Source organism: Rattus norvegicus, chromosome 18, assembly GCF_036323735.1.
Source record: "Rattus norvegicus strain BN/NHsdMcwi chromosome 18, GRCr8, whole genome shotgun sequence".
Lineage (NCBI taxonomy): Eukaryota > Metazoa > Chordata > Mammalia > Rodentia > Muridae > Rattus > Rattus norvegicus.
In genome coordinates, this window is record NC_086036.1 from 44,999,267 (window position 1) to 45,143,445 (window position 144,179).

The window sequence follows — 144,179 nt, forward strand, 5'->3', positions numbered from 1 at the left end:
GGGGACAGAACCCAGGGCCTTGCGCTCACTAGGCAAGCGCTCTACCACTGAGCTAAATCCCCAACCCCTAATTTTTAATTCTTTGTCTAACACTTGAATAATTTTGTTATTGTTGGACTGGTTATTTAAAAGTCATAAACTTTAGGGAAGGCCATGTAGTCCTTATGTTTCTAACTTATAAATACATGTACTTTTATACAGGTGTTTTGTTAGTAGGCTGTCTTCTCTTGGGATCTCAATCTCCAATACAGATTAGAGGAGAAAATGCAGAGAGCACTATAGCAACTGTTTTAAAACAAACTAGATATTCAAATTCAAGGGGAAAAAGTTGGAGAAAGAAGGTTGGAACAGAGGATGGGGGAGGGGAGGGGACTGGAATAAGATCAACCGAAACTAATGATATATTAGTTTAAAGCAATAAGGAAACCATGTAATAGGGAAGCTAATTAAAAACTAAACCAATAACCGAACTAACAAACCAAAACCCAGAGGTCCCTTGTGGGAGGGGATAAAAGCTGCATCCAGAAGCCACTGTATGTTAATGAAAATACCACTACCAGGAGTGGGCTGCCTCCTATGAGCTGCTGGGCAGGGAATCCTCTAAGGTCCTCCTCTCACCCCAAACAGAAACAATGATTGTTACTGCTGTTGGTACCCAGCAGAACTGGATGGTAAGATCCAATTTCTCAAGTTACTGACTGTCCTGGCTGCAGGACACAGAGAAATCAAGTTGGAAGTAGGCTAGAAGCTTCCTCCTGTCACCCAACCCTCAGAGTGCCAGAAGGTACCTGGCCTACTGCAGGGGGAGAACTGCCTTAGGTCTGGTGTTGTGCAGTGTGGTACTCAGCAGCCAGACAAGATGTTCTCATAAAGGCAACAGTGACAAATGTATAATGGGAGCAACAAGCCACTTCCTGACTGGGATTAAAGCTTACCCTGCAGGAGAGAGGACCAGTCAAAGACGTGTTGCTGGAGCGGTCATAGGCCCTTGGTGGGAAGCTATAGCTGCTGTTTTCCTAGGTGGACACGCTTTCATTATGTGAACTTCCTGTGCCCACAGACTAGTGCTGATGTCAACTTGGTCAGAGGACCTTCCTTTATAAGTAGGTGGCAGTGATGCAGAGACTCTTAACTGATCAACGTGCTGACAGTAAGTGACAGTTTAAGGTTTGGGCATCTATAACAGCCCCTCCAAGGCTCAGAAAACACTGCAGAATAAGGGATTAAAAGAATTTTAGAGTCAGGGAAAGAAGAAGCGTAATACGGATGTTGAATTCTAGGTGATACACAGGAATCCCTATGCTAACCTGAATAATGTTAAGGTTAAATATGTTCTCCTTAGTTGGCCTGAAAAGGTAGAATGCTTTTCACGCCCAAGGCCCAGGCACACTACAGGAGTAATCTGGGATCTGGGGGCTGGGGTGCAGATGCACATGTGACGGTCAGAAGTCATCGCTGGGTCTCATATGTTCCATGTGTTTGTTTGTTAGAAGAGTCTCCACTCTGCTAGACTATCTGGCCAACACTCCACAAGGATCACCTTCACTCCAGCTCCCCTCCCCAGTGCTGGGATTACAGGTATGTCGCTGCATGCTCATCTGTTCTCTTTTCCTTTTTTTATCAGTTAATAGTTTTATACCATGCATTTTCATTATATTAACTTCCCTCCCTCAACTCTCCCAACTCACTTAACACTTTGTAATTAAAAACAATCCACTGAGTCCAACGTATGCTGCCCATATACTCTTGAATGCATGGTTGTGAGTATGATCGACCTGCCAGGGGCCAGAGACAAGTTACATCTCCTAGAAGCTGCCGACTACTAAGGGCTCTTCAGTTAGGGGTGAGACTTCATGCCTATCTCTCCTCTCCATGCTGGGATTTGGTCTGGCTTCAGCTTTCACAAGCCTTATGTATACTGCAAGTTTCCATGTTCAAAAACCACACTATATCTGAAAAACATTGCCATCCACTATCTCTGGCTCTTACAATTTTTCTGCCCCCTCTTCTGTATTGAACTCTGAGTCTTGGAAGGAGGGTAGGTGGTACAGATGTGTCATTTAGGGGTAACCATTCTGCAGTCTTGTATTCTCTACACCTTGATCAGTTGTGGTTCTGTGTGTTAATCATGATCTACTGGGAAAAGTAATTTTTCTGATAACATTTAAGAGCTACACTAACCTATGGGTATAATGGTAAGTTTCTAGTAGAATAAGAGGAGTAGGTTCTACCCTAGGGCTTTTCTAGCCACAGACTCTTGACTTCCAAAATGGCGACGGGTATGAGTTCCGTCTTATGGAATGGGTTTTAACTCCAATCGGAACGTTAGCTATTCCACTGATGTTCAAGCCACTATTCCGCCAGCAGGCATGTCTTGTCAGGCCAGTGTTACTATTGCTCACAGCTCACACATGGAGGGAACTGAGGAACTTGAACTTTTCTTTCTCCTCCAGCAGTCTGTATAGCATCTTCCGGCACTAGAAAAGCTAGCCAGGAGGGATGAAGCTTCCAAGTCAGTACCAGCTTGGTCTCTCCATTTTCTGATGTAAGTGTGTACTGTCTTCAGCAATAAGGTCTCATTGAATTCTGGCGTGTAACTGAGAGCACTGGCAACAGCATTTAATGTTTGGAGATCTCCGAGACCTCACAGGCCGACCATTCCAAAGGTACTTACCCATTCCTGGCACTGGGTTTGCTATCCTGTGTTGTCTAGCAGGTAGCCTTCATTGACCCCTGTATCCCAAGATTCTCCAGGATATGTGCTATAATGAGATTTGGAGGTACTGTTAAAGGCTTTTTCTTCAAGTAATGATTATGTGGTTCCTGTCCTTGAGTCTATGTATGTAGTGAATTATACCTACTGGTTTACGTATGAGTTACCAGTACATTTCTGGGATGAAGTTGACTTCATCCTGGTCAGTGTATAGAAATATAACTTTCTGTCCTCCTTTCCTTACCATCCCCTTCTCCATCAGCTATCAAGATCTCCGGCTTACCTGCTCTACTGTTTTCTCTCTCTAACCCTAGTGATCGGTCTCTTGATTCCCACTAAGTTTAAATTACTTTATCAAAAAATCAAGAATTTAGAAAGCAAGCTATGTGCCTGCAGTGACAGTATCCTGCAATCCCTAGCCATACCAGACTCCCTCATACCCTGCTCATATCCACACATAAGTAATCTCCCTTTTCTCAAAGTCAGGCTGCCTTTCCTAACGTAATAATCTTCCACTTTCCTCAAAACATGGCCTGCAAATGGTACTGTACTAATGGTTCATTGACCTATGTCCAAGTCACAGCCAGCTGCCTGTGTTACACTGCTTATCAGAGTGGTTACTCACTTAGCCAGGAGGCCTTTGGGGCTTGAGGATAAAAGAATGCAGGTTTCTTCTTTTCTTGACCATAAGACTTCTAACATGATCCCACAGCACTGGTATGCACTCTGAGGAGGAGCTGGGCTCCTCTGCCCTATCTGCTTGCTCTGCACATGTAGGCTGCACATTTCAGATATCCACCTTAAACTGAAGTTTTGAAAAATGCCATTTAAGTGCCTGTGGAGCTCAGTAAAACACTCCTTTCTTCTCTTTTTCTTTATTTAAAGCTTCAGTGGCATACTACCTTAGGGTCCAATTTCTTCTACAAATCTAAACTTCTGTGTTTCTGGATTTGCCTCATCTCTGTGTGCTGCTGAACTCCTGACTTTACATATCACTCACCATTCCCTGTAGCCATTTCCTGAAGCTCTTTGGATTCACAGATGCAGCAAAGTGCCAAGTATCTCCAATCTGCCATCCCTCTTATATCTAGATATATCTTCTTGAAGAAAGTATGTAGCCAAGTAATGAACTTTAAGCATTTAAGTATTCAGTATGTTTAAAATATAAACATGATTCTAAATTGTAAATACAAATTAATGTGTGGAACTATAAATAGTATCATTTGTCAGATTGTTCTTAAAGAGCAATCCCAAAACTCAAAGGAGTTTATAAAGTTTATTTCCAACATAAAAAATTATGATAGTTTTATCTCATTCCTTAAGAAGCCATTATACATTATACTATTTTTTCATTATTACACAAATAATCAATTGCTACTAGACATTTAGGTTATAAAAGACCAACTTATTTTTAAATGCAAATATAAGTCAGCAATTGAAGACAAACCTAAATTTTAATATTTTTCCATAATTTGCTACATATTTGTTAGCATTCTAATTGGGACCAGCCAAGCTGATCTGAGCCAATAGTAAACAAATGGGCATAAAAATAATCAGAAACTGGTGTGTTCATGCCACACAGAGAAGTATTTATCAAAATCACCACAAAAATGCATGCTTGGTTTTCCCTTCCACTCTCACACTGGATTCAGGAAACTTGAATAATCGTGAATAACAGTCAAAATGAAACGTCTTGATCTTGCCAAAGTGTATGCTTAACTGTAAATTTTGTATAAATATATAAATTCTCTTATTCTTTACAAAATATTAGTAAATATTCTAATAAGGTGAGGGAATCGATCTTTCACATTGAAAGTTTTTTCTCTTTAAAAAATGTAAATAGAGCTAATAGAAATGATAGCTGTATTATAATTTACTTCAGTCATTTTCATGTAGAAACTTCATCAAAAACTTCTTACCACCAGTTAACTTGTTCAATGGACACTGAAAACCTGAAGTTATGCACAGCATCTCCCATTGAGAATACAGGCTATTTCAAAATTAGATGGAGTCCTCAGGAATTCAGCCACTAAGAGAAGATGTAAGTCCCACTGCGTGGATTCGCTGAGTCCAGGAGAACCCTGAAGGGTAAAGTTTTCCTGTTCTTTTCTCCTCCTGAATAACACACACAGCCCTCTGTGTCACTACGTCACACTCTGAATTTCATTCACTGGGCTGAAGCATTAGTGTCATGGCTATACCCCATCACTAACCTACACCCACCTATGTATAAACACTGACGGGAACATGTTCCCAGACAAAATTTTCTTCATTTTACGAACAACAGGTCCTTAGTCTAGACTAACAAGTAACCCTTTTTTGAATAGACCTTTTAAAAAATGTATTGGAAGCACATGTTTAAAAGCGGATCCAGTATCTGGACAAAGGTGGCACATGCTGTTTATCCCAGAACTTGGGAGGCAGAAGCAGCCAGATCTCTGAGTTTGAGGCAAGCCTGGTCTACAGGCTACACAGAGAAACCTTGTCTTGAAAAATCAAAAAGAAAAATAAAACAAAAACAGAGACAGCGTGAAACCGCTTCTCGGTCAGTGGGGTGAACCATTAGATGCTGTGGAGCAGACCTCGTCCTTCAGCACTAGGGTGGGCCAGCGTTCCTCCTTCTTCAGAGTAAAAGTCAGAACTGGGAAGATGGAACACAGTCTTGTCAGCCAATGACAGGAAAACCAGCACGCAGGGACAAGTGTGCTAAATTTTGACACTGTTGATTAACAGCTCCATCTTCCTGAGTTTGCGTTTGTTCTTTGGCATAGGCTTGGGATATAATCCATTCTTGAGAAGATACTCCTTGCTGAGGCGAACCTGAGCACCATGCTGAAGCTGGAAAGAACACAGAGCCTGAAGAGGGCGAAGCAGAGTCTGTTGAGAAAAAAAGACACTAAAAATGTATTGTTGGCAACTTGTATGCTATCTACATCTTTCTTTCAAAAACAGCCACTTATGTGCCCTTTTTAATTATTTTCTTTAACTGTGAAGAGAAATGGCTATTCTAACACTTCATACTGAATTTCTAAATTATCAGATTGTACTAAAAGGCTTTATACTGATTTTTAATATAGGCAATAGAGTCTGAATTAAGTTTTATATCTAATTTATTTAAATTAAATTAGAATTTGACATTACAAGAATTTAATCTGTTAACAAGATGATTAAAGGAGACATTTAGATATGAAGATGGGCACATCAAACTGGTTGACTTTCAATCACTAGTTACTAGATCTCACTGATACAGACAATTCCAGGATGGCAGTAAAGTCTTCCTCACAGTGGTCCATGGATGAGAAATGGGTGCCAGAGCTGGGTATAGCTCATTTGACATACTGTATAATTTTACATCAAATCCCTGCAGAGCCAGGCATGGACAATACTAGGGTGTGAATTGGATATACATGTAAGTTAGTCTGGTAGTGAAGGCTGCCATACAATACATGTCATGATCAAAGGTTAAAGCAAAATTGTATAGTATTTTAAATACATTTTTGGATCAGATTCTTTGGATGTAAGGCTCCTTGTCAAAACCATTTAAATAATAATAGCACAGGTTTTGGTTGAAAAGACCATTAAAGAATCATTTTTAAGAAGGGATAAACTAATAGAAAATGTTCAAAGTATCTGTGTGGAAACAATATCCCCCACATATACAAAACACATGGTAGAAGGGGCTTTGCTTTACAACGAAGGCAGTCTCTGTAATGCTTCTTCCTACCCATTATTTTTATCTTTATTAATAAAATCCAAATTGCATTCATGAAGGCACTGTGCCCATCTACTAATAAAACAAGGAGTAGCGACAGGTAAATAAAAGTCTCATGGAATGAGGCTTTCAGAAGCACTGAAAGCCAACAAATTTAGGCAGCATACGTTTCTGCCCTCTCCTGTCAAAAACATGATTGTTAGAGGTGGGACAATTATCATGATCAGTCAGCAATAATCATGAAGATTAAAACTAAACACAAAGGATGATGGTCCTAGAAGCATGTGCCTTTGTGTTTATTTATGTGTGTAGGTGTTTTGTCTACATGAGTATCTATGTACCCACAGGGCAGAAAGATGCCATTAGATCCCCTGGGATCAGGTCCAGACAGTTATGAGCTGTTGTATAAGTGCTGGAAATAAAAGCTGGGTGCTCTGGGAGAATATCCATGCTCTTAACCGTTCAATCATCTCTCCAGCCTGAAAATCTGTTTTTTTTTTTTCCTGGAACTGAGGACCAAACCCAGGGCCTTGTGCTTGCTAAGCAAGCACTCTACCACTGAGCTAAATCCCCAACCCTGAAAATCTGGGTTCTTAACATCCTTTCCAAGCTCCATTCATAACTTAAGACTGCCCACTTCAGCATGTTGTATTTAGAGAATAAGTTTAAAAAATTTTTTGATTTAATCACTGCCTCTGTTTTTATATGGTGTCACACATAGCCCTTATTGATACAGACCAATAAAGAAATAGACAAATTGTCTTAGTTTTTTTACTTAGTATTTTACTGCTGTAAATACACACTATGACCAAGGCAACTCTTATAAGGACAACATTTAACTGGAGCTGGCTTACAGGTTCAGAGGTTTAGTCCATTATCTGAGCATGGCAGCACCCAGGTACGCATGGTACAGGAGGAGCTGAGACTTCTACATCCTCATCTGAAAGCTGCTAGGAGAAGACTGGCTTCCAGGCAGCTAGGATGAGGGTCTTAAAGCCCACGCCCACAATGACACAACAACATGACCTACAACATGACACCTATTCCAACAAGGTCACACCTTCCTGGACCAAGCATATTCCAACCAACACATTCCATTCTCTGGCCCTGATAGGCTTGTTCAAACACATGAGTTTATGGGGACCATACTCATCTATAGCAAAATGCAAAATACATTATTTAATCCAACTTCAAAAGTACCCCTAGTCTATAGCACTCTCAACAATGTTAAAAGTCCCAAATTCAAAGGCTCTTCTGAGATTAATGCAGTCTCTTAACTATAATCCCATATAAAGTCAAAAATACTGGACCAAAGTAAGTCAGAAAACCATCTAGGCAAATTCCAAACTCCACATCTTTATGGCCAGTGTCAAAGAGTTCTTCAGACCTCCAACTCCTTTCGTCCTTGTTGACTGCTGTTGGCAGATCTAGCCTTCGTTAAGTGGGGTTGGTTCCACTCCCACTTAGCAGCTTTTCTCAGCAGGTATCCCAGAGTTCTGGCATCTCTAACATCTTGGGATATCCAACAACTTTGGGATCAAGACAACTTTGACTTTCAACTTCACAGTTCCTTGTTCCAATATCTGGAATCTACACACGATCTTCTAGGCTTCTCAAAAGGGCTTCAGTCACTTCTCCAGCTCTCCATGCTGTAGCACTCTAGGCTCTGGTTGACTCTACGCCATTGCTGTTGCTGTTCCTGGTGATCATCCCATAATACTGACATCTCTAATAGGCTGGAGTCTTTCTCTGCAACTAGGCTTCACCAATGGCCTCTTATAGGCTCCCATTATGGTGCTAAGCCTCAACTTCTTTGCAAGAATCCTTCAGTTCTAGGCCATCAACTGCAACTGAGGCTGCACCTTCATCAATGCCCTTCCCTGACTTCTTACACTGCCCAGCCTCAGTTGCTCTCATTGACCCCTTCATGCCTTCCAAACCAGTAGCACCTGGGTGACTCTTACACATTACCAAGTCCAACTGCAGCAGGAGGTTTAAACACAGTTTCTTTGTGCTCTCAGAAAACACTTCCCAGAAGATTTCACCTCAGTGATGCTGGTCTCTTCTTTATCACCACTAATTTCTTAGCTCCAGCTAACCAGCATCAATTGTCACTGTAGCCCTTCAATTCTTGACTCTAAAGTCAGAGCCACATGGCTGAAGTTGCAGAGCTCTGCTCTTTGCTGGGGCTGGAGCATGGTGCCCCTTATTCTATTACCAGCTTTCTGTTTTCTGACTCCTAAGCCTGGCTGCCTTAAAACTTGTTCTGTAGACTGACCTTGGACTAAGAGATCTGCATGGTTCTTTCTCCTGTATGCTGGATTTAAAGGCCATATCATCACACCTGGACTTAAGCTTTTCTTCAACTAGAACTTGCTCTGGTCCCAGACTGACCTTGAACTCAGGGATCTTCTTGTCTTTGTCTCCTGAGATTAAAGGTGTGCAGCACCATACCTGGGCCTGAGCTTTTTCATGGCCACTATCCCTCAAGGTCTGGAACAACAGCCTGTCTTCCAGCCTCAAGATCTGGATCACAAGTGTGCCATCCATTTCTAGGTTATAGTTTATTCCAGATTAAAAGTCCAAATGAAAACAATAACCAGGTAAATACACATAACATGACGCAACTATTCCTTGTTCAATTGCAAGCTTAAGCAATAAGCTTAGCTGGGTGGGATCTTGCCTTGAAATCACCACCCCCTTGGTCTGTTTATCTCCTTAAACACAGGATTTGGCTCCATTTCACGTCCTGGTGCCCCTTTGATACTTAAACTATATATTTTGTATTCTTTCTATCTAGGCTTGCTATGCTTGATCAGAATGCTCTTCATGAGACTAAACCAGAAAACAAAATCTGTGCTGGGCTATTTTGAGACTTCCTTTGTCTATGCAATCAAGATAAATCTCTTTACCCTAGCTTCGGTAGACTCTTCAGACAATTATCAAAAAGCAGCCACATTCTTCTCCAAAATACTACAAAAACAGTGACCACATACTGAAGTTCTTATCCACTGAAACCTCTTAGACCAAGTATGCACAATTCAAATCACCCTCAACACCAATGTCTTCCCTATTCCTACGTGGATGGCTCACTAAGCCTCACTTAAAGCATTCCACTGCTTCCAAAGTCACAAAATCCTCATTCCTCCAAACAAAAGTATGGTCAGGCCTATCACAGCAATATTCTACTCCTGGTTTTACTGCTGTGAACTATGACCAAGGCAGCTATTCTAAGGACAACATTTAATTTGGGCTGGCTTGCAGGTTCAGAGGTTCTTAGTGCGTTATCATCAAGTCTGAAACATGGCAGCAACCAGGCATGCATGGTGCAGGAAGAGCTGAGAGTTCTAGCCACTAGGAGAAGACTAGCTTCCAGGCTACTGGGAGGGTCTTAAAGCCCATGCCCAGAGCGACACACTTCCTCCAATAAGGCCACACCTACTCCAACAAGGCAATACCTCCCAACAATGCCACTCCCTGGACTAAACATATTCAAGCCACCATGCAAACATTTTAGACACCTCTACACAGCATTAGTACACACTTTACTATTGCAAAACACCCATTAGGTATGTTTTCATTATTTCTTTCATAAGAAAGACAGGAAAGGAAGTAGAGAAATGTATGTATGTTACTTAATAGGCAACCCCATGTACAGACTGGATGATAAAACGCCAGGTCTGTCGGAAACATGAACAAGACTGTAAACAAATAGAAGCAACTGAAAAGTCTCTTCATCTTCTGACGTCCATTAGGCTTTTCATAGACAGATGATGCCAATGCTCTTTATGGCCAAATACCTCCAACTTTGATATCCAAAGATAAGACTATCAAATTTAGAAAGAACTAAACCAGATCCCCATTTCATCTCTGTGGTGGCCACTAATAATAAAGTCATCTTTTGTCTTGGTAAAAAATCAGTTCACATTTTTTTATCCCGTTAGAAGTTAGCCATGATCACTGTCCTACTTAGATTTTATTGTCAACCTGACACAGTCTAGATTCATCAACTGAAGAACTGTCCAGGTCAGACTGCCTGTGCTGGGTTGTCTTGACTGTTAATTGCTATTGGAGGTGCCAGCCCACTGCGGGTGATAGCACGGTCTGGGCAGGGGATGCTGAAGTGTGTAAGAAAGCTTGTTAAGTTTACGACTGACAGTGTGAGAGCCAGCAAAGAGGCGCTCCTCCATGGCCTCTGCTTCGATCCCTACTTGAGTTCTGCCCTGATCCCCTCAGTGATGACTGCCATCTTTAAGTTGAACTCTCTAAGTTGCTTTTGTTCAGAGTAATTTATCAGAGCAACATAATTAATGAAATATGACTTACTTAATGAAATATGACCTCAAGTGCTGTATGTCATCTTTGGGTGGAAGCATTACAAGTGAAGCAGAATTTACTATTTTTCGTGCCTTGTCTTTATGCCAGTGAAATGACTTTGAGGTAGAGCAGAGGTTCTCTGAGCACTCCCCACTAGACAAGCAGCATGGGGAGAGACAAAATTATACCATTTTAATTTACTGTAGCCGACCTTAATGATACTATTGCATACTAGTTATGTGCTTCAAGATAAGTAAATAAGGTCCACCTAATACAGTTATCATAATAAACAGTAAGATGCCATACTGGACCCCAACAATTACAGTGTTGAAACTTCTACTTGATGTTCAATAAATGATAGTGCTTCTATATAAAGAAAAATTACCAGCTTGGGTGAGAGTACATAAGAAAAATCCTATTTATAAAACACATGTGTTTCAAAATGTTTACTTGGGGTAAATGAGTGTAATGTGAATCCTTTTGTCTCCATGTGTGTGGCCATTCTTAGCAATCACGGATGCTGAACAGAGCTAAGGTCCTTAAATTTACATGCAGCTAAAAGCTTTTTTCACTTCTCTCTTTGAAATTCTGTAAGGTAAAACTTCCCACATAAAAGAAGACCTTGAAACAAAAATAAACCAGAAGGTGAAGGCCCTGTTGTGAATATTGTAGTAGACTAATAAACTCATCAGGTTGTAATCTAAACTTCTATAGATCCACAGTCAAATCTGAGAGGCACAAGAGAGACAAAGGTGCTTGTACTGACAATATATCTCACTCAAGAGTAGGGTAATTTTTTTTTAGTAATGGAGAAATATTAAGGAAAGTTCTCTCATAAGTTTAAAGGGAAAAACAAGTACAAAGAAAGATTATGCCATCTGCCCCAGGAAGCCATACTGACAATAGGTGGTAAAGTCAAATCCAAACTGACTTAAGAGCCTGTTCTGTGTTCCTTCCTGGACTCCTACAGTCTCTCACTTCCTGCTACTTCCTGTGCTTGGAAGCTGCTCTAGCATAAAGAATGGGTATGAACTGAAGACTGAAAATCAATGTTATATCAATTCTGTTAATTCTTAGAAGTCTGATGTCTATGGAATGAAGGCATACAATAATTTGCTGTTTTCCAATAGTTTCTCAAGGTTTTCTAGTAGAAATACACCATAGCTTTTCTCCCAGGAAAGAAAGAAATACACCCTTTGTCATAAAAGACAGCAACTGTGTTCCAGAAAGAAGTGTGCTACTTATTTTTTGTAACTAATTTTTAATAGATTGACCTTAAGGTTCACTTTCCAATAAAATAACTTATACTATAAATGGGGAGAAAATTTTTTTCTATAATAAGTAACTTAAGACATTTCATTACACATATGTCCCCTTCATACTATGACCAATCATATTAGAATTACCTAAGTCATGAGTATGACTGTGAGACATTGTTTCTCTATTCCTGGCCACTGTGATTTGATTATCCCCGAAGGCTGAAGTAAACAGAATAAAGATTCGAGGTCCTCACTGTTATGATGAAAGTTTATGTTCAATCCATCGTCCGTTAGGAGGAACATGTGCAATCCCACCACATGTATGTCAGCCACTGCTACTCTCAGATGCTATGCCTATGACCTAGTTATCTAAGTCTTCTGTACTTATGATAAGGATTCCTCTTTTATTTTAAGATATCATATCATAAACCATGACAGCTAACTTAGCAGAAATCAATGTCAGCTCCTTGTCATCCATGAATGTTTCTGGTTTCATCAAGAAAAAAAATAGTGAACAAATGTAAATAAAGTAACACAGACAGAGGAAGGCAATGGTAAAGAAGAAAGGGACGTGTCTGGGCCATCCTGATCATTCAAAGCTCAGACCTAGGATTGCTGTTATTCTCAAAGACAACGTGGGGGAATTAAACTGTTTAGCTGAAACAGTCTATGCACACATCCAGAGAAAGCCTTGTCATGAAACACAACTTCCATCAAAAGAAGAGAGCCTCCAACTCTCAGTCTCTATAGCTCAGGGCCCTGGAGAGGCAAAGCACTTACTCTTGGTTCCCTTCACTCATCAACTGTTCTGCTCCCGGAGGTCTCTTTGTTAATTTCCTTCAAGGTTAATGTCTCTGTGGCTTCCAGCTACTCTACACTAGGTTGTATTCATGGCTAAAGTTTTATTCATGGGTAAAGCATTGTCGCAGAGCAGTAAAGACACTTTACAATGAGAGAAAGGAGAGGCAAGAAGAGTGTTGTATGTGCATGCATGCATGTGTGTACCTGGGTTGGAGCATGTGTGTTGGAGGGGTTATCAACTTCATTTGTTTATAACTGTCATCCTCTGACTTTTTTGTCCTGAGTAAGAAATAATCATTCTCTTATTTTTCATAACCCACCTTAAAATTGTTTATGATACTTTCCTTTTGCTTTAAGTGCAAAGTTTCTAATAATGTCCCAAAAAGTTGAGAATCTACTAAGCTCACTGAAATGGTATTCTCTGCTGAAGATTATTACTTATATATGTAAAAAAAATCATTAGAATTTTATGGGAATTCAATATAATGCTGATTATAGGTTTTATATCCTTTTTATATTCTATGGGCATTTCTATCCATACAAGTACCTATTTTATACTCTAAGCAAGTTTTATAAAGTAAAGAGAATGTTAGCAGATCTCCTCAAATAATGGCACCAATGCAAACAAGTAATGTTGCTGGAGAATGTTCTTTTAATTAAAAAGAAAAGAATTGATCACTAGAGAATACAAACTACTACAAAAAGAAGTAAGAAATAGTAAAGGAAAAATCCAGCCCAAAACCTCTATTGAATGCTGGGCTACTTAGCATATTAAAAATGCTGTTTGCACAGCTTAGTGGAAATATTTAAATAATGCAATCTGGAATGCTAAACTAACACAGTAAAATACCAGAGGGGAAGAAGATTACAAAAGCCCATAAATATCTACTGCAGATATACTCCACTTGTCATTTGACTTACACAATTTACAATTATGCATGTCTAAATTTGCTCAACAAAAGCTAGCCTAAGCTAGCCTACTTTAAACCTCTGGCTCTCACATACCTCCTGTATGCAACTGTTCTTCTCCAAGACAGAGAGAGCAGCAGCAGCACATTCCAGGGTAGAAAGGCACCTGTTGGTTGGCTGCATCCGAATCACATACTGACTACAAATGCTCGTTTTTAACTGCACCTAGAACCAAAAGCAAAGTCATAAAATCTAATTTTCATCTTAAATTTAGAATTATGAAATCTATATTTTAAATACTGTTCAGCTTCCTCCTAAAATTGCAACTTTAGAAATACTGGGCATATTAGTACCTTTGCACACATCTTTAGGTTACTATTGAACAGCAGAAGAGTCCAGCTACAAAAAAGATATCTGAGAAAGAAGGCTACCCATAATTCATACAAACTTCTACATACGCTCCAGTAAGGACAAGCACGCATTTCACATGGGAAAGTGCTCAAGTGACCCAATGAGTAGCTTAAAACAGGAACAAAACTCACATGAGACTAAGGATACATACAGCTCAGTGTCAGCCCTTAGTGGGCATGCAGGAAGCCCTCAACTCAATCCTGAGTACTGTCATCTCCTTATCTCCCCCTCAGAAAACTGACACCATTATATCCAAATACAGAGGCCCACAGTCAAAGAATATACAGAAGAACGTGGAAAACCTCAGAACACCCAGTCCTAAATGACATGTCTCCATCAAATCTCTCCCCTTAGAGGTCAGGGAGCCTGTGGAAGATGAGGCAGAAAGAGTGTAGAAGTCAGAGGGTACAGAGAACAGCAAGAAAACAAGGCCTTGTAAATCAACAGGATGAATACACATATGAACTCAGACTGAGGTAGCATGTATGGTGCCTGCATGAGTCTGAACCAGTTAGGGTCCTAGAGCTAAAAGAAGCTGACACATGGCCTCACCGCTAACCCAGAAGTTTTCTCCAATTGATAACCATTTGTAAATGAAAGTTTAGTTTTCCCAAAGGGAGAAGGATTTGATGAATACATCTTGTTTAAGGCAGTGTTCCAAGGTCTCTCACTCTCTGCATTGAGTGGCTATGGGTCTTTAATTATTCTCATCTACTGCAGGAAGATGCTTCTCTGATGATACCTGAGCAATGCATTGACCTACGGTATAGCAGAATGTAATTAGGAATCATTTTATTGCTACATTCCTTCAGCAGAACAGTGGTACTTGGTATTCCTTTAGGTTCCTGACCTATCCAGTATCAGGTTCTTGGTCATCTGAGCACTGTTAAGGATGGGTTCCACCTCATGGGTGGCCTTTAAATCCAATGACATATTGATTATGCCCACAAGCTTTGTGCCACTGTTATACCAATATATCTTGCAGGAATGTCATTCTTAATCGGTCACAGGTTTTGTAGCTGGATTGGTGGTTACTTTTCTCCTTTGCCAGTGTGCCAAGTACCGTTCAGCACCATGAAGACTACTCTCTAGGTGAGAACGTTCTACATAGGTACCAGCTCCAGTGTTCAATTCGTTAATTAGTATAGATGTTGTCTTCAGTAACTGGACCCTGTCAACGGTTAACTGGAGAGCAACCAGTTGTCTTGGCAATAGCTTATGTTGTTTGGGGCCCCTTTGGCCAACAACTCAATGAGACGTAACCCATTCCTAGTGCTGGGAGCTTCATGGTGATAAGAGATATTCAGGTGGCGTTCCATCTGCCCAGTTATTTGCTTACTTCATTTAGATAACCTTCATACATACATATACTTCAATCAGGTTTTCATACAACCTCTCTGATGGCCCTTAGTTTTAGCTGTTCTTTCTTATATTCCCTCCCTCATCTCTTTCTTAGCTTCCCCTTTCTTTCTAATTCTCCCATTCCAGCACACCCTCCGTATCCATCCAAAATTAATTATTCTATTTCCCCTGCCTAGGGAGATCTATCCTTCCCTCCCTCCCCAGACCCTTACTCTACACCTAACCTCTGAGGATTAAAGTTTGCTTATCAAAGACTTAGCAGCCAACACCAACATATAAGAAATATATACCATATTTGTCCTTCTGAGTGTAGGTTATCCCACTCAATAATTTTTTTCTATCTCCAACCATTTGCCCGCAAATTTTACTTTTTATAGGATTTTTAAATTGTGTTTATTTATTTATTTACACTACAGATTTTATTCCCCTCCTGGCCCACCCTACAACTGCTCCACATCCCATACCTCCTCCCCACCCCCACCCTGTCTCCATGAGAACTTTACACCCCACCTCACCCTCTGCACCAGACCTCCAAACTCCCTGGGGCCTCCAGTCTCTTGAGGGTTAGGAGAATCTTCTCTGACTGAACCCAGACCCAGGAGTCCTCTGCTGTATGTGTGTTGGGGGCCTCATATCAGCTGGTATATGCTGCCTGGTTGGTGACTCAGTATCTGACAGGTCTCGGGGTCCAGGTTATTTGAGACTGCTGGTCCTCCTACAGAGTTGCCCTCCTCAGCTTCTTCCAGCTTTCCCCTAATTCAACCAGAGGGGTCACCAGCTTCTGCCCATTAGTTGGGTGCACATATATGCATCTGACTCTTTCAGCTGCTTGTTGGGTCTTTGGAGGACAGTCATGATAGATCCCTTTTTGTGAACGCCCCATAGCCTCAGTAATGATGTCAAGTCTTGGGACTCCCCTTGAGCTGGATCCCACTTTGGACCTGTCACTGAACCTTCTTTTCCTCAGGCTCTTCTCCATTTCCATGCCTACAAATTTTATGATTCTTTTTTTTAACCTCTGAGTAATATTTCATTGTGTATAAATATTTTCTCTATCTACTAATCCATTGATGGATATCTAAGCTGTTTCTAATTTCTGGCTATAAGGAATAGAGCAGCAATGAATATGGTTGGGCAAGTGTCTCTGTAGTATGATCAAGTGCCCTTTGGGTGTATGCCCAAAAGTAGAATGGCTAGATCTTGGGGTAGAACAATTCTTAGCTTCTGGAGGAAACAATGCACCGATTTATAGTGGTGTATACATTTTACTCCCACCAGAAGTGGATGAGTGTTTCCCTAACTCTGCATCCTCACCAGCATGAGTGGCATTTATTTTATTGTTTTTGGTGTTATTCAGATGGGTGTAAGGTGAAATCTCAAAGCAGTTTTGGTTTACATTTCCCTGATGACTAAGGATGCTGAATGCTTCTTTAAATGTTTCTCAGTCATTTGTGTTTCTTCTTTTAAGAATTCTCTGTTTAGATCTGTACTCAATTTCTTGGTCTCCAGCTTTTTTAGTTCTTTATATATTTTGAGTATTAGCCTTATGTCAGATGTGTAGTTCGTAAAAAAAAAATCTTTCCCCATTCTGTAGCCTACCACTTTGTCTGAATGATGGGTTTCTTTACTGTAGAGAAGCTTTGTAGTTTCTTGATGTTCCATTTATTGTTCTTAATGCCTGAGCCATCGGTGTTCTGTTCAGAAAGTCTTTCTCTTGTATTATTAAAGAATCAAAAGCTACATTTAAAGTTTTTTTCTACCAACCCAATCATTTTTATTTTGCTTTCTGGATGATCCATTTAAAAGTCCAGGTCACTGCTTATATAATACAATACCAGAAAGCACAGAAATATTATATTATAATGAACTTAAATTTCATTTGAGTGTAAACATGTATGGAAAATAAGAAATGACCAAGTAGAGAGAGAGAGAGAGAGAGAGAGAGAGAGAGAGAGTGTGTGTGTGTGTGTGTGTGTGTGTGTGTGTGTCTAAAATATAACAGTAACTGGAACTCGAGAAAGATCAGAAGACACAGGACACATCCACAGCAGCTACCTGAGGTATAACTCTAAGAACTGGGAAACAGATCAATAAAGTCTTTAGTATATTTTTTTTTATTTTTTTAAGCCTACCTCCTCCCTTGAGTATATTTCTTAAACACATATTTTATTAACCAACTTTTAGACTAAGATGACCTAGAAATTATTAAGTCTCATTATTTACTTGATTTTATTTTTTGTCCTTTAGGTGAAAAATAGTTTAAAGTAGTATCTATGAGGACCTCCTTACAGGCAAATTTAAGCACACTTCAAATCTAAAATACAAAAGGAGCATTCAAAACTTACTAGAAACTATTTTTTAAATCTAGTCCTTTTCCCCAAACTGAGCAATATTAGCAAAATTGATGATGGTGTAACTAAACAAATTGTTTTTAATATCAAAATACAATTTTAAAACACCACAGACAATACTGGTGGCAAAGCTGAAACAAAATCAAAACAAACATGTTTTTCATAACCTAATACTCAGTTCTAGCTGATGCATTATAGGAAAAATTGAACAGTGTTATGTCCCTAGTGATTATAAGGCTCACTTATAAAAATCCCCTTAATTGCTAAGTTCTAAAAACGTGTTCATTCCCTTGATAAACTTATGAAAAACACAGAGTAGTCATCTTCTTGGGTACCAAGTTTTTTACCTTTTTTACCAAAGTTTACCTTGGAAACTTTTTTTCTTTTTTTCGGAGCTGAGGACCGAACCCAGGGCCTTGCGCTTACGAGGCAAGCGCTCTACCACTGAGCTATATCCCCAACCCCCCTTGGAAACTTTTATTCCAGGTATATAGTGTTAGAAAAGTCATTCAGTGACAACTGACTGCTACAATGCTAATGTTTTTATTTCTTGAACTAATATAACTATATCATTGCCCCCTTTCCTCTTTTAACCCCCCACCACCATGTGTACCTTGGTTGTTCTGTTGTGTGTGTTTTCAAAGCTGGTCACTTGGTACTGGATATCCATTTGGTGTGCTCTCTGTTGAGAAAGACGATCTCTCCCTTTCTCCCACTCTCCGCATTCCATGGTTGCCTGCAGCTCTTGTGCAGGGTGGAGGCCCTGTGATACTGCCCCTGTCCCTGACCACTTTGGCACGTCCACTGACACCATCCTTACCCCGGTCGCGTTTAGGCAGTCATGTAGGTGAGACTTCATGGGTGTCACTTCTAATATTCCTCACAACAAACTCCCTGTCCCACTAACGCCTACTATCTTTCCACTCCCACTTCTGCAACAATCCCTGAGCTGTATTTCAGATGTAGAGACTAGGCGACAAAACTCTGCATCTTTATGTGTTCTGATTTTCTATAATGATCTCCATCTGTTGCAAATAAATGTGTCCTTAATTATGGGTGAAAAATTATCTGTCAGTATAAAGACAAATATTTGGAGTGTAGTTAGGGACTGTGCTCTTTTGGGAGGTGATGGTTGTAGGTTCTCCAAGATCCATGACTTTGCTAGTGCTAATGTAAATTTAACTATAGTCCTTTCATCCTCAAAGTATTCATATCTCAAAAGCTTATCACGCACTCATTCTTGACTATTTAGAGTTTCTGCAATACATCTGAATCTGAATTTGAACTTAAGAATAAACATTCCTTTACTACTTCAATATAGGCCAGAAGTATTGATCACTTTAAAACAGATGCTATAACACTGATAAAACATAAAATGGTCTAATTTTATCTCAGAGATTCAGACTAAACCTCTAGAAAATGGAAATGATAAATTTTTAATTTTTCTATAAATTATAGAATATAACCTATCTGCTTTTGGTTCAATAAATTTTAAAAGAGTCACTTTCAAGTTGACTTGGGACATACATACTTAGCAAGAATACCAAAAAGTAGCTAGAAATGTCATGGCTTTATATGGGCTGCTTTTGTGCACGTGCCTACATAAAGGCACGTGTGTGTGTGTGTGTGTGTGTGTGTGTGTGTGTGTGTGTATGCATGTGTGTAATATGTTTTCATATATGTTCTCAGAGAGAAATATATGGGCCACAAAAGCAAAATACCTTAAAGTATTATATTTTATAATAAATATCAGTAAAAGTTAAGAACTGCAAAGACTACCTGCATGTTTATATAACAATTATAAGCAACAATGAAATTCATTAGTAACTTCCAAAAGCTATGAAACATAATTTAGTGTCATCCTTCTCCAGATTTAGCTCATCTAAATTTCTTCCATTTATATTCAGGGTATTTCTCAAATTATACAAAAAAATCCCAATTCTTTAAAAATTACTAGGGCTGGGGATTTAGCTCAGTGGTAGAACGCTTACCTAGGAAGCGCAAGGCCCTGGGTTCGGTCCCCAGCTCCAAAAAAAAAGAACCAAAAAAAAAAAAATTTACTAGTAATATGGCAGGATATTAGAAAGTCAAGTATTCTTGCCATCTGTTCATACTGTGCACTCCTCATCTTTTCATAAGCAGAGACAGTTTTATCCACCATGCCCCATAATTGAGGTACATAATCATAAAGCTGCCTAACTAAGCCAAGCATGCCTGTCATGCAAACAGCTCCTTTTTCTGAATTAATTGTGTCCACTGGACCAATTTAATACAGCACTTCTCTGGGACGACTTTGCCAACTGTGACAGCTGTTGCATGGAGTCTACAGTGCATACACTGCTGCGCACAGCCTACTCTCATTGTGGTTATGCAGAACATTTCTGAATAATGTACTCCAAAAAACTTATAGTTAGAGGTTTACATATCACCAGAAAATAATATGATTCTCTAAAGTTACAGTCACTGATTCAAAACAAATACCAACATCTCATTAGTAGGCCCTTTCATATATGACTGCAACTTACAAGCTACTTGGAAACAAGGCATGAGTATCTAATAAATATACAAATGAACTAACAAAATGGCTTACTAAGTAATAGATGGCACTTTCTCCCAAGCCCAATAATCTGTGTTTGATCCCCAGGGCCTCAGGACATGGTAAAGGGAAGAAACCAACCTCTACATACACATAGTGACACATGTAATGTATACCCACACACACATTAAAAATTACCCCACAAATTTTACATAAACAAAAACACAAAGCAATCAAGCTCAGTACTAATGAAAAATCATTGTCATAATATAAACCATAAAAATGGAGCAAACTGGCCTTCATTAAAGTTAAAAACATGTTCTTCAAAGCTAACATTAATAAATGCAAAGCAAGGTGGAAACTGAAATAAATATTTGTGATACATAAATCTGACAAGGACTTTTTAGATATATTTTAAAAGTCTTGCATCTCAACAATAAAAACTGTCCCCAGGAAAGGACAAACACCTGAAGAAACTCAAATGATGAAACTCAAAAGGATGCTGGCATCACTGATCATAAGGGGACACAAATGCAAATTATGCAATGAGGTACAAGCTACTATGGTTAGAATGACAAAAAAAGAAGAATAAAGTTAAAAGGGACAAAGTCCCCTTGTAGACATTCAAATGAAAGCATGTGACCCGAAAGAATGTTCAAAGTGCCCTCATTTGTCCTTCCTACAGCCTGAGAAACATACTACCGCACTATCAAACATTCCTTTCCTACTTTGCTCTCTTAACTAAATCCTCCGTGCTGATACAGAAACAAGCTCGAGCCTGTCTCACTTGGAGAAAGTAACAACCCCACACAGGGCTCTCACAGCTCCACCAGCCTCTACTCCTTTCCTTTTCTCTCCAAACTACTCATGTCAGGGTTCGCCATTAGCTCCTGTTGAATTGCCCCTTAAGCCAGACAGTCTGGTTTCCATCTCTGCCCTCCTTTAAAGCCTGTCTTACTAAGAGCAGCACGGCTCTAACCCTGCACTATCCCAGCACTAACCTTGTCCTCCCTGTAGCTGATCTGACAGCAGTGTTCACGGGGAATGAAGCCATATCTACTGCTCTGCTGTAGACGGCAGACTCCCTCATTTCCTTCTATCCAGAAGGCTCCAAGGTCAGTCTCTTTGTAGTATATGTTCCTACAGTAAATACTCCGGTTCCTCAAGCCTTCCCCCCCCCCCCCGATCTTAAATATATTCTCCCTCTCGCTCTCCCCATCCCCCACCCTCTCCCCTTCCCTTTTTCTCTCTTAACTAGAGCTGAGCTGAGGGCTGAACCCAGGGCCTCATACTTGCTAGGCAAGTGCTCTACCACTAAGCTAAATCCCCAACCTTCTCCTTCTCTCTCTTTATTTTAATCTATGTCCTCATTCTAGATAATAATACTCCTACCTCATTCAACTATCTATCTGGAAATGACTGGCAGATCTGAACCACCCCTTCAAAGTGAAAACAGAGAATGTATTGCTTTAAAGAGATTCTGAATTATCAACGTCATAAGAATAGTACAGAAAATCTGAATGAAAACATTATGTACAAACAATTATATGTCTACTTAGTAGTTTAGGATTTCCATAATGAATGGCATACACAAATAAAGAGCATTAAGAATCTCAATGTCAGTACACACTAATGTGGAAAAGGAGGGAGTAGGAATTCCCTAAGGAGTATAATTAAAGGGTTCTACCCAAAGCTGGTGACCAAAACAACTACTTTTTTTATCTGAAAAGGGGTATTATTTTAACTTTTAATTGAAAATAGATTCTTCTCTCATACAATATATCCAGACCACAGTCTTCCCTCCTTCCCAGCTCCATTCACACTTTCCCCAAAACTTCTTATTACAAGGTAATAATAAGGTAGCACCAAGACAGTAGTCAACCAAAATCATTCTACCTAGTGACAAGGAGAGGTAAGAGTTAAAGGCTGTCAGCCCACTGTGCTACTGTGAAACAAGTGGTAGGAGTACCAGGATCCAATGTGTAAGAGCAAAACCTAAAACACTAGTGACTTAAGGCAAGGTCTTGGTCCCATTACGGTAAACAGACTGTGAACTCAGACCTAAAGGCTAAAAAGAATTCATTTAGACAGAGTATTAAAATAAAGAAACATGGATTCAAACAAGAGTTTTGTGGTTTTCCTTAGATTTTCAAAAACAAACCTAATATCATTCATTCAACCTCCATTGCAAGCCAAGTGTATATAGCATCCTGCTAACTCAACCAAGACAAAGTAAAAAGACAATGGAAGGAAGGAAGGAAGGAAGGGAGGAAGGAAGGAAGGAAGGAAGGAAGGAAGCAAGCAAGCAAATTCACTATCCAAACAGAGATGGACACATAGCTGTCCCTAAAAGCCAGAGGAATCTAGGAAAGATTAAGACCAGCAGAGAGATTTGAAGTCAGTAGACCCCTATTCTCATTTCTTTCTTCTTTTCTCAAGCTTGCTAATTCATAAGGGCATGAAATCATTAGTATTTATACTTCAGTTTTTATTTACATAAAACAAAATGTATCCAAAATTATTTTCTAACAGGTAATACCTCCATAAAGTTATCACTTATAAATACTAAAATGTTGTGGTTTACCCTGAAGTTATCTGTATTTTGGTACTAATTCCACTGCCCCTAGGACAGCTGCCTAGTCACATACTCAGGAATCAGGTGACTTGATCAGAACCTTTTCCCCACTGAATTTGTGAAGTACAGGTGAGGGGCAGGTACAGGATAGAAGGAGGCCTGTCATTGGAGGAGAAGGAAGGATGGGCGGGAGAGAAGTCTGAAGGAAGAGAAGAGAGAGGAGGAGAGAGGAGAGGGAGAGAGGGGCTGAGAAGCTGTGACAGGACAAGATGGCAGGTGACGTTAAGATTCCGCTCTGTGTATTTACAGGTTGTTATTAATGTTCTCAAGGGATGGATAGTACCAGGCTTTGTATGTTTAAGTGGGCAATTATATCTTACCAATTGGATCTAAGATTATTGTGTTGTGTGTCCTTTTATGTGAGGGTTTGAGTGTAGGAAAGTGTGCGGCTGGGCTGGGTTTCCGCCAAGATATCTAGCAGATATCTTGGGGCACCGAGGTGTAGACCCAGCGGGGTAAAAGACCAACATTACCATTTTATTTTTATATTCTTACAACAACACTAAAATATAAACACAAGTATTAAATATAAACAAATAACACTTACATAGGGGCACTGAATGAATCTGTACATGAGAAGATCAAATTATTCCTAGATAAGATTTGAAGATTCCCCAGGCTTCAGAGGGAAGGACTATAAGGTCTCTCAGGAGCTGCAATGGAGTGAGTAAACAAGAAATCCTTCTCCTAATATGTGGGAAATGTTTCTATATTAAGTAAGATTAATCTCTAGTCACAGACTAGAACCTGTAATATGCTCTATAGATAGAAGTCTTTCCCCCATAGTTCTTCTAGGAAACAAGAGGTAGAGTGCATCTTAGCCCTCAGCTTCATGTGCTGGCCAGATTTTTGTTTCCAAATAAAATATGAACCTGAGAAGGTTGAGACTAAAGAGGGAGAACAACAGACACTCTATAATGAGTATATAATCAATGCACTGCTTATCTTAGAAATACCAGAGCAAGGAAAGGATGTTATGTATTAATAAGACAACCAAAGATATATGCACATAGAACAATTCAAAGAATAAAAGCATGTTTCTTAAGATTTGAAAAAGATAGTTGGAGAAGAAATGAAAGAAATTACAGTTAGGTCCAAAAAGGACATCAAAAAGGTAGTGTCCTAAATGGAAGGGGGCTCTAAGTAAGCAGAAGGATTGTTATTGGGTAAACAGAAGCCTGAAAGTGGGTAGGCTTCTATATTAGAATGAAAATCACAATGTCCCTCCCTTATCCACATAATGGTCAACTGCCTCAGGCAAGGACATCTAGTTCCTGGTCAATCTGAATAGCCTGTATTAGCTCAAAGACATCAACCTTGCTGACATATAAAATCTGCTTGCTTTTCTACCATTTTGCTGTTCTCTCTGACCCCTACCACACCCCAGTAAACAGTCTGATTCCTTAATAAACCTTTCTTTCTACTCATGGAGTAGCACATTTCAGTGGTTTCACTGTGTTCTCACTTATAATAACCAGCTTACATACAATGTACATACATGCAAAAATAGGGAATTCAGTACAATTTTTCTTTCTAATAAAAAATAAGGTAGTCCGAGATATAAAATAAAAATAAAAATGATCTGTCTAGTTATCTGACTTCTTATCTAGCATTTAAGGTGCTAATATTGCATAAGCTACAGGCCTCCATTCCAACCAACAGCCAGTCTACCTTCCAGTTATACTTGCCGGTGTACCAGGTATTTGCAGAAACTAGCTTGGCCTTCTAGTCCAGGCCAAAAAAGATGAATATTTCAATGTAAGCTCTGTCAACAGCACACGGAACTGTGACTGGACTGTGAGATAGTGTAAACCAGCTGGTGCTTTCTTTGAGACATTAAGGTTTCAGTGAAGTCAGTGAAATACAGTGTTCTAAGAGTCCCCACAACTACCCAAAGTTTCTGTGACTTGCCAGGACTAAAAAACACCCAAAGTCAAAGTTATGACTAAGAATTAGTACACCAAAAGAAACAAAAACAAAAGCAACAGAAAGACCCAGGGGTCTGATCCCAGTGAAAGCACGCATGAGATGAGGTTCCTAGAGACCTCTAGCAGTAAGGATAATGGTGACAGCACAGGATGCACATAAATTCTGCAGCAGTGAATTCTAACAGTATGTGCAGTGTTGGTTACAGGAGAAGCTTCTCAGAAATAGCATCTACAGTTTTCACTGGAGGCTAGTCATGTAGGCACCTTCTTCCTCATACATGGCAATGTCAGATCCCCAGAGTAAAGCTGGTGTACATCTTATAGTCCACTGTGTGCACTAGCAGTTAGAGCACAGGCACTGCTCACCTCTGGAGAACGTCCATCAGTGCATGTTACTGAGCAGTCTCAGTTCTGCTGTGTCAGCTGCTCTCTGTGCAGGCAGCAACAGGCAAATGAGATAACTATCACTAACACAGACACTGGTAAGAACATCTGGGCACAGCCAACCACAGAACAGCATTTGTAACACTCCTGTGAGAAAATTCGATGCAATTCACGGAAACCAGTATCAAATTAAAAAGTGTAAATAATATTCTTTTTGAAATATGCATCACTATAGGAAACCTCAGAGTAAGATTAATGTTGGAAAATTAATTCTTAATTGTAGTCTCTTAGGTGAATCTTGATACATGCTATTTACATGCTACTAATAAAATATTACACAATTTGAAAGGTAATTGTTTAATAGCCAGACACACACCTGCCATCACAATGCTCAGCCTACCAGGCCCACAGTAATGAAGCCAGACGACAAAGGACCTGGAGTAAATCGGTTTTGCCCTTGTTTAGATCAGGTGTCTTGTGACAGAAACACAAAAGCAACTAACTCAATAGTGAATAATAAATTAATTTAAGCATAATTTAAATGACTCTAGAAAATGCAATTATGAAACAAATTGTAATTCTAATTATACGGATGTTACATAATATAATAATTTAATGATTATAAATTTAATGAAAACAAAAATAACATGACCAACATGAACTGCCATTTGGGCGGCTAAATATAGATTATTTTTTCTTACTCTGTAAGAAGATAAAAAGCAAGAGAGCATTTAAAAGGTACAAGGCAAGCTCAGCAGAAGTGCATCCCTGTAATCCGAGCACTCAGGATACAAAGGCAGATAGATATATGAGTTTGAGGTCAGCCTGGTCTACAGAGTGAGTTCCAGGACAGCCAGGGCTAACACTGAAAAAAAAAAAAAAACCTGTCTCAGGGGTTGTGGATTTAGCTCAGTGGTAGAGCGTTTGCCTAGGAAGCGCAAGGCCCTGGGTTCGGTCCCCAGCTCCGGGAAAAAAAAAAAAAAAACCTGTCTCAAAAATACAACAACAACAAAAAGTGGGGGGGGGGGGGGTGTGTGTGGGTGTGTGCCCGCGCGTGGGTGTATAATACATAAACTCTATTATTATGCCTTTTGTTTTTATGTTTAAGGCTTGGCTCTATCTTCAAGTCTAACTTCTAATTAGATACAGAAATGTTTATGGTGGTTTGGTAGCCTTTATGGTTTTATTTTTGAACATGTTCCACAGAATTCCTATACTAGAAATAATTCTCACTGTGCCAGTACTAGAAATGGGACCAAATTGGCTAATGGGATCTGGTAAGACAGTATCATTATAACTAAATAAAATCCGGCAATAAAAAAGCTAAAGGAGTAGGTTTTCGCCCTCTTGATCTTGCTTCACTTCCTCATTCTAACACAAAAGGCAGGCACAGTCTTGGAATGAAAATTGCCAAACCTACTGGAAAACTGTTATTGGACTTTTCAATCCCAATTAATTGTAACAAGCCAATTTCTGTTTTTACCCATTACTCTGTCTGTGGTGTTCCCTTTAGCAACACAAATGAGCAGTTATACCAGTATCAGTGTATTAACACTTGTAAAGAATTTTGTGAGGCTGAATCTCAGTGGTCCAATGCAAATAAATAAATATTTATTAAACACAGCTCAGTAAGACCACAGTTCCACTTCTCATGGATTTAGTAATCTACCAGCCAAAAAATAAAATGAAATGTAAACATAAAAAATTCAAAAAAGTGACTAAAAAAATATGTCACAGGACTGTTAAGGAAAGTTCCTCCCAGGAGTCTAGCCATAGGTAGATAGATATTAGTAAAATATTCATGTAATTAATACCCACAAACAGCATTCAGACAGACCCACAGTATAAATGATCTAAAGCTATACTGTATAGAAATGCCAGTTATACTGTTTGTCAGACATGACTATCACTTTCCAATATTTATGCTCATACTTCCTTTAAAATCAGAAATAAATTGAGGAAATATCACACCTTAATTTGCAATTTACTACTAGTCTAATTAAAGATTATAAACTCAACCATATGGGAAAACTTCTATTCTGCTTAACGGACATTACATTAAAATGACTCCTCATGCCTTATTGCTATCCCTATACACTGGTGCATCTTTCAACACTCATCAGAGAAAATCTTACAGTAGAAGAACCAAGGCCCACAACAGCTCAACATGCAAATAAAAAACTTCAGAATGCTCAGTTCTAAAGGTGATGTCTCCCCTCAGGCTCAGGGAGGCTGAGGCTGTAGAAAATGACCTGCTACAGAGCTGAGGAAAGACTGCAGGACTGGACTTAGAGGCACTGAGGGAGAGGTGAAGATACACAATTCACCTATCTGCTTCCGGGGCAGGAGTAGCCTCCGTAAACATGGAACAGCCAGGACAGTCCCTCCACGAGAGCCTGGCAGCCCATCACAGCAGGCCCTGAGTACTGCAGCAGAGCTGAAGCACAAGATGATGACCTTAAAACAGCCTGTGTGAATATGAACAAGACTTAAAGAAGAAATGACCAAACCCCTTAAAGAAATCTATGAAAACATAAACAGTGGGAAGAATGAAAAAAATTTCAAGTCCTAAAAGTAAACACAGATCAACAAAGACCAAAACTGAGGGAAATCTTGAAAAAACACTTTGGAACTTGAACAGGAACCTCAGAGGCAAACCTTGCCAACAGAATCTAAGAGATGGAATAGAGACTCTCAGGCATTGAAGCCTCAAGAGAGGAAATGAATAACTAGGTCAAAGATACTGTTAAATCTAAAAAACCCTTGGCACAAAACATCCAGAAAATCTGGGACATTGTAAAAAGACCAAATCTAAGAATAAAAAGAATAGAGAAAGAGGAAACCCAGAAAAAAGGAACAGAAAATGAAAATCAACAAAATCATATAAGAAAATCCCCCCAACCTAAAGAATGAGACACCTACTAAGGTGTAAGAAGCATGGAAAGCAACAAATGGACTGGCCCAGAAAAGAAAGTCCCCCGCACATGATAATCCAACACCAAGCATACGGAACAAAGGAAGAATAATAAGAACCATAAGAGGAAAAAAGACCAAATAATGTATAATGGCAGACTTATTAGAATTACACCTAACTTTTCAATGGAGACTTTAAAAGCCAGAAGAACCTTGACAGATAAGACTCTAAGAGCCCACGTATGCCAGCCCATACTACTATACCCAGAAAACTTTCAATCATAATAGGTGGAAATAACACACACACACACATACACACACACACACACACACACATACACACACACACACACACACACACACACACACACACACACCAAATTTAAGTAGTATCTACTACCCACCCCCGAGAAGGCACTAGAAGGAAAAACGTCAACCTAAAGTGGTTTAACCATATCCAAAAAAACATAGGGAATAAATAATCCAAGACCAGCAAAGCATAGGCGATGAAACACACACACACACACACACACACACACACACACACACACACACACACACAAACCATAGCAACAGCAAAATAACTGGAATCAACAAACACTGCTCATTGACAACTCTCAGTATCAGTGACCTCAATTCCCCAGTAAAAATCATAGAATGAAAAACATGGATCCAGACTTTTGCTACATATAAGAAACAGTGTCAAGAACAGACATAACCTCGGGGTAAAAGGATGTACAAGATATACCAAACAAATAAACATAAGCAGCAAGTTTGTGTAGACATTTTAATATCTGAATAACTTATACTTCAAACCAAAACTAATAAGAAGAGATAGGGAAAAATACTACATACTCATCAAAGGAAAAATCCACCAAGAGGGCACTACAATTCTTAACATCTATGCACCAAACATGGGGGACCCAAATTTAAAAAGAAACACAACTACAGCTTAAAACACATATTGACTCTCACACGCTGTTGCTAGGACACTTCAGTACCCCACTCTCGACAATGGACAAGTCATCCAGTCAAAAACTAAACAGAGAAATACTGGAGGTAACAAACATTATAAACCAAATGAACCTAACAGATATTTACAGAACATTTTGCCCAATCACAGAAGAATATACCTTCTGCACTGCACCTCATGGTACTTTCTCCAAAATAAACCACATACTAAGACACAAAACAAGTCTAAACAGATACAAGAAAATTGAAATAATACCTTGCATCCTTTCTGACCACTGTGCTCGAAGCTGGATATCAACAACAAAAGAAATAACAGGAATCTTGAAAATTCATGGAAACCAAATTCTTACTGAATAAAAAATGGATCAAGACATAAATTAAAAAATTAAATACTTTCTATAATTGAGTGAACATTAATATATAACATACCAAATTTATGGGCTATAATAATGGCAGTTCTAAAAGCTAAATTAGCTAAGTGTCTACCAAAAAAAAGAAAAAAAAAGTGGCGAGATCTCATACTAGTGACTTAACAGCACACCTGAAAGCTCTATAACAAAAAGAAAAAAATCATACCCAAAAGAAGTAGATGGTAATAGATAATCAAACTCAGGGCTGAATTCAATAAAATAAAAACAAAGAAACAATACAATTAGTCAATGAAAGAAAGTTCTTTGAGAAAATCAGTAAAACTGACAAAACCATATTCAAATTAACTAAAAGGTAGAGAGAGAATACCCAAATGAACAAAATTAGAAATGAAAATGGAGCTATAACAATAAACACAAAGAAAATGTAACAATCATAAGGACATACTTTAAAAACCTGTCTAAAAGAAATGGATAATTTTCTTGATACATACCACTTAACCAAGTTAAAACAAGATCAGATAAGCAACTTAAACAAATCTATAACCCCTGGTGAAACAGAAGCACTCATTAAAAGTTTCCTACCAAAAAGTGCAGGGGCAGATGGTTTTAACACCTAATTCTAACAGACTTTCAATGAAGAGTTAATTCCAACACTCCTCAAATTATTTCACAAAACAAAACCAGAAAGTACACGGCCCAATTTATTTTCTGAGGCCACAATTACTGTGATTTCCAATCCACATAAAGTCTCAACAAAGAAAGAGACTTACAGACCAACTTCCCTTATGCAAAGAGCATCAATAAAATACTTGCAAACCAGCTGTGCCATTGTGATGCATGCCTTTAATACCAGCACTCAGGAGTCAGAGGCAGAGGCAGGCATTTCTCTCTGAGTTCAAGGCCAGCCTGGTCTACAGAGCTCTAAGACAGCCACTGCTATGCAAAGAAATTTTGTCTCAGAGGAAAAAGAAAAATGTGAACCAAATCCAAGAACATCAAAAGGACCAACAATGATCAAGTATACATCATCTCAAAGATTTAGGGACAATTCAATATACAAAAATCAATAAATACAATCCACAATATAAACAAGCTGATATAAAAAAAAACTTATGATCATCTCATTACATGCAGAAAAGACCTTTGACAAAATCCAACGCCCCTTTAATGATAAACACAATAATGGCAGCTTGCAGCAAGCCCATGGCCAACTCCAACTTAAATGGAATATATGGAGTATATGGAATGGTAAGAGAAACTCAAAACAATTCCACCAATCAACGGTAAGACAAGGCTGTCCATTCTTAATACATTGTCAATACAATACTTAAAATCTTTGCTAAAGCTATAAGACAACAAAAGGAGATCAAGGGGATACAAATTAGAAAGGAAGAAGTCAAACTATCATTATTTGCAGATGATATGATCGTATACATAAGTGACCTACAAATTCTACTAGGAAATTCCTACTGATAAACACTTTCAGCAATGTAGCTGGACACAAAAGCTACAAAACGAAAAAAATCAATAGCCTTCCTATATACAAATGGCAAAAAGGCTGAGAAAGAAATTAGAGAAACAACATTTTTCATAATAACCTCAAATAATATAAACTATCTCAGGATAACTCTAACCAAGCAAATTAAAGACTTGTATGAAAAGGAAAATTAAACAAAACCACAAAACCTTTAAGGACACTGTAGAAAGATAGCAGAAGATATAAAGATCTGCCGTGTATATGGAATGGTAAGATTATTAAAAATGGCCATCCTAGGGGTTGGGGATTTAGCTCAGCGGTAGAGCGCTTGCCTAGCAAGCGCAAGGCCCTGGGTTCAGTCCCCAGCTCCGAAAAAAAAGAAAAAAGAAAAAGAAAAAAAAGAAAAAAGAAAAAGAAAAAGAAAAAAAATGGCCATCCTACCATAGGTAATCTACAGATTCAATGCAACCCCCATCTTGTTAATCACCAAAAATTCTTCAGCTCCAACTAACCAGACAGTACAGATTCTTCGCACAAACGACCTTGTAGTTTTTGCTTTCCTCTGAGACTCTGTAACCCAGGCCTCCATTATCTACATTGCTCTCAACATTCTTAACCTTCCGAGCTTCTCCCCAACAGCCTATTGAGCTCTGAACACTCAATGACTTCTATCCCAAAGTTTCAAAACCCTTCAACAATCCTCCCAAAACATGGTCAAGTCTGTCACGGAAATACCCCGTCCTGGTACCAATTTTTGCCCTAATTAGGGTTACTATTGCTTTGATGAAACATCATAACCAAAAGCGACTTGGAGAGAAAGGGATTTATTTGGCTTATTTTTCCATATCACAGTTCATCACTGTAGGAAGTCAGGGCAGGAACTTGGGCGGAGGAAGAACCTAGCGGCAGGAGCTGATGCAGAGGCCATGGAGGAGTGCTGCTTACTGGCTTGTTCATCACAGCTTGCTTGCTCAGTCTGCTTCCTTATAGAACCTAAGACCACCAGCCCAAGAGCAGTACCACCCACAGTAGACTGACCCTCTCTCGTCAGTCAGTAAGTACTAAAGTGCCGACAGGTTTGTCTGCTTACAGTACAGCCTGGTCTGGAGGAATTCTAAGTGTTCCATCCTCTCAGGATGACTATAGGTTGTATGCAGTTGACATAAAACTAGCTAGCATGAGTTTTGCTCTTTCAGGACAAGGCTAACTGGATGGCCAGAGACTTGCCATGTAGATGAGGGCGGTACTGACTGCACAAAGGAGGTTCTCCTACCCTACCTCGAGTGCTAGGATTAAAGATGCGTGCCACCCCTGAGCAGGATCCTCGGCTGCTGCCCTGCCTGCATTTGACCTGTAGTGCCTGCCTTGGCCCCGCTACACCCGCTTGCAGCTAATAATTCAAGGGATGGCGGCTCGGCGGGCGACGGCGCTATAGTGGATTGTCCAGTGTGCAAACAACAGTGCTACTCCAAAGACATCGTGGAGAATTGTTTTATGTGTGATAGTGGCAGTAAGGCCTCTTCTGATTCCCAGGATGCTAACCAGTACTGCACTAGCTGTGAAGATAATGCCCCAGCCACTAGCTATTATGTGGAGTGCTCTGAACCACTGTGTGAGACCTGTGTGGAGGCTCACCAGCGGGTGAAATACACCAAGGATCACACTGTGCGCTCCATGGGTCCTGCTAGGACTCGGGATAGAGAAAGAACAGTCTATTGTAATGTGCACAAGCATGAACCCCTTATGCTGTTCTGTGAGAGCTGTGACATGCTCACTTGCCGGGACTGCCAACTCAGTGCTCACAAGAACTTGGAAGATGCAGTGAGGAACCAACATAAACTCTTGGCTTCACTGGTGAATCGTCTTGGGGACAAACATGCCACACTGCAGAAAAACACCAAGGAGGTTCGAAGCTCCATCCGCCAGGTGTCTGATGTGCAGAAGCGAGTGGAGGTTGATGTCAAGATGGCCATTCTGCAGATCATGAAGGAGATGAATAAGCAAGGGGAGTTCTGGTCAATGATGCCCAGAAGGTGACTGAGGGTCAGCAGGAACATCTGGAGTGCCAGCACTGGACCATGACCAAAATCCAGAAGCACCAGGAACACATTTTGCACTTTGCCTCTTGGGCTTTGGAGAGTAATAACAATACAGCCCTCTTGCTTTCTAAGAAGCTGATTTATTTCCTGCTGCATCAAGCCCTCAAAATGATTGTGGATCCTGTGGAGCCTCATGGTGAGATGAAGTTTCAGTGGGATCTCAATACCTGGACCAAGAGTGCTGAAGCCTTTGGAAAGATTGTGGCTAAGCGTCCTGGTACAAACTCCACGGATCCTGGGCCCATGGCTCCTCCAAGAGCCCCAGGCCCCCTAAGCAAGCAAGGTTCTGGCAGTAGCCAGCCCATGGAAGGACAAGAGGGCTATGGCTTTGGGTCAGATGATCCATACTCAAGTGCAGAGCCACATGTATGAGGCATGAAGCGGTCCCACTCTGGTGAGGGAGAAGTAAGTGGCCTCATGAGGAAGGTGCCACGTGTGAGCCTTGAACGCCTAGATCTGGATCTCACCTCTGATAGCCAGCCACCAGTCTTCCAGGTCTTCCCTGGAAGCACCACTGAGGACTACAATCTGATTGTTATTGAACGTGGTGCTGCTACAGCAGCCGCTGGCCAGGCTGGGTCTGTGCCACTAAGAGCCCCTCGTGCCCCACCCCTGCCTGGCATGGCCATAGTCAAGGAAGGAGACAGAAGCTGCTATTGGAGCCCCTCCTGTGCCCCTGAGGGGCCTGAAACCAAGCCTGTGTTGATGGCTCTGACTGAAGGCCCTGGTGCTCAGAGACCTCGTCTAACTTCACCTAGTGGCAGTACCAGCTCAGGCTTGGAGATGGTAGCTCCTGAGGTTACCTCAGCCCCAGTAAGTAGGCCAGGTATCCTGGATGACAGTGACACTATCTGCCGTGTCTGCCAGAAGCAAGGTGACCTGGTCATGTGCAACCAGTGCGAGTTTTGCTTCCACCTGGATTGTCACCTCCCTTTCCTGCAGGATGTTCCAGGGGAGGAATAGAGTTGCTCACTCTGCCACGTGCTCCCTGACCTAAAGGAGGAAGATGGAAGCCTTAGCCTGGATGGAGCAGATAGCACTGGTATGGTAGCTAAACTCTCATCAGCCAACCAGCGGAAATGTGAACGTGTTCTGCTGGCCTTTTTCTGCCATGAACCGTGCGGCCCCTTGCATCAGCTGGCTACCAACTCTACATTCTCCATGGAGCAGCCTGGTGGTACCCTAGACCTGACCTTGATTCGTGCTTGTCTCCAAGAGAAGCTGTCACCTCCTTATAGCTCCCCCCAGGAGTTTGCCCAGGATGTGGGCCACATGTTCAAAGAGTTCAATAAGCTGACTGAGGACAAGGCAGATGTTCAGTCCATCATCGGCCTGCAGTGCTTGAGACACATGAATGATGCCTTTGGTGACACCAAACTTTCTGCTGTGCTGGTAGAACCACCACCACTGAACCTTCCCAGTGCTGGCCTAAGTTCTCAGAAGCTGTCTGGTCCTGGTGATGGACCCTGAAGCTGGGGCTCTTGTGGTCAGCCCAGTCCAGCACTGGTTTCTGTATTTTCAACCCATACCCTGTCCTTCCTTTGGTAGCCTGACTACCTGTTCTTGCTGGCCCCATCCCTCAGTCCCTCCTCAGAAAATGGTCTTTACTTCTGCGGATTTAATAAAAACTTCACTGAGTCAGTCACTCATTCCTCAGCTGTTTGGGAACTGTTCCTGAAGGGTTGGAGGGAGATGTATGCCACCATGACTGGCTTTTCTTCCAATTTGTCTGGTGGGTTTTTCAGCTGGTTGGATGGTTGGTTTATTTGTATGTTTTCATTCTTTGTCATTTTTTTATTTTAGTTAGTTGTATCTTTATTTTTGCTTTTGTCTTTTTCTCTAACATTAGTAGTTTATTTTCTCCCATTATTATTTCTTATGCAATTATACTTACAAACTTGTGTATTAGTTGTTAACCCACTAAGTTTTTTATCTTACCAGAATTGTCCTTAATAGCTCTTGTCATTTTTCTCAACCACCCACCTTCTCTTCTACATCTATAATAGTCCCCTTAGTCCCTGTCATACCCTCAGCCATACACACAGCTTCTCAGATACACAGTATCCTCTCTCTTCTTTCCCTATTTCTCCCATACCTTGCTACTCAAATACTAATATACCCAGCTCTAAAATAAATCTATAATCAGACTTTAACTAATAATGAAGCTGCTATCTCTGACCACAACAAGTGTAATGAAAAGGTTCTCCTACAGCTGTACAAACCAAAGTCTGCCGATGGAAAGTGAGCCATAACACTGTCTCCCCACCATAAACAGCCTGGAAACAAACGTGAGTTAGGGTACCCCTCTCTCTAGAACTCACAGAAAACAAACAGCTAAAGAGCGAAAGAAGAAAAAATTAAAACTACAAAATAAACTCATTCTACAGACGTGCAAAACTCCACAAAAAGGATAATACAACTGTATACCACAGCCCATCCTGGACCTCCCAGTGCCCTCATAAAAGAAGGCAGGAACTGCTGAAATAGCTGGAATACTAATAAAGAATTTATAGTCCTACTTAAAAAAAATCAGTAACTATACTGAACGATCAAACAAACAAACACACAAACTAAAGAAATCCATCAGAAACTTTGACAAGACAATCTTCAAAATGAACGAAATAGTAAATTGGAGCCAAAAGACCAAAATGTGTAAGAAAAGTTCAACTGAGGAAACTGAAACTATGAAAAAGACCCAACAAAAATGCTGGAAATGGAAGAAATGATTAATCAAATAAAAATTACATCAGAAAGCATCATCAATAGACAACACTATGCAACAGAATGAATTTCAAGAACGGAAAAATAATACAATCATATATATATGCATATGTATACATACATACATACACACACACACACACACACACACACACACACACACACAAACAAACAAACATGTGGAGATTTGAATATGCTTGGCCTAGGGAGCAGCACTATTAGGAGGTGTGGCCTTGGTGGAGTAGGTGTGGCCTTGGTGGAGGAAGTGCGTCACTGTGGAGGTGGGCAATGAGATCTTCCCTCCTAACCATGCAGGAGCCAGTCTTCAGATGAAGATGTAGAGCTGTCAGCTCCTCCTGCACCATGCCTACCTGGGTACTGCTATGATCCCACACTGATGATAATGGACTGAACCTCTGAATCTGTAGGCCACTCCCTTTATTAAGAGTTGCCTTGGTCATGGTGTCTGTTCACAGCAGTAAAACTAATACATATATGAGCAATATTACTTAAAACAACCAATATGTACAGGAAGACTGAGATATACTCAAGAGTCCAGACCTAAGAATTTATGGGATTGGTTTTACCGGGAGTCCCAAACCAGCAGATCCCGGCCCGCAGCAGCTCTCTGCTCCCAGACCCCGTGAGAGACAGACCTCACCGCCTGGTAAGGTGGGCACTCCTGAGGCTGCAGAGCGGAAGAGACCACCAACACTGCCCACCCTGCCCACATCCCTGGCCCAAGAGGAAACTGTATACGGCTTCTGGGTTCCCGTGGGGGAGGGCCCAGGAGCCACAGGACCCCTGCGCCTGAGACACAGCCGGAACCTGAAAGGACAGACCGGATAAACAGTTCTCTGCACCCAAATCCCGTGGGAAGGAGAGCTAAACCTACAGAGAGGCAGACGTGACTGGGAAACCAGAAGAGACTGCACTCTGCACACATCTCTGAAGGCAGAGGAAAACACCCCACCAGCAAACTTGAGCCTCGGGACCACAGGTAAGACCAACTTTTCTGCTGCAAGTGAGCTGCCTGGTGAACTCCAGACACAGGCCCACAGGAACAGTTTAAGACCTGTAGATAGGAAAAACTACACGCCCGAAAGCAGAACACTCTGTCCCCCATAACTGGCTGAAAGAAAACAGGAAAACAGGTCTAAAGCACTCCTGAAACACAGGCTTATAGGACAGTCTAGCCACTGTCAGAAATAGCAGAAGAAAGTAACACTAGAGATAATCTGATGGCAAAAGGCAAGCGCAGGAACCCAAGCAACAGAAACCAAGACTACATGGCATCATCGGAGCCCAAGTCTCCCACCAAAGCAAACACGGAAAATCCAAACACAATAGAAAAGCAAGATCTAGTTTAAAAATCATATTTGATCATGATGGTGGAGGACTTCAAGAAAGACATGAAGAACTCCCTTAGAGAACAAGTAGAAGCCTACAGTGAGGAATCGCAAAAATCCCTGAAAGAATTCCAGGAAAACACAATCAAACAGTTGAAGGAATTAAAAAATGGAAATAGAAGCAATCAAGAAAGAACACATGGAAACAACCCTGGATATAGAAAACCAAAAGAAGAGACCAGGAGCTGTAGATACGAGCTTCACCAACAGAATTTAAGAGATGGAAGAGAGAATCTCAGGAGCAGAAGATTCCATAGAAATCATTGACTCAACTGTCAAAGATAATGTAAAGCAGAAAAAGCTACTGGTCCAAAACATACAGGAAATCCAGGACTCAATGAGAAGATCAAACCTAAGGATAATAGGTATAGAAGAGAGTGAAGACTCCCAGCTCAAAGGACCAGTAAATATCTTCAACAAAATCATAGAAGAAAACTTCCCTAACCTAAAAAAAGAGATACCCATAGGCATACAAGAAGCCTACAGAAATCCAAATAGATTGGACCAGAAAAGAAACACCTCCCGTCACATAATAGTCAAAACACCAAACGCACAAAATAAGGAAAGAATATTAAAAGCAGTAAGGGAAAGAGGTCAAGTAACATATAAAGGCAGACCTATCAGAATCACACCAGACTTTTCGCCAGAAACTATGAAAGCCACAAGATCCTGGACAGATGTCATACAGACCCTAAGAGAACACAAGTGCCAGCCCAGGTTACTGTATCCAGCAAAACTCTCAATTAACATAGATGGAAAAACCAAGATATTCCATGACAAAATCAAATTTACAAAATATCTTTCTACAAATCCAGCACTAAAGGATAATAAATGGTAAAGCCCAACATAAGGAGGCAAGCTATACCCTAGAAGAAGCAAGAAACTAATCGTCTTGGCAACAAAAGAAAGAGAAGAATAGCACACAAACATAACCTCACATCCAAATATGAATATAACAGGAAGCAATAATCACTATTCCTTAATATCCCTCAACATCAATGGCCTCAACTCCCCAATAAAAAGACATAGATTAACAAACTGGATATGCAACGAGGACCCTGCATTCTGCTGCCTACAGGGAACACACCTCAGAGACAAAGACAGACACTACCTCAGAGTGAAAGGCTGGAAAACAATTTTCTAAGCAAATGGTCAGAAGAAGCAAGCTGGAGTAGCCATTCTAATATCAAATAAAATCAATTTCCAACTAAAAGTCATCAAAAAAGATAAGGAAGGACACTTCATATTCATCAAAGGAAAAATCCACCAAGATGAACTCTCAATCCTAAATATCTATGCCCCAAATACAAGGGCACCTACATACGTAAAAGAAACCTTACTAAAGCTCAAAACACACATTGCACCTCACACAATAATAGTGGGAGATTTCAACACCCCACTCTCATCAATGGACAGATCATGGAAACAGAAATTAAACATCGATGTCAACAGACTAAGAGAAGTCATGAGCCAAATGGACTTAACGGATATTTATAAAACATTCTATCCTAAAGCAAAAGGATATACCTTCTTCTCAGCTCCTCATGGCACTTTCTCCAAAATTGACCATATAATTGGTCAAAAAACGGGCCTCAACAGGTACAGAAAGATAGAAATAATACCATGCGAGCTATCGGACCACCACGGCCTAAAACTGGTCTTCAATAACAATAAGGGAAGAATGCCCACATATACGTGGAAATTGAACAACGCTCTACTCAGTGATAACCCAGTCAAGGAAGAAATAAAGAAAGAAATTAAAAACTTTTTAGAATTTAATGAAAATGAAGGTACAACATACCCAAACTTATGGGACACAATGAAAGCTGTGCTAAGAGGAAAACTCATAGCGCTGAGTGCCTGCAGAAAGAAACAGGAAAGAGCATATGTCAGCAGCTTGACAGGACACCTAAAAGCTCTAGAACAAAAAGAAGCAAATACACCCAGGAGGAGTAGAAGGCAGGAAATAATCAAACTGAGAGCTGAAATCAACCAAGTAGAAACAAAAAGGACCATAGAAAGAATCAACAGAACCAAAAGCTGGTTCTTTGAGAAAATCAACAAGATAGATAAACCCTTAGCCAGACTAAGGAGAGGACACAGAGAGTGCGTCCAAATTAACAAAATCAGAAATGAAAAGGGAGACATAACTACAGATTCAGAGGAAATTCAAAAAATCATCAGATCTTACTATAAAAACGTATATTCAACAAAACTTGAAAATCTTCAGGAAATGGACAATTTCCTAGACAGATTCCAGGTATCGAAGTTAAACCAGGAACAGATAAACCAGTTAAACAACCCCATAACTCCTAAGGAAATAGAAGCAGTCATTAAAGGTCTCCCAACCAAAAAGAGCCCAGGTCCAGACGGGTTTAGTGCAGAATTCTATCAGACCTTCATAGAAGACCTCATACCAATATTATCCAAACTATTCCACAAAATTGAAACAGATGGAGCACTACCGAATTCCTTCTACGAAACCACAATTACTCTTATACCTAAACCACACAAAGACACAACAAAGAAAGAGAACTTCAGACCAATTTCCCTTATGAATATCGACGCAAAAATACTCAATAAAATTCTGGCAAACCGAATCCAAGAGCACATCAAAACAATCATCCACCATGATCAAGTAGGCTTCATCCCAGGCATGCAGGGATGGTTTAATATACGGAAAACCATCAACGTGATCCATTATATAAACAAACTGAAAGAACAGAACCACATGATCATTTCATTAGAGGCTGAGAAAGCATTTGACAAAATTCAACACCCCTTCATGATAAAAGTCCTGGAAAGAATAGGAATTCAAGGCCCATACCTAAACATAGTAAAAGCCATATACAGCAAACCAGTTGCTAACATTAAACTAAATGGAGAGAAACTTGGAGCAATCCCACTAAAATCCGGGACTAGACAAGGCTGCCCACTCTCTCCCTACTTATTCAATATAGTTCTTGAAGTTCTAGCCAGAGCAATCAGACAACAAAAGGAGATCAAGGGGATACAGATCGGAAAAGAAGAGGTCAAAATATCACTATTTGCAGATGACATGATAGTATATTTAAGTGATCCCAAAAGTTCCACCAGAGAACTACTAAAGCTGATAAACAACTTCAGCAAACTGGCTGGGTATAAAATTAACTCAAATAAATCAGTTGCCTTCCTCTATACAAAAGAGAAACAAGCCGAGAAAGAAATTAGGGAAACGACACCCTTCATAATAGACCCAAATAATATAAAGTACCTCGGTGTGACTTTAACCAAGCAAGTAAACGATCTGAACAATAAGAACTTCAAGACACTGAGGAAAGAAATTGAAGAAGACCTCAGAAGATGGAAAGATCTCCCATGCTCATGGATTGGCAGGATTAATATAGTAAAAATGGCCATTTTACCAAAAGCGATCTACAGATTCAATGCAATCCCCATCAAAATACCAATCCAATTCTTCAAAGAGTTAGACAGAACAATTTGCAAATTCATCTGGAATAACAAAAAACCCAGGATAGCTAAAGCTATCCTCAACAATAAAAGGACTTCAGGGGGAATCACTATCCCTGAACTCAAGCAGTATTACAGAGCAATAGTGATAAAAACTGCATGGTATTGGTACAGAGACAGACAGATAGACCAATGGAATAGAATTGATGACCCAGAAATGAACCCACACACCTATGGGCACTTGATTTTTGACAAAGGAGCCAAAACCATCCACTGGAAAAAAGATAGCATTTTCAGCAAATGGTGCTGGTTCAACTGGAGGGCAACATGTAGAAGAATGCAGATCGATCCATCCTTATCACCCTGTACAAAGCTTAAGTCCAAGTGGATCAAGGACCTCCACATCAAACCAGACACACTCAAACTAATAGAAGAAAAACTAGGGAAGCATCTGGAACACATGGGCACTGGAAAAAATTTCCTGAACAAAACACCAATGGCTTACGCTCTAAGATCAAGAATCGACAATTGGGATCTCATAAAACTGCAAAGCTTCTGTAAGGCAAAGGACACTGTGGTTAGGACAAAACGGCAACCAACAGATTGGGAAAAGATCTTTACCAATCCTACAACAGATAGAGGCCTTATATCCAAAATATACAAAGAACTCAAGAAGTTAGACCGCAGGGAAACAAATAACCCTATTAAAAAATGGGGTTCAGAGCTAAACAAAGAATTCACAGCTGAGGAATGCCGAATGGCTGAGAAACACCTAAAGAAATGTTCAACATCTTTAGTCATAAGGGAAATGCAAATCAAAACAACCCTGAGATTTCACCTCACACCAGTGAGAATGGCTAAGATCAAAAACTCAGGTGACAGCAGATGCTGGCGAGGATTTGGAGAAAGAGGAACACTCCTCCATTGTTGGTGGGATTGCAAACTGGTAAATCCATTCTGGAAATCAGTCTGGAGGTTCCTCAGAAAATTGGACATTGAACTGCCTGAGGATCCAGCTATACCTCTCTTGGGCATATACCCAAAAGATTCCTCAACATACAAAAGAGACACGTGCTCCACTATGTTCATCGCAGCCTTATTTATAATAGACAGAAACTGGAAAGAACCCAGATGCCCTTCAACAGAGGAATGGATACAGAAATGTGGTACATCTACACAATGGAATATTACTCAGCTATCAAAAACAACGAGTTTATGAAATTCGTAGGCAAATGGTTGGAACTGGAAAATATCATCCTGAGTGAGCTAACCCATTCACAGAAAGACATACATGGTATGCACTCATTGATAAGTGGCTATTAGCCCAAATGCTTGAATTACCCTAGATCCCTAGAACAAACGAAACTCAAGACAGATGATCAAAATGTGAATGCTTCACTCCTTCTTTAAATGAGGAAAAAGAATACCCTTGGCAGGGAAGGGAGAGGCAAAGATTAAAACAGACACAGAAGGAACACCCATTCAGAGCCTGCCCCACATATGACCCATACATATACAGTCACCCAATTAGAGAAGATGGACGAAGCAAAGAAGTGCAGGCCTACAGGAACCGGATGTAGATCGCTCCTGAGAGACACAGCCAGAATACAGCAAATACAGAGGCGAATGCCAGCAGCAAACCACTGAACTGAGAATAGGCCCCCGTTGAAGGAATCAGAGAAAGAACTGGAAGAGATTGAAGGGGCTCGAGACCCCAAAAGTACAACAATGTCAAGCAACCAGAGCTTCCAGGGACTAAGCCACTACCTAAAGACTATACATGGACTGACCCTGGACTCTGACCCCATAGGTAGCAATGAATATCCTAGTAAGAGCACCAGTGGAAGGGGAAGCCCTGGGTCCTGCTAAGACTGAACCCCCAGTGAACTAGACTATGGGGGGAGGGCGGCAATGGGGGGAGGGTTGGGAGGGGAACACCCATAAGGAAAGGGAGGGGGGAGGGGGATGTTTGCCCGGAAACCGGGAAAGGGAATAACACTTGAAATGTATATAAGAAATACTCAAGTTAATAAAAAAAAAAAAAAAAAAAAAAAACATGGGAGAAGAACCACAAATTGACATAATCTTTCCATAATATATCATAGCCAAAATGTCAACAGTACAAAGAAACAACACTAAAAGTAGAATCAAACAGTCATCAACTCACATGCAGAGGCAGGAACACCACAATAGCCAGACCTTACATCAGCAACACTTCAAAGCCAGAAAAGCATGAAGTGAAATATTCCAACCTCAGAATGCAAATAACCACGAGCCAAATTTAAGGACTTTGTGTCAGGCAACCCACCATAGAGAAAACTCTCCGAAAAAACATTGTACAGGGAGGAAGAAGAAAGATAATTTCACTCATGTCTGGTGAGGTATGAGTCAGTCACACAGAATGAAGCCCTGCAATCTACAGTACCATGGATAAACCATGAAACATCATCCTGGGTTACACAGCCAGGCACAGAAAGAAAAGTGCTGTACAATCAGACTCCTGTGAAATCTAACAGAGCTTTCACAGAACTGAGGTAAAATAATGGGCAAAGGCTGCAGAGGGAGATGGCAAAGAAAAGAGGAGAGGGGAGAGGAGGAGAGGGGAGGGGAGAGGAGAGGAGGGAAAGAAGAGAGGGAGGGATTGACAGGCCATCACAGGGAGTTGCAGTGAGAAGGGAGGAGGTGCTTATGCTTGGTCACACAGTACAGTGGCTCTAGACAACAGAAAATCTTCAAAATAGCTGGAAAAATAAATATAAATATTCTTACAATGAAGAAACAATCACAGTTAAGAAAATGTTCTCAGTACAAAAGAAAAATGAATACTCAAGGTTATGACACTCAGTACACTAGTTTATCATTAAGCAGTATATACCTGCCCCAGAGAATCACTCCATAAACATATGCAAGTATTATGTCAATTAAAATACAACTGAATAATTGATCAAGATAAAATTAGTGAAGTGAAAACAAAATATAACAGCAACTGTAAACAATATAAAAGCTTTAAAAAGCTCATAAAGTAGAGAACTTTGTGAGGTGTAAAGAGAGAGTGTGTGTGTCTGCGTATACACATGGGTGTGTCTCTGTGTGTCTGTGGGGGATCTGAGTGTGCATTATTAGAAACAAGAAAGAACACATTCAGGACAAGTTAACTGTTTAACAGTTTGTATTACTTCTCACTTGTAAGAAAGGATCCCCTAAAGAAATATAGAACGGCTAAATGTAACCAGAAGAGGAAAGTGTCCACACTTTAAAGAGTAAAGAGTCTGAGGGATTTAAAAGCTACCTTTCTTTAAAGTGGCCAGAGCAGACAGCTTTACCAATTCATTCCATCTCATTTTTATGAAGGATCTAATTCTACAGGTAACTATTCTAGGCCATAGAGAAATATTTCTTCAATTTACACTGTGAAGTTGGAATATCCTTGTTTCCCAAACTTGCCAGGTATAAGTACGGAAACATGTGCACATGTGCCTTACAGTTCAGTACATTACACAGAATACAAGCTCCAGTTGCACACAGAATATCAACAGTCAGGAGAGTTCACTCCAGCAACACAAACATAATCCAATATTTCAAAACCTCTGATTATAACAAATTATGTCAAATCTGAAACAAACACACACTAAATCTTAAAAAAGATTTTGAAAAGTAAAAAAAAATAAACTATATGATGATAATAATGACGATCCCAAAAGTACCTTGCAAAAAGTTTAATCATTACTTTTAATTACTAATTAAAAGTTTAATCATAACTACTGATAATAGTTCTTATTAGTTCTGCCCCTGCCCCGCTGACACAGAGTTTCTCTGTGTAGTCCTGGCTGTCCTGGAACTCATGCTATAGACCAGGGTTGACAGGAATTCAGAGACCCATCTGCCTTTGCCGCCTTTGCCTCCCAAGTCCTGGGATTAAAGGTGTGTGCTCACACTGTCCATCTAAATATAATATTTCTTAACAAAATCATTTATACACATAAAGAGAGATAATACAATTAAAATTTTTCTATATACAAATGTAAGCATATATACTCACCTATAACATAGGCATTTCTAAATGTATATATTCATTATACTCATATACATGAATACCTCTTAATTCATATATTAAAGTACAGTGTTTTCACCAAAAGCCTAAATAGTACGTAATTATACAATACTACTTATTGTTTGTTAAAGTAGTTAGTTTACCTGTTTGGGAAGTCGGAACAAGGAATTCTTATAGAAAATGTCCTTAGCCTGGCTCCATGTACCATCAATGAGGATGATTGTGGAAGGATAAACAGGAGCGTCTAATATAAATTCTTCCAAATTAGTAGCTTCAGCCCCTGGATATAATATTAATGTACCAGAGTCCCGGCAAACAGTTGAAAGTTCAATATCTCTAAAACAATTTTTAAGAAATCTTTATTAGGTGTGGGAAAAACAAAAGTTTTACTACACTAGTGAATACCTAGGCAAAGTTCCCTCTGCCATCTAAATGAATGGAGACACTAACTCAAATGCCAATCATAGCTTCAGCTTCTGGTGGCTGGCATACTGTCTCCTCAGCACAGCTCATCATGTTCCTCTTCACTATTCCCTGCGAAGGCTTTCTCATCCAATGGCCAGTGGCCTCATTTTAACCCTCCCAAAAGAACATCTATGCAAAAAAGAACTATCATTCCCAACTGTCCAGTCAGCCAGTCCACTTACCGCTCTTCACTGAAGCGGCGGCCAATCTTGACTGTGCATTTGTCCGGGGGAAGGCATGCTGCTAGCAGAGGGACTGTGCGCAACACTTTGCTTTCCTTTAGTGAAACATTAAAGCATGGAGTTATTACCTGTGTAAGCATTCTACACCTCCCTGATGGAGCTCAGTGATAAACTGCTTGCTCATCAGGTGCAAGGACCTATGTGTCAACATCAGCACTGCAGAAAGAAAACTTCTGAGAAACATCTGGCTTCTATCTTAATATAGTTTTACAAGTGTTTTAATCATGTTTAAGAAGAGATAACATTTTTACACTTATTTAGATATATTTATAGGCTAATGGTTAGAATTATAAATTATAGGGGGAAATACTTTGTAGATATGTATGCAAATGCCATAAGGAAACCCATTATTACACATAATTAATAAATCTTAATAAGCTAAATAAATTATAAATGCATGTAAATTTGTGTTAAGCTGAATAATTTATTGATAACCTTTTTATTTCAACAGTAATTACATTTTGAACATGTCAGCTTGCATATTATAACCTGTACCTCTAGACCAAAAAAAGCAGCAAAATGCTGAAAAGATAAAACAAAGACCATGTCAAAACAACAGTCACTAATTTTGACACTTGCTAATGGCCAAATGGAACAATTTAAGGAACAAAACAAAACTAAATTCTAACCAAAATACAAAAGTCTCCATGATTTATCTGCAAAAGGGAAGTAGTTTTCTTACACAATTCTAAATTGCTGATGAAGACATGCCCACCCCAGAAAGCCTCCTCTCTCCTCCCATGTAAATGGGCTGCACTTTTGAGAATTCAAAATACCCAAGCAAAACGCTGACCACTCTCAGTAGTTTTCCTCAGCAACCTAGCTTCCACTGTTCACAACAAGCTTTCCTGTTATCATAACTCTATCATTAGCTCTATGGAGGTAGGAAGATAGCCACTGTGTTAAAGTATTTATATATGTCAAATTAAATAGTCACGAAGATTGAAAATGTCATCTTTCCCATGTATACACCCCAGTACCACCTTCAAGAAGTAATTGTTTCAACTCAGCTTTTGCTTCTGAGAATTATTTCCATATTTCCTATAATATCTGTTATAATTTTGATTTTTCAATTTTATATATTATAAACCATAAATGATCATTAGCATATACAATTCCAAGTACAACATATAAATATAATATCCATTTACTTTTCTCAACAAACCAGTAAAGAAATAGAATTTTTATTACACTTATCTTTGCAATGAGGAAACTGAAGCCCAGAGAGATGTATTACCTTGTACAAGGCTGTGGACTACATACATAGCTAATAGCATCTGAAACCCAGGCAGTCTTGCTCTAGAACACTGGCTCTTAACTTTGCAAGTATGACCTCTCCTAACAAATGAGCATTCTGAACTCACACCTTACAGCTTACTCTCAAATCTGATAATGATTTTAACTAAATCAATAAACAATGATATTTCATTATGGCTAAATACATAGTCTATATCATGCAATTTGGCAGAATGCTCCTTTCCTTTTTACTTGCTTTTGAGATAACCTCGTTTCTAAGCACTTTTTATATTCATACACCTACACTTGAAATACACATCACATCGCTTCCATGCAATCCACTCTACCACATTTCTTTCCCAAAATCTCACTCGTAGAACTCATCCAAATGGTTTCCAATCCCGTTTTCATGGGAGACCCATGAAATTGTCAAATCAGTTTATGCAAAGTAGTGTGCTAAAGTCACACATAGGAAGCCTAAATATTAAGTGAACTAAATGAAGACCAGTAAGTCCCTCTGCTGATAGGGAAATCTGTTTGGATGGTCTATCCATAAAATACAACTCTAGTAGACAGACATAATGGATCATCTAAACTGAGCACTGTGGGTTTTTAAATACATGTAAAAAAAATTCAAAATATAAAATCACCACAAATCAACTTTTAAAACTATATCTCGAAGGCTATCTACTACCTTAGGACCACTATGGAAAAATACCGTATTTGTACCATAATATGGAAACAGTATTCACTAAAATTCAGGTTTTAACCCTGTGACCAGAAAGCTACTGTTTTCTGTAAATATAAACTGTACAAGATTACAGCAACCATCCAATCACCAACAACCCACCCCACCTCATAGGGCCAAAGCATTTATATACCCTCTAAAAAGTCCTCAGAATTCCAAACGTGTCACACTATCACAGAAACTATCTGCAGCTGGCAAAACCACACTCCCTGCGCAAGACAAATCAACTGCTGTGGACAATCTGAAGCAGCCCCATATATCCCACACCTAGAACTGAAACAAAAACATATTCTCATAATATTTCTGTGTTTTCAAAGTCACAAAAGTTTCACAGATGGCACAGTACAAAGTAAATGTGTTTGTTCTAGCCACATAAAAGAAAGAAAATTTTACCTCTGTATCCATTTTGTAACTATGCCAACCAAAGTCAGTATCTACTCTAGCAAGAAAAGACATCAGGGAGCAAAGGCTATAACCAAAGTTTTAAAAGTAATCATTTGGGCTGGAGAGATGGCTCAGCTGTTAAAGGCTAGGCTCACAACCAAAAATAAAAGTAATCATTTCTCTTCAGTCTCTGTTCCACACTTTGTCTCCGTATTTCTTTCTGTAATTTTGTTCCCCCTTCTAAAAAGGACTGAAGCATCAACACTTTGGTCTTCCCTCTCCCCAATGGAGGAGTTAGAGAAAGGACTGAAGGAGCTGAAGGGGTTTACAACCCCATAAGAACAACAATACCAACCGACCAGAGCTCCCAGGGACTAAACCACCATCCAAAGAGTACACATGGGCAGACCCATGGCTCCAGCTGCGTATGTAGCAGAGGATAGCCTTGTCGGGCATTAATAAGAGGAGAGACCCTTGGTCCTGTCAAGACTCAATGCCACAGTGTAGGAGAATGTCAGGGTGGGAAGGCGGGAGGGAGTGGGTGGGTGGGTGGAGGAGCACCCTCATAGAAGAAGGGGGAGGGTGGATGGAATAGCGGGTTTCTGGAGGGAAAACTGGGAAAGGGGATAAAATTTGAAATGTAAACTTAAAAAATGTCTAATAAAAGAAAAAAGTAATCATTTTTCTGAGTTCTTTATTCAAAAAGTTGAATATTTATATCATGTAAATCTGGGGGGTGTTCTGAATCTTCACCCTATAATAGAATCATATGAACCATTTTGTCTCAAGCATCTACTATCATCTAATAGACAAAAAGCTTTCAAAATATAAAATACACCTATCATCAATAATGGTCTTTCTGAACACTATGGAGCCGTGAGGAACGACCATACTGACGTGTCTACTCTGGTGAACTCAATCTTTCACCTGAAGGTACTGTTTAACTCACCTCTGCTGGATGCTGGATTATGTACAAGTGGGTGGAGATCTGGAGTGGACGAACTGGCAGATATGGACATAAGCACACTTTCTGGGGACGGCTAAAAAAGAAAAAGAGGAAAAAAAAAAACCAGTGAATTTTAAAATGTGATATAACATCATCCTAATACGCCAGTCAATGCCATGCCATGTTTTATAACTAAAGAGGTTTACTAAAGCTACATAAATTCAACATGAAACACCATTAATGAATTAAGGCGATACTTTAGACATGAAAATTATGAAAGAGATTTAAGTAAATTCTTCTGCATCCAGAGATTCTGGGCTGGGCAGTACACCACACTGCAGTGGTCTGGCACTTGTTAGCACTTACAAAGCCATAGATTTGAACCACCACAAGACAAATTTAATTGGTTAATATTAACGTTAAAGAATATTAATAAATATTTTAAGGAGCCGTATTGGATTTGGGCCTGGCCGTTTTGTGACTGTGTAGCTCAAAGTGGCTACGTGACTCTTGGCCACACATACTCCTCTAAGATGACTGCCATAAAGCTTCAAGATTGTGGGACAAAAGCCTCTCCCATGAATTTACGGCACAGGAAGATAACATTCACGGGATGCTTCAGCCTAAGCAAAAATCAGTTATCTCCTGAGTCAACACCCAGTGTCTCCACTGCCTGACCTCATCATCTACCGCCTGACCTCTTGCCTCCAGCTATCACTGCCTATATCCTCATCTCCCTCTCCTTCGTGTTTCACAAAGGTCACTCCCCCTACCTGAAAGCCTTAAAAGCTGTAACGTTCATCCCAATAAACGAGATCTTGACAACAGAACTTTTGCTTGGTCTCCTTCTTCTCTTCACCCCCATTTGACCCACAGGTAGAAGGCCTCTTCGGGACCCTGAATAACTGGGTCCCCGCTGGGCGGAGGCAAGTAGCGCCCAAACAGGGCATCGCTTCCCTCGTTACTTCCCATCAATACTATAACCAGCTTAGTGAAGCCATAGATAAGGATATTGCTGAATTAAGAGATGGATTAGCTAACTTAAAAGACTCAATTGCCTCCTTGTCTGAAGTAGTCTTACAAAATAGAAAAGGCATTCTACCTGTGGGTCAAATGGGGGTGAAGAGAAGAAGGAGACCAAGCAAAAGTTCTGTTGTCAAGGACTCGTTTATTGGGGTGAATGTTACAGCTTTTAAGACTTTCAGGTAGGAGGAGTGACCTTTGTGAAACACGAAGGAGAGGGAGATGAGGATATAGGCAGTGATAGCTGGAGGCAAAGAGGTCAGGCGGTAGACGATGAGGTCAGGCAGTGGAGACACCAGGTGTTGACTCAGGAGATAACTGATTTTTGCTTAGGCTGAAGCATCCCGTGAATGTTATCTTCCTGTGCCGTAAATTCATGGGAGAGGCTTTTGTCCCACAATCTTGAAGCTTTATGGCAGTCATCTTAGAGGAGTATGTGTGGCCAAGAGTCACGTAGCCACTTTGAGCTACACAGTCACAAAACGGCCAGGCCCAAATCCAATACGGCTCCCTACATCTCCCCCATTATTCTTTTTTAAAAAAAACCATTAGGTGGAAGTAGTGGTCTGAGAGAGATCAGACATGCCTCACAGAGTACCCAGCTCAGCCATGGCGAGCCACTCTTGCAGTTAGGACTGCACCCCAAAGGCTAGGAATGAACTTATGCTGTAACACACCGTTCTGGGCTATACGTGTGTGTTTTTTGGGGGAAGAAACTGGGCAGAGGAGCATTTGACTGGCCCATACGTTTAAACGGGGTGTAGCCACCTCTGTCTTAGGATCGACCTCTCGAAACCCAGCCTTATCCGTCATAGGATCACCTTGTCGCCCTCAAGGTTCCATGTCTTAGATTGGTCAAGGGTCAGAGGAAGTTGCCTGTCACTGAGGATAGCTACATTGGGTCATCTTTTTATTCCTCTTACTTGAGCCCAGGGGCGAAAGGGTAGGGGCCAGACGGCATTAATTTAGGAGATTGTGGAAAAATATTAGTAGAAAAAGTAGTCACAAGGTCACCAGGCCCTTTTCGTTCATGAAGCAATACTTTTTTCTTTTCATATCAAGAACAGAACTCAGGAGTCCCCCATCCCCCCCAAAAGAAGGACTAGAGGCAGGAAAAAAATTGCAGTCTGAGGTCCTAATATGACAAGAAATAAATTTCAGGAGAGAAAGGAAAAACAAAAGTAAGTAAGTCCATTATCTATAACAATAAATTAGGAAACCTCTAATCTTAGTGAGTGAGAAAATGAAAAACAATAACCTAGCCAAACAAAGGAAGAACCAACAAATTACAGGATTTAGCAAACATCTCACAGTAACAACCTTACATGTAAATTGATTCAACTCTTACCAGTAAAGAGACATGAACTGGATGCCTGGATTAAAAGCCTAGATCTAACCGTCTGATGTCTCCAAAACACATATCCCATTGGGAAAACACCCACAGACTGAGAGGCAAAGGATTAAAAATAGTATCAAGAACAGAAGCCAAGAACATGGCTGGTATCTGGTAAAAGAGACCCGAACCAAAATTAGCCAGATGAGTTAAGGCCACCACATATTAATAAAGGAAGTAATTAACTAAGCAAAGAGAGCAATTGTAAATATATCCACATTTAACATTGGAGTCACAATGTCATTCTTCATTGAACTAGAAACCAAAAGATCCCAAGATTCACAAACCAACTCAAATAGCCACAATAGTTTTAGATTAATTTATTTTATGTGTGATATGTTATCTCTCTGCTGGTGAAATGAACCAATTCAAGTCAGATTAGAATATATTAAAGGCAGGTTTATTGGGAAGCTGCTCTTGGGCAAGTTCACTGGCCCCAAAGATTGAATCCAGGGGAGTCACCATGGGGAAAAGAGGTGAGGGGAGAGAAAGAAAGGGCTGTAGTGCAGAGGACAGGATGAGGAGAGAAGAGACATGGCAGACCAAAATGTCTGGATTAAATAGAGAAGAGCCTCTGGGGAAGGGAAGGACAACCCAACCCCTGGGCTGGAAAGTTCATGGTTGGGGACAGGGTAAGCCACATAGGGACTGAGGGATGCTGGAAGAGCCTGGAGGCCATCCATGCCTGCTTTACTATGTAAAATATGCACCTGTCCCTTGTCCCAGGGGCTGAAACCAAACCCATGTTGTCTGTATTTATGTCTATGTACCACATGGTGCCTTCAGAGGCCAGAAGAGACTGTTGGACTCTGGAACCTGAGTTAGAGACAGTTTTTAGTCCCCATGTGGGTTCTGGGAATTGAACCTGCACCCAACACAAGAACAAGTGCTTTTAACTGCTGAGCTATCTCTTCAATCCCAACCACATAAGTCTTAAACAGAAAAGGCAATATTGATGGTTATCAAAATTACAGGCCTCAAACCATATTACAAAGCCACAGACAATAACACAACTAGCCTTGTAGAAGCACAAAAACAGACACGGCCAACAGAACAGAATTGAGAACCCATAGACAAGCCTACAGGTCAATAGCCATTTAATCTTTTACAAAAGAGACATAAACATACAGTGGGAAAAAAGGTCAGCCTCTTCACAAATAATCCTGCTAAAACAGGATGCTGTGATTTTAAATAATGAAACTAAACTTGTTGCTTTGTCCCTAAATGCAAAATACATCAAAGACTCTCATTAAACCTAAGAATGAGAGTGCTAGAGAAAAATATAAGCATATGTAAGGGTCCTCCGTAATGAACTCAAATAGCACAGGAAATGGCCCAAGAACTCTTGAGGAATTTTAATCCAGCAACATGGCTGCCCTGATCACATCCAAGACCTTCTAGGTCTGTGTGATCCAGCTGGAATACAGACACTCCCTACTGCACACCTTAAATCCCAAATAACAATGCCTAATTGAGGGGCAGACAACATGACAAATCAGAGAAGGATTTGACCAAATGAGTCAGAAACAGAATACACCCAACTGAGGAGAAAAGCTATTGAAGAGCAGTACAGGGAGAGTGAAGGGGCTCATCAGTTCAATCCGTCCAATGAGAGGTCAGCGGGTTGGGAGTCAGCACAGTGAGTGCAGTACAGTGGAGCTGAGTTCATTCCTGAGTTTATGCAGTTCAGTGCAGGCCAGGAGAGGCTGTTGAAGCAGGTGAATAAAGAAGGAGCCAGGAAATTAGAATAAATGGCCTATAGAGTTAGTTTGAGGCCAAGCAGAGCAATTCAGTGAGAAGATGAGAGAAGCCAGTTTCAGTCAGTCATCTTGGAGAAGAGTTTAAGCCAGAAAAAACTGAGTTAACCCAGCCAGTCAGAATTCAGAAAGAACTAGAAAGGGTGAGCTTATTCAACAGAAGGCTTCTGAGACATAAAGTAAATAAAAGTTACTTTTACAAAGAACTGACGACTTGGACTACACAAAGTTAAAAGCTTCTCCACAGCAGAGAAAATAAGCAGAGTTAAGAGTGAAACTACAGAACAAATCTTTGACAATTAAACATGTGACTGGGAGTTAATATCTATAATCGATAAATAAATCAAATTAAAAAAATACATCATCCAATAAGCAAATGGACAGAATGAGGTGAATAAACGATTTTCAGAGGAGAAATACAAATGACCAATAAACCCTTGAAGAGTGCTTACAGCCATGTGATATTTACAGTAGTAAACAAGTGAATTCCCTTCAGTATACTTACACAGGACTGAGCACTGTCATATCTTACCTCTACTTAAGTGCTATGCTTTTACTAAACTAGAGTACAGGTAAACTGGTTGAATAGCTATTATAGCAACCAACTCCTTCAACTCCTACTGTCTTCATGTTTCTATTGCTACAACTGAACACCATGATCAAAAAGCAAATTGGGGAAAAAAGAGGGTTATACAGCTTAGACCTCCACAATGCTATTCATCACCAAAGGAAGTCAGAATAGGAACCCAAATAGGTCAGGATCCTGGAGACAGGAGCTGATGCAGAGGCCATAGAGGAGTGCTACTTAGTGGCTTGCTTCCCCTGGCTTGCTCAGACTGTTTTCTTATAGAACCCAAAACCAAAAAGCCTAGGGGTGGCCCCATCCACAAAGGGCTGGGCCCTCCCACATTGATCACTAATTGAAAACAATGCCTTACTGCTGATTGTCATGAAGGCCTTTCCTCGACTGAGGTTCCTTCCTCTCTAATGACTCTAACTTGTGTCAAGTTAACCCAAAACCAGCCAGGACACCTACTAAAGACATTATCTGGATCCGAGCTTCTCAAACTATGGGACACTAACCAATATGAAATAAAGTATCTCAATGAGTGAGTCACGCTGCAGACCACCCAGGGGAGTGTGTCAGCAGAGGGACCAAGGCTTGGATTTCAGGTAGAGAACGGATTCGGCGTGACAGACAGACACAAACTCGAGGTGTGTGCTTCTGCAAAAAGCTTTACTTCTTGGCATAGATTTAAGCAGTTAGAACAGGTACATCATAGTTGGCAATCATCCAGCTCTTATTCATCACCCCACCAATGTCCCTTGCAAGGAGGAAAGCTAAACATACAGTCTAGGAAACAGTTCTCAACTGCAAACAATAGTTTAAAAAACTGCAATTATACTGCCAGCTCTGTGGGCACCAGGTATGCATTCATCATTTATCTTTGTCATAATAAAGTTTAAACTCTATATTTATGGCCCCTCAGATTAGTAAGGAAACTTTTGTAACCATAGTTAACTCTTGCTAAGTTTGTTTAACTTGTTGGAACTTGTCTATGATCTTTCTAAAAGAATCGTTACTATTTTGAATCAGGTTAAACAAAACTTTTTCAAAAGGGAGAAAAGGCTTTTCTGGAGCAGTCATGTTGTTAGTAACTGTAATTAATTTCTCTCCTATTTGCTGGGAACTAATAGGTGCAGCAACTTAATTCATTGAAGCCGTTGAGTTTATCAGGATCATGATGGTGTGAGACGTTTCCGTCTCTGAACTTTCAGTTCCTGAGACATCTAAAGGTACATGACCATCTTCCCACACTGCTATATTCTTAAAATCAGATATTGCTGACAGGCTTAAAGTTGCTAAGATCACCAAGGCTAGAACACAGAAGGCACCTCCACCACAAGCATAGACCCCAGTCATCATCTTTTTGTAGGGAGACGGCCAGGACCTCTAGGAGGTCAAGCCATTCTAGACACATGCCTCTGTTCTGCATAGAAACGAAGCACAAGAGCTTCGTGTCACACAGACTCTACTGGAGTGGGTGTGACAACTCACAAAAAAAATCTGGAAACAACAAATGTCCTGGTGGTGCAATGAACAAAAATTAATCAAAATCAAACATGTAACAAACCTGAGGTGTGTCTGGCAGCACTTGCCCGAATCACATTGCAGTTCTGAACACACAACACACATACTTTGCATGCACTTGCTATTATACAATACAAAACCAACAAACAACTCCTTAAAATACCAGTCAAGGCAGCTCTGAGGTCTGCTGCCTGGCTCCCTTCTTCCGAGTTTCTCACATCTGTGACAAGCACATCGGGTGGCGGTGGCGCTGGGGAGGCCCAGGTTTGATGTCTCGAGGCATCGCAGAAGGAAAGGAGAATAAGCTCTGGACCCCTTCCAGAGTGATATGGATCAGACACATACAACAAGGTCCTCTTGCCTGATTCAATGGACGTAGTAAGAACTTCAGTCAAGCCCTGAGCCTTCTAAACCTACAGAGACTAGATAACAGTAAAGCAAGCCATAGGCCAATTGTTGGGCAGAAGGTACCAGCAGGATTTCCTGATCCCTGGAGGAAAAGGGAGACACAAGGAAGGAAAGAAGAAGCTTTTGCCATGCTTTGGAGGAACAAGAACCCAGCCGCCATGTGATATCTCTGGATGAGCTGGGTTCTACGGCCTCTAGTACAGCATGTGTAGGGAGCGGCGCGGTAAAACAAAGATGGCGCCGACATCCAGCCCCGTCTGGATGTAAACAACTTATCGCACATGCGCAGGTTTGTCCCCTTGCTAGGGCGGCCGTAGGATAATGAGGTGATCCGGCGCCCACCTGTGGTGAACAATAGTACTGCGCATGCGCAGGTTTGCACCTGGCGTCAATCTGGCCGGTGTGGTACCATGCTAATGGGATGGTTCATGCTGCACCAATCTCTGGAGGACAAGTAGCTGGGGTGATAGTGGGGTGATTCGTGCTCCGCCAATCCCTGAAAGATAATTAGCATACGACCACAGCCTGTTGTGTATATAAGGCGAGCGCCTTTGCCACTCGTGGTCCCCGTATCAGCAAAGAGGTGGTCCTGCAATAAAGGCTGTTGAGAAGAATCCGACCGTGTTGTGTCTTCCTTGCCGGCCGAGGTGGGCTCGACAAGTGGTGGTCCATATGGAGACCCAAGGACATCCTCTGGATTCAGAACTCTTCAGATCCAGGACGGCGATGTCAGAAAGTTCCCAGTAAGAGATGATAAAGTTCTCTGGAGGTAAGCAGAGACGATGAAAGCCTTGGGTTAGAGGCTAAAAGGTCTGTAGTCTGCAGCAATGTTGTTTCCAATTGATCCTTTGTGGGTAGGACTTATAATTTTGTTTCTTTTCTTCTTTGTGTTGTGGATTTGCTTTCTTTTGAATTGACACCGTCCTGGACGGGAGTGCATTTGCTGGGAATAGCCAACAAGTGCTAGGCTATGAAGTCAGGTGTAAACAAACACGCCAGCCCACCCTGCTCGTAAAACCGCTCGCAAATAAGTTCATTGAGTATGGGAAGCTCACATTCCAGCCCACTCCTGACAGCTCTCCAGGAGCTCCTTAATCGGCGTAAGTTCAAAATTGAAAGGAAAATCCTGTCGAGCTTTCTTGATGAATGCGATTGTTGTGCTCCATAGTTTATAGTATCGGGATCTCTTACCTTGCAAGCATGGGACAAATTGGGAAAAGATCTGGATAAAGAAGCCACAGAGGGCAAGCTTAAGCCCGGATCAAAGCCTCTTTGGCGAATGGTCTGTGCCTGCTTACAGGATAAATGATGTGAGGAAGTCGTTAGGACAGGTCAGAAAATCCTTGCAGAGCAACAAGAAAGTATGTCAGAGGGAGAAAAGGTCCGGAAGGAAGAAATGAAAAGGAGACAAAAGGAACAGAGAGAAGGCAGAGATTAAAAAGGGGGGGATAATCAGGACCAGGAAACAAATAAGATATATCCCTCTTTAAAAGCCTTGACCTTAGGAATGTCAGATGATTCAGAGCTTAGTGAGGATGATGAGGCTGATCTCGAGGAAGAGGCTGCTCAGTATGAGAGAGAGAGATATGATCCAGACTGGCCACATGCTAACGCCACATGGCAACGAGGCAGACAATTAGGCAAGAAATCACCAACGGCACCTCCGTATAACCCTCAACATAAAAGCATGGTGAAGCCTGCAAAAGGTACTTCCTTTTGCCCAGAGGTGTGGAAAGAGATGGGATTAAGTTTTCCAGTATTTTTGGACGCCAACAGGCATCGGTATCATGAACCCATTGATTTTAAGACTATAAAGCAATTGGCAGAATCGGTTAGAAACTATGGGGTCAGTGCAGCTTTTGTTGTGGCTCAAGTTGAGGCTATTGCTAGATATTGCCTCACCCCTGGGGATTGGGGGAGTCTGGCTAAAGCCTGCCTCTCCTCAGGTCAATACTTGGATTGGAAATCTTACCTTTATGAATATGCTAATACTCAGGCCGCCATTAATCTGGCCTCAGGAGTAGACCCTCAGAGACATTGGGATGCTGACATGCTATTGGGTCTAGGGAGATTCTCTCTGGACCAGACTGGTTATCCAGAACAAGTTTATAGCCAAATTAATGCAATAGCCATCAAGGCATGGAAAGCACTGCCTAATAGGGGCGCAGTCTCCGGGAACCGTACGAAGATTCTGCAAGGGCCCACAGAGCCTTTTTCAGACTTTGTGGCCCACATGGTAGAGGGCGCTACCAAGATCTTCGGAGACCCTGATACAGCCATGCCTCTCATTAAGCAGCTAGTGTATGAACAATGTACAAAAGAATGTAGAACTGCTATAACACCATACAAACATAAAGGTTTAGAAATTTGGATGAAAGTCTGCAAGGAACTGGGAGGACCATTGACTAATGCTGGCCTAGCAGCAGCTGTGGTACAATTAGGGAAAACCGCCACCACAGATACCTGTTTCCAATGTGGCCATAAAGGGCATTATCGAAAACAGTGTCCTGAAAGGAGTAGGGGGAAAATTAGCAATAGACCCAAGCAGCCTGGACTATGTCCACGGTGTAAGAAGGGCAAATGAGTGTCGATCTGTGAAGGACTTGGATAGCCGACCCCTATCAACAGGATATGGTGGTGCACGACCAAAATACGGACAACGGGGCCCATGTCCCCAGGGCCCTCAAATATATGGGGCTCTGCAGGGCGACCGACAGGGACAGGACAAACAGAGGTCTTGGCCTTTCCTTCGCCACCTGAAGAACCGAGGAGAGCCGCTAAAGGCTCCGCAGGACTAGACCTTCACTCCACCACCAGACTCGTACTAACCCCCCAAATGGGAGTGCAGCCTGTAGACACAGATTTTAGAGAACCCCTCCCTAAAGATACAGTTGGGCTATTGTTGGGACGCTCCTCCTCTGCCCTGAAAGGTTTACAGATTGTGCCCGGAGTAATTGACCCTGATTACTTAGGCACAGTAAAAGTGCTGGAAGCCCCCCCCCCCCCCAGGGAATTGCTGCCATTTCCCCTGGAGACAGAATCGCTCAAATGCTGCTTCTGCCTAGCTTGCATAAGCGCTTTCCTGCTGAAAATAGAATCAGAAGGGACAGAGGCTTGGGATCTACAGGTTCCCGATTTGCCTTTATCTCATTGGAACTGGGTGATCGTCCAATGTTAACATTGACTGTGGAGGGACGATCATTCCTTGGCCTGTTGGACACTGGAGCGGATCATAGTATTATCTCTGCTCATGACTGGCCACCTAGGTGGCCTACGCAAACATCATCTCAGGCCCTACGTGGTCTAGGGTACGAAATGGCTCCTTTAATAAGCTCCAAAGAATTGACATGGAAGGATACAGAAGGGAGATCAGGAAAGATTACTCCCTATGTTATAGACATTCCAGTAACGCTGTGGGGCAGAGATGTTTTGATAAATCTAGACATGAGACTGACAAATGATTACTCCCCGCAAGTCAAGGATATGATGGCAAAAATGGGCTACGTGCCTAGAAAGGGTCTGGGAAAAAACTTACAAGGACGAGTTGACCCAGTACTGTCGAAACAAAAACAAGACAGGATGGGTTTGGGTTTTTTCTAGGGGCCATTAAGGGGGGAATACCCATTACGTGGAAAAGAGGAGCCTGTGTGGGTTCCTCAATGGCCTCTATCCTCTGAAAAATTAATTGTATTCGAACAATTACAATTACAATTAGGACATATTGAACCATCCAGATCACCTTGGAATACGCCCATATTTGTTATTAAGAAAAAATCAGGAAAATGGCGATTATTTCATGATTTAAGAGCTATTAATTCTCAGATGCAAATAATGGGTCCCATACAGAGAGGTTTACCATTACTCTCCAGCATTCCTGCTGATTGGCCTATTATTATTATTATTGATATTAAAGATTGCTTTTTTTCCATCCCTCTTGCCCCGCAAGATAGCGTTCGATTTGCATTTACTTTGCCCTCTATGAATAATGAAGAGCCTGATAAGCACTATCAGTGGGTAGTCTTGCCTCAAGGTATGGCAAATAGCCCTACTATGTGTCAACTTTATGTAGGACAAGCCCTACAGCCTGTACGTGACCAATTCCCAAAATTAAGAATAATTCATTTTATGGATGATATTTTGCTTTCCGCTAAAGATTGTGGCACCCTAGAAGCGGCCTATAGAAAAGTGGTTAAGGTGCTTGAAAACAATCAATTGTTCATAGCACCTGAAAAGGTTCAAATAGGCCAAATGAGGGAATATCTAGGAACTAAAATCACTCCTCATAGTATTTCCCCTCAGAAAATTGAATTACGAAAAGATCATTTAAAAACATTAAATGACTTTCAAAAATTACTAGGAAGCATAAATTGGATTCAACCCTATATTAAAATGCCCAATGTAGATTTGCAACCACTCTATGAGATCCTGAAAGGGGATTCCCAGCTTACTTCACCCCATGCTTTAACCAAGGAAGCACGATTATCCTTGAGGAAAGTAGAAGAAAAACTAGAAAAGGCAATGCTAAGAAGGTACAAGGAAAAGGAAGATCTCCTTTTGTGTATACTAAAAACCTTTCGTCAGCCTACAGGAGTGCTATGGCAACAAGGACTGCTTCTTTGGATTTATCCCCATATTTCTCCTAATAAGACCCTTGAATATTATTACCCTTCTGCTGTTGCACAGCTTGCTGTGTTAGGCTTTAAATCTTGTATTCAGCATTTTGGTATTTTACCCAAGAAAATTATTATACCATATACTACTGCTCAGATGGAAACATTGTGTGCCTTGATAGATGATTGGGCCATATTATGCTGTAGTTTTGATGGAGAGTTTGACAATCATTATCCTAAGGATCCTTTGCTACAATTTTTTACTGAACATCCAGTGATTTTTCCTAAGATCACTGCCTCTGAGCCTTTCTCTGGAGCGTTAGGGTAACCCAATGACGGTAAGGCTGAGTTTGGATGAGAACGACCTAAGACAGGAGCCATGACAAGATTAACGTGACACCCAGATCTAGACCAGTCATTTTATTAAACAAAAAAGGGGCAGATGTAGGGAGCGGCGCGGTAAAACAAAGATGGTGCCGACATCCAGCCCCGTCTGGATGTAAACAACTTATCGCACATGCGCAGGTTTGTCCCCTTGCTAGGGTGGCCGTAGGATAATGAGGTGATCCGGCGCCCACCTGTGGTGAACAACAGTACTGCGCATGCGCAGGTTTGCACCTGGCGTCAATCTGGTTGGGGCGGGCGGTACCATGCTAATGGGGTGGTTCATGCTGCACCAATCTCTGGAGGACAAGTAGCTGGGGTGATAGTGGGGTGATTCGTGCTCCGCCAATCCCTGAAAGATAATTAGCATACGACCACAGCCTGTTGTGTATATAAGGCGAGCGCCTTTGCCACTCGTGGTCCCCGTATCAGCAAAGAGGTGGTCCTGCAGTAAAGGCTGTTGAGAAGAATCCGACCATGTTGTGTCTTCTTTGCCGGCTGAGGTGGGCGCGACAAGCATGAGACCAGTTGACTGATGAGACTGACACCATGTAGAGTCCAGATTCTCTAACTGTATATTCAACTACATATGACAACCAAATATGAGTGTGGTGAAGATGGTGGTGATACCAAACATACCTGAAAGTGCAAGAGGTGGTAGCAGACGATTCCTGCCTCAAGAAATTGATTCAGGACGACATGTCAGATGGATCTCAGGTGTCTGCAGAAGCATGCACCACCATGTGGCAGCACCTGGCTTCCCAGCAGCTGTGGTTCTATACTGTGCATGCCATCACTGTGTGCATACCATCGCGGTATGCATGCCATCGCGGTGTGCATGCCATCACTGTGTGCATGCCATCACTGTGTGCATGCCATCATGGTGTGCATGCCATCACGGTGTGCATGCCATCACTGTACGCACCACCAGCACACACTGTCTGGAACACCTGTGCTCAGACTCAGGTTGTAGTTTTCACAGAACATGCATGGTTTCCTGTCTTTATAGCAGTGTAATGGAAAATTAAAAATTCATATTTTCCTAGCATCATTCCTCACCATGCATCACATTAGTGATTTTTTTTTGGTTATGCTTAGCATTTTAAATGTCTTTGAGTTACTGGTTTGCATTTCATGAACAAAGAATCAGTCAGTGTATCTATGCTGGAGAGTATAAGACTGAGTATCCAACAACTTCTGAGTTGTCCTCACATGTACTTCCTTCATTTAATACCATGTTTTTACAGTATTAAAAATTATGAAGTCTAAACATTAATTGTGAAAGTGGTGAAGTTGGCCCATGTCCTCCCTTTTCAAACATTGAGATAAGAAGTAATAAGCCTTCCTGTCAAAACAAATGAATTGCTTTAAGGCAAATTAGCTTCTAACTTATCAAGGAATGTTTGAATTGTTGCCTATTTTGTATTCCTGTATGTCAGAGACTGCATGAAATTTTCTTAATCACAAGGGGAAAGAGCTTAAGCAGTCCTTGTATACATGATGACTAGTAACCAAAAGCAGATGATAGTAATCCCAAATGAAGAAACCACCTGACCACAAACAGTGGCCATGCAGCTGACCTGAGTCTGCTCATGGCCTGTATTCTGTGATGCCCACAGCATTATGTGCTTGTAGGACCAGCCACTTTTCTTTGCACATTCTCCAGAAGACATCTTGAGCTACTCAGAAGAGCCAATTTCCTATTTGTGGACATCGTCAAGCCTCCTAGTCCTCAGCTTCTCTAAGAACCCTGAGAACTATGCCTCTCTGCTACCCAGCACCTGCTTCTTTATTTTTTACCTTTGCCCCTGCCCTTTCAGAGAACCTTTCCTCCCTTTGTCTCTGGTGCTCCATGGTGACGTCTCCCACTGCAGGGTACATCTGAATGCTTGGCTTGCGGTTCCATCTGGATATGGAGATAGCACCTGACTGTGTTGCACAACCTGGCCTCCCATTCCTAGTCTCAGGAGACTCTCTTGCTTCAGTCTCCCAAGTGCTGTGATGATATATGAGTGCCGGCATGTTGGTGAAAAATAGGTTTGAACAATCACTATTCCTTAATATCTCTCAACATCAATAAACTCAACTCCCCAATAAAAAGACAAAGATTAACAAACTAGATATGCAATGAGGATCCTGCATTCTGCTGCCTACAGGAAACACACCTCAGAGACAAAAACAGAAACTACCTCAGAGTAAAAGGCTGGAAAACAACTTTCCAAGCAAATAGTCTGAAGAAGCAAGATGGAGTAGCCATTCCAGTATCGAATAAAATCGATTTTCCATCAAAAGTCATGAAAAAAGATAAGGAAGGACACTTCATATTCATCAAAGGAGAAATTCACCAAAATGGACTCTCAATCCTAAATATCTATGCTCAAAATACAAGGGCACCTACATACATAAAAGAAACCTTACTAAATATCAAAGCACACATTGCACCTCACACAATAATAGTAGGAGATTTCAACACCCCACTCTCAATGGACAGATCATGGAAAAAGAAATTAAACAGAGACATAGACAGACTAAGGGAAGTCATAAACCAAATGGACTTAACAGGTATTAATAGAACATTCTATCCTAAAACAAAAGAATATACCTTCTTCTCACCACCTCATGGTACTTTCTCCAAAATTGACCATATAATTGGTCATATAACAGGCATCAATGGATACAGAAAGATATAAATAATCCCATGCGTCCTACCAGACCACCATGGGCTAAAGCTGGTCTTCAAAAACAATAAGGGAAGAACGCCCACATATACATGGAAGTTGAACAATGTTCTACTCAATGATAACCTGCTCAAGAAAGAAATTAAAGACTTCTTAGAATTTAATGAAAATGAAGGTACAACATACCCAAACTTATGGGACACAATGAAAGCTGTGCTAAGGGAAAACTCATACCTCTGAGTGCCTGTAGAAAGAAATAGGAGAGACCATATATCAGCAGCTTGACAGCACACCTAAAAGCTCTAAAACAAAAAGAAGCAAATACACCCAGGAGGAGTTGAAGACAGGAAATAATCAAACCCAGAGCTGAAATCAACCAAATAGAAACAAAAAGGACCATAGAAAGAATCAACAGAACCAAAAGTTGGTTCTTTGAGAAAATCAACAAGATAGAGAAACCCTTAACCAGACTAACGAGAAGACACAGAGAGTGTGTCCAAATTAACCAAATCAGAAATGAAAAGGGAGACATAACCACAGAATCAGAGGAAATTCAAAAAATCATCAGATCCTACTACAAAAGCCTATATTCAACAAAACTTGAAAATCTGCAGGAAATAGACAATTTTCTAGACAGATACCAGGTATCGAAGTTAAATCAGGAACAGATAAACCATTTAAACAACCCCATAACTCATAAAGAAATAGAAGCAGTCATTAAAGGTCTCCCAACCAAAAAGAGCCCAGGTCCAGATGGGTTCAGTACATAATTCTATCAGACCTTCATAGAAGACCTCATACCAATACTACCCAAACTATTCCACAAAATTGAAACAAATGGAGCGCTACCGAATTCCTTCTATGAAGTCACAATTACTCTTATACCTAAACCACACAAAGACCCAACAAAGAAAGAGAACTTAAGACCAATTTCCCTTATGAATACCGACGCAAAAATACTCAATAAAATTCTTGCAAACCGAATCCAAGAGCACATTAAACAATCATTCATCATGATCCAGTAGGCTTCATCCCAGGCATGCAGAGAAAGTTTAATATACGGAAAACTATCAACATAATCCATTATATAAACAAACTGAAAGATAAAAACCACATGATCATTTCATTACATGCTGAGAAAGCATTTGACAAAATTAAACACCCCTCCATGATAAAAGTCCTGGAAAGAAAAGGAATTCAAGGCCCATACCTAAACATAGTAAAAGCCATATACAGCAAACCAGTTGCTAACATTAAACTAAATGAAGAGAAACTTGAAGCAATCCCACTAAAATCAGGGACTAGACAAGGCTGCCCACTCTCTCCCTACTTATTCAATATAGTTCTTGAAGTTCTAGCCACAGCAATCAGACAACAAAAGGAGATCAAGGGATACAGATTGGAAAAGAAGTCAAAATATCACTATTTGCAGATGATATGATAGTATATTTAAGTGATCCCAAAAGTTCCACCAGAGAACTACTAAAGCTGATAAACAACTTCAGCAAAGTGTCTGAGTATAAAATTAACTCAAATAAATCAGTAGCCTTCCTCTCCACAAAAGAGAAACAAGCCGAGAAAGAAATTAGGGAAATGACACCCTTCATAATAGACCCAAATAATATAAAATACCTCGGTGTGACTTTAACCAAGCAAGTAAACGATCTGTATGATAAGAACTTCAAGCCTCTGAAGAAAGAAATTGAAGATGATCTCAGAAGATGGAAAGATCTCCCATGCTCATGGATTGACAGGATTAATATAGTAAATATGGCCATTTTACCAAAAACAATCTACAGATTCAATGCAATCCCCATCAAAATACCAATCCAATTCTTCAGAGAGTTAGACAGAACAATTTGCAAATTCATCTGGAATAATAAAAAGCCCAGGATAGCTAAAACAATCCTCAACAATAAAAGGACTTCTGGGGGAATCACTATCCCTGAACTCAAGCAGTATTACAGAGCAATAGTGATAAAAACTGCATAGTATTGGTACAGAGACAGACAGATAGGCCAGTGGAATAGAATTGAAGACCCAGAAATGAACCCACACACCTATGGTCACTTGATTTTTGACAAAGGAGCCAAAACCATCCAATGGAAAAAAGATAGCATTTTCAGCAAATGGTGCTGGCTCAATTGGAGGTCAGCATGTTGAAGAATGCAGATTGACCCATGCTTATCACCCTGTACAAAGCTTAAGTCCAAGTGAATCAAGGACCTCCACATCAAACCAGATACACTCAAACTAATAGAAGAAAAAGTGGGGAAGAACCTCAAACACATTTGCACTGGAGAAAATTTCCTGATCAAAACACCAATGGCTCATGCTCTAAGATCAAGAATCGACAAGTGGGATCTCATAAAACTGCAAAGCTTCTGTAAGGCAAAGGACACTGTTGTTAGGATAAAATGGCAACCAACAGATTGGGAAAAGATCTTTACCAATCCTACACTGATAAAGGGCTTACATCCAAAATATACAAAGAACTCAAGAAGATAGACTGCAGGGAGACAAATAACCCAACTAAAAAATGGGGTTCAGAGCTAAACAAGGAATTCACAGCTGAGGAATGCCGAATGGCTAAGAAACACCTAAAGAAATGTTCAACATCTTTAGTCATAAGGGAAATGCAAATCAAAACAACCCTGAGATTCCACCTCACACCAGTCAGAATGGCTAAGGTCCAAAACTCAGGGGACAACAGATGCTGGCAAGGATGCGGAGAAAGAGGAACACTCCTCCATTGTTGGTGGAATTGCAGACTGGTACAACCTTTCTGGAAATCAGTCTGGAGGTTCCTCAGAAAATTGGACATTGAACTACCTGAGGACCCAGCTATACCTCTCTTGGGCATATACCCAAAAGATGCCCCAACATATAACAAAAACACATGCTCCACTATGTTCATAGCAGCCTTATTTAGAATAGCCAGAAGCTGGAAAGAACCCAGATGGATACAGAAAACCTGGTACATCTATACAATGGAATATTACTCAGCTATCAAAAACAATAACTTTATGAAATTCATAGGCAAATGGATGGAACTGGAAAATATCATCCTGAGTGAGGTAACCCAATCACAGAAAAACACACGTGGTGTGAACTCATTGATAAGTGACCATTAGCCCAAATGCTCAAATTACCCTAGATGCACAGAACACATGAAACTTAAGAAGGATGACCAAAATGCAAATGCTTCACTCCTTCTTTAAAAGGGGAACAAGAATATCCTTGGGAGGGAAGAGGGAGGCAAAGTTTAGAACAGAGGCAGAAGGAACACCCATTCAGAGCCTGTCCCACATGTGACCCATACATATACAGCCACCAAACTAGATAAGATGGATGAAGCAAAGAAGTGCAGGCTGACGGGAACCGGATGTAGATCTCTCCTGAGAGACACAGCCAGAATATAGCAAATACATAGGCGAATGCCATCATTAAACCACTGAACTGAGAATGGGACCCCTGTTGAAGGAATCAGAGAAAGGACTGAAAAGAGCTTGAAGGGGCTTAAGACCCCATATGTACAACAATGCCAAGCAACCAGAGCTTCCAGGGACTAAGCCACTACCCAAAGACTATACATGGACTGATCCTGGGCCCCAACCTCATAGGTAGCAATGAATAGCCTAGTAAGAGCACCAGTGGAAGGGGAAGCCCTGGGTCCTGCCAAGACTGAACCCCCAGTGAATGTGATTGTTGGGGGCAGGGCGGTAATGGGGGGAGGATAGGGAAGGGAACACCCATATAGAAGGGAAGGAGGAGGGATTAGGGGGATGTTGGCCTGGAAACCGGGAAAGGGAATAACAATCGAAATGTAAATAAGAAATACCCAAGTTAATAAAGAAAAAAAAATGAAAGAAAGAAAATAGGTTTGATCAAATACAGTGATGGTCCTGGCTACTTCCAACAGTGGGGACACCAAAATTCTAAGGTTCCAGGCATTTAGGCCTATGTTTAACAGTGAGGGTCTCCATGAAGACACTGTCACTCTTTGTTAACAACAACAAAAAAAATCAAAAAACAACAACAACAAAAAACAAAAAACAAAAAACAAAAAAAAATACCAGTCGATCTCAGACACTAGGCCGCCATGGAATTGGAGTGTATATTTCTGGTATGGTGGCAACCTGCCTTGGGAACTAGATGGGTAGAGAGATTGTTGCCAGGCTCGGAGAGAAGCCATCAGCAGTGTGATATGTGATAGAGCAAAGCAGGTGAGAGACTTTGCTGACTGAGATGAAGATGTCTGCCAGATATCTTGGGGCACTACAGTGCCGGATCTAATGCGGGGTAAAGGCAGCTTTTTATTTTTTATAGTTTTACAGCAACACCGGTCAGTACAGTACCATGGGATCTGATGCACTCTTTCAAACATACAAGTGGTGCACAGACACATGTAGGCAAAACAGTCACATACATAAAATAATAAGATACATAAATCTTTAAAAAAAAAAAAACCATGGGATATGAGCTTTTTCCCCTCAATGAACCTTAGGTAGACTAATAACCCAATGCGCTCACTCTAGCTCCCTTTGAGATGATCTGGTAACTGTCCTGTAGTATAGTGAACACCCTGTCATGACTACAAACAGATTTTCAGGGTGACAAGTCTTTTTGTGCTCACTAGATAAAGCACAGAGAGTGGCAGACAGACCTAATAAGTCTAACTATAATAAGAAGTGTAGACCAAAGTCTGCTATAACAAAGAACCCTTTCTGTACAAGGAGAAATAGGGTAACATTAAAAGTCCAAAAGGCTTAAAATTGTGTTTATCAAAAGCATAAACTAAGATGACCAATGAAAAACATCAAATAAAAATTTCTGTTTCTTTATCATAACATCAGGCAATTTAAAGTTAGAACCTAACCATTCCCCAATAGGTAAAGTATAGTTCAATTTGGAAATTTTTAGCAAATATATGCAAATTTTGGCCAAAGAGCAGTTATGGTTATAAAAACATTAACTTTAATTTTTATAGATCAAAGTCCTAATATTATAGACCCTGTGTTGACATAGTAGTGACCATTCACTTCAAACCTTGAGTACATGAACCACCAATTACACTACATTTTTATAATTACCATTCATCAGCTGTGTTGTATAGCATTTGCTATTAGGTTTCATTTCAATTATTATGGATACTTTTAGAAATTTAAAAATCTTGGTATCATTAAAATTTCCTGTTGGCATTACAAATTCAACTTACTCAAACTGCCCTTTATAAATATTCCCTCAGAGAACTCAATGAAAATGTTATATGAGACTAATTTTATAAAAAATAAATTGACCCAAAATATTGTAGCCTTTTTTAAACTTAGCTCTGAAAATTTAAATATCAAATACAATAAGTACAAAACCCAAGCCATCTTCTTATCTACTAACCATTAAGAACATTCACCAAGTATTCTCTAGCAGTCTATTTAATAAAATCAGTTCTCCAGAACTGGACAGAGTCCTGGCCAATTTAACCCATCAATCTGTGCACTGCTTACTAATTATTTTAAGGATGGTGCCTAACCAAAACCATGTTTAAGCTCTAGAACACTACTCGTCTTGTTTGCAACTATCTTGTCCTCAGGGGCTGAATTCACTGTCATTAATGACAATCATTCACATGTCCTTACATTTCTACTTATACTTCTGAACTTCTAAATAACTGTGATTGTGGTGTGGTTAGAAGACTATGGGGGCCAGCAAAGTGAAATAAGGTTGTTTGAACTAAGATGTTCCCTCCCTCCCATCAGTCTTAAGACATTTGAATAGTTGGCCCCAACTGACAGCTGTTTAGAAGGATTAGAAGGTGTGTCTTGCTGCAGGAAGTATGGGGTGGGCTTTGAGTATTCTCTCTGCTTCCTTTTTGGTGTTTGAGGTATAAGTTCACAAACATTGCCTACATCACTGTCACCTCAGAGGCTCATTATGCTAAATTCCTGAGCCTAACCATCACCTGACCGAGCTTTTAACCATAGGAGTTTATATTTCTGACAAGTTGGTGGGTGTTACTGACACTGCAGGTGGAGATGGATAAAGGATGGATGCTCTCAGATGCAGTTCCCTACAGGCATCTAACCCTGCAGGATTTTCTTTCCCACTGACTGACTTAAACTCATTCCTATCTAAACGCTGCCTACTTATCCATTCCTGCATCTGAACACTGTCAAAGCCTTTTTAAGTTTTAAAGAAGCAGTTACCAGAGAACAAACAACAGAACAGTAAATAAACAAGCCAATGAAACCATTTTCTCTTCATGAAGATAGGACCTTTCCTAGCCAACCTGTTGCCCTGATGACTCTATCACTAGGCAACCCTGCATATGATTAAAACAATCCACAACTGACAGAATGCATATTGCCTAGAAAACTATAAGGATCTGATCAGGACACCATACTTTGGGCTGCACTAAGTTGGAGCCCTAGAAACTTGCTAGAGTTAGGAAATGTTAGTTCCTGTGGGTATGAAGCTGTGCTGTGTGGAATACACCATCTTGTACCTGAGCCACACTGCTAAGCTAGAGTGCCACAAACATTCTGGCAGAGAAGAAGCACCTAGGCCTGCTCTGATGCAAACTGCCACTCTTGTCCTGTATGTTTCTGGTATCAAGAGTGCCCTACAGCCAGGTAGTGGAAGCACAGGCCTTTCATCCCAGCACTTGGGAGGCAGAAGCAGGTAAATAGATCTCAGAGTTCAAGACCAGACTGCTCTACAAGAGTGAGTTTCAGGACAGCCAAGGGATACAGAGAAATCTTGAAAACACAAAAAAAGAAAGGGAAGCGGGGGCGGGGGGGTAAGGGGCGGGTGGCAGAGAAGAGTACCCTATAGTTGTCTGTTTTCCAGGATGTCTCACTAACCCCACCTACCTGCAGGACTGCATTCTTCATCTTACCTGCTCCAGTACACCTTTCTAAAAGAATCCACTCCTCCTAATACCATTTTCTAGCCCCTTATCCTGATTTCCCTTCATATAATCACCATTGGATAGCATATTAACAGAATTGGGGGGGAGGGGTTGCTACAGTGTCAGCTACAGGACAACAAAGTCTGGCCTCCTCTTTTTGTTGCTATATTCCTACCACTGCCAGAGCAGAATCTGAAACAATGCTCAGTGTATAAAAGACCGTCTGCATTCTCCCTTCCCTCCACATTGGATGCTTTTCTCCTACACAATGTCCTATACTTTCATTTCCTTAGACATCAAATTTCATACCTCCTTCACGTTCTCTACAGACTTAAATAATTCACTACTACAAACCCAGCATTTCTGTCCTCTATTTGAATATTCAGTGACCAACTCAATAAGCAGTAGGATGAAAGACGCAAACTGTTACTGAAGAGAACAGCCAAGCACTTTGAATAAACTCTGGAAGTGTAACGTAAGCTAAAATTAATTGCTTTCTCTCATGCTTTGATAACCTCATAAAACATCAATTCCTATGTATTTAACTTTAGTGTATAATAATCTAATTCTAATTACTAAATTTGACCTAAAACTATAGTTCTTTGGTGTGAATGTGTGTGAGCACATATGTGTGCAGGCGCGTGTGCAAGTGTATACATGTGCACCTGGAGGCAAGTTGACCACTTAAGGCATCATTCCTCAGGAGATATTCATACTGGTTTTTGAGGCATGGGTCATTACTGGCTTGGACCTTTCCAAGTAGGCTGATTGGACAGAAAGCCTCAGGGTCCTGTGCCAACACACCAGCTTTTCTTTCATTTTCTCATTTGTTTGTTTTGACACAGGGTCTCTATATACAGTCTTGGCTGTTGCAGAACTCTGTATGTAGACCAAGTTTGACTCAAACTCATAGATACACCAGCCTCTGCCTCGAGAGTGCTGGAATTAAAGCTGTGCACCTTCACCCCAGCTACAGCTAGCTTTTTATAGGGGCTTTAGAAATCAAACTTAAGATTCTCACATATGCATGACAAACACCTTACAAGAGTGAGCCATCTCTCCAGCTTCAAAACTACAGTTCTTTAAAACATCTTATAATTTCAACTGACCAACTCTATATTTAATGAGTTAAACACTTTTCTTACAGCACATATGCTATGATTATTACTCAGCTGTTAAACCATCTCTTATTAAATAGTAATTGCAAAGTGATTGCTATCTTCATTCTAAACTCTTCAAAAAAATAAAAATAAAAAACTCTAAACAAGTCTGAAGGTTATTTTATATTATATTTTGAATGGATAGTACATTAAACAAAAATTCATACCTGTATAAGTATATTAAATAATAAATTCAACCACTTCCTATTTTAATATACACTGCACATCTAACTGTAATGGAATGACTAAAGAGCTGAATTTTTCCATTCACTACATTTATAATGCATTGTAAACACATTATTGTTTTTCCATTCATTAGGGTTTATCTTCTTTAAAAATCTATATAACTCAATAAATTTTAATTATATTCTTAAAATATAAATGGAACCTATAAAAAATTTCCCTAAGGGATCTGAGATAAGTTTTTTCTTTGCTTCTCACGAGAGATGCAGGAATGGATATGTAGGTTGCCTGCAGATACAGACTGACTGCGTCCACAGTGAATGTGGCAGTACCTGGGTAACCTGCCATTCCCAGCACCCCTTCTGACAGCCTCTGTGCTAATGTCATTATGTCTGAAATGGATCTGAGATGCTAGGACCTATAAACACATCTTTCAAAACCTAATTAAGTCCCTTACACAATATTCACTGAAAGCTTTTTCCTATTGCTGACTGATTTTAGTCAAGATAATCTCACATATAAGTAAAATTAAAATTTAAAGCTTTATGAATAGATTTACATTACTATTTCAAAAGATTTTTACTCATTCACTAAAGAAACACAAACATAAAGCCACTCCCCAAAAATTAGTAGTTTAACTCATATTTTGCAAAACAGAATAATTTTTCTTAATATTCTCAAAAAAGGGAGAAAATTAAGAACTCCACAGCTTTTACAGTACTGTTTGAAGTCTACCACACAGCACATACAAAAATGGCAACCACGTTCTCATTTTAAAACACACTTCGGAAAACTAAATCCCACAGTGCCCTCTGCTGTATTTTGGCTACTCCTTTTTTTTAATATTCTTTCACTTTTACTTATGTGTGTGCCCATGTTTGCATGTCTATGTGTGACCTGCATGCAGGTGCCAACGAGCCAGAAAAGGTGCCAATCCCTTAAAATTGGAGCTGTAGACAGTGGGCACTGTGATGATCCATCCCCTGGAAGAGCAAGGTGCACACTTAGCTGCTGAGCCATCTCTCCAGCTCACCACTGTTCCTACTATCTTTTAAAGAATTAAAAAGACCTAGAAAATGAGTATTACTTATTAGATTTTTTAAACTATATACACAACTTGACCAATAAAAAGACAAGCACCTGTACAAACATTTAACATATTATAAATTTTCATCCCATACATAGGTAACCTCTCCCATATATGACTATTTCATATTTAAGTAAGTACAATTTTCTCATATACTCCCCCAGCTGTTTTTCTTACTGGATTCTTTTAGAACTGACTACAGGAGTTAAGGAAAAGCATAAAAAAGAAAAATTACTATTGTAAGCTGTCTAATTGGACTTAAAGCTCACTCAACAGGAGAAAATTAAGCCTGGTACTAGAAACCTAACCAGCTTCTGGGGCTAGTGAGGGCATGGACATTCAATAAGAATCTATTACTACCATTTGCTAAGCCAGTGTACTTTCTTACTACACTGTAAATCTTATCCTTAGTGACAGATAAGTGCATATTCCTCATCACAGAAGCCTCTCTCTACAGAAGAGCAGATCACAGGAAACTCCATGTTGGACACAGCATGGAGATAACAGACGGTAGGAAGCCCAGGCCCAAAAGATACACCTGTACCATAGATCCTAACATCATTGCTCAGAAAACACTGAGGAGGAACGTGCAGAAAGATGGTAAGAGTAAGAATACCAGGAAGTCAGCTGTAAGAGGTGTTTCCCTGTGTTCCACTATGAGATCCAGCAATAGGCAGCTTTTCCCATTAAGCATATACTTCCTTTGTACTCAGAGGGTGAGCACAATTAAGAAACACTAACTATGGAAAGCAAGAGAATTCATAGAAATCATAACTATTTCAGCCACTGTCTGACTGAAAACACTTCTTGAGAAGCCCCAAGTACAGACCTCAACAAAGGTTTTCAGAGAAGTGTTGGGGTACATTATCTACTGTTAAGGAAATCCAGGATTGAAGAGAAGGAAGAGGCAGGAGGAAGAGGGTGGGAGCGGGGCGGTGGTGGCGGCTAACCAACAAGGGCTCTTTACTAAAAAGAATAACATCATTTTGGGAAAAGCCAGAGGCAAGTCCTGGGGAAAGGACTGATAGACAATGATGGTGACCCTACCCTGGTCTATGTTAATCTGTATACTTGTCTTTGTTTTTCATAAAACTCAAAATATTTTTATAAAAAGTAGCTAAATTTTTTCAAAATAGAAAAAAATTAACTAAAATAAGAATAAAAAAATTTTTTGTTTAACTGCATGCTACTTTAAGCTGAGTTACTACAAAAGAGCAAAAAATTTTTATGAATAATTTTGATTTTCAAGTTTGTATCTGATGCCTTCGATTCTGATAATTTTGTAATGTTTTAATATATAGATTATATATTTTAAAAAGTAAACTGAAATTTATAAGAAATGTAAATGTAAGGTTGGAAATGGTTCATCAAGTAAGGCAACCTGCTGCTCTTCCAGAGGACCTGGGTTCAATTCCCAACCGCCATGTCAGCTCACAACTATAACTCCGATTCTGAGTTCCGGGGCTCTTCTGTTCTCCTCAGGCATGAGCCAGGCAGGCGCAGGCATGTGGAACACAGAAATACAGTCAAGCAAAACACCCATATGCACTTAATTTTTTTAAGCAGCGTGGGCCAGTGAGACAGTACAACAGGTAAAGGCACTTGCCTCCAATCCTGATAACTTAAGTTTGAACCCAAAACTAACAAGGTAGGAGAGAACGGACTTCTACAAGTTGTCCTCAGACTTCCACTAACAGTCAGCACGCACAGACACACACACTTCTTTTTACTAATAAACCTAATACTAACCATGATGAAGCATGAATCAAACCCAAGCTAAACAACATTCTACAAGTAACTGAAAAGCAAACAGAGCCGGAAGAACCATCACAACCTATAGAGCACAGCTAATGATAATATATGGTGCTTTTCAAAATACTAGAAGGATTTTAAAGGCTTATGTCATAAAGAATGTTTGAGGAAATATTTTATGCTGATTCAAACATTTAGAATGCTTATGTTCATTGAAGCACTGTATGGAATTCCATATATATGTCAAATTTTAAATTTTTGTCATAATCAAAAAGGAAAAAAGTAAAATTACTAGAGTCCTAGAAAGAGGGAAATGGGAAATTATTGGAGACATAGTATGCTGGTTAGTTTTTTTTAACTTGACTTAAGCCAACCAAGGTCAGATGGGGAAAGGAATTTCAATTGGAAAAACACCTCCATTAGAAAATGCCTCCATGGGTTGAGGATTTAGCTCAGTGGCAGAGCGCTTGCCTAGCAAACACAAGGCCCTGGGTTCGGTCCCCAGCTCCGAAAAATAGAAGAAAAAAAAAAAAAAAAAGAAATAGAGTGGCCTGTAGGCAAGTCTGTGGCATTTTCTTGATTCAAGGTTGTTGTAGAAGGAGTTAGACTACTGTGGGTGGTGCTACAGCTGGGAAGGTGGCCCTGAGATGTATAAGAAAGCAGAGTGAGTGCTGGAGAGATGGCTCAGTGGTTAAGAGCACTGACTGCTCTTCCAGAGGTCCTGAGTTCAAATCCCAGCAACCACACGGTGGCTCACAACCATCTGTAATGGGATCCTATGCCCTCTTCTGGTGTGTCTGAAGATAACTACAGTGTACTCATATAATAAATCTGAAAGAAAGAAAGAAAGAAAGAAAGAAAGAAAGAAAGAAAGAAAGAAAGAAAGAAAAGAAAAGAAAAGAAAAGAAGAAAGGAAGAAGAAAAGAAAAGGAAAGAAAGCAGGCTGAGGAAGGTGTGAAAACCAAGCACCCTCCATGTCCTCTGCAGCAGCTCCCACCTCCAGGCTCCTGACTTGCTTGAGTCCCTGTCTGTCCTTTGAGAATAACCAATGATGTGGAAACTAAAATAGGCCCTTTCCTCCCCCATGTTGCTTTTGGTCATGGTGGTTTTTTACAGCAACAGGTAAGACAATAAAAAGGCTCTGGGTTCGCATGGTGCTGATGACTAAGTAACACCACAAATCTAATGCCACACAATGTGGCTCAGTTACTGTCCCACTGCTGTGAAGAGACAGCATCACCAAGGCAGATTATCAACGAAGTGTTTAATTGAGGCCTGCTTACAGTTCCAGGGGGTTAGGGACCATGCCCATCATGGAGCGGGGCAAGCACTAGGCAGGTATGACTGTGGAGCAGCAGCTGAGGGTTCACATCTGATCCACAAACAGGCAGAGAGACAATGACACTGGGACTGGTGTGGGCTTTTGAAACCTCAAAGCCCAGTCTCAGCGCTATACCTTCTCCAACAAGGCCATGCCTCCTAGTCTACCAACTAGGAATCACACATTCAAATATGTAAGACTATGAGACTACTCTCATTCAAACCACTAAAGAATCCAAACTTATTACACAGTTAAAATGATGAACACGAGAGAAGCAGTGGCAGGACAATGGAGGCTGACATAAAGATCTCGCTCTGTGCATTTACAGGTCGTTATCAATGTTCTTAAGGGATGGATGGTACTGGGCTTTGTATGTTTAAGTGGGCAAATATATCCTATCAATTGGATCTAAGATTATTGTGTGTTCTTTTATGTGAGGGTTTGAGTGTAGGAAAGTGTGTGGCCGCAGGAGACACTGGGTCGCAGAGGCGGAGTTGGGATGTGTTTCCACCAAGATATCTAGCAGATATCTTGGGTCACCATGGTGCCAGACCTATCGAGGTAAAAGACAATCATATACTATTTTTTTATTTTTTATATTTTACAACAGCAGATGGCGAACCAATGTGATGGGCAAGAATCCACTAGTATTCCTAAGGGTTGAGAGAAAGTTTTATTTTGTAAGAGGAGGCCAGCACCATGTTAAATCATGTGATCTCTCAAGCGAGGGGAAATTGAAACAAAGAAACAGGGAAGTAGCCTGTTTCGGAACTTAGGGAAAAATTGGTCACTAACTCCAAGTAGAGAGTTGTGATAAATATCTGTAACACCAGGGAGAGTGAACGCAGACATATATTATAGAAGTTATTAAGGTTAAATAAAAATCTGTGGCTCCAGGTAGAGAGCTTGACAGATTGAGATAATTTTGGGCTAAAGTCCTGGTTTGATATATTGCTTATTGATCTTGGAATTGATAGAAAGTATTTGGTTTGTTTTATGAATTACCCTGCTAAAGGCCATATGGCTCACTGATGCTGGCTAGTGAGGGTTTGTGGTTACTTTTGATATTTACCACAACAGGAAGCTCAGATTCTCTTAATGTGGGCTCCACAGAAATTTTGGGTTAATTTCCTGATATCACAGAGTACAAAAGCCTATCAGGCTCATTGTTTAGCTTACTTCCTTTTTAAAAAATTGTTTAGTCTTCATGATGGGTGTGACTTTGAATTTTATTATCACATTATTACTCTGGGAGAGAGTGCAAGATACAAGCTTTTCTGGTTTCAGACTAAGGAACACAGTATTTTGGGAGAAAGATTTTGTCTTTGTGTTTTTAAAAAGTGTGATTAGACTCTGGAAACCTCACAGAGTCATACTGATCAGATTTGATAGAGGTAGATTGCCTGAAAAATTTATTCAGAAGAATCAAACAAAAAGATATCTCGATTCTAAACTTTTGTCTTGAGAGTTGTATTTTACAGAGTGTGCCTACTTGGATTCCTGGTCTTAAGGACTTTCAGCTGGGTCCAGTCAGGACACATCGGCTGCAGAATTTGCTTCATTCTTCCTACCCCCTACCCCCAAGGATATCTCAACGCCCATGTACAGCTTGAAGAAGTTATAGAGGAGTCGTTGACCCAATTCCCTGGACTTTGGGGACTGAAAGTGGTTATTCTAAGGTTGTTTTTATGAGGAATTTAGAAACAGTTGTAATTTAACAGGGAGGAATTAGCTAGATTGAGTTATACAGTCGTAATCTCATTTGTTAACTAAGCTAAAATCATATCTTTTCTTTGATATAGAATTTATTTGTTAAAAGTTTAAAAGTACAAGGTTTAGAGCCAGTCCTTCTATTGATGTCATCACAAACTTCTGAGTTGATTACACATGTGAGTTAAGGGCCAAATAGCAAATTCATGGCTCTGACTTTGTGAGAGTACTTTCAAGATAACAGTCCAGATTGTCTTTTATAGATAGTTAGTTTTCAAAAATGTCAGAAATCCACAAAATTTGAGATTTAAAGTTATTTATCTTTTGTTGAGACATATCTGCTCCCAACAGTTCCCCTTTGGCGGATTTAACGAATAATTTGCACATCTCTACCTCCAGGTGAGGTAATACTTTGTGGCTAGGCAGCCACTGGACAAAACTGCCTGTTTCATCTGCAGACTAATACTGTCCAGAAAAGGACAAATTATGCAGAATAGTTGACTCATAAACCCTGCCAAGACAGGGTGATCAGCCCTTCAAAATCTGCATTTCAAGAGTCTGTCACTTGATTTTGGGCCAGACGGCTGAAGACTTGTGCTCACATGTTGCTAACAGGGGACTGTGCTAGTGGAGATTTGTCTCTACAACCTCTCAGTTCTAGAAGCCGTGTTAGGCTTCCTATGTGTGTAGATATTTGGTCACTCTCAGATTTCTGACAGGATTGAAGACTGATTGTAGTCTCATAGCCTATCAGGCTGTTTAACTCTGAATATACATATTTTATTGGATAGTTATCAGATAATATACAAGCTAGCCAAGATATAATATAGATTTTAAGTCTTTCTTAAGCTGGAATAGATAACTGAATGTTCTGCTTAACGGATATAGTGATGGACTGGGTGTTGAGTGTATCATATGCTTTATAAATTGTAGAATGGTAATAATTGCACTCAATTTATATATAAGTGAAAAGACTTTTTAACTGGACAAAAAGGGAGAAAAGTTGTGGTTTGTCCTGGAGTTATCTGTATTTTGATGCTAATTCCACTGCCCCAAGGACAGCTGCCTAGTAAAGTACTCAGGAATCAGGTGACTTCACCAGAAAAGTCTCCCCATTGAATTTGTAAAAAACAGGTGAGGGGCAGGTACAGAATAGAAGGAAGCCTGTCATTGGAGGAGAAGGAAGGATGGGTGGGAGAGAAGTTTGAAGGAAGAAGAGGAGACTGGAACAGAGAGGGGAGGGGAGGGGAGGGGAGGGGAGGGGAGGGGAGGGGAGGGGAGGGGAGGGGAGGGGAGGGGAGGGGAGGGGAGGGGAGGGGAGGGGAGGGGGAGAGAAGCCGTGGCAGAACAATGGAGGCTGATGTGAAGATCTCGCTCTGAGTACTTACAGGTCGTTATCAATGTTCTTAAGAGATGGATAGTACCAGGCTTTGTATGTTTAAGTGGGCAATTATATCTTATCAATTGGATCTTAAAAAAAATGATGAACATATTCTTAATATGTTGCCACAACTCAAAAACAAAGGTAAATCTGGCAAGGTACTTACCCATATAAACAAACAAACTAGGTATGTTTCTATTAAGTTGGTTCTCCTAATCCTTTTTGCAAGAATATGGCTTATTAAGTACCTATTTTTTGTTTGTTTGTTTGTGGAAATGGCTTTTTCTGACAATGTCTTTTGCTTCCACAACTAAACTTTTACTAGACCTTGCAACCAAGTTGATTGTATGCCCTGATACCATTTAAAACTATATACTTAATCTGTTTCCCTACTATATATTCACTCTGGTTAGCTTGCCTCTAAGAAAACAATATAACCCAATATAACTCTGCCTTGGACTATACATGCAATCAGCTTTTACAACATAAGCTAAAGAACTACATACTCTTCATGCCCCTGACCCAAAACTCTCTCTCTCTCTGTGTGTGTGTGTGTGTGTGTGTGTGTGTGTGTGTGTGTGTGTCTCCCTCATGTGGGAGGAAATGGGGAGAGAAGTGGGAGGGAAGAGGTAGAGACAGAGGTGGCAATAATTTGCTGAAAGCAGTCAACAGGTTGAAATTCATCTTAAAGAAAAAAAATATCTATTCTAAATGCTGGAAGCAATATCTGGATATAGTTTAATAACATCTGTTTGTGGTTTTAAGTACTATTTGGGTCATTCAGGGTCAGTAAAATAACTCCTTTCCTTGTAATGTTCCACTATAAATTCCTGTAAAAAAGGAATTCCTTTTTCTTTCCCATTCCATGTTTTCTGTGCTATTCAATAAATATTGAGAGAAGCCCTTCGTTAGGGACAGACTTAAGACACAGATAACAGAAGACAGATAGTCCACTGATCACAAACAGGGCAGATGGAAGACTCAGAGGGAGAGCAGATTTCAAATTTGGGCTCACTCTTGGTCTAATGCACTCCAAGAGGAGGAATCCTTTTTCATTCTTTAAAACTGTACTGATGTATTTGTTTCTGGAGATTTTCCTGGCATAGTCCTGAAACTTCTTCTCATTTCATTTCACTCTTCTGTCTTTACCATCTCTTTACTAGGCTTCCAACAAAAGAAAAATGTTTTTAGATGAAAAGAAAAAGCCCTCAGCAAAGGAAAAAAGTAAATACCTATCAGTACTACCTTCAAATCTACTTCCCTAATTGAAGAGGGAAGAGCCACCAAGAGAAACGAGAATTTGATCATACGGAGGAAAAAGATTCAGCAGATATGAGTTTGATCTTAAAATGGACAATAATGAGGTGGGCACGATAGAAAACGCCTGTCATCCCAGAACTTGACAAGAAAACTTAAATAAATAAATAGGTTCATCTCAAAATAATTAAAAATGACCACAGGAATAGAAAACAATCTATGGATCAGAAAGGGCAAAGAACCCCTTCACTACAAATATGTACCACATGCAGGAGAAAGCAAAGGCCCATATGCTGGTTTGTACACAGTTATTATGTGCAGCAACAATAGAAACATCAAAGTCAGAGCAGCTATCCCAGTCACTAAGCTCCAGCCACTGACAGATTATAAAAGACAAAAACACAGAGGCAGGGGAGACAGATCCAATGGGTAGAGCATTTCCCACACAAAGAGGAAGATCTTAATTCAAATCCCCTGAGTCCAGATAAAATCAGGCACCATAGCTGAGTCTATAGTTTCAGCTCAGGGCCCCTTGGCCCAGCATACACAGCAACAAAACAAAAAAAGAAAACAGACCACAAGTCAAAACCAATACCCAGGTTTCCCTCCATTCTCCACACAGGTGCATGCACACATCATACAGAGAGAGAGAGAGAGAGAGACAGACAGACAGACAGACAGACAGAGACAGAGAGAGAGAGAGACAAAGAAAGAGACAGACAGAGAGAGAAAGGGGGGGGGGAGAGGGAGAGAGAGAGACAGAGAGACAGAGAGATGTAAAACCAAGAAAGGAAAAACTATTCAAATCACAAAGTTATCTTGTTAGATAAACATATATAAAAAGGACTTTGGGGCTCAGCAGATAAAACACTCTTCCTGTAAAAGCCCAAAAACCTGAGTTTGATCCCAGGAACACACTTAAAGATGGAAAGAGAGAAACAAAGTAAAAACAAAGTCCTCTCTCCTCCATATTCCTGCCTGGCAGGTATGCATAGGTGTACACACACAGACACACACACACACACACACACACACACACACACACACACACACTTTTTCTCAATTACTTTGTAATTTATGAATCTGTTTTAAATAATACCAAGTTTTAAACTAGAATATTACTTGACTACATAGTCCTTAACTCTATAAGCCTAACTAATATGATAAATTATTAATTTGGGGCAAATTAACATAAGGAATTAATGTGGTCTGATGTTCTTTGAAGAAAACATCTGAGTGTAATAGTGCAGTTCTTATTTTCTTAGGGGAAGTAAATCAAACATTTACTCTAGTATATTTTATTTTTAACTGATCACTCCTCTTTAAAGATTTAATTAAGATTAAGAAAGAAAATGTTTCTTGGCATAAATCATCTTTGCTCAATTATGAACATATGATTAGCTTACATAACATTTTATAAATCAGCTTTGCACATATATTATGCAGTCAAATGCTCTACCACTGAGCTATACCCCCTGCACATATATTATGAACAAACCACTTTCAAGAGTAAACATAATCTCCATGCAAACAGGAACGAACAAATTAATTTTTCCTTGGAAATATTTTTTATAAGTACAAAAAATTTAATTTGCAGAATATCTAAATTTTTACCCTAAACATTATCATCACTAATATATTTGATCTTTATATTTACGAAGAGGACTGGAAATGGACCTCAGATGGTGCATTCCTGAAGTCCTTGGTAAAGCCCCAGCATCCCATAAGTGGGGTGTGCATGTTATAATTCCAACAACCAGGAAGTGAGGCAGAGGAGCAGAGGTGCAAAGACACTCCAGGCTACACAGAATGCTGGAAACATGCTGGGCTACCTGATACCTTGTTGAAAATAAGAAAGGGGAAGATTCAGAACTGAAAAGATTATTAAGTAGAAATGCATTTGGGACAAGTAACGTAGGTGACATAATTCAGCAACATGGTACACTGAGTACCAGTGGTAACAGCAGGATTAACTGATGCAGCTCAGGGTGCTGCCCAGCTCTCAGGAGAGCACTGAGCCACACACTGCCAAACCCAAAGGAAGACAAAATAGAAATCTGAAGGCCAGTTCCTACTGAATGCATGCTCTTTCCCATTACTGTAAGCTGGGAAACTATATGCCACATAATGATAAGTACATCTAAGGCAGCCTATGATGGAGATCCATTCTGACTTCTGACAATCCAACCTCTGGCAGAAGGCCAAACCATGAAAGATAAGGTATCCCAAGTGCTGAAGTAGAAAAGGCATCCCACCTCATCATATCACCCAAGAGCATTTTCCTGACAGAATTCCTGGCCAACATCCCAATCACCATCCAAAGAACCCCCAGTATGTAGTCTAGTTGCTTGCTGTGGTATTACCTGTATCTATTTTTAAAATGAAGTTATATCACTTTATTATAAGTGATTAGCAGAGCCTACAGGAAACACACCTCAGAGACAAAGACACACACTACCTCAGAGTGAAAGGCTGGAAAACAACTTTCCAAATAATGGTCAGAAGAAGCAAGCTGGAGTAGCCATTCTAATATCAAATAAAATCAATTTTCACCTAAAAGTCATCAAAAAAGTTAAGGAAGGACACTTCATATTCATCAAAGGAAAAATCCACCAAGATGAACTCTCAATCCTAAATATCTATGCCCCAAATACAAAGGCACCTACATACGTAAAAGAAACCTTACTAAACCTCAAAACACACATTGCACCTCACACAATGATAGTAGGAGATTTCAACACCCCACTCTCATCAATGAACAGATCATGGAAACAGAAATTAAAAAGAGACGTAGACAGACTAAGAGAAGTCATGAACCAAATGGACTTAACGGATATTTATAGAACATTCTATCCTAAAGCAAAAGGATATACCTTCTTCTCAGCTCCTCATGGTACTTTCTCCAAAATTGACCATATAATTGGTCAAAAAACGGGCCTCAACAGGTACAGAAAGATAGAAATAATCCCATGCATGCTATCAGACCACCACAGCCTAAAACTGGTCTTCAATAATAATAAGGGAAGAATGCCCACATACACGTGGAAATTGAACAATGCTCTACTCAATGATAACCTAGTCAAGGAAGAAATAAAGAAAGAAATGAAAGACTTTTTAGAATTTAATGAAAATGAAAGTACAACATACCCAAACTTATGGGACACAATGAAAGCTGTGCTAAGAGGAAAACTTATAGCGCTGAGTGCCTGCAGAAAGAAACAGGAAAGAGCATATGTCAGCAGCTTGACAGCACACCTAAAAGCTCTAGAACAAAAAGAAGCAAATACACCCAGGAGGAGTAGAAGGCAGGAAATAATCAAACTCAGAGCTGAAATCAACCAAGTAGAAACAAAAAGGACCATAGAAAGAATCAACAGAACCAAAAGTTGGTTCTTTGAGAAAATCAACAAGATAGATAAACCCTTAGCCAGACTAACGAGAGGACACAGAGAGTGTGTCCAAATTAACAAAATCAGAAATGAAAAGGGAGACATAACTACAGATTCAGAGGAAATTCAAAAAATCATCAGATCTTACTATAAAAGCCTATATTCAACAAAACTTGAAAATCTTCAGGAAACAGACAATTTCCTAGACAGATACCAGGTAACGAAATTAAATCAGGAACAGATAAACCAGTTAAACAACCCCATAACTCCTAAGGAAATAGAAGCAGTCATTAAAGGTCTCCCAACCAAAAAGAGCCCAGGTCCAGACGGGTTTAGTGCAGAATTCTATCAGACCTTCATAGAAGACCTCATACCAATACTATCCAAACTATTCCACAAAATTGAAACAGATGGAGCACTACCGAATTCCTTCTATGAAGCCACAATTACTCTTATACCTAAACCACACAAAGACACAACAAAGAAAGAGAACTTCAGACCAATTTCCCTTATGAATATCGACGCAAAAATACTCAATAAAATTCTGGCAAACCGAATCCAAGAGCACATCAAAACAATCATCCACCATGATCAAGTAGGCTTCACCCCAGGCATGCAGGAATGGTTTAATATACGGAAAATCATCAACATGATCCATTATATAAACAAACTGAAAGAACAAAACCACATGATCATTTCATTAGATGCTGAGAAAGCATTTGACAAAATTCAACACCCCTTCATGATAAAAGTCCTGGAAAGAATAGGAATTCAAGGCCCATACCTAAACATAGTAAAAGCCATATACAGCAAACCAGTTGCTAACATTAAACTAAATGGAGAGAAACTTGAAGCAATCCCATTAAAATCAGGGACTAGACAAGGCTGCCCACTCTCTCCCTACTTATTCAATATAGCTCTTGAAGTTCTAGCCAGAGCAATCAGACAACAAAAGGAGATCAAGGGGATACAGATCGGAAAAGAAGAAGTTAAAATATCACTATTTGCAGATGATATGATAGTATATTTAAGTGATCCCAAAAGTTCCACCAGAGAACTACTAAAGCTGATAAACAACTTCAGCAAAGTGGCTGGGTATAAAATTAACTCAAATAAATCAGTAGCCTTCCTCTACACAATAGAGAAACAAGCCGAGAAAGAAATTAGGGAAACGACACCCTTCATAATAGACCCAAATAATATAAAGTACCTCGGTGTGACTTTAACCAAGCAAGTAAAAGATTTGTACAATAAGAACTTCAAGACTCTGAAGAAAGAAATTGAAGAAGACCTCAGAAGATTGAAAGATCTCCCATGCTCATGCATTGGCAGGATTAATATAGTAAAAATGGCCATTTTACCAAAAGCGATCTACAGATTCAATGCAATCCCCATCAAAATACCAATCCAATTCTTAAAAGAGTTAGACAGAACAATTTGCAAATTCATCTGGAATAACAAAAAACCCAGGATAGCTAAAACTATCCTCAACAATAAAAGGACTTCAGGGGGAATCACTATCCCTGAACTCAAGCAGTATTACAGAGCAATAGTGATTAAAAACTGCATGGTATTGGTACAGAGACAGACAGATAGACCAATGGAACAGAACTGAAGACCCAGAAATGAACCCACACACCTATGGGCACTTGATTTTTGACAAAGGAGCCAAAACCATCAAATAGAAAAAAGATAGCATTTTCAGCAAATGGTGCTGATTCAACTGGAGGTCAACATGTAGAAGAATGCAGATCGATCCATGCTTATCACCCTGTAGAAAGCTTAAGTCCAAGTGGATCAATGACCTCCACATCAAACCAGATACACTCAAACTAATAGAAAAAAACTAGGGGAGCATCTGGAACACATGGGCACTGGAAAAAACTTCCTGAACAAAACACCAATGGCTTATGCTCTAAGATCAAGAATCGACAAATGGGATCTCATAAAACTGCAAAGCTTCTGTAAGGCAAAGGACACTGTTGTTAGGACAAATCGGCAACCAACAGATTGGGAAAAGATCTTTACCAACCCTACAACTGATAGAGGCCTTATATCCAAAATATACAAAGAACTCAAGAAGTTAGACCGCAGGGAGACAAATAACCCTATTAAAAAAAATGGGGGTCAGAGCTAAACAAAGAATTCACAGCTGAGGAATGCCGAATGGCTGAGAAACACCTAAAGAAATGTTCAACATCTTTAGTCATAAGGGAAATGCAAATCAAAACAACCCTGAGATTTCACCTCACACCAGTGAGAATGGCTAAGATCAAAAACTCAGGTGACAGCAGATGCTGGCGAGGATGCGGAGAAAGAGGAACACTCCTCCATTGTTGGTGGGATTGCAGACTGGTACAACCATTCTGGAAATCAGTCTGGAGGTTCCTCAGAAAATTGGACATTGAACTGCCTGAGGATCCAGCTATACCTCTCTGGGGCATATACCCAAAAGATGCCCCAACATATAAAAAAGACCGAGCTCCACTATGTTCATAGCAGCCTTATTTATAATAGCCAGAAGCTGGAAAGAACCCAGATGCCCTTCAACAGAGGAATGGATACAGAAAATGTGGTACATCTACACAATGGAATATTACTCAGCTATCAAAAACAATGACTTTATGAAATTCGTAGGCAAATGGTTGGAGCTGGAAAATATCATCCTGAGTGAGCTAACCCAATCACAGAAAAACACACATGGTATGCACTCATTGATAAGGGGCTATTAGCCCAAATGCTTGAATTACCCTAGATGCCTAGAACAAATGAAACTCAAGACGGATGATCAAAATGTGAATGCTTCACTCCTTCTTTAAAAGGGGAACAAGAATACCCTTGGCAGGGAATAGAGAGGCAAAGATTAAAACAGACACAGAAGGAACACCCATTCAGAGCCTGCCCCACATGTGGCCCATACATATACAGCCATCCAATTAGACAAGATGGATGAAGCAAAGAAGTGCAGACCAACAGGAGCCGGATGTAGATCTCTCCTGAGACACAGCCAGAATACAGCAAACACAGAGGCGAATGCCAGCAGCAAACCACTGAACTGAGAATAGGACCCCCGTTGAAGGAATCAGAGAAAGAACTGGAAGAGCTTGAAGGGGCTGGTGACCCCATACATACAACAATGCCAAGCAACCAGAGCTTCCAGGGACTAAGCCACTACCTAAGGACTATACATGGACTGACCCTGGACTCTGACCTCATAGGTAGCAGTGAATATCCTAGTAAGAGCACCAGTGGAAGGGGAAGCCCTGGGTCCTGCTAAGACTGAAGCCCCAGTGAACTAAATTGTTGGGGGGAGGGTGGCAATGGAGGGAGGATGGGGAGGGGAGCACCCATACGGGAGGGGAGGGGGAGGGGGATTTTTGCCCGGAAACCGGGAAAGGGAATAACACTCGAAATGTATATAAGAAATACTCAAGTTAATAAAAAAAAAAAAAGTGATTAGCAGAGCAGTCAATAAGCAAATGCATAGGTCAGGTGCTCAGGAGAAGGCCCAGGGTAGAGAAACTGATAATCTATCAGGAAACCAGGTAAAATCATCACTGGAAAGTGCATACCATTCAAAAGAGAACTTAGAATCAGTTCTCTGGAGGGGTGGGGGGTGTCCTCTGCAGGTGTCAGGCATGCAGGAAAGCCAAATGGAAAGAAGTGACAAGAAACTCAATTCAGAATGAATCTGTCAACCTGGATCAAGACTCTGGAGGCTCTGGTGCCAAGTGGTTGATTCCCAACAAACGTAAACACAATATCATTTGGGGAAAGTTTCCTGGTGTAATACAATCTCCAGTGCACAAGAAAGCAAAATTACATCAAGACTTAAGTCAGGGCACAAGCCATTTCTTCCAAGAAGATGGGTTCTAGAGATAACTGTAGGAGCTTAAAGGCCTAAGCAAGGGTATGGCAGAGACAGCCTGGAGGTCACCTGGGCTATTAGCCACCTCTGGTCCTGGTTGTGGGAGCTTGGAAAGCCTCTGGACAATGGGTCACTTAGATTACTATCCACCTCTAGTCCTGGCCCAACCGAAAATGCAGATCACCAGGCTATTAACCACCTACAGCTCCCAGCCTTCTGGAAGACCAGGTTTAGATCTTTTTCATCGAAAAGACAATCCTGTGTTTTAGCAACTAGTTGAAGGACCTCCATGCTCCCAACAGAAAACCCCAGCATTTAGAGTTTGAGGAGAGGCAAGGGAAACTGGACCAATGAAGTGATCTAAATCTAAGAAGAACTAAAGAAAGCACATGTGACAGTGTTTACAGATGCTGAACTGATCTACTAGCTAATCTGGCAAAGATCCACTGCGTTTTATCTCATGAAGGTTATTGGCAGCTGAAGCAAAAGCCATTTCAGGGCATTATTCGACAGGCAGCTAACTGCAGAATGACTATGAGGCAAGGAAGCAGAGGCCTTAGTTGGGATCTGAAATGGGTACACACACATACACCAAGGGCCGTGTCAAAGTCTTATGGCAGTACTGAAAGAGGTGGGCTCGGCAGAGGAAGTTAGGTCATCAGGTGGGACACTGGGTCCCTTTCTGTAGTCCTCATCGATTCTGTGCACAGTGACCTTTGCAGCACTGCAGACCCAATATAACCAAGCTGCAGATTCTGAAACCCTGAACCCAAATAAAATTTCTCCTTCTAAGCTGAATTCCTCAGGTACCAAGAGAAGAGAAAGCTGACCGATATTTAATAATTAACAAAAGGGGCAACAGTAACCAGGGACATACCAGATGTTTCTTAAGTGCTGAGATTAAACGTGCAGCTGAGCGCACCAATGCACTGACGTGGCCCCCAAAGGAATAAGCAGGTATGCTGTGAACAGCCAGCCCTGGTTGTTACTGTCCACCCAAAAGCCTCTGCAAAAGCCTCTAAGTGTCCAGCGGGCGTGAGGCCACGCTTCATTTATTCTTCGCTGCATTTCTAACACCTAGAACACGCAGCAAGCTAGCAGACACACAGAACTTCAGCTTAACAAAATCTTTTTTGAAACAGGGTCTCATACAACCAGGCTAACCTCTAACTTCCTAGGTATCTGAGAATGACCTTGAACTTCCGATCTTTCTGCCTTCACTTCCAAAGTACTCGGCTAATAAACCGGGTTTTCAGTAAATACCGCCAAGTAAATTCAAAATATTCAACACAGGCTGCTCTATTACTCTCCGCCAACCCATCTCTCCAACAACCGATATTATGATGACAAGCCCACCTAAGCATCGTTAAGTATTAATGCCATTACGCCTCCAGAATTCCTTTTATGAAAGACTGAAGTTTCTTGGAAAAAGAACTAAGTCTTGCTGGGCTTGGTGGCACACACCTTTGATCCACAAACAAGTTGTTCCAGGACAACCTGGGCTCTATTACACAGAAAAACCATGTCTCAAAATAAATAAATTAATTAATTAATTTTTAAAAAAGTAAATCTTGCAGAAAGTCGGGGTTAAATAATCATGGCCCTGCCTGAAAAGTTCTTGCTTTGGCAGACACAATCGGAGTCCGCCTGGCCGGCAGGGGGCGCCGCAGCTCCCGGGACCCGCAGGCGTAGGCCCCGCCCCGGCTCCGCGCTCACCTGCAGCGGCTGCACTCCGGCCTGCGCTCCGCGTGCTCCACCGGCAGCCCCCACAGCCCGTCTGCACTCGTGCTGTCCCCCAATGCGCCCGCGGGAGGCGCCGCCAGCCGCGCACCGCCCTCGGACCGCTCCTCTTCACCCGGCGTCGGTAATCCCCAGGCGCCAGAAGGCCGAGGCGCAGACTCCCCGAGCGTTCGCGCCTCTTCCTGCGGCTCCATGGGTGGTGTTAAGAGTCAGGCCGTCGCATTGAGGGAGCGCCGCCGCCGGAGGGCGCCACGAGCTGAGGAAAGGGGTCTGCGTACGCACGTCACGTAAGGGGCAGGCCTCAGAGGTGACGTGAGGTCCCGCCCCGTTGCAGAAAGACAAGGAGCCCATTGGTGTGTTGTGGTGCTTCTACAGGCCGGAAGGAGATTGTGAGCGTAGTGGCTGCGCGGGTGAGATTAAACACAGGTGATAGGAGTCGCCTCCGGAAGCTAGTTTGCAATTGTTTGTGTTTAAAAGATAACGGGTGGGTTGGGGATTTAGCTCAGCGGTAGAGCGCTTGCCTAGCAAGCTCAAGGCCCTGGGTTCGGTCCCCAGCTCCGAAAAAACAAAAAACAAAAATAACGGGAAATTCTAGGCAGCATCGCCGGGTTCTAGGTACGCGCAGGCTCAGCCCTGTGTCAACTCGCGACATTAATGGCCAAAGGCTGCAAAGGAGCGATTTGTTTGTTTTTTGTTTTTTTGTTTTTTTGCAGCCACTGAAAACCGGTCCAGTGACAATGTGAGCTCTTGTGCCCCGCTAGCCATCGGGCCTACCATCTTCCATTTCACAGCAAATAATTGTTAAATTGTGTGTTGAACCCCCCAAGCGTCCTGGAACCAAGCAATAAGAACTGGCTGCTATATACATTGTATGGTTGAGGAAAAAACACTGCAAACAAGCACTGCTTACCCAAGTTCTCACAACATCTGGGTAACACAAGAAACACAGCTTTTAAAAGTTATAACTTTTGCTTGTTGTTTTTTTTTTTTTTCCTTTTTCTTTTTTTCGGAGCTGGGGACCGAACCCAGGGCCTTACGCTTGCTAGGCAAGCGCTCTACCACTGAGCTAAATCCCCAACCCCAAAAGTTATAACTTTTAAGAGAAGTAGAAATGTTAATTACGGGAAATGTATTTGTTAATGCTTATTAATGTTAATTCTACCAATATACATTTAAACAAGGAAGCTAGGCTTTCATCAGTCCTCCTAGTTGTTTTGCATTAACGCCTGCATTGAACCTCTACTTAATAGACTAGATTTAACCAGGAGTACTAAAAACAAATACTGTATTTCTTTTTTTTTTTTTTTAAGATTTATTTTATTTATGTAAGTACACTGTAGCTGTCTTCAGACACACCAGAAGAGGGCATCAGATCCCATTACAGATGGTTGTGTACCACTATGTGATTGCTGGGAATTGAACTCAGGACCTGTGGAAGAGCAGTCAGTGCTCTTAACTGCTGAGCCATCTCTCCGAGAGCCCAATACTGTATTTCATATAGTTTATTTTAGCGTTAGATTTTCCAGTCACCTTAAAGTCAAATTGATGAGTAGTGTACAGAAGTGTATTTTAAGCTACCCTTAATTCTTTTTTTTCCTAAAAACAATATCCTTTTATTGAGTATTAGCTTTAAAAGAAGGGGAAAAGGCTGAACTGTCTGGGACAGAGGTAGGGTAGGAAACAAAGTGGCATGTATATCTGTTAGAATTAGGAAATGAATAAAACTCAGGAACTAGGAAAGAGGGCAAATCAGAAAATAAAGAAATCCTGATATAGATTAGAAGACCAACTATTTTTAACTGCAAAATTAAGTTTCCTGATAACTGTTTAAACCAAAGGATGTTCCTGCTTTCTCATTTCAAGACAGGAAAGGCACAAGTAGGTTGGATACAGTTTTTCTGCACTGTCAGAACTGCTAGGACAATAGATGTGTGCTAACAATTGATTTTCTCAATAGCTATATAGATCCACACCCAATCACTGGTTCTGACCTTCAAAGGATGCAGAATCCAGCCATTCGTCTGAGTCGCCACCTCTGCCCCATTCAGGTTTCTATGTTTCTTGAATAAATTATTTCCATCAGCACAAACAAGTCCTGCTTCAACTCTACTGTTGAAAGAGAAATCTCTGTAAGTCCACTTATCTAGAGGTTGAACAGAATAAAAAATTAAATTGCTAATAAGCAAATACATAAACCTCTCAGGGGTTGACACCGTAATAGCACAGGTCCTTTGCATGGGCTAAGCAATACTTTGAAACAAAACAAGCGAACTAATAAATCTTTTTGGTTTAGGAAGCAAGTAACCAAAAGTAGACAGACACCTATTACCCTCCAGGAAGTAGGAAGTGCATCCTATCTTAGGGTTTTATTTCTGTGAAGAGACAGCAAGACCAAGGCAACTCTTAGAAAGGAAAACATTTAATTGGGCCTGGCTTACCGTTTCAGAGGTTCAGTCCATTATCATCATGGTGGAAAGGAGGGCAGCATGCAGGCAGACAGTGCTGGAGGAGCTGAGAATTGTATATCTTGGTCTGAAAACAGCCAGAAAGAGACTTCCACATGCAGCCAGGAGGAGGTACTCACTCCACACTGGGTGGAGCCTGGGCATAGAAAACCTCAAAACCCACCCCCACAGTGACAGGCTTCCTCCAACAAGGCCATACCTACTCCAACAAGGCCTCACCTCCTAAGAGTGCCACTCCCTGTGGGCTAAGCCTTTAAACACAGAAGTTTATGGGGGCCAAGCCTGTTCAAACCACCACATGTTTTCAACCTCTGACCTGGAGCAGCCTGAGGAAACCCATACGGGCAGTTACCTTGGAGCATACAAAGGTGAGACAAGACAAGCAATAGAACAGACAAAAGGGAAGTTGTGGCTTGAATAAGAATGGCCCCCAAAGGCTCATGGATTTAAATGCTTAGTTATCAGGGAGTGGCACTATTTGAGAAGAATTAGGAGGTGTGGCCTTGTTAGAGTAGATGTGACCTAGCTGGAAGTATATCACTGATGATTGTTTTGAGGTTTTAAAAGCCCATGCCAGGCCCAGTTCTCTCTCTTCTTGAGGCCTGCAAATCGGAATGTAGCTCTCAGCTACTGCTCTTGTGCCATGATGACAATGGACTGGACCTCTGAAACTGTAAGCCAGCCTGCAGTTAAATGCTTTCCTGTTTAAGAGGTCTTGGTGGGTGGATTGCCTTAGTCTGTTGTGATAAATATTTAATATTAATTGGGGGTTTCGGTCCAGCCATGGATCATTATTCCCATAATTATGACAGCCTTTATAGTGCTGTATTGGGTGGATATCTAGCCCCTAAGCAATCAGTCTCTATTTCCCTATCAATACTGAGTTATAACTTGCTGTGTTCCATCTGGGCTGCTTTTACTCCAGGCCCTGTGGCCATATGTTCATGATTCATCTACCCCATGGTGTTTTTCTCTCTCTTCTTACATGGTCCTGCCTCAGATCCCAAGCTCAGGAACCGAAACTCGTTCTACCTCTCTTCTGCCCAGCTATAGGCTGTAGGTATCTTTATTCAACCAATAGTTTTAAATTAAGGAGCAAAGTTATATAGTATCACTTGGTATATGTGAGGAACTCTCTGTCCCTGGAAACAACCAGACCTTGGGGGCCAGTATTTAGCATTGCAGTAGGTAGCAACAGAGCAAATGTCAGCACGAGTCATAGTGTCACTTCATAGCCTGAGAACAATAACGGAGACAGGGAGCAAAATCTCTTTAAAAAAGGAAACAATGTACTAGTAGCAGGAAAATGCAGTTAGATGTTACTTTATGTAGATAACCAGACCTTCACATTTTCCCCCTCGAGTTTCTATGGTAGCATTGTTATGAGAAGAAGAGGAGACCATGTGGGAAAAAAGAGCCTCAGTAATGACAAGAAGTGCATGCAGATCCAGCAGGAGGAACACCCAGCAATGAATAAACCGATTCAAATAAAAATAAAGATAGGACATTTTTGCCACTTTATTTTTTTCCATAGCTACTTCAACAAATTGCCACAAATGTAGTGGTTTAATAAAAATAAAAATGTTTAGTCTCTTTAAATGTCTCCCTGTCACAAGTTTGATGTGGCTTTCACGTCAGACTGCATTCCTTTGGGAGATCAAAGACAGAATATGTTTCTTACTGTGGGTTGTTGGCAGGATTCAGTTCCTTGTGGTTATTTTCTGGTGGTGTTATCTACTGTGCCCAACTTCTAGGAGTTAGTGCAGAGAGAGGCCCCTTCCTCCATCTTCAAAGCCAGTAACTGAACTGGTCTGTTTCTTGCTTATCATTCTAACTTTGCCTGCCTCTTCTGAGATCTCTCTCTCTCTCTCCCTCCCTCCCTCCCTCCCTCCCTCCCTCCCTCTCTCTCTCTCTCTCTCTCTCTCTCTCTCTCTCTCTCTCTCTCTCTCTCTCTCCTGCCACTTCTGCTTCCACTCAGATATCTCAGAAAGATCTTTCTGTATTAAAGTCAACAGCCAGTGCTATTAGTAACTTTTATTCCATTCATCTATGTAGTCTTATATGCATCGAAATTAGGGCAGTGGGTAAAGGTCATAGCAATGAAATTTTGTTCACCTTATTTATGCTCACCAAACTTAGTGGTTTCATATTCACACAAACTGCATATGAAAAATGGAGAGATGCCTCAGTGGTTCAAGAGCACTAGCTGCTCTTCCAGAGGACCCAGGTTCAATTTCCAGCATGAACATGACAACTCACAGCTGACTGCGACCCCAGTTCTAGAAGATCCAACCCCCTAGAAATATGTGCAGGCAAGATATCAGTTAACATAAAACAAAAGTAAATGAATCATTTTTATTTAAAAACAAAAATGAAATATAGTCACCCAATGCCAAGATTCCATGTTTTCCCAGAGCTCACAAGCACTATACACAAGAACGATGTAATCAGTATTTCAGAAGAACATGGAACATGAATTAATACAGCAAAACCTAATAATCCCCTGAGTAGTTCCGGCATATATATATATATGCACATACACACACACACACACACACACACACACACATATACACACATATATTGACATATATATATACACATGCACACACACATACACACACACACACATATATATATATATATGGAAGAGACAGGTCCTGTGGATTCCATCCTGAAACCCTGACACCCTCCCCATATTATATATGTGGAAGATGGTCTCTATCTATTCCATTCCTGATACCATGGTGCCCTTTCCTATTGATTCTACATTCCTTGATACCTGGATTCTCTTTTCATAAGAAGATAACTCTGGTCATTGCTAAGTGAATTGGTAATAAGTACTATAACATTTAGTGAAACGTCCTTAAGTCTAATATGACCACATTGACACTGTTTTTAAGTAACCTAGGGGATGATAGAGAGGTGGTCTCCTCTTCCTTAACCCCCGTTTCCTTGGCAATGTACTCTTTCCTATAGTTGATGGTTGATCTTGTTTTCTCAGGGTAAGGCCTTCCTTCACAGCTTTATGCTTTTTGCCTAACTTGTCACCAAGATACAATTGTCCATCTCCTCCTGAGTCAGACAACTGCTATCAGGATTCTCTTTCCCTCCCATTTCTGATACTACCTCTGTGTGGCAGACATTGTCAACAAGCTCTACAATCACCTAAGAGACAAATGTATGGGCATCTGTGACTGGGTATTCTATATTGGCTTAACTGAGGTGGGGTGAGATCTCGAACTGAATTAAGAAGAAAGAGAACAGAGCATAACCGTTTGTCTCTCTATGACCTGTGCTCTCAATGTAGCCAGGTGCCACTGCCTTCTCTATGATGGGCTCTGCCTTGACACTGTGAGCCACAAACTCTGCTAGAGTTGATTTTCTTAGAGATTTTGTCCCAGAGATGTGAAAAGTAACCAGTTCAAGCTCCATACAGAAAAGCCCCATTTTCCTGCTTGGTTTTTCCTTTTGGTTGTGCTCCAATTTCCTACCTGTGTGATTTTGCTTTAAAGTTTGCTTGAAATTCTAGGCTGCTTTCATTTGGAAATTTATTGTCTTTTACTCATAGATGTAATTTTCAACATTTGCCTACAAGATTTTGTGTATCTCATATGCTTGGATTTATGCGGGAGGAGTGTTTGTTTGCTCAAAAAGTTTTTTTGTTTGCTTGATTGATTGCTTAATCAATCATAACAGTGTTTTTCTATCCTGAAGTAGATATACCTGAGTAAATAGCTTAATAGTTAAGTAATTAACAAGTATATAAAATTATATAAATTATAAAATTATTAATTTATAATGATATAAAATGTGATAGTGTTTCTGCAAACATCTGGCCTTGGATCACAGTGGAAACTGAAATACTGTCTCACACAGGACTTTTCCAGTCTAGTTCCCCTTGGGGTCACCTGAGAAACCTCAGAGACTGTAGATGTAGACATTGGCACTTATCAAAATTTTGTCCTCCAGTTTGAAGTGAGAACCACAGATCTGAGCCGAGATCCTGCATTTATGTTCAGAAAAGCAAAGGCCCAGAGAGGTCAACACCAAGCAGGAAGTTTGCACTGCTCAGCTTCAGACCTACAAGGTTTTCACCACACCAGTCTTAAGTCCTACCTGATCAATCAGAATCTGTCATTCCTCACATGACCCAGGTGAACATGGAAGCTATGGTCTGTTGCCATTTACTTAGTCAGGCTTTTCTTGCCAGAAAAATAAAACTGAGATTTCTTTTCCATTTTTTTTAAGTTTGCTAGTCTTGGATCTCTTAAATTATGAAGGCAATAGCTGTTGCTTAAGGGCTAGTGCACAAATGCCTGTTTCTGCTCTAACTGGAGGTCTGCATGGGGAAGAACGCAAGCTGAATCGTTTTTATCACCTTGTACAAAGCTGACCCACAGCAGAACGATCTGGAGAGAGTGAGAGACTTTGGAACACTCAGTCCTAAATGAGATGTCTTCATCAAACCCCACCCCTCAGCACTCTGGGAGCCGTGCAAAGGAGAAGGGGGAAACTGTAAGAACTGTAAGAGCCAGCGAAGGAAAACTCCAAGGAAAGAGCTGCTTCTGGACACAGCAGGGCTGATGCACATGCGAACTCACAGACTGTGACGGAAGGCACGACACGTTCACAGATTCAAACCAGACTGGGTCCCAGTGCCGAGAGGGGAAGAGAGGCTACGACCTACCTCCCTAAGAGGTGGCTTTCAATATGCTTTATTTGAAGATAGATAGATAGATAGATAGATAGATAGATAGATAGATAGATAGATAGATAGATCGATCGAGATATGCTGGGGAAATTTATTTCCTGACCCTGATGTTGTTTAATTGTTCTGTTTGCATCCTGTATCTGTATGGCTATGTCTTAGTTTAGGGAAGTTTTTTTTTCCTATAATCTTGTTTATGATCTGGTCTATGCCATTGACCCGGGCTTCTTTTCTCTCACTTATGCCTAAAATTCAAAGGTCCCGGCTTTTAATGGCGTCCAACATTTCCTGAAGTCCCTTCTTTATGTTTTTGCTTCACGGTTCTCACATTCTTTGCTTATTTCATCTAGATCCTCTGTCTTTGAGTCTCGAGTCTCGTCTGCTGGATTCATTCTCCTTGCAAGGCTTTCCCTTGCGTTTTCTAGTTGAGCTATTGGAATTTTCAATTCTTTCTTCACTTCGGCTTGAGCTTTTCTCGTCAGCGTTTCCATCTTCATATTGAATTCTGTTTTCGAATCACGGATTGCCCATGTCATTTCTATCAGCCTTGCTTCTGTTTCCTTGGGCATCACTCAGCCCTTGGTTCTCCTTAGGTTCCCTATCTTTGAGTTCAGTGAGCTGTTTCTAAGTGTCTTCCCTAAACTCCTTAAGTTATTTGATGAAGTGTATGATGTTTTTATTTTTTTGCTTCTTGGGGTTTATCTGGGTGGTTCTTAAGGGCAAACATTTCTACAGGACATGTGGATCTGTGAGTGTGTGGTGCAGAGGTCCTGCCTACATCTCTCGTAATATTTTTGTTTTTACAATGACATCTGGAGATGTATATTAATCAGTTAGGGTTTTACTGCTGTGAACAGTCACCATGACTAAGGCAAGTTTTATAAAGGACAACATTTAATTGGGGCTGGGTTACAGGTTCAGAGGTGCAATCCAGTATCATCAAGGCAGGAATATGGAAGCATCCAGGTAGGCGTGGTACAGAAAGAACTGAGAGTTCTACATCTTCTGCTGAAGGCTGCCAGTAGAAGACTGGCTCCTAGTCAGCTAAGATGAAGGTGTTAAAGTTCACACCCACACTGACACACATATTCCAACAAGGCTACACCTCCAAATAGTGCCAGTCCCTGGGCCAAGCATATTCAAACCATGACAACATGTGAAATTCTTTTATTAGTTCTGTGTCTGATATGGACAGAGAAGATTGGGGAGGAACACAGGATATATGTGCTGGGTTGGGCCTAAAGGTTGGCTATAGCTTAAGTGGAATGAAGTCAACTGGAAGGAAACTGAGCTAATGTGCAGGATGGGTATCCTGGTCTAATCCTGGAGTTTGGGTAGTTCTGGGGTTCGGGGTGAATGGAGGCAATAATCAGCCAGACTCACCTGGTTAGATCCTTAGTGTGCATGATATAACTGGGCAGAGGTTAAATAGGATATAAGAGGGGTCTGTAGGTGAGAGCAAACAAAATGTGTCCTGACTGGAGTCTGAACGTTAAGCCTGCACAAAACAGTGTTGACTAAACTAGGCTGGGATGCGAGGTGTGGTACTTAGTTTAGGTCTGCAGGATTAAGGAAGACGTATGGAAGGAAGGATTCACAGGGCTCATTCCTAGTGAAGAATGTGCAGTATCTGACTGGGCAGAGAGCTTGGAATATGGCTGAGGAGGATCCTCAAGGGTGGGAGCTGTACTTTACTCAAAAGTATCCTAGTAGTAGAATAGATAGAAGCCTGACTCTATTCATCGTTTCCTCCAAAGCAAAGAGCCCTGTCAGGTCAAGAACTGTCACTGGCTGTTATCAAGGAGCCGAATGAGGCTATAATTCAGCCTAAGAATTAAATACGAGAGTATAAACTATCCTCAGGGAATCCTAGAACCTCAGGGTTTTTCTGAGATAACCATCTACTGCCAAGGAGCTAAGGAAACCAAGATCTAGACATTTGAGGTTCCCAATGAAGTATCTGACAACAGACATTTGGAACCAAGTCCCTTCTTCATTAGCTGTATCTACACAAAGGCACCATGTAAATTGTAGAGACATCGCTCCTAGATCCCTGCTGAGACAGGTTCCAGGCTACCATTTAAAAAGAGACATAAAAATAAGGAATTAATATGAAACTATACTGGCCCTCTCTGAACGACAATTGTAATTAGGGTTTATGTTGTAAGTTTAGGGAAACTGAAAGTGAATATCTTTTATTTAGAAAATTGAGGAGACTTGAATAGGGCTATAGATTATGTACATTATCGTGTCAGTTAATATTCCTATTTTTATAATTGTGACCATTAGAGAATTTGCTTGCATTTGGCAACTAAACACTGAAGTAAAGTATTATGTACAACTTACTGTTAAATGACTTTTTGAACCGGGGTGGGCGTGGGGTGAGATTGTTTTGTCTATAAAGCACAGAAGGAAAGAAGGGAAAAAGGAAGGGAAAAGAAAACGATAACAAGATGAGTCAAAAGACTGGCCTGTTTAAATGGGGTGTAATTGTGATGGTTTGTATATCCTTGGCCATGGCATCCTTGGGAGGTGTGGCCTTGTTGGAGTAGGTGTGTCGCTGTAGGTGTGGGATTTAATACCCTTGTTCTGGTTGCCTGGAAGGAGGTCTTCTCCTAGGGATCTTCAGATGAAGATGCAGAACTCTCAGCTCCTCCCGCATCAGGCCTGCCTGGACGCTGCCATGCTCCTGCCTTGATGATAATGGACTGAGCCTCTGTGATGGTTTGCATGTGCTTGGCCCAGGAAGTGACACTATTAGAAGGTGTGGCCCTGTTGGGGGAAGTGTGTCACTGTCAGGGTGGGCTTGGAGACCCTCCTCCTAGCTGACTGAAGATGCTCAGTCTGTTCCTGGCTTCCTTGGGGTAAAGATGTAGAACTCAGCTCCTACTGTGCCACACCTGCCTGGACGCTGCCATGCTCCCGCCTTGATGATAATGGACTGAACCTCTGAACCTGTAAGCCAGCCCCAATTAAATGTTGTCCTTTATAAAACTTGTATTGGTCATGGTGCCTGTTCACAGCAATAAAACCCTAACTAAGACAATCACTGAACCTGTAAGCCAGCCCCAATTAAATGTTGTCCTTATAAGAGTTGCCTTGGTCTTGTGTCTGTTCACAGCAAAAAAACCCTAACACAGTAATAAACTCTATTAGTTATTAATATGGCCCAGTCAGCCCCCAATGATCAAGGCAGAGTCCTATGGCTTATTTAATCAGCTCTTACACAGTTACTGGGGGATTAGCCCTAGTCTATACTTCTGTTGGCTACACTGCATACTTCCCAACTGTTCTCCCCAAGTACCTGCTGTTTGAATCTCACATAGCTTACTTCTGCCTCAGCAGTCTGTCTTGGGGAATATTTATCTTGGGCATGTGTTCTGGTCTGTCTTGTCTAGTGGAGACCTATCTCTTTCTCTTCTTCCTCCTTCACTCTCCTTCCTCATGGTCCCTACCTGTGCTGTCCGCAGCTCAGTAACTGAAATTCCTCATCTTCTATTCTCCCCAGTAATTGGTTGTATCCACTTTAACCCATAACTCCTTGGGGGAACAAGGCTTACATAGCATCACTTATACAACCAGATCTTGGGGGCCAGTGTTTAGCATTTGAATACACAGCAGCAACAGACCAACCCCCACAGATTTGTGGTTAAAACTGTAGACTAAAGGAGGAAAATAGTCTTTCTTTCTGTTCTTGGAATAACTGAGTAACGGTATCCTCTGTGGACATAGAGACTGATATTTGAGGAAGAGAAGATGTAGTATCAACAAGAATTCTAATGTGTCCATACTGTGTGGAGCACCATGGTTGGGTCAAGCATGGTGGTACCAACCTGTAATTCCAGCACACAGCAAGCAGGGGCAAGAGGAAGAAGGGCAGTGTCGACTTCAGCTCATTCATATAAAAAGCCAAGTTTAAAACTGATGCTTCTGTTAATAAACACCCTTTTGATTTCTAATCACGTGAGTTCAGAGCTGGAGAGATAACTCAATGGTTAAGATCACTTGTCCTTGCAGATGACACCCTCATGGTGATACATAACCACCAATAACTCCAATCCCCGAGAATCTCACACCATCTTCTAAACTCCGTGGTGCACATATAGATGTGCCACAACCATAAACACAACTACAACAAAGCTCATACACATAAAATAAAGCAAAATCTAAAAATAAAAATACAAGTTCTGCTAAATAGGCTATGTCTATCACCACCACTAGTCTGAGAGTTAGTATGGTCTGAGTGTGAATGCCCTCCAGTGGGGGATATCTGGGGAGGGGTGTAGAAGGTATGGCCATCATTACCAGTATACGGGGTGTGTGTGTGTGTGTGTGTGTGTGTGTGTGTGTGTGTGTGTGTGTGTCCCTGTGAGACCACGATGCCTCTGTCGGTAAAGGGTGTGGAGAGAAACCACTCTAGAAATGGTTTCAGGGAACAGCATCTGCTTTATTATATATGAACAAGCACTTACACAGTGCAAACCTATCAACTGATTGATTAGTGCATTACCTCAGATTGGACACAGAGCATTCATACTCCAGGGTCTCTATGCCTAAGAAGCACATTAAAGCAGACGTGGAGAGTGCAGACTTGTCTGCAAGCCAGCTACCAGCTGCTCTACCTCAGAACAGTGTTGTGCCTTCAGCAGCATGGCGAGCGAGCGGTGCTTCTTATTTAGAAGCACAGCGTGCCACATACGCTGGTAATGCTTGCATTTTCTCCTACATGGGCTGGCTGGAGTAAGTGTATCACTGAAGGTGGGCTCCACTCGAAACATTTCTAGTTCTCGTTCTCTCTCTCCTCTCTCTCTCTCGCTCGCTCGCTCTCTCTCTCTCTCTCCCTCCCTCCCTCCCTTCCCCCCCATCTCTGCTTTGTGCTTTCCAATCTGAGTTCTCAGACTGCTGCTCCAACCACACCGTGCTTGTCTACCATTGACCCCGTTTTTCCCTCTGAAACTGAAAGTCTCCATAAACTCTTTCTCCTATACTTCTGGTCATTGTATTTTATCACAGCAACAGAAAACTAATACGCTTAGTACAGTTAGGAAACATCGTAGAAGAGAGATGAAAAGATTTAAGAGGTGGAAGTTGGGAGGGGGGGTGCTCTACAACACTCTACTCAGACATGATACAGTCCCTGTAGTCATGAACACAGCAGCTATAGATGCCTACACAGGATTGGGCCTCTCACCTGTCCATCATGAATAAAGGAGGTACACATGAGTCCCCATCCCTTTCCGACTGTTAGTTGTTTCCTGGAGGAGGGATTATAGTTTTCCTCAGTGATGTACCCACTGAGGGATTCTTGGGAAGAAAGAGTGCAGAGAAAAAGGAACAAGAAACCAGAGGGTAATAGAGATGAATCAACCACAATGCACTGTGTGTGTGTGTGTGTGTGTGTGTGTGTGTGTGTGTGTGTGTCACAATGCGCTGTGTTTATACATACATATATTTGTATGAGGGAGAGAAAAACTGTGAGAGATTAAAGAAAAAATTAAAAACTTCAGTTCAACTATACCCTCCAAATGCCGGGTGTTTGTGTGGTTTTGGAAGGAGCAGGGGGTAGAGTCACAGCTGTTTCCTGTGTAGCGCTGGTGAGCGGTAGATCAGTTCCTTTGAGATTTTCAGATGCCTTTGACTGTACAGTAGAGGTCCAGGGACTCTGAAGAGCAGAGAGGACCTTGGGAATCCTTGGTAAACATGCCTTTCAAGAGGAAGAGCACCCATCGTAAAAGGAGCAAGGAACAAGCAAACAGTAGAAAGATGGGGTAAGTCTTGAGAAAAAGGCAAACCATTAAGGTAGTGTACATGTGGTTCGACAGAAATAGAATCCGACTTCTCAAATGAGCCCTCTTTGAATTTCGTAACAATGCCAGCCTAGAAATTCACACAAAGCTGAACAGGATGTCGCCTTGCCGCTCACACAGCTTCGAACATTCTGACACAGGGCAGCATCATAGCGAGTCTCACGCTGCAGCAGACGGGGCTGCAGCAGAGCCCTGCTGTGACTGCTGGAATTAGACCACATTTCGAGGGTGCGTGGTGATTTATAAAGCCTGTTACCAGCGTCTTTGCATTGTGTGCTTCCCCGCAGCCATACAAGCTAAAGAAGATGTATGTGTTCACCTGTGTGCGACAGATGAGGCGGAATGACAGCCACGTTGCCTAGCCAGGCTCTTCTCAGAAAGCCTATCCCCTGGTGCTGTTTGTCTTCTTCTACTGTGAAGCCTCTTTTATTCTTCCCACAACTGGGGCGGGGTTATTAATAGTTTTCCCATATTTTTAAGGTCTAAGGTAAAAATAGCTTAGAGTAAAATGAAAGGTTTGACATCATCAAATGATGTCAGAGGGAGCCAAGATTAGAATTTCTGTTTCCTGAGTTGCTATTTCTTCACTAATCCATTAAACATTCACCGATGATTCAGCTGGAGATATTTTGACCATTGTTCTAGTAGTAACTACATAAATGCTTGAACCAAAATTCATACAGAAAATATGCTTGGCATAAATCTCTTAATGAGGGGCTGGGATGTAGTTTGGTTGGTAAAATGCTCACCAAGCATGAACAAAGCCCACGTCCTAGTTAGAATTCTATTGCCGTGATAAAACATCATGACCAAAAGCAACTTGAGGAGGGAAAGGTTTATTTGCCTTACAGATCTCTATTAAGGCCCATCATTTAGGGAAGCCAAGACAGGACCACGATGCTGGAGGCAAGAACTGAAGCAGTGGTGGGGTGCTGCTTATTGGCTTACTCCCCCCGGCTTGCTCAGCCTGCTTTCTGATACAACCCAGGACCACCTACCCAGGAGTGGCACTGCCTAAAATGAGCTGGGCTTTCTTATATCACCTATTAATCAAGAACATGCACTTCCCCCCAAAAAAGAGAAGAAAAGAAAAAGAAAATGTCCTCCCTATAGGCAAACTTATTGAGGCATTTTTTAAATTGGTTTCCTCTTTCCAGATAACATGATAAAAATAAATAAATGAATAAATAACCAAGACACCCCTATATCACATAAACTGGGTTTGGTGGTACACATCAACTTCCCAGCACTTGGGATATGAATGCAATAGCATTAGAAGTTCATGGCTGTCCTCCACTACATAGCAAGGACAGTGCCAGATTGGGATGTTTGAGACCCTTTTCCCAAAAAGCAACAATGAAAATATTCTCTTAGAAGCAATTATAATTCAATTTATTACCACATTTACTTTATTTTTCAAGTTTCAAAAAAAGATAATTGTAATACTGTACAAGCTAAAAGCTCCTTCACAAAAGGAAGTTTAAAAGTCACAAAATTGCTAAAGCAGATGTGGCTATTAAAAAGAAAGAGGAAGTTTAAAAGAAAACAAAGTATTCAAATCACAGTAGACTGTCAGGTGTTGGAATGTATGACTGCACACATTGTAACAGTCACGCATGGGAGATTTTAGATTTTTCAGTACAAAGTCCCCCGTTCATGAACGTATGTTGGATGATTTTTTTTAATCTTTATTAACTCATTTCAATTGTTATTCCCTTTCCTGGTTTCTATTTTATTTACTTGAGATGTGATATGAGCGCCAGTTAAGGAAAGGCCAGCAAATAGGAGGCTGAAAATGTTTCTTCTCTTTTCTAAAATATCTTGGCTTTAAAAAATTACTTTTTCTTATATTCAAGTAACTTTTGAACAAAAGTTCCAGAACTGGAACAGTTTATAGAACTTGGCAACAGAGCAGCAGAGAGAAATTAATTCTGCCTTAAGTACAATGGTGTGGTCTCAGTTGAGAAGTTACATAGCCATTGAAATCAGTCTAATATTTCTTACATTTTTTTCTTGATTGGTTTTAAGAAATAGTCTATTTAGACCAGTGTAGTCTAAACACACTGTATAGTTCAGACTGGCTTTGATCAGAAGGCAATGATCCTTTTAACCCTTAAGTGATGTAATTACAGGTATGAGTGACCATGTCTAAAGAGCTTGCATTTTTATTGTTTTAGGTTGTGTGTGTGTGTGTGTGTGTGTGTGTGTGTGTGTGTGTGTGTGTGTCTTGCACACACGTACATGTGCATTTGATGTGGCTCTAAGAACCAAATTGGGTTCTTCTACATACTAGGCAAGATGTAGCATTGAACTGTGAAATGGAAACTAACGGGTTCTTTGGAAAGTCAGTTGGATGATGTTTTGCTGGGGCAAATACATAAAGGTACATGCTGTTAAAATGGACACAGATGAAAGACTAAGGCATATTCAAGAAAGAACATTTCACTGAAGCAGACACAGGAAAGAGGATGTTCTGCTAAAGCAAATGCATGAAAGGTCACATGATGAAGGATTCTTTGCTAACAATATCCATGTATTCACCCACCTTACTTTTCATAGTTGAGTCACATTTGTTTGGATTCCAAGGACTCAGGCTGATTGGATGCACATGCTGAGGCAAGACCCATGCAGAGGCAAGGCACATGGAGGACCGTGATGTTGGAGAGTATAAATAGGATGGAGTGATGGAGACAGAGCTTGGCTTGCTGGTACAGCTAGCTGTGCAACACTTGTGTGTCTCGCATCTTCACTCATCTTCACTTAATCTGAGAGGCATAGCCAAGAACTTCTCCTGGTGTCCCTCTGGGTCCCTCCTGCTGACTCCAGCCCAGGCTGAGGCCTAGCTGTCTCTGCTAGGTTCTGCCACTGCTGTTGCTATCTCGACTCTACTGAACTGGACTGCTGGTGTACCTATGAAAAGTGTATCCGTGAAGTGTTGGCGAGTGGATCCAGCTGCTGCTGGCTAACCTGTGAACTACACTGCTGATTTCCAGACACCACAGATGGGAGTTGCTCAAAAAAAAAACCTTTCTAAACAGGTCCACTTCCCCCATATCCTTTCTTTTCCACTACCTCTGGTGGGTGATGGGCTACAAGGGAGGTTAAAGCATTTTCAAAAAAGGTTTGTGTATTAGTCAGGGTTCTCTAGAGTCACAGAACTTATGGATAGTCTCTATATAGTGTGAGAAGTTGTTATGGTGACTTACAGTCTGTAGGCCAACTCCACAACAATGGTCAGTTGTGAGTGGGAAGTCCAAGGACCTAGTAGTTGCTCAGTCCCACAAGGCTAGTAGATTCTAACAAGTAGTGCTGGCAAGTAGATGTGAGTGGTGAAGAAGAGCGAATCTTCCTCCTTCCAATGTCCTTATGTAGAGCTCCAGCAGAAGGTGTGGCCCAGATTAAAGGTGTATGCCACCAAGCCTGGATCTGGGACTTGTTTTGTCCCAGGTTGACCTTAAACTCAAAGATCCCCTTGCCTTAGTCTCTTGGGATTCATAGCCACTTTGCCTCAAGATCTCCATGCCAAGATCCAGGTCAAAATCTTGTATCTCCCAGCCTCAAGACCTGGACCCCAGGTGAGCCTTCCAGTTCTGGACTGTAGTTCATTCAAGATATAGTCAAGTTGACAACCATTACAGTTTGGAAAAATTAAAATTATCCCTAGCCCTTGAAAAACCATTTCTATTCTCAAAACACATGCAGTGGCCAGTATCTAATACCAAAGCAAGGCAATAGTCAAAGACTAAAGAGACTCATATACTTCAATACATGTAATTAGCCAAACCAAAAGTATTCCAAGACAATAATACATGGCACAGAAGATGATTGGTATATACAATCCAGAATAATCTATAACTCTCTGCCCCCAAACTAGAAAATCCACTTTAGTTACATGTGTCTATTTGGCTTGTTAAAGTCTATAAGATTAAAGAATAATATTTAGTGTATTGTGAATGCTAACCTTCTAACTAGATAAGATCTAGGTTTTATGTTTTGGTTCCCATGCTACATTTCCACCTGAAAAGTAAGATAATCTCAGTAGTCTGATACCCTCCTCTAAATAACTTGTGAACTCTACCTCTCTCTAGCCCCATTCCTGCTCAAGTCTTCTGAGGGTGCAACCCAACCACACAGAGCTGGGCCTTACGTGGGGTATCCACTCTCTGCTCTTCACTGCTCTACATGGCCAAGTGGGTAGACCTAGAGCTGGAAGGGTAAATGGCTGGAGCTGGAAGTCGGTCACAAACTACAACACTGTTTCTTGTCACTTGTGCAAAATTTGTTTTTGGCTTAGTCCTTCCCACTAGAGAAAGCTCAACCATGGATGCGTTAGTGACCACAGTTATTTCAGAGGCTGGCCTCCACAAGTGAGAAAGCAGAGTTCCTGACCGCACTAAGTTCATTCATAGAAACCAGATAGAACTAGAGTCATTTATTTGACAATCTAGGTTGCGTCTTTTACATTTTAACTCTGTTTCCTTTTGTTTTCTTCACATTGACAATTTCACACATGTACACAACAAAATATGGTCATATGAACTCTCTTTACCCATCCAATTCCTCCCACACATCATGTGTTTCTCCCAACATCGTGTATTTTTTCTTATAATCCACTTTGTCCAGTTAACGTTGTCCTTACATGCACGGGTGTGCAGCCATCCCCTTGACTACGAGAACCCTAGCAGTTGTCATATCACTAATTAAAAATGATCTTCCCTCCCCCTGCTACTACCCACTGCCAGTAACGTCTGCTCTTTAATCATTCACCAACACCAGCAGCAAAGTCTGCACTTTAATCCATGTAAATCTCACAACTCAGGCAGCAATTAGAGAGCTGCCCTTGGATAAGTGAAGCAGCTCGGCAAGCAGAGATGCAGGGTGTCTCCTGCAGCTTACCTGGAAGTTCAGTTGTTCAGATGCTAAAGTCAAACAGGTAAACTCTCCCAGGATGCCTTCAGGAGTCTCACACAAATCTCAGTCACAGCTAGCAATTCGATGGAGATGTCTCCAACTGGTGGGACCAGAGTACCTCAGAGACCAAGGAAGGAACTACTGCAAATCTAATTGATTGCATTCATTGCGTGAACTCAAGCGCCTAGGCAGCTTCGTATATAATAAACAGTGTGAACATAGGCAGCTTCATGTATAATAAACAGTGCTTGCTACGCTTCACCCAAAAGGGGCGCTCAACGAAAATCCCTATCTAGACAAATACAAGAGAGCCAAGAACGTTCCCATTCCAAGAGTTACATCTTTGAACAACTTGTGATGTCGTTTTTGTTCATAAAATAAAGTGTGTAGAAAGTCACACTGTTGGTACTTGGGGAGTAACTTCCCCATGCATTATAAACTTTAAAATATAAATTAAAATTTAAAATATAATTCACGCTTTATTCTTGCCTCATTGTGGATGCGTTGAAATGAAGATCTCATCACACTCTCTAAGCTCATGGCTCAAGTGATCCCACTGCCTGTGTCCCCTGAGTTTAGTTCATGCTTTTAAAAGACTTCCTTATATCCAATGTAGAAACTTTTTCAGTATTATATTTCCCTTTTATGTCTATAGTAGGCTTAGGGCAATGACTTGTATTTTTCCTCATCCCTTAGAACTGCTAAGAAATGTTTGGTTATATTTTTCAACTCATATTAAATTTATCAATCTGAAAATACTATTTTTATTTTTTAACCTATATAACTAAATGAAAGGAAACATTCATCCTTTTTGCCTGAGATCCGACCAGGCTTCATGTTCCTTTGTTCCCACATTTGATCGTGTGGTGGATCAAGTGACACTTTGCTAACGTGCATGATTCATAAAAGCCACGTAAGGACAAAGCACTCACCCTACCGACACTGGTATTTATCTTTCCCTCACCCCTTTCCTTCCTTTCTTCTCTTCCCTCATCTAACTGTGCACCTACAACCTAGCTCACAAACAAAGCTACCGTCAATAACATAGATCTCTTGCTATAAAAGCACAGAGACAACAACTGTGAAAATAGCAAGAAGTATGAGGAAGTCACTTTTTCTTACTGGACATGCACCGCGTTCCGCTTTCCAAATATAGCTTATGATTCTGTTATTGTACCACTGTGCTTTGCACTTGCACACCGGTGGCTGTTAGAAGAGCATTATTAGCAGTTGGGAGTCTGAGGGGGAGGTGAGTGGCAGTGTGCTGTACCCTGGGTTTCCTCAGGTTCGTATCCTGAGACAGGCATCTTAGTACACGTGCAGATTGAAGTTGTTGGAGTTAACACTCTACCCTGCTGGATAATTCTGGAAGGTGGCTAGGATTTGTCACTGAGTAATTCTCCCTGGAGGTAGCACTGTCCCTGGGGGATGAGAGACAGAAGTATGTCACGGAGGAGGAGAAAACAAGGCCCTTTGCTTTTGATTAGAATTATTAGTATTCATATGAACTCGGTTTTTTAAGTGTTTGTAATGCACTGAAATATTCACACCAACATGCAGTTCTATCTAGTGGGAGCGTACCTACTGGGAGATTGAGGGTTATGTTTATGATCTACAATTCTAAATAACAGTATGATATATATGCATTATCCTTTTCTTTAAAAAAAACTTTTTATTGATTCTTTGTGAGTTTCACATCATGTACCCCCAGTCCTGCTCATCTCCCCATCACCTCATATCTGCCCTTCACCCTTGCAACCTTCCCCCTCCAAACACACACACACACACACACACACACACACACACACACACACACACACACACCAAACCATAAGGGACATCTTATTATGGCAACTGGAGTATGTCAATGTGTATATCCTATCCACACATCTTAACTTGCAAATGTTCATTACAATGGATCATTGGTCTGGTTCAAGATCTCTTGACTTCTGTGACACCATCAATGTTGGATCCTCACCGGGACTCCTCCCAGTTATCTTGTTGTTACCCTGTATCAGAAAGATTCTGTAGCTTTGGATTAGCAGGACTGCCCCTTTCCCCTGTCCCAACTGTTCATAGAAGATATAGTCTTTGGGGTGGGCCACTTCAGAGCCCTGGGTCTGGGCCTGAGTAGTAACTGAACTGGTCAGCATACTGGCTCTCCCTTATCTGTACCACCAGGGCGAGCTCTCCAGCACTATTCTGGCTAGCGTTGCCGTCACTGAGAGGCAGAGTTAGTAGCTCTCCTGCTCTCTCGTCCTCACAGCCATCTCTCTTGACTACCGTAGGTGGCAAGGGAAGCATCACCTCCTCCCTAAGCCACCTCATGACATAGGAGTGGCAGGGACAGCTCTCCCTCAATCTCACAGCTGGCTCACACATGCCCTGACACCAGGGTCAACTCTGTTGTGCTGTCCAGGTGAGGTGCAAGGCCTGCTGTCCAGTGTTGCAGCTGGTGAAGGGCAGGGATTGTTCTCCGCTCATGACCTGCGGGCTGTGTTCCCGACTGTCTCAGGTGGCAAGGGGCAAGGGGGAATCAACTCTGCATCCATACCACTCCACCACAGACGAGCAGTGTGTTCAGCTCTCCCATACTCACCCCTCAGGGCCAGCTCACCCATACCCCAGCCACTAGGGTCAACTCCACTGTGCAGCCTGGCCAAGGTGCAGGGCCAGGTTTCCCAAGTGTTGCTAAAGCTGAGAGATGGAGGCAGCTCTCCAGAGCGCCACAGCCAGTGACAGGGTCAGTTCTGCACAGTACCGGCATATCCATGTGGTCCCCAGAGGCTGCACACCCCAGGGATGTCACCATGTTCTCTAGTGATAATGGATATCGACACCGACACTGCCTGCTACTGTGTAGCCATGGACTCAGACATGGTCCTTAGCAGAAGCTCGGGCTGGGACCTTACCAACCTCACAAGAGGCTATTCCTGTCCACTGAGTCTCCAGTTCCATCTCTCTCTTCATAATGCCTAAGTTGTTCCACTTCTCTTTCTCTCCCATCCCAGCACCACACACATGCACATTGTAGTGGCTCCAGCTGCAGGATGGCCATATGGCTGGCAGGGCCCCTGGGAGACCTCAGTCCACGATGTCTTGCATGGCAGCAAGCAGTGTCTAAGGCCTGGCTATGCTGTGCACTGGAGGGCAGGTCTGTGGGTGGCACAGCAGAACGCAGGTCTCTCAGTCTTCCTCCTCCTGGGCTGTGTGCTGCCTGGTTTGGTTTGATTTGATTTTTATGTGTCCTAGGCATAAAATAGCTTTGGCCACCAAGCCAGGCGTCGAGCTAGGATGAACAAAGGACTGCCATCTGCTCTGCTCCTGACTGATAATAAGAACATCACCATTCACAAGGTGTCTCTTCGCCCACTGCCAGGATATTATTACTCTTTTCTGAACAAATGGAAAGAGCAATATAAATTGTGCATAAAAAACTGAACATGTAAAATAGAATAACAATTCTCCTGAAAACGGAAGTAAGTCCTGACACCTGTAACCACAAGGATGACATTATAGGTGAACAAGGGTGACACTGTGCCAAGTGAAATAAACCAGACAGAAAAAGAAAAAAACACACAATCTCATCTACATGTGGGATCCAAAAAGATGAAAATGTATAGCAACAAACGAATGGTGCGTACCGAGGACAGAGCAGAGAGGAGAGCGGAAGAGATGGTGTCCTGGGGTTTCTGTTGCTGTGAAGAGATACCATGACCACAGCAACTCTTCTAAGGACAGGCATTTCACTGGGGCTGCCTTACAGGTTCAGAGGTTTACTCAGTCCATTATCATCATGGTAGAAAGCACGGTGGTGTGCAGGCAGACAGGGTGCTGAAAGGGGAGCTGAGAGTTCTACAACTGCAGGCAGAAGGAACAGAGAAAGGCACTGGGCCCACCTTCAACATTTGAAACCTCAAAGCCCCATTCCCAGTGACACACTTCCTCCAGTCACATTTCCTAATCCTCAAAAAGTGCCCTCCTCATGAGCCTATGGGGGGCATTTTTACTTAAACCACCATAGATGGGGCAAAGGGTATGAAGTTGCAGTCATATAGGTGTCTTAGGTAGGGCTTTACTGCTGTGAACAGACATCTTGGCCAAGGCAACTCTTATAAGGACATCATTGAATTAGGGCTGGTTTACAGGTTCAGAGGTTCAGTTCATTATCACTAAGGCAGGAACAAGGCAGCATCCAGGTAGGCATGGTGCAGGAGGAGTTGAGAGTTCTGCATCTTCATCTGAGGGCTGCTAGCAGAATACCGGATTCCAGGAAGCTAGGATGGGGGTCTCAAAGCCCACACCCACAGTTACATACTCACCACAGCAAGGCCACATCCACTCCAACAGAGCCACACCTTCTAGTAGTGCCACTCCCTGGGCCGAGCATACATAAACCATCACAATAGGATAAGTGTAAAGAGGTCATTATAACATAATGACATAATATATAACATAAGGAGGGCGCCTGGGTCCAAGTTTCATTATAGAGCCATAGAAGAAAAACAGCATGAACTTGGCACCAAAATCTCACATGTAGATCAATGGAATGAAACAGAAACCTAGTCATAAATCTGTGGAGCTAGAATCACATGAATTTTGACAAAAATGGCACATGTACTCACTGTAGAAACGATGCTTCTTTAACAAATGATGCTGGGGAAACCTGATACTCACATAGAAAGGAATGAAACTACTCAGTATCTCTCACCTTGCACAAACGTCAACTCCAAATGGACCGAAAACCTTAATGCAAGACCTAAAGCTTACCTCTGACAGAATTAGTAAAATATGCAAAGAACTAGAAGACTAAACAGGAAAACAGTCTATCAAAAATGGAATAAGGAACTGAGCAGAGTTTTCAAATGAAGAAATATAAGAGGAACACAATTCGAATGATGGGGTCCCGTTTCATTCCTGTCAAAGAAGCCATCAACAAGAAGACAAAGGGCAACACTGGAGAGAGTCTAAATGCAGCCACTTGGGAAATCGGTGTGGAGAGTCCCTAAAATCTAGAACCACCGTATGATCCAGCTATACCACTCCTGGGGAAAAATCCAAAGGACTGTATAATTTACTAAAGAAACACCCGCACATTCCTGTTTGAAGCGGTTCTATTCACAATAAAAAGGAAAGGGAATCAGCATAGATACCCATCCACAGATAAGTAGATAATAAAAATTTATAAATCCACAATGAAATTTTATTTAGCAGAGAGAATGAAATTATGTAATTTTCAGGGAAATTGATGGAACTGGAAAATATTAAATTAGGTGAAGTAAGCCAGGCTCAGACAAACTCAAGTTGCCTCTCATTTGTGGATCTTTGCATTTGATTTTTATGTGTGCTTATCTAGTAGGAGTGAGTTTGTATAGCACCCTGGAAACTAGAAAGGGCCCCATGACAGGTATAGGAAGAATCATTGCAGGGGGAGGGGAGGTCAGGGAGAGTAATAGAACACGTGTTATAAGAATAAAAGGGGGCACTACCTGAGGACCCAGCTATACCTCTCTTGGACACATACCCAAAAGATGCTCCAACATATAGCAAAGACACATGCTCCACTATGTTCATAGCAGCCTTATTTATAATAGCCAGAAGCTGGAAAGAACCCTGATGCCCTTCAACAGAGGAATGGATACAGAAAATGTGGAACATCTACACAATGGAATATTACTCAGCTATCAAAAACAATGACTTTATGAAATTCATAGGCAAATGGATGGAACTGGAAAATATCATCCTGAGTGAGGTAACACTCACAGAAAAACACACATGGTATGCACTCACTGATAAGTGGATAAGTCCAAATGCTCGAATTACCCTAGATGCAGAGAACACATGAAACTCAAGGATGACCAAAATGCAGATGCTTCACTCCTTCTTCAAAAGGGGAACAAGAATACCCTTGGCAGGGGATAGGGAAGCAAAGTTTAGAACAGAGACTGAAGGAACGCCCATTCAGAGACTGTCCCACATGTGACCCATACATATACAGACACCATGGATGAAGCAAAGAAGTGCAGGCTGACAGGAACTGGATGTGGATCTCTCCTGAGAGACATAGCCAGAATACAGCAAATACATAGGCGAATTCTCAGTTCAGGGACTCCCATTGAAGGAATCAGAGGAAGGGCTGAAAGAGCTGAAGGGGCTCGAGACCCCATATGAACAACAATGCCAACCAACCAGAGCTTCCAGGGACTAAGCCACTACCTAAAGACTATACATGGACTGACCCTGGACTCTGACCTCATAGGTAGCAATGAATATCCTAGTAAGGGCACCAGTGGAAAGGGAAGCCCCTGGTCCTGCTAAGACTGAACCCCCAATGAATGGGATTCTTGGGGGGAGGGCGGTAATGTGGGGCAGAATTGGGAGGGGAACACCCATAGAGAATGGGAGGGGGAGGGGTTAGGGGGATGTTGGCATGGAAACCAGGAAAGGGAATAACATTTTAAATATAAATAAGAAATACCCAATTTAATAAAGATGGAAGAGAGAGAGAGAGAGAGAGAGAGAGAGAGAGAGAGAGAGAGAGAGAGAGAGAGAGAGAGAGAGAAAGAGAAAGCAGGCTATTGAGGGTTTAGGGCTATGAGACTAGGGAGATGAGGAAGAGGAGGGTACAGGAGGGTCAACCAATATCTGGTAGTAGGTACTCTAATATCATAAGGAAATCTACTACTGTGCATGCTAACACACACACACACACACACACACACACACACACACACACACACCAAACAAAACAAACAAACAAACAAAACAGAGGCCAGTGAATCAAGCCCGTGGCTCACTTCTGAAGTGTAAGTTTTATAATGATTTCTGCAATTTCCTCTTAGGTCTCTAAAGGTAAAAGTTGTTCTGTTTCTTCATCTACAGGTGGAGGATAAAACAGTTAATCTGTTTTCTAATTTAAAGAATAATATGCCTCACCCATGTTCTCCACCTTTGCTTTCATGGAAGCCTTTTCAAGAAAACGCGGATTCAAGATGGCATATCTGCACCACCATGGAGCTTGTAGGACACGTTTGGCCCCCAAACAACTCTTTAGAGATCTGTAGCAAGAATGAGGATGGGTACAGCCAGCAACTACAGAAAGCTGTATATAGTAATTAATTAAAGCAGTGCAATCTGAGCCACAACGATCACATGTGTTAGCTGTCTGGTGGTGGAACACACCTTTAATCCAAGCACTTGGGAGGCAGAGGCAGGCAGTCCTATGAGTTTGAGGTCAGCCTGGTCTACAGAGTGAGTTCCAGTACAGTCAGGGTTACACAGAGTAACACTGTCTCAAAAACCAAACAAACAAAACATCCTTTGTATGTGTTATAGGTACAATATGATAAATAATAATGCCCCCAAAAGGAAGGAGAAATCTACCTGAGTCACATTTCTGTCATTTCTCTTACTGACATTAAGTTAATGTAAATCTGAATCCAATACCAACAAAGAAAGAGGAGTATGGCAATCTCCAGAGTAACCTAAGGAAGTAATGAAAAGAAAGAAAGAAAAGGAACATTACCGAAATTAAAATCAGTGAACCATTCCTTTTTCAGCGTCTCCCTGTTGTCATAACTTGTTCCAGCCTTAACACAGAGTCACCTAGGAAGAGACCTCAAGTGCAGAACTTCCTAGATCCAACTAGCCTGCCACCATGTCTGTGATACATTTTCTTAATCTCTGATGTAGAAGAGCCCAGGCCACTGAGTGAAGTTCTCTCCCTGGGTAGGTGGGCCTGACTTGTATAAGAAAGATAGCTGAATACAAACCACGGGGCAAAACAGTAAGCAGAGTTTTCCCATGGTCTCTGCTTTGCTTTCCCTGTCCAGGTTCTTGCTTTGGTTTTCTTCAATGATGAGACTGTCACTTAAAAGTGTGAAGTGAAACAAACCATTTCCTTCCTGTCTTAGTTAGGGTTTTACTGCTTTGAACAGGCACCATAAAGGACAACATTCAATTGGGGTTGGCTTACAGGTTCAGATTAGCCCAGTGTCATCAAGGTGGGAGCATGGCAGCATCCAGGCAGACATGACATAAGAGGAGCTGAGAGTTCAACATCTTCATCTGAAGGCTGCTAGCAGAATACTGGCTCCCAGCAGCTAGGACAAGGGTATTAAAACCCACACCCACAACACCACTCATACTCCAACAAGGCCATACCTCCCAACAGTGCTACTACTTGGGGCCAAGCATATATAAACCATCACACTCCCCAAATCATTTTTTAGGTAGAGTGTTTTCTCACCACAACATAAAAGCAAACTAACACATTTTCAAAGTTGATGTTGGAATTTAAACCCAACTGTGTTGATCTTAAAAGATGGGTATGTTTTTAAATGAGTTAGTATCTTATTAAAGGACTAGAAGAAACTAGCATAGGCCTTTGTCTGTTTGCCTTCTTGTCACATGAGAGTAGAGTGACCTCTACAAGCAGCAGCAATAAGACGTTGCTAAAAATCAGAGTAGCTTAATCTACAGTTAATGGTTCCTACGGGAGAGAGAGAAACATTGTTCAGTAGTATAGTTACTGATAACTGCCTGTGCTCCCGAAAGCAGTGGTAATTAAACTCATTGGTTCAGACACACACACACACACACACACACACACACACACACACAGAGAGAGAGAGAGAGAGAGAGAGAGAGAGAGAGAGAGAGAGGAGAGAGAGGTGTGACAGTAGGAGAGCTTTCTGGGAAGAGGAAAGAGAAGAGTAGGGGTGGGATAAGAGAGCAATGAGGGAATGAATCTGATGTTAAATGAGAATATATTACATGCATGTATCAAAATGAACCTCTATACACATATACATATGTATATGTATATATACATATATTTGTTAACAAATCACTTTTAATGGGGAGAGGCAAAAGAATCTATTTAGGCAAGCAGTGAAGAAATGTGTGGTTCCTCGCTTGCCTACTGAAGTACTAGGGTGTTGCTTTGTTGGGTCTGCTGAGAGGACTGTGTTTCTGCAATAATATAAAATAACCTGGGGCTGGGGATTTAGCTCAGTGGTAGAGCGCTTACCTAGGAAGCGCAAGGCCCTGGGTTCGGTCCCCAGCTCCGAAAAAAAGAACCAAATAAATAAATAAATAACCTACTGGTGATTCCGTTTAACACAAGAAAGTGGAAGCAGAACAGGTGCAGGAAACCTTCCTCCCACACTAAAACCAAATATGATTGTGGTGAGCATCACAGATTTAGAAGAGGAATAGACATTTAAAATAACCTAGAAATACCAGCAAGATAATTGAGTTGCATATTCTAGCTCAGAACAACAGTGCTGGAACCGTGACAGTGAAGTGAGTCACAAACATGAAGGCTGTCCATGTGACTACAGTGTCAGCATTTCTAGTCCAGACAAGGATCAGTGTTGATACTGACAGGGAGAGCAGGGACTGAAGCCACCATCACCCATAGCAACAGTCAGCTCACATGCTGGTGTGGAATGCCTAGATCAGCAGCACCACAAATGAAGTGACTCTAATCGTTAGCTGTGACTTAGCCAACCTGGAGTCAGGGGAGGAATTGCTGGGATCAAAACAGCTAACAACTTCAAAAGAGCTTTTCTGGGAATAGTGAGCACATTCCCCTGACAGAGTTGCTCTGATTGCAGAGCACAGATAGCGATGGAGAGTATATCCTTATCTTCTACCTGAGCTGTCTATCAAATGTCAATCACAGCTTTGTGAACCCAGTTCGCAGGATTAAACTATTATGGCATGTTTGCAAGGATGCTTGATGGCTACCATGGCTGTCCTGTGGAGTTTTCCAGGTAGGGAAGAGAGGTCTTTGGCAGGAGGTCATCTATTGAAGTAGGCATTGCCATGCTTCCCTCTAGCAGAGATCGTGCCCACATCAAAGACCAGCACCTCCTTCTCCGGGTCAAGGTGGTCAGGTCGGAGAACGTGCATTAGCTCTTTCCTCATTACCACCACCATACAGAGATCATATGACCTGCGCTGAAGAGGAAGACGTGGAGGTCACCATGATGGTGTGGCTGGTGTACATGATGATCAGCCTGAAACTCTGCAACAGACACATAGAAGCCATGAGCAAAGCAGGTGACTTATGAACCACAAAATGGTTTCAGATATGACTATTCCTACATAAGAAAATGTGGTTTCTCTGGTGATCTTGATGGACCCATGATTAATGACTTATAATACTTACTAATGATTTGACAAGAGTACTACTAGTTATCAGATTTAACAAATTCATCATGAATTGAGAGATTCCATCAAAATCAATGATTGTGGAGAGAGAAGAGAGAGAGAGAGAGAGAGAGAGAGAGAGAGAGAGAGAGAGGAGGAGAGAGAGAGAGAGAGAGAGAGAGAGAGAGAGAGAGAGAGAGAGCGCCAAAAGTGGGATCATAACCAACAAAGGAACTAGGGCCAGATACAGAACACAGAACACATAGTAGTACTGTGAGACCCTGTGAATCTGAATTCTAAAGAGCTTCTCTAGGACTAGCAGAATCCTGAAGGACTCCTGCCTCCCTGCACCTCTGACTGTTTTTAAAAGCCAACATTTAGGCCAGAGTGGCTCAGCAGGTAAAGTGCTGAGTCCAGTGCCCTGAACTGGATCCCAGGACTCATATGGTAGGAGAGAGCCAAGTCCCCAAAGTTAACCTCTGACCTCCACATGTACATTGTACATGTATTTACAAGCCCACCCCTCTCTCTCTCTTTCCTCTATCTCCCTCCCTTCCCCCTCTTTCACACACACACACACACACACACACACACACACACACACCTTTTTCATTAATTCATTAATTCACTAATTAATTTACTTTACATCCTATTCACAGCTTCGAAGCTTCACCTCCCTCCTCTCCTCCCAGTCTCTTCCTCTCATCTCCCCTCCACCCACCTCCTCTTTCTCCTCAGAGAAGGAGAGGCTCCTGTCTTGGTTAGGGTTTCCATTGCTATGACCAAGGCGACTTTTATAAAGGTGAGCATTTAATTGGGGCTGGCTTACAGTTTCAGAGATTCAGTCCATTACCGTGGCATGGAGCATGGCAGCATCCAGGCGGGCAGACATGGTGTTAGAGGAGGAGCTGAGAGTTCCGCACCTTGATTCGAAGGCAACCAGGAGAGACTGGCATCCTCAAGCAGTAGGAGTAGCTCTCTTTCACAATAGGTAGAGCCTGAGCATAGAAGGAGACCTCCAAAGCCCACCTCCACAGTGACAGACTTCCTCCAACAAGGCCACACCTCCTAACTGCCACTCCCTGTGGGCATAGCATATTCAAACCACCATACCTTCCAAATACATTAACCCACTTTGGTATATCTAGCTGCAGTAGGACTAGGTGCATCTTCTATTGAGGCGAGACAAAGCAGCCCAGGCAGGGGAAAGTGTCCAAAGGCAGGCAACAGTCTCAGAGACTGTCTCTGCTCCTGTTATTAGGGGTCTTACATAAAGACCAAGCTGCACGTCTCTCACACACGTGTGGAGGCCCTAGGTCTGTCTCACGCATGCTCTGATTGGTGGTTAGGTTTCTGTGAGCCCTATGAGCCCAGGTTAGTTGATTCTGCAGGTTTTACTGTGGTGTCCTTGACCCCTGGCTCTTCCAGTTTTTCTTCCATCTGTTACACAGGTTTCGCGAAGCTCTGCCTAATGTTTGCACGTGGGACTACGTGTCTTTTTTCATCAGCTTCTGTATAAAGCCTCTCAGATAATACTTATGCTAGGCTCTAAGAATAGCTCACAGTAGAGTCTACAAGTAGAGCAGAATATCATTAACAGTGCCATGGTTCCCTCTCTCATGGCACTGGTGTCAAGTTGGACCAATCATTGATTGGTCATACTCTCAATTTCCGCTTCCTCTTTATCCCTGCACATCTTGTAGGCAGAAAAAACTGTGGGTGGAAGGTTTTGTGGCTGGGTTGGTGTCCCCATCCCTCCATTGAAAGTCTTGCCTAGTGACAGAAAGATAAACATAATCTTTAAGGAAAAAAAAACGATAAAATTAGCATTCCTCTGCTTCTTAGCTGTTAGGTATGTGAGGTATAGTGAAATCCTTCTGTTCATCAGATGAGACACTGTAGTTATTTACCAACAGGGCTAGGGTTTAAATTTTGAAGCAACAGTAGAAGGAGTGAGTTTTGCTTTTTTTTTTTTCATTGTTGGTGTGTTTTCAAAAAGTTCTTCCTCAGAATTTCACTGTGACCCTGAAAAAAGAGTTATAGGCAACTAAGAAGGCTGAGAGTTGTAGTCATTCCTAGAGCTAAAACCCCTAACTGGTTATCCCACACCAGTCCTGAAATCATATACGTACAAGTAATGCCTATATGACCTGAAGTCGTATTTACATATTTATATAAGAGAGAGAGAGAGAGGAAAGAGAGAGAGAGAGAGAGAGAGAGAGAGAGAGAGGAAGAGAGAGAGAGTGTCTGTGTAACACTAATAATAAAGAAAAAGAGACTCTGAATTTGAGAGGTGAACAGGGTACATGGGAAGAGTTGGAGGGAGGAAGAGAAAAGGAGAAATCATGCAATTTTATTTTAATTTCAGTTTTGTTTTTAATAATAATAAAAATTCCCTGCACAGAATCATTGCAAGCATCTCACTTTATGGTCACTGAAAATATCTGGTCTGGAAAAAATAAAGCAAGGGGAAAGTAACAATACTTCACATTTACATGGTATTTGTTGGAAGCACTGTGCAGAATGTATTTTTGTGTACCTAAGATAAATAAATTCTTATTGGATAAGGATAGTCCAAAATGCCTCATCAAATTTGAATATTTGAAAATGTCTTATTTCCACAAAAAATCTTATTCAAGTAGTAGATATTAGGTGGGCACAATTCAATCCATAATAGCATGATAATGTAATTAATTTACGAAGAATATAGCTCAAAGGAAAAGTGCTTGCCTGTCATGCACAAGGCCTGTGTTCAATGCCAACATTAAGGGGGGGGGGAAATAAACACACACACACTTTTTTTATTAATCATTCCATTTGTTTACATCTCAAGTGATATCCAACTTCCTGGTTACCCCTCCACAAGTCCTCCATCCCACAACCTCCCCTTCCTCCCTCCCCTTGCCTCTATGAGAGTGTTCTCCACCCACCCACCCTCTTCCATAACACCCCTCGAGCATCTCCCTATGCTGGGGCATCAAACTTCCACAGGACCAAGGGCCTCGCCTCCTGTTGCTATCAGACAAGGCCATTCTCTGCTACCTATGTATCTGGAGCCATGGATCCCTCCCTGTACACTCCTTGGTTGGTGATCTAATCCCTGGGAGCACTGGGTAGTCCAGCCATCGGATGTTGTTCTTCTTATGGGGTTGCAACCCCCTTCAGCTCCTCCAGTCCTTCTGCTAGCTTCCCCACGAGGGTCCCTGAGCTCAGTCTGATGGTTGGCTCCAAGCATCCACATCTTCATTAGTCAGTTGCTGGCTGAACCTCCCAAGGAGCAGCCATACCAGGTTCCTGTCGGCAAGCGCCTCTTGGCAATGGCAACAGTGTCAGGTTTGGTGTCTGCAGACAGGATGGATCCCCAGGTGGGGCAGTCCCCGGATGGCCCTTCCTCCAGTCGCTGCTCCATTTTTTTGTCCCTATTTTTCCTTTGGACAGGAACATTTCTGCGTTAAAAACTTTGAGATGGGTGTGTGGCCTCATCCCTCGACCCAGGGCCGTGCCTATCTGCTGGAGTTGCTCTCTACAGGTTCTTCCTCCCCTTCTCTGCTAAAATTATCTCCACTGGGTCCTGGGATCCTCTCCTTTCTCTGGCGTCTGGGACCCTCCAGTGGCTATCCCCACCCCACCCCCGCTACACCCTCTGTACCTCTCTCCTGTCCCCTACAGTATCTGATTGTACCCCTCTTACTTCCTCCCCTCATCTCTTCCTCCCAGTTCTCCCCTCCCTCCACCTCCCTCAATCATCTTCACACACACACACACCCATGTCAATGCAGGACTGAAGCATCCACACCCTGGTCTTCCTTCCTCTTAACCTCCATATGGTCTGTGTGTTGTATCACAGGCATCGTGGGGCTAATATCCACTTATCAGTGAGTGCATACTATATGTGTTCTCTTGTGTCTGGGTTACCTCACTTAGAATGATATTTTCTAGTTCTATCCATTTGCCTGCGAATTTCATGAACTCAATAAGTTAGACTTCAGAGAACCAAATAACCCTATTAAAAAATGGGGTACAGAGCTAAACAAAGAATTCTCAACTGAAGAATATCGAATGGCCCAGAAGCACCTAAAGAAATGTTCAACATCTTTAGTCATCAGGGAAATGCAAATCAAAACGACCCTGAGATTCCACCTCACACCAGTGAGAATGGCTAAGATCAAAAACTCATGTGACAGCAGATGCTGGCAAGGATGTGGAGAAAGAGGAACACTCCTCCATTGTTGGTGGGATTGCAGACTGGTACAACCATTCTGGAAATCAGTATTGTGGTTCCTCAGAAAATTTGAATTAGTTCTACCTGAATACCAAGCTGTACCACTCCTGGACATATACCCAAAAGATGCTCCAACATATAACAAGGACACATGCTCCACTATGTTCATAGCAGCCTTATTTATAATTGCCAGAAGCTGAAAAGAGCCCAGATGCCCTTCAACAGAGGAATGGATACAGAAAATGTAGTACAGAGTACTACTCAACTATTAAAAATAATGACTTCATGAAATTCACACACGCACGGACACACACATTTTAATATATGAGTTAACTTATCAATTATGAGAAATTACTGTATTGAGAGTCTGTCTGATGAAAATGACATTGGATTGGACCTGGGGATATAGCTCAGTGGTAGACACTTAACACGTGAAAGGCCCTGAATGTATTCCTCAGTGCTGCAATAATAATAAAAGTGAGTGTAGACGGGATATAACCTACTTGGTAGGACTGATTATGTAGCATGCTTAAGGTGCTGCCTTTGATTATCAGCACCACAGAGGAAAGCAAAACTCACCATTGAATCTATTTGCCTTTTTCACCAAGTGGATCTTCACTGTCTCAGATCACAGGATAAGAAGGCTCACAATAAAATTAAAATGCTTAAATTACATGGTTAATACATCCTTTTAAAGCATCCAATGAGAAGTCTGGGGGAAGGGGCACATTGAGGCCCTTGGGATTGAATCTAAACTGTCTCCCATTTTTTATAAATCGCATCATCAGCCTTCCCCATTGCTAGCACAGTTACGAAGGTTAAAGTTGCAAGCGCAGCAAAAGATCCAGGTGTAACTGTAACTCAGCTTCTGGGTAAACTCCTGAGACGGGCAGTGACACAGCTCTAACGTAAAGGTTTACCTTTTATTCCTTCCCTTCTGACAATTATTGTTAGTTAGTTTGACTGCTCAGATCATATGTGCAAGTAGAGATATTTCCATTATACTGTTAACAAAACCCATCATTGTTGTATCGGGCATCTTTGCAAAATACAGATGATAATTTCTGTGATAAGATAATTGAAGTAGGACTCATAGGTGGTGAAGTAAACCAGATTGTCATTACTGTGCAGCTGCTCCATTCAACCTCCCGAATTTGTCACAGTTTACTCCCCCCAAGCATGGACACAACTCTTAATTTGTCATGAAATTGGGATCTAGCAAAAAAGACTTTTCAATTCACAAATGCTCCAGAAAATATAAAAGAAAATGGTCTAGATTTATCATTTTGGCATAGTCGGCATGTAGATGAAAAGTTACAGAGTGCTTCAGGTTGCTTTATTACATTATAAATTTGCATTATACAATTAAAATTCTAAAGAACATGCATTAATAGAATAAAATGTACTTATTTTTGACAACAATAATTCCAGCACGGTAGCAAAAGATAGAATTAAAATAGCCTGAAATCTAAAAACAGATAAACAAAAAACAAAAGTTAAAATTGGAGTCTGCAAGGAGGCTCAATTCAAGGTCCTCAGCACCGATCATGCACATACCTTCTCTAGTGGAGAGATTCAGGAACAAGAAGACCTGGCCACAGTGATAACTGTTCACTTAACCGGTTGAACATGTAAGACTTAATCTATGCTTACTGTGAGGAGGACATGTGAGATCAGAATGGGAAATTAGCACAGGCTAGAGTAAGGAGGTGCATAAGAGATATTCATGTATGAAAACATCTCATAAGTGAGCCCATTGTTTTGTATACTAACTCAAAAGAAAGCTTGCAGTCCAGTGATGTCTTAACCTCATAAAAAGGGAAAATAGGAATCAAGAGAGATGATTGAATTAGATCTTATAAATGTACATGCTGTGGACTTACTACATTGGAATATTAGTCATGTCTTGTATCTTTAACATAAAGAAATTTTAGATCCATTTAGTGTCATGGGAAGAGTAGTTATCTCTTGGTCATCCCAATCCGTCCTTTTAGTTTAACACATTCTTGTGCTACTTGTTAAGCACTTCTCCATACTTAATGTCTGTAAAGTTTCATCCGGCCCCTTTGTTGTTTCTATTGTAGATGTGCTGAATGCTTTCAAGAAGTACAGTAAGTGTACCTGCTGTCCAAGAGCATAGTACAGCTCTTCAGATCTTTTAAGACACTCCTCATTTCCTAAGTTTATCCCCCAAATTCCTTATTTTTTGTTGTTAATGCAAACAGATAATGAGGGTTTTTATACAATAATTTTGATTACATTCTCTCACCCTATTCAGATCATGTATTAAAGATGAATATTTATGACTTATAGAGTCAGATTTAATCTTGAAGTTTCCAATCTCTAAAGCTTTTGTTGTTGTGTTGGTTGGTTGGTTGGTTGGTTGGTTGGTTGGTTGGTTGGTTGGTTGGTTGGTTTTGTTTGGTTTGGTTTGGTTTAGTTTGGTTTTTTTGAGATAGTGTCTCATTATATAGTCTGGCTGTCCTGGAACTCATTATGTCTATCTGGTTGGCCTTGAACTTGCAGAGACCTGCCTACCTCTGCTTTCTGAGTGCTGAATTAAAAGGCAAGTGCCACAGCTCTCAGCTATATTCTCATTTTAAAACCAAAAGCAATAACACTTTACCATAAAATTCCAGTCAAAACTTTGAGGAGAGCTGGCAGCATGGCCTGTGGGCTGAAGGCTATTATTGAACAAGTCTGATAACTTGATCTCAATCCTCAGGATCCATATCGTGCTGGAAGGTAAGAACCAGTCCACCAAGTTTTCCTGTGATCCCCACATACATGTAACATGGCACTCGGATGCTTCCCCTAAAAATACTAAGTAAAAAATTTTTAAATTTGAAAACTTAAGTTTGTTTTTAAGCTACTGTGATATAAAAAGACACCATTTAAAAAGTTAAAAAGACAAGAAATAAAGTTTAAAAAACAAGAGGCAGAATGGGAAACAAAAGTTGTAAGTCTCATACCCAATAACAGATTTGAATCTGGACCACATAAAGAATTATTATATTTATGTAAAACAGCAAAATTGTTAGGTAGGCATTAATAGATGTGCCACTGAATAAGATATACAAGTGACAAGCACATGAAAAAATTCTTAAGGGCATTACTCACTAAGAAAATGTTAATCTGAACCACAGTGAAATACCAGCTCATACCCTTAAAAATGACTATTGTTAAAAAAATAATAATAATACCCTTGGGAGGGAATAGGGAGACAAAGTTTAGAACACAGGCAGAAGGAACACCCATTCAGAGCCTGCCCCACATGTGGCCCATACATATACAGCCACCCAAGTAGATAAGATGGATGAAACAAAGAAGTGCAGGCCGACAGGAACTGGATGTAGATCTCTCCTGAGAGACACAGCCAGAATACAGCAAATACAGAGGTGAATGCCAGCAGCAAACCACTGAACTGAGAACGGGACCCCCATTGAAGGAATCAGAGAAAGAACTGGAAGAGCTTGAAGGGGCTCGAGACCCCATATGTACAACAATGTCAACAACCAGAGCTTCCAGGGACTAAGCCACCACCCAAAGACTATACATGGACTGACCCTGGACTCTGACCTCATAGTTAGCAATGAATAGCCTAGAAAGAGCACCAGTGAAAGGGGAAGCCCTTGGTCCTGCTAAGACTGAACCCCCAGTGAACGTGATTGTTGGGGGGAGGGTGGTAATGGGGGGAGGATGGGGAGGGGAACACCCATATAGAAGGGGAGGGGAAGAGGCTAGGGGGATGTTGGCGGTGAAACCGGGAAGGGGAATAACAATCAAAATGTAAATAAGCAATAATCAAGTTAATAAAGATAAAAAAAATAGGCTGGGTGTAGTGGCACACACCTTTATTCATAGCACTCAGGAGGCAGAGGCAGGTGGGTCTCTCTAAGTTCGAAGTCACCCTGGTCTATGTGTGAGTTCTAGGACAGTCAAAGCTGTAACCCAAAGAAACCCTGTTACATACACACTCGCGCGCGCGCGCGCGCACACACACACACACACACACACACACACACACACACACAAAAGATAACAAATGCTGATTGATGGGTGTGTGCCAATATCAAAAATCTCATTCGTAACTGATAAGGAAGTAAAGTATTTAAATGCCTTTGGAAAACACTGGCAATTCCTCAAAAAGTTAAACACAGAATTGACGTGACTCAACAAATCCATTCATATTTATCCAACAGATTTCCCAAGAGCATATACTCAAAGCATAAGACACTATTCATCAATACGAGGAAAAACTGCACTGACACAAGTTACAAGAATGAACCTTAAAAATACTATGCTAAATAAAAGAAGGAAGTTAAAAAAGGTCAGATATTGTTTGGTTCCATTTATATAAAATATCATGAGAGGCAAAACTACACACAGTACAAGACAGGAAGTGGGTTGATGTCATTATTATTGACATATCATTTTAGGCATCTTTAGTATGGGTTTTTTATATTTTAATACCTTATAAAAAATAACAAAAAACATCCAAAGTATATTAAGTGTCTGCTTCCAAACACAATTTTTCTAATTGTCATTTTATCAATGACTTAGAATTATCATTATTTATTATTATAATCTCAATAAAGGAGACCAGAAATATATTTTCATAAAAGGCCTATAGCATTCTGGGAAATCACTGTGATCACAGAATTAAGATTTGATCACAGATCTATACTGTTGTTCCCCATCTAACAAGCAGAATTAAAGAGCATTTAATCTCTCTAAGGTAAAGTCACTCCTAAAACCAGGCCTGTCTCAGTCCCATCTCCTAGCCACCTAGGCAGCTTCAAATTAATCTTATAGAATAAATAAATATATGTAGTTCTATTTTGCTCTCTGTTAAATGGCCCAGAGCAGTTTGCCTGCTGAAGTCAGAACCATTCCCCCTCCTAGACAATAGGCCTCTCCCTATAGCCCCATCCCAGCCTTGCACCTTGCCAGTAGAACCTGTTGCTCAGGTCCTGAGTAGCTCTGTGCTTTAAGGGAGGCAGAACCTCTCCCTTGGGAACATTTCACTCCCCTTGCCAATAATTGCTTTAGTTAAGCAATTGGCTTAAATGTTCACCGAGCTTCTGAATTTCCCCTGAGTTCTACCAACATGGCACCTGAGAGTTAAGACTATACCTAACCTGGGACCAGACACTGGGCTAGTGCTTTTACTTTTCCCTTTTCCCTTCTTTTCTTGAAGACATAAAAGGTTATTTTCTTTGAAGTATATTAATTTGATACATTGTAAGAGTTTTTGATTTTGCTACAATGCTTCACGATCTACCCATGGATGAAGTAGGACTTCTACATCTTAACCAGCCGCTTATTCATGTTTTTTTTTTTTTTATTAACTTGAGTATTTCTTATATACATTTCGAGTGTTATTCCCTTTCCCGGTTTCCGGGCAAACATCCCCCTCCCCCCTCCCCTTCCTTATGGGTATTCCCCTCCCAACCCTCCCCCCATTGCCGCCCTCCCCCCAACAGTCTACTTCACTGGGGGTTCAGTCTTAGCAGGACCAAGGGCTTCCCCTTCCACTGGTGCTCTTACTAGGATATTCATTGCTACCTATGAGGTCAGAGTCCAGGGTCAGTCCATGTATAGTCTTTGGGTGGTGGCTTAGTCCCTGGAAGCTCTAGTTGTTGGCATTGTTGTACATATGGGGTCTCGAGCCCCTTCAAGCTCTTCCAGTTCTTTCTCTGATTCCTTCAACGGGGGTTCTATTCTCAGTTCAGTGGTTTGCTGCTGGCATTCGCCTCTGTATTTGCTGTATTCTGGCTGTGTCTCTCAGGAGAGATCTACATCTGGCTCCTGTCGCTCTGCACTTCTTTGCTTCATCCATCTTGTCTAATTGGGTGGCTGTATATGTCTGGGCCACATGTGGGGCAGGCTCTGAATGGGTGTTACTTCACTCTCTGTTTTAATCTTTGACTCTCTCTTCCCTGCCAAGGGTATTCTTGTTCCCCTTTTAAAGAAGGCGTGAAACATTCACATTTTGATCATCCGTCTTGAGTTTCATTTGTTCTAGGCATCTAGGGTAATTCAAGCATTTGGGCTAATAGCCACGTATCAGTGAGTGCATACCATGTATGTCTTTCTGTGATTGGGTTACCTCACTCAGGATGATATTTCCCAGCTCCAACCATTTGCCTACGAATTTGATAAAGTCATTGTTTTTGATAACTGAGTAATATTCCATTGTGTAGATGTACCACATTTTCTGTATCCATTCCTCTGTTGAAGGGCATCTGGGTTCTTTCCACCTTCTAGCTATTATAAATAAGGCTGCGATGAACATAGTGGAGCACGTGTCTTTTTTATATGTTGGGGCATCTTTTGGGTATATGCCCAAGAGAGGTATAGCTGGATCCTCAGGCAGTTCAATGTCCAATTTTCTGAGGAACATCCAGACTGATTTCCAGAATGGTTTTACCAGTCTGCAATCCCACCAACAATGGAGGAGTGTTCCTCTTTCTCCGCATCCTCGCCAGGATCTGCTGTCACCTGAGTTTTTGATCTTAGCCATTCTCACTGGTGTGAGGTGAAATCTCAGGGTTGTTTTGCTTTGCATTTCCCTTATGACTAAAGATGTTGAACATTTCTTTAGGTGTTTCTCAGCCATTCGGCATTCCTCAGCTGTGAATTCTTTGTTTAGCTCTGAACCCCATTTTTTAATAGGGTTATTTGTCTTCCTGCGGTCTAACTTCTTGAGTTCTTTGTATATTTTGGATATAAGGCCTCTATCTGTTGTAGGATTGGTAAAGATCTTTTCCCAATCTGTTGGTTGCCGTTTTGTCCTAACCACAGTGTCCTTTGCCTTACAGAAGCTTTGCAGTTTTATGAGATCCCATTTGTCGATTCTTGATCTTAGAGCATAAGCCATTGGTGTTTTGTTCAGGAAATTTTTTCCAGTGCCCATGTGTTCCAGATGCTTCCCTAGTTTTTTTCTATTAGTTTGAGTGTGTCTGGTTTGATGTGGAAGTCCTTGATCCACTTGCACTTAAGCTTTGTACAGGGTGATAAGCATGGATCGATCTGCATTCTTCTACATGTTGACCTCCAGTTGAACCAGCACCATTTGCTGAAAATGCTATCTTTTCTCCATTGGATGGTTTTGGCTCCTTTGTCAAAAATCAAGTGACCATAGGTGTGTGGGTTCATTTCTTGGTCTTCAATTCTATTCCATTGGTCTATCTGTCTGTCTCTGTACCAATACCATGCAGTTTTTATCACTATTGCTCTGTAATACTGCTTGAGTTCAGGGATAGTGATTCCCCCTGAAGTCCTTTTATTGTTGAGGATAGTTTTAGCTATCCTGGGTTTTTTGTTATTCCAGATGAATTTGCAAATTGTTCTGTCTAACTCTTTTAAGAATTGGATTGGTATTTTGATGGGGATTGCATTGAATCTGTAGATCGCTTTTGGTAAAATGGCCATTTTTACTATATTAATCCTTCCAATCCATGAGCATGGGAGATCTTTCCATCTTCTGAGGTCTTCTTCAATTTCTTTCTTCAGTGTCTTGAAGTTCTTATTGTACAGATCTTTTACTTGCTTGGTTAAAGTCACACCGAGGTACTTTATATTATTTGGGTCTATTATGAAGGGTGTCGTTTCCCTAATTTCTTTCTCGGCTTGTTTCTCTTTTCTGTAGAGGAAGGCTACTGATTTATTTGAGTTAATTTTATACCCAGCCACTTTGCTGAAGTTGTTTATCAGCTTTAGTAGTTCTCTGGTGGAACTTTTGGGATCACTTAAATACACTTTCATATCATCTGCAAATAGTGATATTTTGACTTCTTCTTTTCCGATCTGTATCCCCTTGACCTCCTTTTGTTTTCTGATTGCTCTGGCTAGAACTTCAAGAACTATATTGAATAAGTAGGGAGAGAGGGGGCAGCCTTGTCTAGTCCCTGATTTTAGTGGGATTGCTTCAAGTTTCTATCCATTTAGTTTAATGTTAGCAACTGGTTTGCTGTATATGGCTTTTACTATGTTTAGATATGGGCCTTGAATTCCTATTCTTTCCAGGACTTTTATCATGAAGGGGTGTTGGATTTTGTCAAATGCTTTCTCAGAATCTAATGAAATGATCATGTGGTTTTGTTCTTTCAGTTTGTTTATATAATGGATCACGTTGATGGTTTTCCGTATATTAAACCATCCCTGCATGCCTGGGATGAAGCCTACTTGATCATGGTGGATGATTGTTTTGATGTGCTCTTGGATTCGGTTTGCCAGAATTTTATTGAGTAATTTTGCGTCGATATTCATAAGGGAAATTAGTCTGAAGTTCTCTTTCTTTGTTGGGTCTTTGTGTGGTTTAGGTATAAGAGTAATTGTGCCTTCATAGAAGGAATTCAGTAGTGATCCATCTGTTTCAATTTTGTGGAATAGTTTGGATAATATTGGTATGAGGTCTTCTATGAAGGTCTGATAGAATTCTGCACTACACCCGTCTGGACCTGGGCTCTTTTTGGTTGGGAGACCTTTAATGACTGCTTCTATGTGCTTAGGAGTTATGGGGTTGTTTAACTGGTTTATCTGTTCCTGATTTAACTTCGGTACCTGGTATCTGTCTAGGAAATTGTCCATTTCCTACAGATTTTCAAGTTTTGTTGAATATAGGCTTTTATAGTAAGATCTGATGATTTTTTGAATTTCCTCTGAATCTGTAGTTATGTCTCCCTTTTCATTTCTGATTTTGTTAATTTGGACACACTCTCTGTGTCCTCTCGTTAGTCTGGCTAAGGGTTTATCTATCTTGTTGATTTTCTCAAAGAACCAACTTTTGGTTCTGTTGATTCTTTCTATGGTCCTTTTTCTTTCTACTTGTTTAATTTCAGCTCTGAGTTTGATTATTTCCTGCCTTCTACTCCTCCTGGGCGTATTTGCTTCTTTTTGTTCTAGAGCTTTTAGGTGTGCTGTCAAGCTGCTGACATATGCTCTTTCCTGTTTCTTTCTGCAGGCACTCAGCGCTATGAATTTTCCTCTTAGCACAGCTTTCATTGTGTCCCATAAGTTTGGGTATGTTGTACCTTCATTTTCATTAAAAAGTCTTTAATTTCTTTCTTTATTTCTTCCTTGAGCAGGTTATCATTGAGTAGAGCATTGTTCAATTTCCACTTATATGTGGCATTCTTCCCTTACTGTTATTGAAGACCAGTTTTAGGCCGTGGTGGTCCGATAGCACGCATGGGATTATTTCTATCTTTCTGTACCTGTTGAGGCCCGCTTTTTGACCAATTATATGGTCAATTTTGGAGAAAGTACCATGAGGAGCTGAGAAGAAGGTATATCCTTTTGCTTTAGGATAGAATGTTCTATAAATATCCGTTAAGTCCATTTGGCTCATGACTTCTCTTAGTCTGTCTACGTCTCTGTTTAATTTCTGTTTCCATGATCTGTCCATTGATGAGAGTGGGGTGTTGAAATCTCCTACTATTATTGTGTGAGGTGCAATGTGTGTTTTGAGCTTTAGTAAGGTTTCTTTTACGTATGTAGGTTCCCTTGTATTTGGGGCATAGATATTTAGGATTGAGAGTTCATCTTGGTGGATTTTTCCTTTGATGAATATGAAGTGTCCTTCCTTATCTTTTTTGATGACTTTTAGTTGAAAATTGATTTTATTTGATATTAGAATGGCTACTCCAGCTTCCTTCTTCCGACCATTTGCTTGGAAAGTTGTTTTCCAGCCTTTCACTCTGAGGTAGTGTCTGTCTTTGTCTCTGAGGTGTGTTTCCTGTAGGCAGCAGAATGCAGGTCCTCGTTGCGTATCCAGTTTGTTAATCTATGTCTTTTTATTGGGGAGTTGAGGCCATTGATGTTGAGAGATATTAAGGAATAGTGATTATTGCTTCCTGTTGTATTCATATTTGGATGTGAGGTTATGTTTGTGTGCTTTTCTTCTTTTGTTTTGTTGCTAAGACGATTAGTTTCTTGCTTCTTCTAGGGTATAGCTTGCCTCCTTATGTTGGGCTTTACCATTTATTATCCTTTGTAGTGCTGGATTTGTAGAAAGATATTGTGTAAATTTGGTTTTGTCATGGAATATCTTGGTTTCTCCATCTATGTTAATTGAGAGTTTTGCAGGATACAGTAACCTGGGCTGGCATTTGTGTTCTCTTAGGGTCTGTATGACATCTGTCCAGGATCTTCTGGCCTTCATAGTTTCTGGCGAAAAGTCTGGTGTGATTCTGATAGGTTTGCCTTTATATGTTACTTGACCTTTTTCCCTTACTGCTTTTAATATTCTTTCTTTATTTTGTGCGTTTGGTGTTTTGACTATTATGTGACGGGAGGTGTTTCTTTTCTGGTCCAATCTATTTGGAGTTCTGTAGGCTTCTTGTATGCCTATGGGTATCTCTTTTTTTAGGTTAGGGAAGTTTTCTTCTATGATTTTGTTGAAGATATTTACTGGTCCTTTGAGCTGGGAGCCTTCACTCTCTTCTATACCTATTATCCTTAGGTTTGATCTTCTCATTGAGTCCTGGATTTCCTGTATGTTTTGTACCAGTAGCTTTTTCCTTTACATTATCTTTGACAGTTGAGTCAATGATTTCTATGGAATCTTCTGCTCCTGAGATTCTCTCTTCCATCTCCTGTATTCTGTTGGTGAAGCTTGTATCTACAGCTCCTTGTCTCTTCTTTTGATTTTCTATATCCAGGGTTGTTTCCATGTGTTCTTTCTTGATTGCTTCTATTTCCATTTTTAATTCCTTCAACTGTTTGATTGTGTTTTCTTGGAATTCTTTCAGGGATTTTTGTGACTCCTCTCTATGGGCTTCTACTTGTTTATTTATGATTTCCTGGAATTCTTTCAGGGATTTTTGTGACTCCTCTCTATGGGCTTCTACTTGTTTAATTATGTTTTCCTGGAATTCTTTCAGGCATTTTTGTGACTCCTCTCTGTAGGCTTCTACTTGTTCTCTAAGGGAGTTCTTCACGTCTTTCTTGAAGTCCTCCAGCATCATGATCAAATATGATTTTGAAACTAGATCTTGCTTTTCTGGTGTGTTTGGATATTCCATGTTTGGTTTGGTGGGAGAATTGGGCTCCGATGCTGCCATGTAGTCTTGGTTTCTGTTGCTTGGGTTCCTGCGCTTGCCTCTCACCATCAGATTATCTCTAGTGTTACTTTGTTCTGCTATTTCTGACAGTGGCTAGACTGTCCTATAAGCCTGTGTGTCAGGAGTGCTGTAGACCTGTTTTCCTGTTTTCTTTCAGCCTGTTATGGCGACAGAGTGTTCTGCTTTCGGGCGTGTAGTTTTTCCTCTTTACAGGTCTTCAGCTGTTCCTGTGGGCCTGTGTCTTGAGTTCACCCAACAGGTCACTTGCAGCAGAAAAGTTGGTCTTACCTGTGGTCCCGAGGCTCAAGTTCGCTTGCGGGGTGCTGCCTACGAGCTCTCTGCGGCGGCAGCAACCAAGAAGATCTGCGCCGCCGTTTCCGGGAGCTTCAGTGCACCAGGGTTCCAGATGGAGTTTGGTGTTTTCCTCTGGCGTCCGAGATGTGTGTGTAGAGTGCAGTCTCTTCTGGTTTCCCAGGCGTGTCTGCCTCTCTGAGGGTTTAGCTCTCCCTCCCACGGGATTTGGGTGCAGAGAACTGTTTATCTGGTCTGTTTCCTTCAGGTTCCGGCGGTGTCTCAGACGCAGCGGTCCTGCCGCTCCTGGGCCCTCCCCCACGGGAACCCAGAGGCCTCATACAGTTTCCTCTTGGGCCAGGGATGTGGGCAGGGGTGGGCAGTGTTGGTTGTCTCTTCCGCTCTGCAGCCTCAGGAGTGCCCACCTGACCAGGCGGTGAGGTCTCTCTCCCACGGGGTCTGGAAGCAGAGAGCTGCTGCGGGCCGGGATCCGTGGGTGTGGGACTCCCGGTAAACACAGGAGGTGCCCGGTCCTAGAGGAATTCTGCCTCTGTGTGTCCCGAGATCACCAGGCAGGTCTCTTGCAGCAGAAAAGTTGGTCTTACCTGTGGTCCCGAGGCTCAAGTTTGCTCGCGGGGTGCTGCCCAAGAGCTCTCCGCGGCGGCAGCAACCAGGAAGATCTGTCCCATGTTTTCTTAATAAATTAGAATATATTCAAAGTATTATGCATCAATAAATACATTGGTGCTGAATAAGTAAATTTTAACATTCAGCCATTTGTTCTTGCTATTGAAAACCTAATCATACAGTCATGAAAAATTAAACACATAATTACAAAAGAAATAACTTTAGAAGTATATTCCAGATACTATGGGCAAACAGAAGACTAACATTTAAAAATTGTTCTCCAAGACAAGGAACAGCATTTTTCATGTAGACAGGAAGTTGTGCAATACCCTTTGTGCTAGAGTGAAGATCTAAGGTTGGTTTATTCTCATGCCTCTTTCCTTCCAACACCATCTCCCGGCTCTACTGCCTGGTTATGTTAGTCTCCTGCTTTCCAAGCCTGCACTAGACAGTTTAGTCTAAGAAGCGAAATTAGAATGTTACAGGATAGGAAGAGGACAGAGGCCCAACAATGAGTCAAAAGTAAGGGGAAAGTATGGGACAAGAAAAAATAGAAACATAAAAAGAAAGAATACTGGATCAGTTGGAAGTTAGGGAGAAAGCAAGTGGACAGTTCTCAGCTTGAAGAAACTAGCAAGTGTGTGAAGAAGCCTGCGACATCTCCGAGTGTGGCTTCCATCTAGAACTTCCTGGTTTTGCTATTGTTGATTATCTTCTTAATAGCAATGACACATATGCATTTTTGCTTTTTTCTGAAAAGTACTGTGATTATGGTGATTTGGACACCTCAGAGGTCCTAGTGGCAGAGAGTCCCTAGTACGTATTCTCTATGTCCCTGTTTCTGTCTCTTCATTTTCCCCCAGACATGCTAGTTTCTTTCTCCCTCTTCTAATTTCTCTGTTCTTTCCTCCAGATGAAGCTTCTATCTTCGCCCCAGTCATTAGGTTGACATTCTGAGCCTGAATAAAAAATAAAAAAAATATTTTGCTAGATGCTGGGGTAGGAAGGTGATTCATGTTCTCACGCTCTGCTCTCAGTGCCAAAGCTGGAAATTACCTAACACTCGAACAGTAAAGACATGGTTACATTAGTTGTGAGATGGATAGAAAATAGAGCCTTTACAGAGCCGAAAGTCATTTTTATGAGAGCACAGAACAATGTGAGGAAATTCACACGACCTCCTGGCAGATGAAAAGCTTGGGTCAGGACAATAATAGAGGACACTGACTTTATCTTTAGAGTGACAGCAGACGAAGTTCCAAAGTCACCTCACACTATTTCTAAACATATGAGCTTGAACGAGCTTTACATCTTTCTGAGCTTCAGTTTCTTAATTAAAAAATGGGTACAGTGAGAGTAACTGTTCTCAAGAATACCCTCGGCAGGGAATAGGGAGGCAAAGATTAAAACAGACACAGAAGGAACATCCATTCAGAGCCTGCCCCACATGTGGCCCATACATATACAGCCACCCAATTAGACAAGATGGATGAAGCAAAGAAGTGCAGGCCGACAGGAGCCGGATGTAGATCGCTCCTGAGAGACACTGCCAGAATACAGCAAATACAGAGGCGAATGCCAGCAGCAAACCACTGAATTGAGAATAGGACCCCCGTTGAAGGAATCAGAGAAAGAACTGGAAGAGCTTGAAGGGGCTCGAGACCCCATATGAACAACAATGCCAAGCAACCAGAGCTTCCAGGGACTAAGCCACTACCTAAAGACTATACATGGACTGACCCTGGACTCTGACCTCATAGGTAGCAATGAATATCCTAGTAAGAGCACCAGTGGAAGGGGAAGCCCTTGGTCCTGCCAAGACTGAACCCCCAGTGAACTAAATTGTTGGGAGGGTGGGGAGGGGAACACCCATATAGAAGGGGAGGGGGAGGGGTTAGGGGGGTTTTGGCCCGGAAACCGGGAAAGGGAATAACATTCTAAATGTAAATAAGAAATACTCAAGTTAATAAAAAAAAAAAAAAAGTAACTGTTCTCAGAGCACCCTGGAGGTGATTGAGAGGACAGATTCAAAGTACTTGACTCGTAGTAAATGGTCAATAATTGCTACCCATTATTAATGTAATAATATTCTAATGATTAAAATGTGCATTAAGTATAGGTAGGGGCAACAGGTAGCGTTTTTATGAAGATAAAGACTGATATCATATCAGCAATATGACTACAGGCAATTGTGCTTACCATCCTTGTACTTTTGTGTATTTTCTGTAACCTTTATCTTTATAATAGGAACAAAAGAGTTTGGTTGGTGACTCATGCCTATAATCAAAGCACCTAGGAGTTGAAGCAGGAGGATTGCCATAACTTCAAGACCAGTCTTGAATACATAATGAGTTTTAGCCTAGTCTGGACTACAGTATGAGAGCCTGCCTCTTAAAATATTTACTTAAAACAACTGTGAAAGTTCTTTAAAACAAGTTAAATAGTTTTCAGTTTGTTTGGATTATTATATCAAGTCAAATTATACATCTTAATCAGTAAACTTAGAATTTGATTCTATTTTAGTAACATCTTTTTTTAACGTGCCTAAATATTTTATTTCACAAATCAGCAACTATTAAAACATCGTTGACACTGAAGTAGGATTAAAAATAAAAATATACCAAATGTGCTTAGCTTACAAAATCCTTAAAATGATTACATTCTTTTACTGAGACTGTAAGATGTATGTTTGCGTGTGTACCCAGTATGAAATGGCTCATAAGGTAGCAGATCTTGACTTACTAGACAATAAAAATGGTGTTGTGAACACTGGACAAAGACTTAGGAGAGAAACATTACCAGTCTCTCGGGCAGATGATATCGCTCACACAACAATTACATAGAAAAACCATGTGGTCCTCTGTAAATACAGTTCAGCCTTGTCTGTTCAATATGATCTAAGGGCTTCCCATTTCACTTAGGATCAAAACAAAAGGCCTTGTTGTGTTGTATCAGGCCCTATACAGATTGTGCATTGTGATGTATCAGGCTCTATGTAGATTGTCTATTGTGATGTATCAGGCCCTATGCAGATTGGTCTCTCCAAAAGGCTCTTTGCCCATCACCTGCCAATCTTCCCCCCTCTTTCTTTCATTCATGTTGCTCTTGCTTCAAACAAGCAGGCTATACCAAGGTTTTTGTACTGAATATTATTTCAGTCTAGAATGTTTATCTAACAAATAATATGGATCCCAGAATTCCAAGAGGTCTTGAACAAAAAAGACATGGGCATGGAGGTCTTCCTTGGCTAAAGTTAAACATTCTAGTCTTTTATGCATTCCACATTGCCTCTTGTTATATAAATTATTTAACTTCTTGGGATGATGTATCCTAGGTATTTAGATGTGTATCTGTTTATCTACTGAAAACATGGACTAAGTGGAGGTTCACTAATGCTTGACGGTTCTTACTGTCTATGATTGATTCTATTTTCTATCGTTACTTTTGTTAAAAAAAAATTCTGATGTTAAGCCACTAGATTGATTTCATGAACCACCCATAAATTATTTATAGGTGCTGTAATGGGTACTTTTATTGAATCTTGCTTCATAGTAAATCACAGTCAAGGCGTGTGTGTGTGTGTGTGTGTGTGTGTGTGTGTGTGTGTGTGTGTGATTTCCCGCCATGTACTGCCTTCTTCCATAGGGGTGATGAGGAGTCAGGGCTAGCTCAGTCACTGTGCTTTCCAGCACCGACTGTAGTTCTGTAACAGTGTAACAGTGTGAGTCAGGGGAAAGCACACTTGGGGAGAGTGGAGAATAAACCTGTGAGCATCCGTTCTTGCCTTCTACCACCTGGGTCTCCAGGGGTTGAGCTCAGACCTTCAGGGTTAAGGTAAGCACCTCTCCCTCCTGAGTAATCTCTCCAACCTGGATCTTACATTTTTAAATGTTCAACATCTAACATAACATATTTGTCATTAAAGTGTTTATAATTATGTAGTATATACAACTTGACTAGTTATATGGTTGAGTCTTTTGAAATTTTCAAAAACATCAACTTTTTATTTATTCCATTGTTTTTACTTTTTATTGTTATGCTAGCTGCTGTTTTGTTTCCATTTTGCCTTCCTGCCTGATCTCCTTTCAAAATGCCCTTATTTCATTTATTATCTAGCATGACTTTTGCTTCAGTACTTCCTAAACACTTATTAAGAGGCCATACCTACTCCATCTTGGAGCTGGCCTCCATCTTAAAAGAAAAAAAAAGCCTGAGAACTTGACCTATAGCTAAACTCAAGTTCCAGGAGGGACCCGTCGTCTTGTGCTCAGCAGAGTCACTCCCTGGCCACTTCCTAGCAACAGTTATCAAAGATTAGCCCGACTGTTCCAGATGTACTTCCATACCGTTTGCAATTGTTTTCTGTCTTGCTTCACAGCACCCATCTGTCAGTTTACAATAGGCATTCAACTAGATGCTTGCCAGAATGGAAACTCCCTCCCTTGGTTGCCACTTCCTATAAAACCTTGTCCTGATGAGCATCAGGGGCTGCCAAACCATCCTGTGGGTCTGGCGTGAGTAGGCCCAAGCCTGAATCTGTAATAAAGAGACCCTAAAGTGCTTAGACCGGAGTCAGCTCCTTGATGACTTGGCTTCCTGGCACAATAGGATTTCTTCCATACCATCAATTCCAGTATTTGATCAACATTTGTATTTTTATGAATTGACTCAGTTTCATACAGGATCAATATCTATCCTGCTCTAATTTTAAAGATTTATCCTGTTTTAAAAAAAAACATTTTTGAAAAGATTGTGTGTGTGTGTGTGTGTGTGTGTGTGTGTGTAGTTGTCTTCAGACACACCAGAAAAGGGCATCAGATTCCACTACAGATGGGTGTGAGCCACCCTGTGATTGCTGGGAATTGAACTCAGGACCTCTGGAAGAGCAGTCAGTGCTCTTAACCACTGAGCCACTTCCCCAACCCACCTGCTCTAATTTTAAACTGACAGTTATGAAATTATTGTGTGGATGTGCTAATTATGTCTATGTTGCTATTAAACATCTTTACATCAGTTTCATTTTGGAAAACACTAGTATTATAGAGAGATCACAAAATGCAGAGCTTCAAAATCTAGTCTCTCTGCTCTCTGTGAATGACTGTTTGCTACCTGGACCATTTTCCTTTTCTTCTCCTGAGTTATTGTGAAACTGAAATTGCACAATACTTAATACTATTATCCCAAGAACCATGCAAAAGGGGGGAAAAGCATGTTGCAATGGAGAATTCAATATTAAAATATAAAAACAGCATTAGAGAAATCAACTCATTTTATGTTTACCATACTTAAATGCCATTTAAGCTGCAAGATTCTGTCTTTTTTATGAAAGCAAAACTCTCGTATAGTGATGCACTTTGTCCCGTTGATAAGAAACTATGAGGAACAGTTCTTGTCTTCTTGGAACTAGAGAGATTCTATTCACGTCTTCTCTTCTAACCTCTGCTTCTTTAAAGGCTACAGACCTATGTGGGAGCAGAGGTCCCACATAAGAGGTCCCAGAGGAAAGCTGAGCACGATGCAAAAAACCAAGGCAAACTGACTGCAGGGTAATGACAGAAACATTCAAAGCTTGTGTATTTTTTTTTCTTAACCAGTAAAGCTTAAACAGTGGGCCCCAGTGTGATCTTATAGGAGAGAGCAGCGGGGTGGCTCTAAAGCCTAATATAGAGCTACCCAGAGACTCAGCCATCTCTTGGGATCATACACACCCAACATCAAAGGCACCTTTCCTGCACACACCGAGATTTCTGAGTATTGTGACGTATACCGGGGAACATTGCCAGGCTTACTGTGTGCCACGTTGGTGTTTATCTGTGACCATCTTTATATTGAGCATTAAGGATCAAACACATATGTTAGGTGTTATGCTATTTAATTTTATACTTTGCTGATATTGGCATGCATACTCTCATTTTACTACTTACAAGAATGCCACTGTTAACTGATGTAAGTTATCACATTCATCATGTCATAAGGAAGCATTCGTACTCAGGCTAGCATTATAGTTCACCGGGAGAGGGCTTTTGTAGCCTCTGTACCTCCTGGAGTTTCATCATCATCCCCATAACAACACCAAGTCCACAGTTCAGATTTACAAGTATTCCCATAAATAATTGGTCTATCAAGTGAATTCCAAATGCCTATGATGATCATGAACCTGAGTATTTTTTGACCATCTTACATTGTTTATGGATATGAATTTTACAAATATTACGTGTATCAGTGGTAACGGTGGAGCTAGAGAATATCGCGCCTTCTCCATGCTACATGGTGAGATCCACCAATAGTGTGGTGGCCCTTGTGGCCCTTTCCAAGGCCACGGCTCCTGCAACCAGCAGATGTCAGCCCACGAATCTCTCTGTGCTTGTGGACTGGTTTGGTGATCCACTGAGTGTCAGGATTTCTTCTGATAGCTTTATGGACTGGCTTAATGAGGATAACCTCAAAATATTTATATGTGGAATCTTCACCAACCCAGTAGGAATTCAGGACCTTCAAAGTCTCACAATGGCTCCCAGCTCTCTCCTCAGCAGCAGACTGAAGGCTTCCGGCAAATTTCAGCCGGTTAGCACCATGGTGGACAGGCTTGCCATAAGTTGCACCCTTAGGAATCGGGTGTTTGTGACCACCACGTTGCACACGAATCCTGTAAATGACATAAACTTGCTTAGCCTTGTATCCCAGCCTTCCTGCTTTATCAGGCCGGTGGGACTGGAACCCCTCTGCAGCTCAGAGAGCTGGTGGTATTGCTCAGAAGAAAGTGCATCATGTCAGATTGCTTCTTCCTCCATAGCTCATGGATGTATTTGTATGCACCCATCTTGGCTCACCTAATGGTTGCCGCCAGAGGAAAGGAAGAAGCCTTTCTCCAAATCTGAATATCTTATATGCTGTGTTTGAGATGCAATTTCTCAAGTCATATATGGTTATATAGTATCAAAATTATTGTTTAATGTTTATAAATGTTCATTTGTTTTAAACTATTATTGAGGTTCTTTTCCTGTTCTTGTTCTTAATGTAAGCGCTATTAGAATAACAGTGCAGTACAACTAGAAATAACAGAAATCAGGGCTAAACTCACACTTGACTCACAACTCTATCTCATAACATCTAACGCAGAAAAATACATGTATGAATTACTAATTTTGAGGAGGAGATAACAGTTTATAAATTCCCAAAATTAGCTGGTTGATGGTGGCATAAGCCTTCGTTCCCAGCACTTGGGAGGCAGAGGCAGGAGGATCTCTGAGTTCAAGTTCAGTCTGGTCTACAGGGTGAGTTGCAGGACAGCCAAAAACCCTGTCTTGAACAACAGAAACAAACACAAACAAACAAAATTCCCCTAATTTTCAGAAACCAGAATATACATTTTTAAAAGCTTGTCAGCCATGCTTAAATAAACCTGGAAAATTGTACGGTAATAATACTATTTAGAAATGCTAAAACATATGGATACACAACAATCAGTAATTCAGGTGTTTCAAAGGGACATTGGGAGCAAGTGGTAAAACTCCCAGTGGGCAAAGCTGGACTATTTCACACCTTAAAATGAAGTGATATTGGGCTATAAATAAATATGTCAAATAAAAACCAGGCTGCATATGAACCAGTAATTCATATCTCAATAATTGAGAACACTTGTTTCTCTTTCAGAGGAACCAAGTTCAGTTCCCAGCACTCACAAGGCTCTCCATTTGTAACTGCGACCTGACCTATGATACCCTCTTCTGACAAGTGGAGCCTGGTGGTGGTCTGAGGAAACGACGCTGCCTCTGTATTCCTTCTCCAAAACCCTCGTCTGTATTTCAATTTGGCCATGTGGGGTGGTGGCTAGGATTGGAGCTCAGACAAATTTCAGCAGAGGGACAGTTTACAAACTGCTTGACCAGTATTCCTCAAAACCAAAGAAATTTATGAAAAACAAAAGTCATAGCTAACCAGCGCCCACAAAGTTACAATAACCAATTCTGGTAAGTTTTTTTAGCAGAATACTGGGGCAAAAGTTAGGACATTGGGTAAAACTAGGATATCTTAATAAGCGATATACTTATTTAATAATGTATCAATATGTTTCAATAATTCAACAAGTAGATCACATGAAGTATATGGGAACTATAAAGTCAACTCAATTTTTCTCTCAATCTGAAACGTTTTTTATAAAAACTTTCTGTATGTTTTTAGCTATTCAAACAAAACCTGTTATTCACACCTCGTATCAGACTTTCCATTTACTCAGAATAGTTTAGAATGATAACATTAATCAATCTTAGAAAATCAATGGTGTAGACAGGTTTATTACGCTTAACCAAAGTAGAGTAATCAACTTTCTAATTAATTTAATTTATTGTAGTTTCCAGGTATGATATTTTTAAATTTAACCGGGAAAAAGTCTGCTAAGTTAAATCCAATATTGGATGTTTCTTTTTACTTATTTTATTTAGCATTGTGACCAGAAACAGATACTACCAAACTTTTTAGTAAAGTATTTCATTAAAAACAAAACAAAACAAACAAACAAACAAACAAAAAACCAGCTGGTGCTTTTCTCAGCAGTCAGGCATGTGCTCCCCTGCCGAAGTGCCCTACTAGGTTCTGTCCCCAGTAGCACAAAAGAAAAATGGATAGAAAGACCTAAGAGAGATGTGTGATTTGGAAGGGAGGTATAGTTTCTATGGTCTGAAATGAAATAAAAATGTTGGAAGTTTTATAAAACTGTATGTTAAATGAGATTTTAATCTTGCAGTTGTCACCTTTTCTCTGCGGATCCCAGCATCTCATAAGCACCTTATGGTACATGTACAGTGACATTTCCTAATTGAAAGAAATTGATGAGTCAAATGACTGTACCTGATTCCCCATGAGTGAGAAGTGGAACTATTCTCTTGATTCATTACTTGTCCATCTGAAAGTGACTGTCAGATTAAGCATATACTTCTAAAGCCAGGGCGAAGAAATAAAATGGGTCATATTTCTACTAGTTTTCAACAGAGTAAATTGCTTAAAAGCAAATTTGTTAAGAATTACAGATACCGTAGAGCGCTTGCCTAGCAAGCACAAGGCCCTGGGTTCGGTCCCCAGCTCCGAAAAAAAGAAAAAAAAAAAAAGAATTACAGATACCTAAAGACAATTATAAGATTCGAAGACACATTGGTTATATCATCGTAGGGACAGAAGAGTAACAAGCCAGCTACAGCTGACTTCTGCACCACACTCTTTTCTTTCTAGCTTTTGTTTTGTTTGATTTATGTGTGCCTGTGCATGAGTGTGTGTGTGTGTGTGTGTGTGTGTGTGTGTGTGTGTGTGCCTGCCTGTGCATGAGTGTGTGTGTGCCTATGCATGTGTGTGTGGATATGAGTAAGCACATGTGGGTGTGCACATTTGTATGTTGATGCATGTGTATGTGCATGTGCTGTACATGTGGCAACCTTGACTACTGTAACCCAGCAACCATCCACCTTCTCTTTTAAGACAGGGTCTAATTAGACTAGGGTGGCTGGCTAGCAAGCTCTAATGATCTGCCATTCTCTACCCCCATAGTTGGGATTATCATCATGCTGAAGTTTTTCGTGGATGCTGGGGATGAAACGGAGAACCTCGTGCTTGCATGGGAAGCACGTTCCTGGTTAGGATCTCAGCTCTTCTTTCTGCTTTTGTCTCTAGGTAGGAAGCAAGAGGAAAGCTTCCCCTCGGCTGCCATCACTATCTCAAGGTCTTGCTTTATAACTAACCTAATGAGTGGCGTTGGGGTAAAAAGCAAAATAATGAAACTATCACATGACCTAACTGAGAATGTCTAACCACTGAGCCTTTGGGGCTTTCTGTTGTGATAAAATTTATTACGAGAACAGATACTGAAATAAAACATCAGTGTTTCATAGACAATTCAGATTTTTAGAAGAACATTATTTCTTTGGTATGTCTCTTGGTTCTAGACAATCCGGTACATATGAAGTACAACATCATGTTGGTAAAAGGCTACATTTGTAACCATTTGAAGAGTATCAAGGTTTTGATTTGTTTGTTTTGTTTCGTTTTTGTTTCTGCCTCTCTGTGTAGTCCTTCCTGTTCTGGAACTCACTATGTAGACCAGGCTGGTCTTGAACTCAGAGGTCGGCCTGCTCCCCCACACCCCCTACCCCCGTACTTGGATTAAAGGTAAGCATCACCATCCCTAGCCAGGTTTTATGCTTTTTTGTTTTATTTTATTTTGTTTTTTTAAATAACTAATAAATAGGAGAATCCTTTACTGAGGCTGGACAGCGGCAGGAAGATTAAACATAAGGGATCTGATAGTTCTAGAGACGCTTGATATCGACCCTTGTTGGTGGAACTCCTGAGAAAGTAAGAATTGTGTATCAAGCAAACAGCTGATCTTAATCAGATCCTGGTCACAGTATCTATAATGAGAAATGAAAACACTGTTCCTATTAGTTAGCACATGTCTTATTATTAAAAATATATAGTGATACAACTAGAAAAACCCTGAGGCCTTGGTATAAGATGCCGTATAGTTTAATATAAACTCAGTGAATCCAGCAAGTAGGATTAACTCTAAGAAATACTGACAGCCCTCACTGGAAAGGGGTCATACTGTGAACTACTAAAATGTGTGGAGAATACTTTAGCTCATACCTTCTCCACCACACTCTTCTTACAGTCTCAGTACAGCACTCATTGCAGGGAGGACTGCAGACCTTCAGGATTGTCAAAAACATTTTCCTCTAGGATTGTGTAAGAACGACCTTCACAAGCACAGATAGCCTGTTTCACTGAATAGCCATTTGTAACTCTGTTTGAAGGATCACTTCCGGTGTCCCCAGTCCTAAGGCAAACTATGCACCTCAGCAAGTTACATGGACTGGAAACCACCACACACCAATGTTCCCTAACACCATTATATCCAGCATGGCTTGTTGTCTTTCTGTATGGAACACTGAACCGAGGGTCCCTGCACCGAGCTGGAGATACAGAGTTTCTTTTTAAATCTTTGGGTTTGGCTGTGTCTCACAAAGTTGC

The 144,179-nt window shown here is 41.1% G+C and overlaps 1 protein-coding gene, 1 long non-coding RNA gene, 1 other non-coding gene and 2 pseudogenes across 7 annotated transcripts; 2 read left to right on the top strand and 3 right to left on the bottom strand.

The window, feature by feature from the left end:
- Window positions 1-3,975: 3,975 nt before the first annotated feature.
- Dtwd2 (DTW domain containing 2) lies at window positions 3,976-89,329 on the bottom strand. Of its 4 annotated transcripts, NM_001108431.1 has the most exons (6): window positions 88,879-89,153; window positions 48,806-48,896; window positions 45,429-45,523; window positions 44,925-45,117; window positions 13,808-13,936; window positions 4,570-5,590 (listed from the first exon to the last, which is right to left on the bottom strand). In NM_001108431.1, the coding sequence occupies exons 1-6, from the start codon at window positions 89,094-89,096 to the stop codon at window positions 5,420-5,422; spliced, it is 897 nt and encodes a 298-aa protein (NP_001101901.1). In that variant the 5' UTR covers window positions 89,097-89,153; the 3' UTR covers window positions 4,570-5,419. The 4 variants fall into 4 exon arrangements, 3 of the variants coding, with proteins under 3 accessions (XP_006251070.1, XP_038952897.1, NP_001101901.1); XM_006251008.4 differs by lacking the exon at window positions 13,808-13,936 and having other exon boundaries at window positions 3,976-5,590; window positions 88,879-89,329; XR_005496050.1 differs by lacking the exon at window positions 44,925-45,117 and having other exon boundaries at window positions 5,570-5,590; window positions 88,879-89,329.
- Window positions 32,350-35,258, top strand: LOC103694209 (transcription intermediary factor 1-beta pseudogene; annotated as a pseudogene).
- Window positions 89,329-114,617, top strand: LOC120098148 (uncharacterized). Of its 2 annotated transcripts, XR_005496168.2 has the most exons (3): window positions 100,964-101,846; window positions 104,445-104,923; window positions 113,679-114,617. It is a non-coding gene; the product is annotated as an uncharacterized LOC120098148 (long non-coding RNA). The 2 variants fall into 2 exon arrangements; XR_005496167.2 differs by lacking the exon at window positions 113,679-114,617 and having other exon boundaries at window positions 89,329-101,846; window positions 104,445-107,278.
- LOC120098372 (small nucleolar RNA SNORA48) lies at window positions 110,036-110,180 on the bottom strand. Its single transcript, XR_005496560.1, has one exon. It is a non-coding gene; the product is annotated as a small nucleolar RNA SNORA48 (small nucleolar RNA).
- A 22,219-nt stretch (window positions 114,618-136,836) lies between the features above and the next one.
- Rpl15-ps11 (ribosomal protein L15, pseudogene 11) lies at window positions 136,837-139,983 on the bottom strand (annotated as a pseudogene).
- Window positions 139,984-144,179: the final 4,196 nt, after the last annotated feature.

Excerpts from the sequence above, each read along its gene's own strand:
- Dtwd2 (NM_001108431.1), bottom strand. The coding sequence starts at position 89,096 with ATGGAGCCGCAGGAAGAGGCGCGAACGCTCGGGGAGTCTGCGCCTCGG. Across the intron at positions 45,524-48,805 it reads TAATCCAGCATCCAGCAGAG|GAAAGCAAAGTGTTGCGCAC; the intron begins GTGAGTTAAACA and ends GTTTCACTAAAG. Across the intron at positions 5,591-13,807 it reads AGAACAGTTGCATACAGGAG|ACTCTGCTTCGCCCTCTTCA; the intron begins GTATGTGAGAGC and ends TTTTCTCAACAG.